Here is a 144,179-nt window from a genome sequence, read left to right as displayed (position 1 = left end):
GGAAAGCCTTGCTGACTAGGGTGCGTGATGACGAGTGGGGCCCGCAGTCTCCGCCATGTATGTCAGCCAGCAGCTCATTCCCCTATTCCCTAGAAATGCATCATAGAGAAACATCATTTGACTGCTTCTTGTATAGCTCATCGTCCTGAATGCAGTACACCGTAGCCTGCCGGGCCACACGCTCCATGTCTTCCTCCTTCTTCGGCAACATGCCTTGCGTCAGGTACGCCCTGAACTCCTCGATCCAGCACCCCTCCTGAGGCTTGAGCGCGAAGAGGAGGCGCGCTTCTGAGGTCGGGCCACGGGCGGGGACTCCCGAGCCTGGTGGTTGGGGGAGCTCCTCCTGAGGTGGCGTCGGCTTCGCAGGCGGAGGTGCTGCCGGAGGCTTGAAGAGCCGCTCCTCGAAGACGCCAGGCTCTTGGGGTAGCCGCATGGATGCTCTTTTGGCGATGTCGTCGACCTCTTTGTTGGTGCCACGAGGCACATGCTGTTGCTCCAGGCCCAGGAACTGCTTCTCCATTTTGCGTACCTCTGCGAGGTATGCCCCCATGTGCTCATCCTTTGGCTCGTACACCTTGTTGGAGAAGTTGACGAGGAGCTGCGAGTCTCCCTTGATGGTGAGGCGTTTCACCCCCAGGGCCACCGCAGCCTTGAGGCCGGCGATGAGACCCTCATACTCTGCGATGTTGCTGGAAACCTTCTCGCCCCGCTGGAAGCAGAGCTTCACGGCGTAGTAAAGTTTGTCCTAAGTGGGCGAGATGAGCGCGGCTCCAACCCCCGCTCCCTTGCGTGCAAACGCGCCATCGAAGTACATGACCCAGCCATCTGGTGCTTCACTCCCTGGCGAGAGGGACCCATTCTCGCCTGCTTCAAGCTTCGGGGTATCGGTCAATTCTGCCACAAAGTCAGCGAGTGCAGCCCCTTTGATGACCCTGGTTGTGTTGAACTCCAGGTCAAAATCTTTCATCCTGATGTTCCATTCGGCGACCCTTCCGACAACATTGGGGCTTCTGAGCACTTTCTCTAACGGGTAAGCTGAGACGACCTTGATGGGGTGACCTTGGAAGTAGTGGCGCAGCTTGCGTGAGGCCACCAGGAGCGCGAGCAAGAGCTTCTGAGGCATGGGGTATCATGCTCTCGCATCTTGTAGCACTGTGCTGACAAAGTACACTGGGTGCTCAACGAGGGCGGGAGAGCTGACATGGTTTTTGGCTCCCGGGGGCTGAGGTGTTTCCTGTGGGTCCCCAGCTTCAGGGGCTCGATGATCAGCCGGGGCAGCCTTTGTCTCAGGAGCATCGCCTTGGTGTTGTGCTGCCTCATCCGGCCTGGCGGCTCCATTTGGCGGGCCCTTAACCTGGGCTCGTCTCTAAGGGCCACTAGCGCCGTGCTGGCGGAGTGGGGTGTGGCAGACAGGTAGAGTACCAAGGGCTTGAGAGGACGAGGCGCCACCATCACCGGTGGGCTGGTCAAGTATCTCTTGAGGTCTTGAAATGCCAGGTCGGCCTCAGGGGTCCACTTGAACAGGCCCTTCTTCTTCATCAGCTTGAAGAATGGCAAGGCACGCTCCCCCAACTTGGAGATGAAGCGCCCCAGCAAAGTCACTCAGCTTGCAAGCTTCTGCATCTCCTTGAGGTTTTGTGGTGGGCTCATGTCTTTGATTGCCTTGACCTTCTCCGGGTTGGCCTCGATCCCCCTGCGGGACACGAGGAAGCCCAACAGCTTGCCGGAAGGAACACCACACACGCACTTCTCCGGGTTGAGCCGGAAGTCCACCCGCGCAGGCTCGCAAAGGTTTCCTCCAGGTCCTGAATCAAAGTTCTTGCCTCCCAAGACTTCACCACAATGTCGTCGACGTGGGCCTCAGTGTTTCTCCCGAGCTGCCGCCCCAAGGCGATGTGCATCAGTCGCTATCCGAATGGCATGCAAGTGTAGAAGTATACCCTGCATGGGGTCAAGAAAGCTGTTTTCTCCACATCTTCCACCGCCATCTTGATCTGGTGGTAGCCTGAGAACGCATCCAGGAAACATATCAGATCAGACTCGGCGGTGGAGTCGACAATCTGGTCGATGCGCGGCAGCGGGAATGGGTCTTGAGGGAAAGCCTTGTTGAGGTTGGTGAAGTCGACACACATGCGCTCCTTTCCTCCTTTCTTCGGCACGACGACTGGGTTCGCTAGCCACTCTGGGTACCGGACTTCGCGGATGACACCTGCCGCCTCCAGCTTGCGGGTTTCCTGAATGATGAAAGACTGCTTCTCTGTGGACTGCCGCCTCGCCCTCTGCTTCACAGGGCGCACATTGGGGCATGCCCTTAGATGATGATCAATCACTCCTCTTGGGACCCCAACCAGCTGCTTGGGCTCCCAGGCGAATACTTCCTTGTTCACCCGCAAGAAGTCCACCAACTACCTTTCTTGATCTGGGATGAGGTCGGCACCTATAGTAAATGTGGTGCTAGAGGCTCCGTCCTCGTCGACCGATATCTGCTTCGTCTTCGCTTGACCTTGAGTGAATAGCTGCTTCTTCTTGGTCGGAACAGCGCCCTTGGTCCTCGGCGCGGCCTTGTCGGCCGGGCAAGCTGCTGCCGTGGCCCTGAAGGGGTGTTTGAGGGCCGCCAAGGCTTCCTTGGTGTCTCCGGCCATGGTGAGGATGCCCTTGCTTCCTGGCATCTTCATGAGGTTGTAGGCAGGATGGGTAGCTGCCATGAATTGGGCCAGCATCGGGTACCCGAGGATGGCATTGTACGGTAAGCCGATGCGGGCGATGTCGAAGTCGATTAGCTCGGTGCGGTAGTTGTCGCGTGTGCCGAAGGTCACGGGGAGACGGATCTTCCCCAGGAGGTTGGAGGAGCCTCTGCCGACTCCGGAGAAGGGCTTGCTGGGGCGGAGCTGCTCAAGCGGTACGTGAAGGAGACTAAAAGCCTCCACGGAGAGTGATACATTTCCAATGTATCTATAATTTTTTATTGCTCCATGCTGTATTATCTACTATTTTGGGCAATATTGGGCTTTATTATCCACTTTTATATTACTTTTAGGACTAACTTATTAACCGGAGGCCCAGCCCAGATTTGTTGTTTTATGCCTATTTTAGTGTTTTGAAGAAAAGGAATATCAGACAGAGTCGAAACAGAACGAAATCAACTAGAGAAGTTATTTTTGGAACGAAAGCCACCCGATGGACTTGGACCCCACGTCAAGGAAGGAAGGAGGAGCTCACGAGGGTAGGGGCGCGCCCACCCCCTGGGGCGCCCCCCTACTTCGTGGGGCCCTTGTGGCTCCCCTGACGTGCTTCTTCCACCTATATAACTCCACGTACCCTAAAACTTCTAGAGCGAACAATAGATTGGGAGTTCCGCCGCCAGAATCCTCCATAGCCACCGAAAGCCAGTCTAGACCCGTTCTGGCACACTGCCGGAGGGGGCAATCCCTATCCGGTGTCCATCTTCATCATCCCGGTGCTCTCCATGACGAGGAGGGAGTAGTTCTCCCTCGGGGCTGAGGGTATGTACCAGTAGCTATGCGTTTGATCTCTCTCTCGTGTTCTTGATTTGGCACGATCTTGATGTATCGCGAGCTTTGCTATTATAGTTGGATCTTATGTTTCTCATCCCCCTCTTCTCTCTTGTAATGAATTGAGTTTCCCCTTTGAAGTAATCTTATCGGATTAAGTCTTTAAAGATTTGAGAACACTTGATGTATGTCTTGCCATGGATATCTGTGGTGACAATGGGATACCATGTGCCACTTGATGTATGTTTTGGTGACCAACTTGCAGGTTCCGCCCATGAACCTATGCATAGGGGTTGGCACACGTTTTCGTCATGATTCTCCGGCAGAACTTTGGGGCACTCTTTGAGGTCCTTTGTGTTGGTTGAATAGATGAATCTGAGATTGTGTGATGCATATCGTATAATCATACCCATGGATACTTGAGGTGACATTGGAGTATCTAGGTAACATTAGGGTTTTGGTTGATTTGTGTCTTAAGGTGTTAATCTAGTACGAACTCTAGGGTTGTTTGTGACACTCATAGGAATAGCCCAACAGATTGATTGGAAAGAATAACTTTGAGGTGGTTTCTTACCCTACCATAATCTCTTCGTTCGTTCTCCGCTATTAGTGACTTTGGAGTGACTCTTTGTTGCATGTTTAGGGATAGTTATGTGATCCAATTATGTTAGTATTGTTGAGGGAACTTACACTAGCGAAAGTCTGAACCCTAGGCCTTGTTTCCGAGCATTGCAATACTGTTTATGCTCACTTTTATCACTTGCTACCTTGCTGTTTATATTATTTCAGATTACAAAAACTATTATCTACCATCCATATACCACTTGTATCACCATCTCTTCGCCGAGCTAGTGCACCTATACAATTTACCATTGTATTGGGTGTGTTGGGGACACAAGAGACTCTTTGTTATTTGGTTGCAGGGTTGCTTGAGAGAGACCATCTTCATCCTACGCCTCCTACGGATTGATAAACCTTAGGTCATCCACTTGAGGGAAATTTGCTACTGTCCTACAAACCTCCGCACCTGGAGGCCCAACAACGTCTACAAGAAGAAGGTTGTGTAGTAGACATCATAGAGCACGTTGAGGCTGGCGCCGCCGTCGATGAGGGTCTTGGTGACGGCTACGCTGCAGATGGTGGGCGTGCAAAGCATCGGGAGCACGCCCGAACCGACGGTGGTGACTGGGTGATCCCTCAAGACGAAGGTCAGGTCGGCCTTGGGCGCTGCCCAACCCGGGGGAGCCCCCTGCCGCGTGGAGGCGGCGCTGATCTAGCGAAAGAATGGCTTGGCGTGACGGTCCGAGGGTGGCGCCTGCGAGCAACCGAGGAGAGACACAATGATGGGGGGTGCTGGTCCCCCGAAGCATGCAATGAAGAGGTCGCGCAGCTCCTCCCCGGAGGTGATACGTCTCCGTCGTATCTATAATTTTTGATTGTTGCATGCCAATATTCTACAACTTTCATATACTTTTGGCAACTTTTTATACTATTTTTGGGACTAACATATTGATCCAATGCCAGTTCTTGTTTGTTGCATGTTTTTTGTTTTAAAGAATATCCGTATCAAACGGAGTCCAAACAGGATAAAAACTGACGGAGATTTTTTTGGAATATATATGATTTTTGGGAAGAAAAATCCACGCAAGACGATGCGCAAGGGGGCCACGAGGCAGGGGGCGCGCCCCTGACCGTCATGGCCACCCCGTAAGGCGTTTGATTCCCTTCTTTCGCCGCAAGAAAGCTAATATCCAGATAGAGAACGTGTTAAAATTTCAGCCAAATCGGAGTTACGAATCTCCGGGAATATATAAAACAGTGAAAGGGTAGAATCTGAGAACGCAGAAATAGAGAGAGACAGAGAGACAGATCCAATCTCGGAGGGGCTCTCGCCCCTCCCATGCCATGGAGGCCATGGACCAGAGGGGAAACCCTTCTCCCATCTAGGGAGGAGGTCAAGGAAGAAGTTGAAGGAGGGGGGCTCTCTCCCCCTCGCTTCCGGTGGCACCGGAGTGCCACCGGGGCCATCATCATCACCGCAATCTTCACCAACAACTTCACCGCCATCATCACCAACTCTCCCCCCTCTATGCAGCGGTGTAACCTCTCTCTTACCCGCTGTAGTCTCTACTTAAACATGGTCCTCAAGGCTATATATTATTTCCCAATGATGTATGGCTATCCTATGATGTTTGAGTAGATCCGTTTTGTCCTATGGGCTATTTGATGATCAAGATTGGTTTGAGTTGCATGTTTTATTATTGGTGCTGTCCTATGGTGCTCTTCGTGTCGTGCAAGCATGAGGGATCCCCGCTGTAGGGTGTTGCAATACGTTCATGATTCGCTTATAGTGGGTTGCGTGAGTGACTAAAACACAAACCCGAGTAAGGGGGTTGTCGTGTATGGGATAAAGAGGACTTGATGCTTTAATGCTATGGTTGGGTTTTACCTTAATGATCTTTAGTAGTTGCGGATGCTTGCTAGAGTTCCAATCATAAGTGCATATGATCCAAGTAGAGAAAGTATGTTAGCTTATGCCTCTCCCTCATATAAAATTGCAATAATGATTACCAGTCTAGTTATCGATTGCCTAGGGACAAATAACTTTCTCGTAAAAAACATTCTTTACTAAAACTAATTTAGTTGTGTCTTTATCTAAACAGCCCCTAGCTTTTATTTACGAGCTCTTTATTAGTTTGCAAACCTATCCAACAACACTACAAAGTACTTCTAGTTTCATACTTGTTCTAGGTAAAGCGAACATCAAGTGTGCGTAGAGTTGTATCGGTGGTCGATAGAACTTGAGGGAATATTTGTTCTGCCTTTAGCTCCTCGTTGGGTTCGACACTCTTACTCATCTAAAACTGTTGCGATCCCCTATACTTGTGGGTTATCAAGACCTTTTTCTGGCACCGTTGCTGGGGAGCAATAGCGTGGGGTGAATATTCTCGTGTGTGCTTGTTTGCTTTATCACTAAGTAATTTTTATTTTTTGTTCTTAGTTTTTTTCTATCTTTAGTTATGGGTAGGAAAGGCAAAATACCAAAAAAATTAGTTGTACCTACTGAACCAATGGTTGAAGAACCACTTAAAATCTATCACACTGCTGAAGCTTATTACTTGGATCATCTTCGATCCCTATGTGCTCGTGCTGAAACCCCAACTAGCTTAGTTGAGGGCAAATCTTTAGATGAGCATGCTTGTTATGTGCGACACCGAATATCTGAAAAAGGGAAAAATTTACTGGGTCAAATTCATCGTTTGCAATGCTATGCTTGGAATTTATGCGAAATATATGATATTACTTGTTGTTCTGAAAACCCTAAGAAACACCTTCCCTATCAATGTGAGTTTAGTGATAATGGAATCGTATCTTCATATGCTAAAGGTGTTTATAGTTACTATGATGTTCAACAAATTGAAGAATTTGTTGCTTTTAAGGGTGCTTACGAAATTGCTTCTTTGATTGAAAAGTATGATGCTACTCTTTACAAATCTGAAAATTTTCCATACTTAAATATTGCTATGATAATTATGCTTCTAATGCCTATGTTGAACCATATATTGAGGACTACTCCGCTGTCCAAGAAGAGACTATTATTTTGCAGGAGTCTATGGAAGAAGAAATTGATGAAACTGTGAGCTCATTGGATGAAAAAGATGATGAGGAGAGCGAAGAACAAAAGGAGGAAGATCGGATTAGCTACCCGTGCCCACCTTCTAATGAGAGTAACTCTTCAACTCATACATTGTTTAATTGCCCTTCGTGCTTACCGAAGGATGATTGCTATGATGATTGTTATGATCCCGTTGATTCTCTTGAAATATCCCTTTTTGATGATGCTTGCTATGCTTTTGGCCAAGATGCCAACATGAATTATGCTTATGGAGATGAACTGGCTATAGTTCCTTATGTTAAACATGAAATTGTTGCTATTGCACCCACACATGATAGTCCTATTATCTTTTTGAATTCTCCCGACTACACTATATTAGAGAAGTTTACCCTTATTAAGGATTATATTGATGGGTTGCCTTTTACTGTTGCACATGATGATTTTGATAGATATAATATGCATGTGCTTGCTGCTCCTACTTGCAATTATTATGAGAGAGGAACTATATCTCCACCTCTCTATGTTTTCAATATGATAAAATTGCAAGAAACGGTTTATACTATGCATTGGCCTTTACTATGTGTGCATGAATTGTTATTTTATGACATGCCGATGCATAGGAAGAGAGTTAGACTTCGTTGTTACATGATATATGTTACTCTGTGCTCACTACTGAATTATAAATCATTGTTAATTAAAATTGGCTTTGATATACCTTGGGATCTGGGTGGATTCATTACTTGAGCACTATATGCCTAGCTTAATGGCTTTAAAAAAGCGCTGCCAGGGAGACAACCCAGAAGTTTTAGAGAGTCATTTATTTTTGTTGAGTGCTTTCATATAGTTTAAAAAAACAAAAATAAAGAGGGGAACCCAAATTTTTTCAAAAAGGAAAGTGAAAGTGAGAAAGACAAGCATTGTTGAAGTGGGAGAGCTCCTTGAACTTTGTTCATGCTCACTAAAACTTTGTGAATCTTGATTACAGAAACTTTTCAACAAAAATAATTATCCCCTTGTACAATTCCATTGATTTATAAAAATAATGTGCCAAGGTTTGCCTTTAGGATGTTTACTTTGCTTATTGGTTTGTACGGTGGAGGACAGAAACTTTGGCTGCAGTGCGCGATTTTACATTTTTAGTTGGAACTTCAAACGGCTCTGATTCTTTTTGCACTGTCTTTCTATACAAATTTATTATTTTTCATAATTTTTTCAGATTTTTTCAAGTATCAGAAGTATGGTAATGTTCAGATTATTACAGACTGTTCTGTTTTAAACAGATTCTGTTTTTGATGCATAGTTTGCTTGTTTTGATGAAACTGTCAATACATATCAGTGGATTAAGCCATGAAAAAGTTATATTACAGTAGACACAATGCAAAAACAAAATATGAATTGGTTTTCAACAGTACTTAGAGTAGTAATTTGCTTTATTATACTAACAGATCTTACCGAGTTTTCTGTTGAAGTTTTGTGTGGATGAAGTGTTCGATGATCAAGAAGGTCTCGATGTGAGAAGAAGGAAGAGAGGCAAGAGCTCAAGCTTGGGGATGCCCGAGGCACCCCAAGTAAATATTCAAGGAGACTCAAGCGTCTAAGCTTGGGGATGCCCCGGAAGGCATCCCCTCTTTCTTCAACAAGTATCGGTATGTTTCCGGATTCGTTTCGTTCATGCGATATGTGCAATCTTGGAGCGTCTTTTGCATTTAGTTTTCATTTTTCTTTTATGCACCATGCTGGTATGAGATAGTCCTTGGTTGATTTATAGAATGCTCTATGCACTTCACTTATATCTTTTGAGTATGGCTTTATAGAATGCTTCATGTGCTTCACTTATATCATTTGAAGTTTGGATTGCCTGTTTCTCTTTACATAGAAAACCGCCATTTGTAGAATGCTCTTTTGCTTCACTTATATTTGTTAGAGCGTGGGCATATCTTTTGTAGAAAGAATTAAACTCTCTTGCTTCACTTATATCTATTTAGAGAGATGACAGGAACTGGTCATTCACATGGTTAGTCATAAAATCCTACATAAAACTTGTAGATCACTGAATATGATATGTTTGATTCCTTGCAATAGTTTTGCGATATAAAGATGGTGATATTAGAGTCATGCTAGTGGGTAGTTGTGGATTAGTAGAAATACTTGTGTTGAGGTTTGTGATTCCCGTAGCATGCACGTATGGTGAACCGTTATGTAACGAAGTCGGAGCATGATTTATTTATTGATTGTCTTCCTTATGAGTGGCGGTCGGGGACGAGCGATGGTCTTTTCCTACCAATCTATCCCCCTAGGAGCATGCGCGTAGTACTTTGTTTCGATGACTAATAGATTTTTGAAATAAGTATGTGAGTTCTATATGACTAATGTTGAGTCCATGGATTATACGCACTCTCACCCTTCCACCATTGCTAGCCTCTCTAGTACCGCGCAACTTTCGCCGGTACCATAAACCCACCATATACCTTCCTCAAAACAGCCACCATACCTACGTATCATGGCATTTTCATAGCCATTCCGAGATATATTTCCATGCAACTTCCATCATCATCATATACATGACTTGAGCATTCATTGTCATATTGCTTTGGATGATCGTAAGATAGCTAGCATGATGTTTTCATGCCTTGTCCGTTTTTGATGTCATTGCTACGCTAGATCATTGCTCATCCCGGTACACCGCCGGAGGCATTCATATAGAGTCATATCTTTGTTCTAGTATCGAGTTGTAATATTGAGTTGTAAGTAAATAAAAGTGTGATGATCATAATTATTAGAGCATTGCCCCAGTGAGGAAAGGACGATGGAGACTATGATTCCCCCACAAGTCGGGATGAGACTCCGGACGAACAAGCCAAAAAAAGGCCAAAAAAAGAGAAGGCCCAAAAAATGAGAGAAAAAGAGAGAAGGGGCAATGTTACTATCCTTTTACCACACTTGTGCTTCAAAGTAGCACCATGTTCTTGATATAGAGAGTCTCTTGAGTTATCACTTTCATATACTAGTGGGAATTTTCATTATAGAACTTGGCTTGTATATTCCGATGATGGGCTTCCTCAAACGCCCGAGGTCTTCATGACAAAGCAAGTTGGATGCACACCCACTTAGTTTTCAGTCTGAGCTTTCATACACTTATAGCTCTTAGTGCATCCGTTGCATGGCAATCCCTACTCACTCACATTGACATCTATTGATGGGCATCTCCATAGCCTGTTGATACGCCTAGTTAATGTGAGACTATCTTCTCCTTTTTGTCTTCTCCACAACCACCATTCTATTCCACCTATAGTGCTATGTCCATGGCTCACACTCATCTATTGCGTGAAAGTTGAAAAGGTCTGAGAACGTCAAAAGTATGAAACAACTGCTTGTCTTGTCATCGGGGTTGTGCATGATGTGAATATTTTGTGTGGTGAAGATGGAGCATAGCCAGACTGTATGATTTTGTAGGGATAACTTTCTTTGGCCATGTTATTTTGAAAAGACATGATTGCTTTACTAGTAGGCTTGAAGTATTATTGTGTTTATGTCAAATGATAGACTATTGCTTTGAATCACTCGTATCTTAATATTCATGCCATGATTAGATATGAGATCAAGATTATGCTAGGTAGCATTCCACATCAAAAATTATCTTTTTTATCATTTACCTACTCGAGCACGAGCAGGAATTAAGCTTGGGGATGCTGATACATCTCCGTCGTATTATAATTTTTGATTGTTCCATGCCAATATTCTACAACTTTCATATACTTTTGGCAACTTTTTATACTATTTTTTGGACTAACCTGTTGATCCAGTGCCCAGCAACAGTTCCTGTTTGTTGCATGTTTTTTGTTTCGCAGAATATCCATATCAAATGGAGTCCAAACGGGATAAAAACTGACGGAGATTTTTTTTGGAATATATATGACTTTTGGGAAGAAAAATCCACGCGAGACGATGCCCGAGTGGGCCACGAGGCAGGGGGGCGCGCCCCTGACCCTCGTGGCCACCCCGTAAGGCGGTTGATGCCCTTCTTTCGCCACAAGAAAGCTAATATCCAAATAGAGATCGTGTTAAAATTTCAGCCCAATCGGAGTTACGGATCTCCGGGAATATATAAAATGGTGTAAGGGTAGAATCTGAGAACGTAGAAACAGAGAGAGACAGAGAGACAGATCTAATCTCGGAGGGACTCTCGCCCCTCCCATGCCATGGAGGCCATGGACCAGAGGGGAAACCCTTCTCCCATCTAGGGAGGAGGTCAAGGAAGAAGTTGAAGGAGGGGGGATCTCTCCCCCTCGCTTCTGGTGGCACCGGAGTGCCACCGGGGGCCATCATCATCACCGCAATCTTCACCAACAACTTCACCGCCATCATCACCAACTCTCCCCCCTCTATGCAGCGGTGTAACCTCTCTCTTACCCGCTGTAATCTCTACTTAAACATGGTGCTCAATGCTATATATTATTTCCCAATGATGTATGGCTATCCTATGATGTTTGAGTAGATCCGTTTTGTCCTAAGGGCTATTTCATGATCAAGATTGGTTTGAGTTGCATGTTTTATTATTGGTGCTGTCCTATGGTGCTCTCCATGTCGTGCAAGCATGAGGGATTCCCGCTGTAGGGTGTTGCAATACGTTTATGATTCGCTTATAGTGGGTTGCGTGAGTGACTGAAACACAAACCCGAGTAAGGGGGTTGTTGCGTATGGGATAAAGAGGACTTGATGCTTTAATGCTATGGTTGGGTTTTACCTTAATGATCTTTAGTAGTTGCGGATGCTTGCTAGAGTTCCAATCATAAGTGCATATGATCCAAGTAGATAAAGTATGTTAGCTTATGCCTCTCCCTCGTATAAAATTGCAATAATGATTACTGGTCTAGTTATTGATTGCCTGGGGACAAATAACATTCTCGTAAAAAAACACTCTTTACTAAAACTAATTTAATTGTGTCTTTATCTAAACAGCCCCTAGCTTTTATTTACACGCTCTTTATTACCTTGCAAACCTATCCAACAACACCTACAAAGTACTTCTAGTTTCATACTTGTTCTACGTAAAGCGAACATCAAGCGTGCATAGAGTTGTATCGGTGGTCAATAGAACTTGAGGGAATATTTGTTCTGCCTTTAGCTCCTCGTTGGGTTCGACACTCTTACTTATCGAAAACTGTTGCGATCCCCTATACTTGTCGGTTATTAGGAGGCCACAGAAGATTCCGGCAGATGGAGGAGCCAGGCGCGCGGCACGCCAGTGAGGGCCATTGGGAGCCAGTTGGCCATGACTTTGTCATCACCCCCGGCCTCCAGGACGGCCTCCTCATACGCCAGTAGGAAGGCCGCCGGATCCGCCGCACCATCGTAATGGGGCAGCATCTCTGGCTTGAACTTGTGCGGCCACTGCACCCGCCGCAAGGCGGGGGTGAAGGCTCGGAGCCCCACGGCACCGTGGATGGCGCCCGTCGATCCAGTCGGAGAAGCAGCGGCATCCATGAGAGCCGGTCGGAGCAGCGAGGCCGTCGGGGGCAAGCTTCGGCGCACCCCTACCTAGCGCACCAAATGTCGGATTTCGGGTTCTGGCAAAACCCTTGAGGTTCGAACACTGGGGTGCGCACGAAGACCTCTCCCCTCTCTAGCTCGCACACATCATGATCTCACGGCCTAGCTCGACGAACCCAAAGAACAAGAGACACAAGAGTTTATACTGGTTCGGGCCACCGATGTCGTGTAATACCCTACTCCAGTGTGGTGTGGTGGATTGCCTCTTGGGCTGCGGATGAACAGTTACAAGGGAAGAACAGCCTCCTGAGGAGAGGTGCTCTTGTGCTTGGTGAGTGTGGTGGCTTTGGTGGAATGAATCCGGTCCAAGATGTGATCCGATCCCTCCCTATGGTGGTGGCTAGTTCTATATATAGAGGCCCGAGTCCTCTTCCCAAATATTAGATGGGAAGGGATCCCACAACGGCCAAGTTGAAGGGGGGCAGCTACTACAAGCTATCTTGACAAAAGGTGGTCTTTGCCTGCCAAAGGCTCTGGTGGTGACGCCATCTTGGACTCCACAATGACCTCCATCCTGCTGTCCTGCTAGTCTTGGTCTTGTTGCACCGATATGGAAACCTTTGTCTGATCCCTCGGGACTCCTTGCCTGCGCTTACCTCTTTAGCACCAAAGAGGAAACGAGGACGCTGCGCGTGCTGGCGCCCGCCTGGCGCCCGCCTGGCCCCAGTCATCATGGCTTGTGTCACACAAACCTCGCGAGGTGTCCCTTGCCTTAATCTCTCTTCCCCTCGCGAGACGGCCTTGTGAGACCGCCCCTGAGGAGGTCTTACATCGTCCGCCTCGCGAGGCTTGGGCCCTCGCGAGGGTCTTGATTGTTTGCTGGTGAAGATGGGTCATACAGGGCCGCTGATGGAGCCACGTTGTGGCTTGCAGGCAGGCAAGTCTGGGGACCCCCGTTCCCAGAACGCCGACAGCCACACGTTCCTTAGTCCGGCCTTAACACCGAGGGTTGTATTCGGTCCTGCACATTTCATGTCCGAACACCTATAGGGAACTCTTTGGCGTCCCGGATATTGCATTATATGCATCGGCTCAGAATCATGTCTTTGGTCCATAGTTGGGTTGCCCAGCTCCTGTGCTTACCACCTTACGTTCCGCTCCTTCGGCTAAGGTAGTAAAGGGAGAACTACTGCGATTGTATTTCTGGTTCGTCCGGTCAAGTACCTCGGTAGAGAAAGCCGAAAAACGACTGTCATGATAGGCGAGAGCAGGTTGGCGATTCGGTGACTTAGTATTATACTACAAATCATTAGTGATTCACCTCCTATTATACAAGGGGCTAGTCTTCGTCCAGCCGCGTGGAAACGACACCGTAGCCCAGATAGCCGCACACGCACAAGGGACTAGTACTTAGCTCCACAGTCAAACTCCTACGGCTAAGTGAAAGTAATAAAGCTACATAGTCCGATTGTCTGGTTCACCTCGCAGACACCTCCTCTATGGACCATGACGTTGGATAAAGTGTGGTCACGTGTTCTGTCGAACACCCTTGTAGTATCAACATGGGGGCTGAAGCCGACGACTGGCAACTTTCAGAAGTATAACAATAAACGGCCACACGGGAGGAAAAATTGCTTGAAACAAAAGGCGCTAACATAGATATAAGACAGCATGGGTTCATAACATAGTTTGTACAACCTAAACACATTCAATCAAATATTACGTCCTTAGAACATTGACCCTCTATCACTCGGGCTCCTTCCAGGACGTCATCCAAGTACCTCTCCGGCTTCCGATGATCCTTGCCTTCGGGCGGACCTGCGGTTGCCACTTCGGTGGCCTTCATCTTCACCCATTGCATTTTGACACGGGAAAAGGCCATCCGGGAACCCTCTATGCATGCAGAGCGCTTCACAGTATCAATCTACAGCTAGGCATTGACAAGCCGCTTCACCAAACCGAAGTAGCTGCTAGGAATTGGCTCGGCCGGCCAGAGTTGGACTATTAGGTCCTTCATGGCCAAGCCTGCCACCCTATGTAGCTCCGTCAGCTGCTTCAGCTGGTCGTTCAGAGGCGTCAGGTGTTCCGGCGCGAGAAATTGCGACTAGAACAGCTTCTCAGTCGAGCTCCCCTCTTGGGCTCAAAAGAACTGTGCGGCGTCGGCGGCACTCTTCCGAAGATCTGTAAACGCACCTGCAGAAGTCCACAGTCGGGTCAGCAAAGCATACCTTTGACCTCCAAAAATACTTTGCAAAAGAAAGGCCTTCCCAGCCGCTATCTGTCTCGCCTGATGGATCACTTCACCGGGACTCGATCCGCACCTCTTTGGCATCATGAAGAGCCTTGGCAAGCTCGGACGAATTGTCTAAAGTCGTCTGCTCCAATGTTTCGCATTTTCTGATGGCATCCTTCAGCTCCTGCTCAACTTCGGCCACCCGAGCTTCGTGTTGGCGGTGGGCAGCTTGCTCGGTCTTTAGTTCTACGGCCGCTTTGTTAGCAGCTTCCTTATTTGCCTCCGCCTCTTTCTTAGCCTGGGCGATGGCACCTTTGAGGGCCTCGACCTCGACTGCGCCCAGTATGCTCATAATCAAAGCATTCTTTGAGTTAACCTCTCAATATTCATTTCGCTTCTGGCATAGAAATAATTTTTTACATCATACGCATACCTTGCATTTCATCGAACCGCTTGTTGATGCAGTCGATTTCCTCATCGGCCACCGGAAGCTTTCGATTGAGTTCGAAAAGTTCTGTGGCCTGGGCGGTTGCCGCCAACATAGAAGCCTCTTACAAAAAAACAACAGAGTATATTACTCTATCGAATACTATGTGGATCCTCTGACCGGTTTCTTTGAAACCGGATAGTCTCAGGAGCTACTGTCCGTACACAAGTCTATTTTTCTATGAGAAAACATTTTTTAGAACATTACGTCGCATACCTCAAAGCCTGTCAGTAGGCTGCAGAAGGCTTCGTTCAGTCCGCTTTTAGCAGACTGAACCTTCTCCATGACCACACCCATCCGGGTACGGTGCTCCTCCATGATGGAAGCACTTTGCAGTGCTTCCTCCAGAGCAAGGGGCGCCTCCGGGTTAGTGGAGGTTGCCGATGAAAATGATGCTCCTCCCCCCTCTTTCGAAGGGGGCTTCTTATCCGATCCTGGAGCCATGCTGGTGTCTGGAATGGTGTTTGGTGGGGGCTCGGATGGTTGGGGCTCCCCACCATCAGTTGTCATGGGGCCCGCCTCCCCTAGGTCTTCCACGACCAAGGTATTAACCTCGGGCGCCCTCTTGACGGTTTCGTTCGCCCCCCCTTGGCCAGGAGAGGTCCTTCAAGACGACACTTCGGTGTCCTCCATGGTGATAGGCGAGGGGGCTCGCGACGGCATGTCATTCTCTGCCATCTCGGGCGGCAGAGAATTCCACTCCAATAATGGAGTATGTGGGAGCTCGCGGGGAGGGCTGAAAGGCAACTAACAAAATAACTTACATAATGGAAGCAAGTGGACCGAAGATAAACAGTAAGTTTCTGAATACTTATGATTCAGCCAGGGGCTTCACCCTGGGAGGTTTCTTGGAGACTAGTTCAAACTCTGAGTCTGAACTGTCCGAGAGGATCAGCTTCCCTCTCTTGGGCGCCTCCCCCTCTAGGTCTTCGGAGGCCTCCCTATTCTTCTTACTCCCATATGGGGGAGTCGCTTTTCTGCCTCTTACTCCTCTTCTTCCTCATCTCCCTCGTGGGAAGAGAGGGCTTCGGTCTCTCCAGGCACTATTTTCGAGGGACCCTTGTGGCGGGGGCCACCCTTGGCCTCCTTGCCTTTCTTCTTCTTGGTTTTCTTCTTCGGCGCCTGATAGGGCACCGGACCAGCATCTCCGTCAGCTAGGGTGTGGTCGGGTTCTCAGGCAGCGGTATTAGACAGTTGATTCGCTCCTCCTTTGTCATCCAGCCCTATACGGGAAGCAGGCAATATAACTTTTATTATATCTGAAATATTGATCGGATAGCTCTTTGGAAAGTTTATGCAACCGCTGTGGTCGGGTTCTCGATGTCGAGCCCGATGTCTTCAGTCTTCTTCGGCCACTTTTTCCGAGCCTTGAAGAGTTGCTTCCATATATCTTTGTCTGTGGTGCCGAAGAAGCGCTGATACGTCTCCAACGTATCTATAAATTTTGATTGTTCCATGCTATTATATTATCAACCTTGGATGTTTTATATGCATTTATATGCTATTTTATATGATTTTTGGGACTAACCTATTAACCTGGAGCACAGTGCCAGTTTCTGTTTTTTCCTTGTTTTAGAGTATCGCAGAAAAGGAAAATCAAACGGAGTCCAATTGACCTGAAACTTCATGGAAGTTATTTTTGGAACGGAAGCAATCCAGGAGACTTGGAGTAGACGTCAGGGAAGCTTCGAGGGAGGCACGAGGTAGGGAGGCGCGCCCAACCCCCCTAGGTGCGCCCCCACCCTCGTGGGCCCCTCGTGGCTCCCCTGACCGACTTCTTTCGCCTATATATGTCCATATACCCTAAAAACACCAGGGAGCAGAATAGATCGGGAGTTCCGCCGCCAGAAGCCTCCGTAGCCACCTAAAACCAATCTAGACCCGTTCCGGCACCCTGCCGGAGGGGGGGGATCCCTCTCTAGTGGCCATCTTCATCATCCCGGTGCTCTCCATGACGAGGAGGGAGTAGTTCTCCCTCGGGGATGAGGGTATGTACGAGTAGCTATGTGTTTGATCTCTCTCGTGATCTTGAGGTGGTACGATCTTGATGTATCGTGAGCCTTGCTATTATAGTTGGATCTTATGATGTTTCTCCCCCTCTACTCTCTTGTGATGAATTGAGTTTTCCCTTCGAAGTTATCTTATCGGATTGAGTCTTTAAGGATTTGAGAACACTTGATGTATGTCTTGCACGTGCTTATCTGTGGTGACAATGGGATATCATGTGCTCCACTTGATGTATGTTTTGGTGATCAACTTGCGAGTTCCGTGACCTCGTGGACTTATGCATAGGGTTGGCACACGTTTTTGCCTTGACTCTTCGGTAGAAACTTTGGGGCACTCTTTGAAGTTCTTTGTGTTGGTTGAATAGATGAATTTGAGATTGTGTGATGCATATCATATAATCATACCCACGGATACTTGAGGTGACATTGGAGTATCTAGGTGACATTACGGTTTTGGTTGATTTGTGTCTTAAGGTGTTATTCTAGTACGAACTCAATGATATATTGAATGGAAAGAATAGCTTCATGTTATTTTACTACGGACTCTTGAATAGATCGATCAGAAAGAATAACTTTGAGGTGGTTTCGTACCCTACAATAATCTCTTTGTTTGTTCTCCGCTATTAGTGACTTTGGAGCGACTCTTTGTTGCATGTTTAGGGATAGTTATATGATCCAATTAAGTTATTATTGTTGAGGGAACTTGCACTAGTGAAAGTATGAACCCTAGGCCTTGTATCAACTCATTGCAATACCGTTCACGCTCACTTTTATCATTAGTTACCTTGCTGTTTTTATATTTTTAGATTACAAAAACCTATATCTACCATCCATTTGCACTTGTATCACCATCTCTTCGCCGAACTAGTGCACCTATACAATTTACCATTGTATTGGGTGTGTTGGGGACACTAGAGACTCTTTGTTATTTGGTTGTAGGGTTGTTTGAGAGAGACCATCGTCATCCTACGCCTCCCACGGATTGATAAACCTTAGGTCATCCACTTGAGGGAAATTTGCTACTGTCCTACAAACCTCTGCACTTGGAGGCCCAACAATGTCTAAAAGAAGAAGGTTGTGTAGTAGACATCAAGCTCTTCTGGCGCCGTTGCCGGGGAGGTGAGTGCTTGAAGGTATATCTTTAGATCTTGCAACCAAATCTTTTAGTTTCTTGTTTTATCACTAGTTTAGTTTATAAAAGAAAACTACCAAAAAATAGAATTGAGTTTGCCTCATACGTTTCATCTTTTTAATATCTTTCGTGAGAATGATGGAAAGGAACATTGTGCTCAAGTGCTAGAAGAAGAAGTCTATAAAATGTTTGGCACTAAATCTTTGAATGATGAGCATGATTGCAATGTTGTTAGTATGATTTCCTTGAATATCAATGATGTTAATGATATGCAAAGCCACAAGCTTGGGGAAGCTATGTTTGATGAAGATGATATTTTTTATCCCCCATGTTTTGATGAGCAAATTTATTATGATGAAAGCATGCCTCCTATTTATGATGATTATATTGATGAAAGTGGATTTGGAGAGGTCATGACTTTATTTTGTGATGAATCCACTATTTTGGAAGAGGTTCCAATTGATTATGACAACAAAGTTGCTATCTATGATGATTATTGCGATGAATTGTATGCTATAAAGAATAATGATATCCATGAAACTTGTCATCATGATTTTAGTTTTCAATTGGATTATGCCTCACATGATAATTGTTTTGTTGAGTTTGCTCCCACTATTATTCATGAGAAGAATTTTGCTTGTGTGGAGAGTAATAAAAAATTCTATGCTTGTAGATCATGAAAAGAATGCTTTAGGTGCTGGTTACATTGTTGAATTCATTCATGATGCTACTGAAAATTATTATGAGGGAGTAACATATGCTTGTAGGAATTGCAATAATATCAAGTTTCCCCTCTATGTGCTTAAAGTTTTAAAGTTATGCTTGTTTTGCCTTCCTATGCTAGTTGATTATTGTTCGCATAAGTTGTTTGTTCAAAAAATCCATATGCATAGGAAGTGGGTTAGACTTAAATGTGCTAGTCATATTCTTCATGATGCTCTCTTTATGTTTCAATTCTTATCTTTTATGTGAGCATCATTGAAATCATCATGCCTAGCTAGGGGCGTTAAACGATAGCGCTTGTTGGGAGGCAACCCAACTTTATTTTTGTTCCTTGCTTTTTGTTCCTGTTTAGTAATAAATTAATCATCTATCCTCTGTTATGATTGTGTTTTTTACGTTTTAATTAGTGTTTGTGCCAAGTAAAGCCTTTAGGATCTTCTTGGGTGATTGTTATTTGTGTAAAAAAACAAAAAGTATGCGCTCACGAGAATAATTTTCATTTTTTACCAGAGAGCGATAAAATACCAATTCCAGCTGCAGTAGATCAATATAAAAATTGCCTAGGACTTCCTAATTTCTCAAGATTTTTGGAGTTACATAAGTATTCAAAACCTACAGATTACTACAGACTATTCTATTTTTGACAGATTCTGTTTTCATCGTGTTGTTTTCTTATTTTGATGAATCTATGAGTAGTATAGGAGGGTAGGAACCATAGATGAGTTGTAATACAGTAGATATTACACCAATATGGATTTAGAATGAGTTCACAACAGTACCTAAGTCATTACCTAAGTGGTAATTTATTTTCTTATACTAACAGAGCTTACGAGTTTTATGTTAAGTTTTGTCTTGTGAAGTTTTCAAGTTTTGGGTAAAGATTTGATGGACTATGGAATAAGGAGTGGCAAGAGCCTAAGATTTGGGATGCCCAAGGCAGCCCAAGGTAATATTCAAGGACAACCAAGAGCCTAAGCTTGGGGATGCCCCGGAAGGCATCCCCTCTTTCGTCTTCGTTCATCCGTAACTTTACTTGGAGCTATATTTTTATTCACCACATTATATGTGTTTTGCTTGGAGCGTCAATTTATTTTATTAGTATTTGCTTTCTGTTATTTATAACAATGTTTTGCATCTTTTATTTCAATAAAAGTGGCATTGATAGCCTTTACTATGCCTATTTTACAAGTCCACATGTTGCTGTTTGAAAACAGAAAGTTTCCCGCTGTTGCAAAAATTCCCTAGAAAAGTAAGAATGGGATAAAATTTTGAAACCTTTTGCATAATAATCTCTGATAAATTTACTACAGTGGGAATTTTCTTTCATAATTTTTGGAGGTAGAGAAGTATGGATCTTGCTGCATTCTTTACAGACTGTCCTGTTTAGGCAGATTGCTGTTATGTTTGCATTGTTTGCATATGTTTGCTTCTTTAATGATTCTAATTGAGGATAGGACTATTAAATATGCAGAGGCATTTAGTATGCAATGTTGAATAATAATTTTAGTGATTTTCTACAGTAGAGCATGATAAGGTTTCTGCATTGGTTTATACTAACTTATCTCACGAGTCCTTGTTGAGTTTTGTGTGGATGAAGCTTTTGAGATTTAGGGAGACCGTGATATGATAGGAATTAAGGAGACACAAAATCTCAAGCTTGGGGATGCCCACGGAATCCCAAGATAATATTTCAAGAATTCTCAAAGCGTCTAAGCTTGGGGATGCCCCGGTTGGCATCCCACCTTTCTTCTTCAACAACTATCGGTTAGTTTCGGTTGATCCTAAGTTGTTGCTTCTTCACATGATGTTTGCCATTCTTAGAATATCATTTTAGTTTGTTTTGCTTTCTGTTTGAATAAAATATCAACATCTGAAATTATTAAATGGGAGATTCTTCACATAGTTGCATAATTGTTCGACTACTCATTGACCTTCACATATATCTTTTGGAGTAGTTTGTTATTTGCTCTAGTGCTTCACTTATATCTTTTAGAGCACGGTGGTGGTTTTATTTTATAGAAATAGATGTACTCTCATGCGTCACTTATATTATTTTGAGAGTCCTAAACAGCATGGTAATTTGCTTTGGTTATGAAACTAGTCCTAATATGATAGGCATCCAAGTGGGATATAATAAAAACTTTCATAAAAAGTGCATTGAATACTATGAGAAGTTTGATACTTGATAATTGTTTTGAGATATGAAGATGGTGATATTAGAGTTATGCTAGTTGAGTAGTTATGAATTTGAGAAATACTTGTGTTAAAGTTTGTGATTCCCGTAGCATGCACGTATGGTGAACCGTTATGTGATGAAGTCAGAGCATGATTTATTTGTTGATTGTCTTCCTTATGAGTGGCGGTCGGGGACGAGCGATGGTCTTTTCCTACCAATCTATCCCTCTAGGAGCATGCGCGTAGTACTTTTAACTAATAGATTTTTTCAATAAGTATGTGAGTTCTTTATGACTAACGTTGAGTCCATGGATTATACGCACTCTCACCCTTCCACCATTGCTAGCCTCTCTAGTACCATGCAACTTTCGCCGGTACCATAAACCCACCATATATCTTCCTCAAAACAGCCACCATACCTACCAATTATGGAATTTCCATAGCCATTTCGAGATATATTTTCATGCAACTTTCCACCATTCCGTTATTATCACATGCTCCATTATTGTCATATTGCTTTGCATGATCATGTAGTTGACATTGTATTTGTGGCAAAGCCACCATTCATAATTCTTTCATACATGTCACTCTTCATTCATTGCACATCCCGGTACATTGCCGGAGGCATTCATATAGAGTCATATTTTGTTCTAAGTATCGAGTTGTAATTCTTTAGTTGTAAGTAAATAAAAGTGTGATGATCATCATTATTAGAGCATTGTCCCAGTTAGGAAAGGATGATGGAGACTATGATTCTCCCATAAGTCGGGATGAGACTCCGGTCGAAAAATAAAAAAAGGGAGAAAAAAGAGGCCGTAAAAAAATAGAAAAGGCCCAAATAAAAAAACAAAAAAGAGAGAAAAAGAGAGAAGGGGCAATGCTACTATCCTTTTACCATACTTGTGCTTCAAAGTAGCACCACCATCTTCGTGATAGAGAGTCTCCTATGTCATCACTTTCATATACTAGTGGGAATCTTTCATTATAGAACTTGGCTTGTATATTACAGTGATGGGCTTCCTCAAAATGCCCTAGGTCTTCGTGAGCAAGCGAGTTGGGTGCACACCCATTTAGTTTCTTTTTGAGCTTTCATACACTTATAGCTCTAGTGCATCCGTTGCATGGCAATCCCTACTCACTCACATTGATATCTATTGATGGGCATCTCCATAGCCCGTTCATACGCCTAGTTGATGTGAGACTATCTTCTCCTTTTTGTCTTCTCCACAACCACCATTCTATTCCACCTATAGTGCTATATCCATGGCTCACGCTCATGTATTGCGTGAAGATTGAAAAAGTTTGAGAACATCAAAAGTATGAAACAATTGCTTGGCTTGTCATCGGGGTTGTGCATGATTTAAATATTTGTGTGATGAAGATAGAGCATAGCCAGACTATATGATTTTGTAGGGATAGCTTTCTTTGGCCATGTTATTTTGAGAAGACATAATTGCTTGGTTAGTATGCTTGAAGTATTATTATTTTTATGTCAATATTAAACTTTTGTCTTGAATCTTATGGATCTAAATATTGTTGCCACAATAAAGAAGATTACATTGATAAATATGTTAGGTAGCATTCCACATCAAAAATTCTGTTTTTATCATTTACCTACTCGAGGACGAGCAGGAATTAAGCTTGGGGATGCTTGATACGTCTCCAGTGTATCTATAATTTTTTATTATTCCATGCTATTATATTATCAACCTTGGATGTTTTATATGCATTTATATGCTATTTTACATGATTTTTGAGACTAACCTATTAACCTAGAGCCCAGTGCCAGTTTGTGTTTTCTCCTTGTTTTAGAGTATCGCAGAAAAGGAAAATCAAAGGGAGTCCAATTGACCTGAAACTTCACGGAACTTCTTTTTGGAATGGAAGCAATCCAGGAGACTTGGAGTAGACGTTAGGGAAGCTTCGAGGGAGCCACGAGGTAGGGAGGTGCGCCCTATCCCCCTGGGGCTGCCCCCCACCCTCGTGGCTCCCCTGACTGACTTCTTTCGCCTATATATGTACATATACCCTAAAACACTTGGGAGCAGAATAGATCGGGAGTTCCGCCGCCGGAAGCCTTCGTAGCCACCAAAAACCAATCTAGACCGTTCCGGCACCCTGCCGGAGGGGGGGAATCCCTCTCCGGTGGCCATCTTCATCATCTCGGCGCTCTCCATGACGAGGAGCGAGTAGTTCTCTCTCGGGGCTGAGGGTATGTACCAGTAGCTATGTGTTTGATCTCTCTCTCTCTCTCTCTCTCTCGTGTTCTTGAGGTGGTACGATCTTGATGTATCGCGAGCTTTGCTATTATAGTTGGATCTTATGATGTTTCTCCCCCTCTACTCTCTTGTGATGAATTGAGTTTTCCCTTTGAAGTTATCTTATCGGATTGAGTCTTTAAGTATTTTAGAATACTTGATCTATTTCTTGCACGTGCTTATCTGTGGTGACAATGGGATGTCATGTGATCCACTTGATGTATGTTTTGATGATCAACTTGCGAGTTCCGTGACCTCATGGACTTATGCATAGGGGTTCGCACACATTTTCATCTTGACTCTCCGGTAGAAACTTTGGGGCACGCTTCGAAGTTCTTTGTGTTGGTTGAATAGATGAATCTGAGATTGTGTGATGCATATCGTATAATCATACCCACGGATACTTGAGGTGACATTGGAGTATCTAGGTGACATTAGGGTTTTGGTTGATTTGTGTCTTCAGGTGTTATTCTAGTATGAACTCTATGATAGATTGAACGAAAAGAATAGCTTCATGTTATTTTACTACGGACTCTTGAATAGATCGATCAGAAAGAATAACTTTGAGGTGGTTTCGTACCCTACAATAATCTCTCCGTTTGTTCTCCGCTATTAGTGACTTTGGAGTGACTCTTTGTTGCATGTTGAGGGATAGTTATATGATGCAATTATGTTATTATTGTTGAGAGAACTTGCACTAGTGAAAGTATGAACCCTAGGCCTTGTTTCAACTCATTGCAATACCGTTTATGCTCACTTTTATCATTAGTTACCTTGCTGTTTTTATATTTTCAGATTACAAAAACCTATATCTAGCATCCATTTTGCACTTGTATCACCATCTCTTCGCCCGACTAGTGCACCTACATAATTTACCATTGTATTGGGTGTGTTAGGGACACAAGAGACTCTTTGTTATTTGGTTGCAGGGTTGTTTGAGAGAGACCATCTTCATCCAACGCCTCCCATGGATTGATAAACCTTAGGTCATCCACTTGAGGGAAATTTGCTACTGTCCTACAAACCTCTGCACTTGGAGGCCCAATAACGTCTACAACAACAAGGTTGTGTAGTAGACATCAAGCGCTTCAGTGTCTGTGGCTCCTCCGGATTGAACTCCCACATGGGGGAGGCCCATAGTTGGCAGGGAAGGGTGCAGCCGAAGAGCATCACTTGAATCACATTTGTGAGACCGGTATTTTCGCCCAACATATTAGAGATGCATTTCTGTAGCATCTGCACCTCTGGTTTGGACGCCGAATCAAGGCCCTTGGCGGTCCATGAGGTAAGTCTCGTGGGGGGTCCGGATCTGAAGTCAGGCGTGGCCGCCCAGATGGTGTCGCAGGGTTCGTTGATGTAGAACCACTCCTGCTACCACACCTTCACTGTCTCTATGAATGCCCCTTTGGGCCAGATGGCGCTGGGGAGCTTGCTTACCATAGCCCCGCCATAGTCTGCATGATGTCCGTCCACCACCTTCGGCTTCAGATTGAAGACCTTGAGCCACATGCCGAAGTGTGGGGGATGCGGAGGAGAGCCTCACACACGACTATGAAAGTTGATATGTGGAGGAAGGAATTTGTGGCTAGATCATGAAAATCTAGCCCATATTAAAACATAAGACACCAGACGAAGGGGTGGAGGGGAAATCCTAGACCCTAAAGGAAATGGGGGATGAACACGACCCTCTCACCAGGCTCCGGAGTGGGGACAACCTGATCCTTGTCAGGGATCCTATGCACGATATCCATGGACAGATAGCCCCTTCTCCGGAGGTCCTTGGCGTCCTTTTCGATGATGGTGGAGGCCTCCCACTTGCCCTTGGAACCGGACCTGGCCATTGCTGGGGAGGGTGGCGGCGGTTTAGAAGATCGGAGGTGTGAGAGCTCGAGCTTGGAGGTTGCAAGACAGGGGCTAGAGGAAGGCGTGAAGAAAAAGGAGGGATCTTTATCCTTTTATAGACGGTGAAAATACCAAACGCCCCCCTCTTAAGCTATAAAACTCGCATGTTCCCAACGAGATCATGTGTATGGTGTGGTTGGATTACCCAAACCATATTGATGAGAATCCCGTAATGGGCGGGCATGATCTCTATTTTGACGAGACATGCCAATTGAAGCTAGACCTCAAAACACGAAACGGGAGGCGTGAAAATGGTTCAAAATGTTAAATAGTCAAGTGTGACACTTCACTGAAAAAGTTGTAATTAAAATACATTGTTCCTATTTTGACGTCTTGCCTTCGTGGCTAAGGGTTGTATTGATTATACAGAGCCAAACACAGTTCCTTTATGCAGGAAGTTAACTTAAAGTATTTAGGAGAAGGAACCCGCCTTGCAATGCTGAAGATAATTTGCGCACCGAACACATCGTCATCGAAGACTGGTTCAGGGTCTAGTGAGGGAGTCCTAGATTAGGGGGTCCTCGGGTGTCCGATCTATTTGATATGGGCCGGACTGATGGGCCGTGAAGATAAAGTAGAAGGCTATCCCCCGTATCCGGGTAGGACTCCTATGTGCATAGGACGGCAAGTTTGGTGTCCGGGTGTAACGTTTCCTTCCTCTTCAATATGACTCTATACAACCCTAGGCCCCACCGATGTGTATATAAACCGGAGGGTTTAGTTCATCGAGGATATCAGAATAATCATAGGCTAGACAACTAGGGTTTAACAATTACGATCTCAAGGTAGATCAACTCTTGTAACCTCTATAATCATTGAATACAATCAAGTAGGACGTAGGGCTTTACCTCCTTTAAGAGGGCCCGAATCTGGGTAAACATGGTGTCCCTATTGTCCCTTGTTACCACCGATCCTTAGACACACAGCTTGGGACCCCCTACCCGAGATATGCCGGTTTTGACACCGACAACCCCCCCTTTCCTTTCTCACACGAGGAGGGTAAGGCAGGATGGGCCACCCCTCCCCTTTCCTTCCCCTAGGGCTGGCCGGATAGGAAGAGGGGTGCGCTAGCCCCCTTGTGGGCTGGTATGTCCCCTCCTTGGCCCATTAGGCCGATAGACCTCCCGGGGGTGTCCGGAACCCCTTTCGGTGATCCGATGACTACCCGGTGTACTCCGAAACTCAGGAACTCCTCGTCATGTCCGTGATCTCATCCGAGACTCCGAACAACATTCGGTCACCAATTCCATATAACTCATATAACACTATATCGTCAACGAATGTTAAGCGTGCGGACCCTACAGATTCAAGAACTATGTAGACATGACTAAGACACCTCTCCGGTCAATAACCAATAGTAGAATCTGGATGCCCATATAGGATCCTACATATTCTACAAAGATCTTTATTGGTCGAACCTTATGCCAACATATGTAATTCCCTTTGTCCATCGGTATGTTACTTGCCCGAGATTCGATCGCAGTATCTTCATACCTAGTTCAATCTCGTTACCGGCAAGTCTCTTTACTCGTTCCATAATACATCATCTTGTAACTAACTCCTTAGTCACTTTTCTTGCAAGGCTTCTTATGATGTGTATTACTGAAAGGGCCCAGAGATACCTCTCTGATACTCGGAGTGACAAATCCTAATCTCGATCTATGCCAACTCAACAAACACATTTGGAGATACCTGTAGAGCATCTTTATGATCATCCAGTTATGTTGTGATGTTTGCTAGCACACAAGGTATTCCTCCGGTATCCGGGAGTTGCGTAATCTCATAGTCGAAGTAATATGTATTTGACATTAAGAAAGTAATAGCAATAAACTGAACGATCAATATGCTAAGCTAATGGATGGGTCTTGTCCATCACATCATGCTCCTAATCATGTGATCCCATTATCAAATGAAAACACATGCCTATGGTTAGGAAACCTTAACTATCTTTGATCAATGATCTAGTCTAGTAGAGGCTTACTAGGGACACGATATTTGTTTATGTATTCACGCACATGTATTTAAGTTTCTGATCAATACAATTCTAGCATGAATAATAAACCTTTATCATTAATAAGTAAATATAAAATAACAACTTTATTATTGCCTCTAGGGCATATTTCCTTCAGTCTCCCACTTGCATTAGAGTCAATAATCTAGATTACATTGTAAGGTATCTAACACCCATGGAGTTTTGGTGCTGGTCATCTTTTGCTCGCGGAAGAAGCTTAGTCAATGGGTCTTCTACATTTATATCCGTACGTATTTTGCAAACTTCTATGTCTCCATCCTTGACCCTTTCTCGAATGGAGTTGAAGCGTCTCTAGATGTGTTTGGTTCTCTTATGAAACCTAGATTCCTTCGCCAAGGCAATTGCTCTAGTGTTGTCACAAAAGATTTTCATTGGACCCAATGCACTGGGTTTTACACCCAGATCATATATGAACTCCTTCATCCAGAGTCCTTCATGTCTTGCTTCCGAAGCAGCTATGTACACCGCTTCACACGTAGATCCCGCCATGACGCTCTTCTTGGAAATGCACCAACTGACAGCTCCACCATTCAATATAAATACGTATCCAATTTGTGACTTAGAGTCATCTGGATCAGTGTTGAAGCTAGCATCGATGTAACCATTTACGATGGGCTCTTCGTCACCTCCATAAACCAGAAACATATCCTTGGTGCTTTTTTAGGTACTTCAGGATGTTCTTGACTACTGTCCAGTGATCCAATCCTGGATTACTGTGGTACCTCCCTGCCAAACTTATGGCAAGGCACAGATCATGTCTGGTACACAACATAGCATACATGATAGAACCTATGACTGAGGCATAGGGAATGACTTTCATTTTCTCTCTATCTTCTGTAGTGGTTGGACTTTGAGTTTGACTCAATTTCACACCATGTAACATAGGCAAGAACCCTTTCTTTGACTAATCCATTCTGAACTTCTTCAAAATTTTGTCAAGGTATGTGCTTTGTGGAAGTCCTATTAAGTGTCTTGATCTATCCATATAGATCTTGATGCCCAATATATAAGCAGCTTCACCAAGGTCTTTCATCGAAAAGTTCTTATTCAAGTATCCTTTTGTGCTATCTAGAAATTCTATATCATTTCCAATCAACAATATGTCGTCCACATATAATATCACAAATTCTATACAGCTCCCACTCACTTTCTTGCAAATACAGGCTTCACAATAAGTCTGTATAAAACCATATGCTTTGATCCCTCATCAAAGCATATATTCAAACTCCGAGATGCTTGCACCAGTCCATAGATAGATCACTGGAGCTTGCACACTTTTTTAGCACCTTTAGGATTGACAAAACCTTCTGGTTGCATCATATATAACTCTTATTTAAGAAATCCATTAAGGAATGCAGTTTTGACGTCCATTTCCTAGATTTCATAATTATAAAATGCGGCAATTTCTAACATGATTCAGACTGACTTAAGCATCGCTACGGGTGAGAAGGTCTCATCGTAGTCAACCCCTTGAGCTTGTCGAAAACCTTTCGCAGCAAGTCGAGCTTTGTAGATGGTTACATTACCATCAGTGTTTGTCTTCTTCTTGAAGATCCATTTATTCTTAATGGCTTGTCGATCACCAGGCAAGTCCACCAAAGTCCATACTTTGTTCTCATACATGGATCCTATCTCAAATTTCATGACCTCAAGCTATTTATCAGAATCTGGGCCCATCATAGCTTCTTCATAGTTTGTAGGTTCGCCATACTCTAATAACATGACTTCTAGGACAAGATTACCGTACCACTCTGGTGCAGAACGTTCTCTGTTCGACCTACAATGTCCAGTAGTAACTTCATCCGAAGGTTTGTGATCATCATCATTAGCTTCCTCTCTAGTTGGTGTAGGCATCACGGGAATAGTTTTCTCTGATGTGCTACTTCCCAATTCGAGAGAAGGTACAATTACCTCATCAAGTTCTACTTTCCTCCAAACACTTCTTTTGTGAGAAACTCCTTCTCTAGAAAGGATCCATTCTTGGCAACAAAGATCTTGCCTTCGGATCTATGGTAGAAGGTGTACCCAATTGTTTCCTTAGGGTATCCTATGAAGACACATTTCTCTTATTTGGGTTCGAGCTTATCAGGCTGAAGCCTTTTGACATAAGTGTCTCAACCCCAGACTTCAAGAAACAACAACGTTGGCTTCTTGCCAAACCACAGTTCATACGGTGTCGTCTCAACGGATTTAGATGGTGCCCTATTTAACGTGGATGCGGCTGTCTCTAATGCATAACCCCAAAACGATAATGGTAAATCGGTAAGAGACATCATAGAATGCACCATATCCAATAAGCTATGGTTACGACGATTGGACACACCATTACGTTGTGGTGTTCCAAGTGGCGTGAGTTGTGAAACAATTCCACATTGTTTTAAATGAAGGCCAAACTCGTACTCCCTCCTTCCATTTATATAGGGACTAATGCGTTTTTAAGATCGCCTTTGACTATTGACAAGATTAATAGTACATGACATGCACAATGTAAATATTATATCATTGAAAGCTCCTTTCACACACAAATTTAACGATATGCTTTGTGTAAGTTGCATTTCATATATTATTGCTCCAATATTTGGTCAAAGTTAGCCTCAAAAAACGCATTAGGCCCTATACAGATGGAAGGAGGGAGTAACTCAATATTCGCCTCCGCGATCAGATCGTACAAACTTTATTTTCTTGTTACGATGATTCTCCACTTCACTCTGAAATTCTTTGAACTTTTCAAATGTTTCAGACTTGTGTTTCATCAAGTAGATATACCCATACCTACTCAAATCATGTGTGAAGGTCAGAAAATAACAATACCCGTCGCATGCCTCAACACTGATAGGATTGCATACATCATTATGTATTACTTCCAATAAGTCATTAGCTCGCTCCGTTGTTCCGAAGAACGGTGTTTTAGTCATCTTGCCCATGAGGCATGGTTCGCAAGTATCAAATGATTCATAATCAAGTGATTCCAAAAGTCCATTTGCATGGAGTTTCTTCATGCGCTTTACACCAATATGACCTAAACGGCAGTGGCACAAATATGTTGCACTATCATTATCAACTTTGCATCTTTTGGCATCAATATTATGAATATGTGTATCACTACGATCGATATTCAACAAGAATAGACCATTCATCAAGGGTGCATGACCATAAAAGATATTACTCATATAAATAGAACAACAATTATTCTCCGATTTAAATTAATAACCGTCTCACAATAAACAAGATCCAGATATAATGTTCATGCTCAATGGTGGCACCAAATAACAATTATTTGAGGTCTAAAACTAATCCTGAAGGTAGATGTAGAGGTAGCATGCCGACGGCGATCACATCGACCTTGGAACCATTCAAGACGTGCATCGTCACCTCGTCCTTAGCCGATCTTCGTTTATTCCATAGCTCCTGTTTCGAGTTACAAATATGAGCAACCACACCAGTATCAAATCAGGCGCTACTACGAGCATTAGTAAGGTACACATCAATAACATGTATATCAAATATACCTTTGTTCACTTCACCATCTTTCTTATCCGCTAAGTATTTGGGGCAGTTCTACTTCCAGTGACCATTCCCTTTGTAGTAGAACCACTCAGTTTCAGGCTTGGGTCCAGCTTTGGGTTTCTTCCCGGGAGTGGCAACTTGCTTGCCATTCTTCTTGTAGTTCCCTTTCTTTCCCTTGCCCCTTTTCTTGAAACTAGTAGTCCTGTAAACCATCAACACTTCACGCTCCTTCTTGATTTCTACCTTCGCGGCCTTAAGCATTGCGAAGAGCTCAGGAACCGTTTTATTCATCCCTTTCATATTACAGTTTATCACGAAGCCTTTGTAGCTTGGTGGCAGTGATTGAAGAACTCTGTCAATAACACTATCAACTGGAAGATCAACTCCCAGCTGAGTGAAGTGGTTATGATACCAATACATTTTGAGTATGTGTTCACTGACAGAACTGTTCTCCTCCTTCTTGCAGCTATAGAACTTGTTGGAGACATCATATCTATCAACCTGGGCATTTGCTTGAAATATCAACTTCAACTCTTGGAACATCTCATATGCTCCATGACGTTCAAAACTTCTTTGAAGTCCCGATTCTAAGCCGTAAAGCATGGCACACTTAACTATTGAGTAGTCATCAGATCGATCTTGCCAGACGTTCATAAAATCTACAGTAGCTCCTACAGCAGGTCTTTCACCTAGTGGTGCATCAAGCACATAATTCTTCTGTGCAGCAATGAGGATAATCCTTAAGTTATGGACCTGGTCTGTGTAGTTGCTACCATCATCTTTCAACTTAGCTTTCTCTAGGAACGCTTTAAAATTCAGGGGAACGGTAGCTCGGGCCATTGATCTACAACATAGATATGCAAAACTATTAAGACTAAGTTCATGATAAATTTAAAATCAATTTATCAAATTACTAATGAACTCCCACTTAAATAAACATCTCTCAAGTTATCTAAGTGATACATGATCCAATCAACTAACCCATCTCCGATCATCACGTGAGATGGGGTAGTCATCAATGGTGAACATCTCTATGTTGATCATATCTACTATATGACTCACGTTCGACCTTTAGGTCTCTAGTGTTCCGAGACTGTGTTTGTACATGCTAGGGTCGTCAAGTTTAACCCAAGTATTCTGCATGTGCAAAACAGTCTTACACCTGTTGTATGTGAACATACAGTCTCTCACACCCGATCATCATGAGGTGCTTCGAAATGATGAACTTTGGCAACGGTGCATACTCGGGGAGAACACTTTTATCTTGAAATTTAGTGAAGGGATCATCTTATAATGGTACCGCCGTTCTAAGCAAAATAAGATGCATAAAGGATAAACATCACATGCAAGCAAAATATGTGACATGATATTGCCATCATCATCTTGTGCTTTTGATCTCCTTCTCCAAATCATTGTCCTGATCTGCATCGTCATTGGCTTGACACCTTGATCTCTATCCTTGCGTCGGGGTTGTCTCGCCAAATATTTCTTCTAAAACTATTGCTAACACATAGTGATAAATTAAAGCAATTACATGGTGCTTGCATTTCATACAATAATTAAGAGAAAACCCTAAGGCTCTAGCCAGTTGTCGATATTACAAAACATGATCATCTCATACAATAAAGTATATCACATCACATCTTGACCATATCACATCACAACATGCCCTACAAAAACAAGTTAGACGTCCTCTACTTTGTTGTTGCAAGTTTTACGTGGCTGCTACGGGCTTCTAGCAAGAACTGTTCTTAACAACGCAAAAACTACAATGATGATGTATCAAGTTTGTTGTTGTAACCTTCTTCAAGGACAGGACCGTAGTCAAATTCGATTCAACTAAAGTAGGAGAAATAGACACCTACCAGCCGGTGGAACCGGTCTCATGAGCGTGGACATGTAAGGTTGGTCCACGCCGCTTTTTCCCACAATACCGCCGAATCAAAATAAGACGTTGGTGGTAAGTAGTATGACTATCACCGCCCACAACCCTTTGTGTTCTACTCATGCATATCATCTATGCATAGACCTGGCTCGGATGCCACTGTTAGGGAATGTTGCATGGAAAACAAAAAAATTCTACGCGCACACAAGAACTATCCATGGAGATGCATAACATCGAGAGGGTAGAGTGTGTCTACATACCCTCGTAGATCGTAAGCAGAAGCGTTTGTTAACGCGGTTGATGTGGTCGAACTTCTTCGCGATCTAACAGATCGAGTACCGAACGTACGACACCTCTGTGTTCAGCACATGTTCAGCTCAGTGACGTACTTGCCTTCTTGATCTAGCAAGACGGCGAAGTAGTGGATGAGTTTCGGCAGCATGACGGCGTGGTGATGGTGGTGGTAATGCTATCTCCACATGGCTTCACCTAAGCACTACGAAAATATGACCGAGGGATGAAATCATGGAGGGGGCGCCGCACACGGCGAAGAGAATGTCGTGGATATGTGTGGCGTCCCCCCTCCCACATATATATAGGTGTGGGAGAGGGGAGCAGCCAGGAAGTGCCCCAAGTGGGGTCGAATCCCACTGGGGGTCCTGCCCCAAGCTGCGCCCCCTGCCATGTTTGGGTGCGAGAGGAAGGCACGGGGAGGTGGCGCCCCCTTCCTTTCTCACATGAGGAGGGAAAGGTAGGAGGGGCCACCCCTCCCCTTTCCTTCCCCTAGAGCCGGCTGGCCAGGGAGAGGGGAACGCCAGCCCACTTATGGGCTGGTTTGTCCCCCCTTGGCACATTAGGCCCATAGACCTCCCGGGGGTGTCCGAAACCCCTTCGGGTGATCCGATGACTACCCGGTGTACTCCGAAACTCTTTTGGTGTCCGAATATCATCGTCCTATATATCAATCTTTACCTCCGAACCATTCCGAAACTCCTCGTCATGTTCGTAATCTCATCCGGGACTCCGAACAACATTCGGTTACCAATTCCATATAACTCATATAACACTATATCGTCAATGAACGTTAAGCGTGCGGACCCTACGGGTTCGAGAACTATGTATAAATGACCGAGACACCTCTCCGGTCAATAACCAATAGCGGAACATGGATGCTCATATTGGATCCTACATATTCTACAAAGATCTTTATCGGTCGAACCTTATGACAACATACGTAATTCCCTTTGTCTATCGGTATGTTACTTGCCCGAGATTCGATCGTTGGTGTCTTCATACCTAGTTCAGTATCATTACCGGCAAGTTTCTTAACTCGTTTCGTAATACATCATCTTGTAACTAACTCCTTAGTCACTTTGCTAGCAAGGCTTCTTATGATGTGTATTACCGAGAGGGCCCGGAGATACCTCTCTGATACTCGGAGTGACAAATCCTAATCTCGATCTATGCCAACTCAACAAACACATTTGGAGATACCTGTAGAGCATCTTTATGATCATCCAGTTATGTTGTGATGTTTTCTAGCACACAAGGTATTCCTCCGGTATCCGGGAGTTGCGTAATCTCATAGTCGAAGTAATATGTATTTGACATTAAGAAAGCAATAGCAATAAACTGAATGATCAATATGCTAAGCTAATGGATGGGTCTTGTCCATCACATCATTCTCCTAATGATGTGATCCCATTATCAAATGACAACAAATGTCTATGGTTAGGAAACCTTTATCATCTTTGATCAACGAGCTAGTCTAGTAGAGGCTTACTAGGGACACTGTATTTGTTTATGTATTCACACACATGTATTTAACTTTCCGATCAATACAATTATAGCATGAATAATAAACCTTTATCATGAATAAGGAAATGTAAAATAACAACTTTATTATTGCCTCTAGGGCATATTTCCTTCATCACGCTCATGTATTGCGTGAATGTTGAAAAAGTTTGAGAACACCAAAAGTATGAAAAAATTGCTTGGCTTGTCATCTGTGTTATGCATGATAAAATACTTTGTGTGATGAAGATGGAGCATAGCCAGACTATATGATTTTGTAGGGATAACTTTCACTTGCCATATTATTTTGAAAAGACAGAATTTCTTTATTAGTATGCTTGAAATATTTGTCGGCATTCTCGGAACGGGGGTACCCAGACTTGCTTGCCTGCGGCCCATGGCGTGGCTCTGTCAACGGCCCGGTACGGCCCAGCTTCAACATCGACAAACTCAAGACCCTCGCGAGGGGCCAAGCCTCACGAGGTATACGTCACTAAGACCTCCTTAGGGGAGGCTTCCCCAGGCTGGTTCCTGAGGAGCGGAGATATCAATGCAAGGTGCACCTCGTGAGGTTCGGATGACATGAGCCATGATGACCAAGGCCAGGTGGGCGCCAACGGGCACAGTGTACCGGTTTCCTCTTTGGTGCTAAGGAGGCAAGCGCAGGTGCGGAGTCTCGAGGGATAAGCTAAAGGTTTCCATTCTAGTGCAACAAGACCAAGACCGCGAGGATAGCAAGACGGAGGTCATCGTGGAGCCCACCGCAACATCACAACTAGGAGCTTTTCTAGAAGAAGACTACTTTTGTCAGTATAGCATGTACTAGTTGTCTCCCTTCAAATTTGGTCGTTGTGGGATCCCTTCATGCCTTACATTTGGGAAGAGGACCAATGCCACTATGAATAGGACCTAGCCACCACTACAAAAAAAGACACGTCCGTGACATTTTGGGTTGAATATTTTCTGTCATACTTATGACACTTCTATGACGATAATTGTGACAAAACCCAGTATCATCATAGATGTGGTGGGGTCCTACTTCTATGACAAAACATCATGACAGAAAATGGGCTTTTCATCCTAGGCGGGCCGGAGACACAGCTGCATGACATTCTTTGGTCCGTCCATGACGGAAAAAACCATGGTAGAAGCGAGGGCGCGGAAAATATCGGGGGTCCCCAATTACGGTGGGTGGTCGGGGGCCGAGCGATGCGCGTTTCTCTCGTATGTACACGCGTGTGTGTGAGGCATTGGGCTCTAACTGAACCCGAGCGAGGCGTTGGGCTCTAACTAAACCCGAGCGATTGCACTGCAGGCTAAGCGTTACTGAACCCGAGCGATGAATCAATGGCTATTAACTGAACCCGATCGAGCGATTCCTTAGCTACTGCTGCTAAATGAAGCCGATCGATGCTGCCTCTGGATGAACAGTGAGCGTTGCGGGGGGGGGGGGTTGGATGAACAGTACCCGGTGGGGGTGGCTGAACAGGACCCCGTGGTGTTGGCTCTAGATGAACAGGATCTCGATCAATCGAGCCGGTTGGGGCTGGATGAACAGGACCCCGTGGAGGGCAGGATGAATAGTAGATGGTGGAGGGCAGGATGAATATAGCCTGTGGAGGGGTGGTTGAATTGGAGCCCGTGGAGAGGGCTGGTTGAACAGTAGCTGGTGGAGTAGCACGCGGTGGAGGCTGGATGAACAGGAGCCCGTGGATGAATAGTCGCAGGTGGAGGCTAGGGGAGGTCGTCGGTGGATGAACAGTAGCCCATGGAGGCTGGAGGGGGTCGACGTTGGAGATGAACAGTATCCCGTGGAGTCCCGTTTTGCGGTACGCCACACCCCTCGCGATGAACAGGACCCCCGTTTCGACCATAGCTCTCCAACACAGGGATGTTTCCTTCGTTTCCTCAGTTTTGCGGTACGCCACACCCCTCCCGATCAACAGGACCCCCGTTTCGATCATAGGAGGTCTGTTTCCTCCGTTTTGCGGTATGCCAGACCCCTCCCAATGAACAGGATCCCATTTCGAACCTGGCCGGTCGAACACAAGGCCATTTCCTCCATTCTGCGGTATGCCAGGCCTCGTTTCCATAGGCTGTTCTGTCCAAGCCCTCCCGATGAACACGACGACGCATTCCATTCCGACCCAGCCAGTTGGCTCCCCATGAACATGACGACGACGTTGTTTCCCCGTTCCGACCCAACCATGTACACGAGCCCTGGTCATACGTCTGCGCGAGTAGGCGTTCGAGACCCTACCCATAGGTACGTACGTGGCCGTATTTTATTTTTTGCACACTGGCCGCTGTAGGTGCGCGCCTCTACTACGACACGTGCGCGCCTCTACATCGACCAGAATGTACGTACACGTTCGTGACCAGAATGACAACGCTACGTACGCTTTGACCAGGTGGGTCCCGACTGTCAGGCACTTCCTTGCGTGCGAAGATGTAGCTGGTGGGTCCCAGCAGTCAGGGGGGAGAATCGTTTCTTTTTGCCCGGACGCACTTCCTTGCATCTGAAGATGTAGCTGGTGGGTCCCAGCAGTCAGGGGGAAACGTGTTTTTGCGAAATATGGTGGCCCATCCGGTGGGTCCCCGCTGTTAGGTGGAGGAATAATTATTTTGCGCGTAATAAGGATGCACTTCCTTGCTGCGGCCATGGAACCAGCTGTCAGCCTCTCCACGTACAGTCCACGTCCGATGGAAGCCGTTCCTTGACCACGTTGACCATGCCACGCCGAGAGCACCAGGGCGGTGGTCGACGGTGAGGCCTAGGAAGGGGACGACGCGGAGCCGGCGAAGACGCGGCAGTGGATGCCCACGCATAGAGGAGTACGAGGGTTCTCTGGTTCGCTGCGGTGTGAGGTTGCCGTCGCTGGAGAATAACATGGGGTGTGGGTGAGTAGAGGGATGGCCTGGCCAGCAGTGGGAATAGTAGGGGGCGGTGAGGCCTCCGCGGCAGCACAGCCGACCATGGGTGGCAGGAGCATGCGGCACGACCGGCGCTGCTTTGGGCGGCTGGAGCAACAAGACCAGAGGTTGAAGATGCACTACGGCCGTTGGATGGACATCGTACAGTCACTGGAGCTAGAATCGTTCATATTGACTAAGTTGACAAAGCACTCCATCCCCGTCAACTTAGTAGGCCCACAAGTCAGCCTCCCACCAAGGTGGGTCCAACCGGCAGGGGGAGTATTCATTTTTTGTGCGTAATAAGGAGGCACTTCCGGTGGGTCTGAGCTGGCAGCGGGGGGAACGTTTTTTTCGCACAATACGGTGGCCCGTCCGGTGGGTCCCAACAGTCAGGGGGAAACGTTTTTTCTTGAAATACGGTGGCCCGTCCGGTGGGTCCCTGCTATCTGGTGGAGGAATCATTATTTTCGGCGTAATAAGGAGGCACTTCCTTGCTGCCGTCGTGGACCCAGCTGTCAGCCTCTCCACGTATGGTCCACATCCGATGGAAGCCGTTCCTTGACCACGTTGACCACGCCGCGCCGAGAGCACGAGGGCGGTGGATGACGGTGAGGCCTAGGAATGGGACGACGCGGAGCCGGGGAAGACGCGGCAGTGGAAGCCTGTGCGGAGAGGAGTACGAGGGTTCACTGGTTCGGCTGCGGTGTGAGACTGCCATCGCCGCGGAATAACAGGGGGTGTGGGTGGGTAGAGGGATGGCCTGGTCAGCGGTGGGAGTAGTAGGGGGCGGTGAGGCCTTCGCGGCATCACAGCTGGCCATGAGAAGAAGGAGCACGCGGCACGACCGGCGCTACTTTGGGCGGCTAGAGCAAGAAGACCAGAGGTTGAAGAAGCACTACGGTCATTGTATAGACATCATACGGTCATTGCAGCTAGAATCATTTATATTGATTAAGTTGACAAAGCCCTTGGTACGCGTAAACTTAGTAGGCCCACAGGTCAGCCTCCGAAACGGTGCGCCCCAGATGTCAGGGGGAGGAATCATTTTTTTGGCGGCTGAAGCAAGAATATCCGAGATTGAAGAAGAAGCACGACATCCGTTGGATGGACATCCAACGGCCACACCTGCCAGAACCGTGTGTTGTTGACAAAGCCTTACATACGCGTCAACTTAGTTTTTTTAGGGGACACTTCAACTTAGAAGGCCCACAAGCGTGTGGCAGGGAACATATAGCACATTTGCGATTTGTAAGAATGTACAACCCATTTTTTTATTCTAATGGAATTTAGTACAGCCCGTTTACAGTTTGTTAAAAGTACATCCCATTTTCTAGCTAGGACAACGACTAATAATTTCAACCAACCGCTCAAAACAGAATTAAAAAAATCCCACATTTTTATGCGATCCAAAATTTCTAGTCAGATTAAATATAATATCAAAATAAAGTTGTATTACGTTAAAAGCCAACGAAATATTGCGTGCGCAACAAGTAATGAAATTAAAATTTTCAAATTCCAAAAATAATATATTTTTCAAACTAATTACGCGTTTGGTGCATTTTTTATAGTTACTGCCCAATTATTATAATTACATCCCATTTATTACTTCTTAAAGTTCATTTTCTTGTTAAGCCTAATGCATACCTCCTAGGAAAGTTTTGCAGCCCAGCGGGGCGGAGAATAACAAGTTGCCCCGGATATTGTGTACAACTGTTGGCCCAGTTGCATTGCTGATGTTGAAAAAAGGCCTATGTAGTACAGTACAACCTAACATGGCTACTCAGTCCCACATTCAGCGACACCGGAAAGGCCCAAACAAGGCTTCTGTACAACTTTTTGAAGTCACTGAGCTCAATTAATAACTTAAGAAAAAAGTTAGATTACAGTGGAACCTAATTAAAAGCTGTCACGAGCAAAGAAATAATTCAACGGGTCCCACTTGCGCGTGTGTGCGTGTGTGTGTGTGTGTGAGACAGACCCATCGGTCGATGCTCGTAAATACATCTTTCAGCCATATGCATTGCTGATGCTCAGTAAAAAGTTATATAGTTGACACAATCATATAGAACATCATAGCACACTGAACTTGCATACAAAAATTTCACGCAGACGGCACAATCAGGATGGAAGCAGTGGATAGCTACGGGTAGGGCTATGTTAAAACCAACGAACATCCCTTTCTAGAAAAAGATCAGCTACAAAATTAGAATAGGTCACAATCAAATGTACTGGCACATCAATGCTTCACACCCATAGCTCAGATTTAACTAGTATCTGACAAGATTCAGTTGTTACCTCAAATTAGAGCACATCCAGGCAGCCAACCATGCCTCTTCTCCCAAAGAAGCAGTGGCCTCCGCCGCACGATGGAGTAGGCCCTGTGCCATCCATCATTCCGAGCAACACGGGGAAAGTCTGACGTTGACTCCTGTAATGGACGTCGTCGACAAACCCTGGCACCAGCGGCGGCGGCAGGACTTCGATTGATGGATTGACCACTTCTTCGACATGCACGAACACTCGATACAGGTACATCCCTAATGTGGTCCGCGGTGGCCTTGGTGGTGACGAATAATACAACCCCAGTTCCTGCACCGGTATCTCAACACCAATCACCTTCGGTATGGTGGACGGCTTCTTCATCCATGCCATAACCGTCAGAGCCCAGCTGTCCGGAGGAACAAACATACTTACAAGCTCACCTCCAAGGTTGTTGATAAGCTCATTCATGGACTCACTTTTCCAAGCACATTGAGGCATGCTGTGGAAGGTAAGGTTTGTTAAAAACTCAAGCTCAGAGGGCACCGAGCCCCATCCTGGGTGCCACCGATCAAAGCTCACCAGCGCACCATTGCAGAACAAACGCCGGGAAGATTCGAACACACGAATGCAGTCGAAAGTTGTCCGGAACCTAACGAAGAAATCAGCCGGTGGCAGATAGACTTCGACGAGCAAGTCACTTATTTGGATGCCGTGCACAATGCCAAGAGCTTTGACAAGGTCGTCTGGCGAGACGGGAGGCCGGTCGCTGTTGATGGTTATCATCAGCACTTTGCCAGCAAACTGGCCGTCAAGCGCCGCCATGCCACTATTGAGCGATAGTACGCAGCGACCGAAGGCAGGACAGACCTCAGGATCTCCAGCTCGGAGATCCACGTTGACCGGCGACATGATAGTGAGCTTCAGCACAGGGACTACAAGAGGGGGATTTGGGGAAATTGGAGTAGGAATCAAGATTCCAGAGGTGGGGGAGGGGCGGGAGATTGGGGATGAAAAGGTAGCTTGAATTTCGAACACGCGCCAATATGCTCTTGGCACGCAAGCGCACGAAAACACCGGTGGCGCCCACATGTCGGCCTAAGAGTCCTTATTCTTTCTTTTTTGGAGAGCCCGGCCTTTTTTAGGATCTTTTGAGAGCCTGGCTTGAGAGTCATAATTGACCTGTTTGGCATTGCGTTACTACTCGGCCCATATTCAACGACACCTCACTGGCCCAAACAAGTGTACATCATCGAAAAGACACTGAGCTCAAATTATATAACTTGGAAAAAGGAGATACACTCTGAACACTGGAGAATGGTGATGCCCTCATTTAGCCCACCAGTAGTTCGAGACAATAAATAGTTCGAAACAATGATATATACAACATTCAAACACTGACTAGTGACTACTACTGACATAAACAGCAAGACATGATAGTTCATAAGAAGTCTTGCTACACCACCAAAACGCACCCATCTGCAGCGCTCAGACTCTCGTGATCCAGACGAGAATGACATTCTAAACAGAGCCAACGATTACATAGCAAGAGTGACATAGACGAGGATGACCAAATGACAAGGAATATGCATAACAAAAGAAAGAACTACCCATCTAGAACAAGCAGCAAAGACAACAAAGTCATTCGAAGAGATGATCCAACACCATCATAATTTGCAGCCCCGCTTCAGCGACCAATGATCCGGAGACACCAGTACTCCACCCTTTCGACGCAACATCCCAATTACCTATCAACCTGAAGGCTTGAACCACATCACTGCGTGTCGTAATTGAGACATCCAAGGATCAAAGTTAATCCGGATGCCTTTGTCATTCTCACCTTCTTTTGGCTACAGGCTGTATCGTTGACAATCAGGGGAGTTTTCTCCCGAACTCCTAGGGCTCGCCGTGTAGACACAGTTTTCCATAGCAAACAGAGCCTCTCTGCCATCAAGGTCATTGCCAACGGTGATCTCCTAGTTAATCAGATAATTGAGTCCAAGAAACAGAGAGTGTGAACCAAGGCTGTTTACCTGCCTCTAACTAAAAAATCCTGAAGTCCCCAACAAGTTGGTATCCTGCTCATAGACGTAATAGCCACTGTCCGGATACTCATGTATTTCATGGTGCTTGTATACAGTGGGGTTTTTGCAATATAACTTTTCCGGCTCATGTGTCCGAATGATCATTAGTATTTTGCCATCATCTGATCGAGCGAGGAACCAGTTGTGCTTCCCTGTTTTTGGAAAAGGTGGTGTGATTACAAAGGGCAGTAACTATAGGGACACTGCATCATATCAAAAAGGACATGCATTGTTAATGGAAGGTCAACATTGTTAATGTAAGATCAGCATTGATATGTCCCTGTTGGAACTGGGAGGAAAATACAGGGAAATATATACTGGGTTCGAAAATATAGAAGTGCCATGCATGGTTATACTCATGTTATCCCGCAATCGATTCTTCACAGGAAACTACCATGTCATGCATGTTATGGAATCATGTTCTGTTCTCACAAACAAATTCTTCAAGGTAACTAACAGACCATGCATTGTTATATACTCGTGTTCTATGGGCAAAATTTTTATGAGGATATTATTCTAGCCATTGATTGCTGAAGGGCGAATATAGGTATGCACACATGGTAAGCATTACAAGATTTCACTACTTCCAAATATAGAGTTCTCCATATGCACATTTACTTCCCTAATGTTTGGTTAGATGAAACTAGCAGTGTGGTGCATGTTTCTACATCATGAAAATGAGGAAACTAACATGGCCATTGATACACACTCATATTTAGTAGTAGTATATAGATTACTGTAAAATAAGGAGAATATCCATATATTCCTAACCGTTTAATTATTCAGGGGTACAAATTGGCTGTAATGACATGATCACAATCGCATGAATTAACTCATTCCAAATATAGCTTATTTACGGTGTCTCTAATACATTGCCATAGTTCTACTCAAATTCTACTCAAACAGGGATATACCAATCATCACAAAAAGTTCAAACAGTGTCATGGCTTCATCATTAACATGAGAAGGAAACAACTTACACGCGTCGTCGCAGCAATACGTGGTGCCATCTGCTTTGTCGATCGCGTAGATGATTCCATTGTGTTCAATAGCATCACGGAAGTGTGTATCAGCTTTGACAATGATCCACTGCGAGCTGAGTTATCTCCAGCTAAAGAAGGCACCGGCGTAAAGATAGGTGAGTCCGCGGTCGAACAAGGCAATTAGCTTGAAGTCTACGTAACTCGCATGTCGTGTGGGCACTTGGCAGATTACAATCTTCTGCAAAACAAGGTCCGTCCAACTATCGTGGTAATCTAGATGACTAGGACTGCGATGGTAAAACTCTATATAATCCAACGGAGGAAGGATAATCTCATGGGAGGTCTGGAAGTTCACCTGCACCAACTTTTTACCATCTTCTCTGAAGGCAGCCACCTAGTGGGAGTTCATGCCAACCCAGTACATACCTGCCAACAAGTTTCGGTGATGGTGATCGGATCGAAGTCGAGGGAAATGATGTATGGTGACCCACTACATACCTGCAAAGAAGTTTCGGCTAATGGAGATCGAGTTGAAGTCGAGGGGCATCATGTACGCCTCCGTATCATGGTGAGCCAATCTCGCAAGACCAGATAGCAGCAAGCAGGGGTGTCTTGAAAAGCTTTTGCCTCCCTTCGATGATGGCCGTGTGCATGCCCCTCGAGCATGCAGCCAGCCGCAGGGCGCTCAACATATCCATACACGAACAACAGAGGTCGAGGACGTCACTGGGGATATTGCTCCAATCGCGGCTCATATGGATCCTGTGCGGTCCGCGTTCGGCCATGGTGGAGTTTGGAAGGTGGGGTTTTGGGGGGCTTGATTTACGGGGAGAAGGCTGTCGGTGCTGGAGCGGCTAGCGAGGGAATAGTGGTACTGGGGGAGGCGAGCGAGGCGAGGGTATGCGGGGGCACAGTGAGATAATGAAGAGTGACCTCAGGATCTCTAGCGAGACGGAGATGGAGATGGAGTGGTGCTAGGGGAGAGGGAGACGTGGCGAGGCATTCTATACAGCGGCGGTGAGAGTGACTACACAGTGCACAAGGTGTGGCTGACTTTGGTAACCCGGACACGCCGCCTGGACTGGTGTCACCTCGGGCGCAGGGTCTTGTCACTTCACTGTGAGATGAATAATAGTATTTTGACCATCAAGTGTACCACAATTGTACTATTCCTACTAGTAGGAGTAGTAGGAACATGAGTACACTCCCGTGCTAGCATGCCTCTGGGTTCACTTCATCCTCCAGCTATCATCCATATTGTGAGCAGAACCAAATTCTCGTGCATGCGGAAGCGTGAAGACGGACTTCTCTTTTTTGAGGATAACCGCATATTCCTTAACCGTAGTAGGAACATGAGTAGTACCCCCTCTGGTCCTCTTTTGTCTGTGCATAACTTTTTTCAGTATTTTTCTAATTAGTCTGTGTATATACACTTTTGCATGCGCCCATTTCCCTCCATACCCCGCATTCACAGCATTAATTAGCGTACGCATGAGCAGCTGCAGCCCGACTCCAGCCAATAAACTGCAGCATGCAAGTTGGCCACTCTCTGCACGTGGGAGAGAGAAAAGGCAACCAAAGAGCCCGTCCAATCCATTGCATGCAGCAGTCAAACCACCGCACCTCTCCTCATGCATGCGCATAACTTCTCCCATTTACTTCTCCAGCGGGAACCGATTTTCCTCGGCTTTTTCACTACTCCTTGATCTTCATTTGCATCCAAACCACACTGCATTCACATTGTTTTAACCTCTTCACATCCTCCTGGAGTAATTCCAAAGCCCCTATAAATAATCATCTTCTTCAGTTAGATTAGCCATCTAATCCTAATTCTACAAACCATAGCCCTCTGGTCCAGCGGTTCCAAATGGCGAAAGAGATCGAGATGCAGGTTTTTAGAGTCCAACATGTCCTCGTCGAAGGCTCGTTGAGCATAGTTGCCACAGTCACCGACCACCCAAGGGTTGTTCGAAAGAGGATCAACAATGTATCCAACTCCCTCCAAAAGGTGGAGATGAATGTCATCGGTCTTGACACAGAGTACACGGAGTGTGCCACTAGGAAGATCCAACGCGTCGTTGTCCTTCAGTTGTGCCTCGAAGATGATGTTTTGGTGTACCACAACATACACACGCCCTCCATAACAGGTGAGCTTCATGATTTCTTGTCTCGGGAGGACATATACTTCTGTGGGGCAACCATCGCAGGGGACAAACAAAAGTTGGAGCCATACAACCTTGATTTGAAAAAGCATCGCTGACCTACAAACCAGAATAAAAATTCCTGTAGAAGATTGTGTTAAACCGACACCATCCCTATTCGACGTAGCAAATTTTGTGCTAGGAACAAATCTTCAGAAGGGTGATGAGACGTTGGCATTAAGGTCGTCTGGATGGGAGAATTATCCCTTGATGTACGAGCAGATAAAATATGCTGCCCTCGATACCCGTGTGAGTTTCGAGATAGCTGCAAGGTCTAGAGAGCTTGTTGCGAAGCCGTCTCCCACAGAAAATGAGAACAAGAAGAAGAAGAAGAAGAAGAAGAAGAAGAAGATGCTGCACCAGTAGCAGGGCATTATGGATGGATGAACTATTTCCTCTCTTGTAAAAAAACATTCCCTCTCTATGTATATTGATATGGATGGACTATTCAATGGTGTGCATGTCTTTGGAACAAGTAGTAGCGTGGGTCCGCTTGACTATAAGGAACTATTTATCCGCCTAGCTTTCTCTACTACTCCTTCTAATGATCGGTATGCAATGGATGTGTCCGTAGATATGACAACTTATCCATGGAAGTTCAACTACGACGACCATCACGTTTCATCCACTGCCACTCGCGATTACCACGACGCCGCTCCAATCCACGGCACCACGTCCCCTGACATCCTCCTCACCCCTCTCGGCCGCACCGCCCTTCTGCCTTTGTGTGCATGACATGTGGGCCACCTTAAATGCGGCGAGCATCAAGTTTCTACCATAGCCACACGCGATTCCCACTACGCCGTACAAACCCATGACACCACATGTCCCGCACCATCGAATTTTCATCCAGCGGCTGTGACACATTTCGTTCCAAGCATGAATCCTCAGCTAGAGTCGCTTCTGTACTACAGGTAGTACCCGCCGGTGTGGCCATCTACTCCTCGTAACGCCCCGACGCCCAGCTGTGGCACCCTCACCATGGTCACGCCACCACCGGCAGGTTCATCTCGAACGAGTGAGTCTTGAACCATACCACCACCATGAGAATGGGATGTGGGCCAGCCGCATTTAAGGTCTGCATGTCATTGACTCATAGGTCGGGCACTAAGCCACTGAAGTTCGGACCCGTGGGCCCCGAGAGGGAAATGTAACTCCTGCGGCAGGCCTTGTGGTGCTCCCGCAGTATGAGCTCTTGCCAAACCTGGAATTTGTTTCTTACTACTACCAACTACTAGTAAGGTACACGTGCATTGCACGCATGAGATTCTGGTGGTTTGTGCATTATGCTTCTACATGTGGAGTCTTCTAGATTCTACATGTGGCAAAATCTGGTGGAATGTAGATGATATCCAACGGCCGGTAGTGCTCGGATTTGCCATCTTTGTACCGTCGGATTGGCTTCATCCAACGACCAACTTTCAAAGTTATGGTTTGGTTTGCAGCCTAAGGTTGCCACGCCTAAGCTTAGGTGTGCCGGCATGTGTTTGATTCATTGCTACACTTATGGCTTGCCACACTTTTCTAGCTACATGGTCCACATGTCATAGACTCAACTTCTTGCCAAATCTTGCCACACTTGTGGTGGACATTTTGTTAGTCATATTTTTTGTGGTAGACACACTTTGCCTAAGCTTAGTTGTGGCAAAGTTAGTCATGAATGAAGTTTAACCATGGAGTCTTCTAGATTCTACATGTGCCAGAATCTGGTGGAATGTAGATCGTAACATCTCAAAATTCTAAATTTTGGAATGTTATAATAAATAGATAGATTTGATTGTTTGTTTGATTGTTGAGTGATTGATTGACTGAAAGTGAGTGAATTCGAAACCTTTTTGAAAGTTAAATGAGAGGGAATAAGAGGACTTTCCCAAACTTTCATTTTGCATTTGTGGTCTCCTTGAATTCGAATTCTTTTCATCACAAAACCCTGGAGAGAAGATGATATGACTTCTTCCATTCAATTAAATGAAAAGGGTTTTTGGAAAAGATTTGAATTTTATTTGGAAATATTTCAAATTCAGAAACTTTAACCAACTCAATGATTTTCATGAGAGAAGATAAAATGACTTCTTAAAAATATATGAAATACGAGTTGGAAGTTTAAAAGGATCAAATTTAAAGTCCGTTTAAAATTATTTTCAATTTGGAGTTATTTGGGTTTTATTCAAATTATTTTTCTCCAAAAATAAAATAAATGGAAAATAGAGTAAAATGATTCCCTACATCAGAAAATTGGAGAGAAATAATTTTGGTATTTCTAAAATGATTTTTATTGGGTTTTAATGTAGAAGTAGCACTGTTTGAATTATTTGAATTTTTGTGAATTTTATTTGGCACATGAGAAATGTTCATATTGTAGAAAATATTTTTCTTAAAATTTGGATATGTAATATGCCTATATAAAATTTTAGTTTATTATTGTTATCCAGTTTTCTTTTTTTGTTTCTATACAAAAAAAGAAAAAAAAATCTACGCGTGCGCTTGGAACTAACCGCCGCCCACATGCGTAGCATAGCAGCAGGCCGGCTCGTTTTTCTTTTGTTTTCTTTTGTCTTTTTTTATTTATTTTATTTTCGTTCATGTTTAGTTTTTTTGAAACAAATTTCAGGAAAAAAATAGACTTCGAAAAAAATGCAGCCGCGTACGCGCGCGGCCGGCCGCCCGTGCGAGGCGTTAGCCCTTTTCTTCTCTGTTTCATATATTTTCGTCTACGTTTAGTCCCACATTGCCTAGCCTTTGACTTTTAAACCTCTTTTCCACCTATAAATATAGACCCATAGAGCCTCCAAAAATCATACGATTCGGGTTAAATTAATATTTTGGTTTGACTAGATTCATTTAAGAAAAATATTTTTCTCCTCTCTGGCGCGACTTCTGAAAATTGTCTCTTCCGTCCAAAGTCGTCTTTTCTCTGCCTTATAAAGATATCTTTCTTTGTTTTTTTATGCTTCCGTAGTTTATTATTTCTAGACTAATACGATAGAATAATTAGATTATTATATATCAATTAGTCTACGTATTTATACATTAGACCTTAGCCGTAGTTATTTTTCTTTCGTAAAACAGCTTGGCACGGATTTTTCAAATAGCCATAACTTTTTACTCGTTCATCCAAATTAGATGAAACCAACACCCACTTCTTCGTTACGATCTCCTCTATCCATTAAAACAACTTAAACATGTTTTTGAAAGTTCTAAAATTTGAATTCAAACAGATTTGTATTCAAACTTCTTTTGTCCATAACTTGAGTTTTATAACTCTGATTTAGTTGATTCTTTTTGCAAATCAAATCTCTTAACCTAAACTTTCTGATAAGGCCAAATTCACATAATTTTGGTACTGTTAGAAATTGTTTTATGTTGCAAGAGTTATTTGCTTGGTTTTGATGTTTTCTGAACTGTCTTCTTCATTCTTCCCGATCTTTTGAGTGATTGCTTATGTGTGGTTACTATTGCTTGCTCACAATAGATTGAACGGAGTGTGACGAGTAGAACTATCAAGAGTTTTGAGTGTGAATCATCTTCATCAACAGTACATGCAAGTTCACACTTTGATCATGTCCCTTTCATACCCAGTTTTTATGCATTAGTTTCATCCTCAAACATTGCATGAGTAGGATTGATAACATGTGGGTATTGGGAAGTAGTTGATGAGGTAGGAACCTATTGCCCTGCATTCAAACCTTGGGAGTTACTATTATGTTATGCTTATATTGCCATGCTATGCTCGTAGACGTGGATTGTGTTTGAGTGTATTCCATGACAGATGTGAGATTGTTAATTAATGGTTAAACTTAAGGTGGCAACTTTAATACACATTTGGGTGGATTGAGGCACCTGGGGAATCCAGTGATTGCATGTATTTTTGGAAATCCCAGGGTACCGTGTGATTCTCCTATGGACTGCCACCCAGACTCAAAGGGATCATAAGATTATTCATGCTAGAAACTTTCGTGTGCAGCCACAAACTATCATGGGCTCTAGCATAGTTGATTAAGTCGTGTGAACTCTTACAGTGGTAGACTAGCATATGTAGGGTATGTAGGTGTATCGGTCTACCTATCGTAAGGTGCTAACGCTTCTGAAAGACTGTGTCTCGGTCATCCGTTTCTCAAACACCATGTAGTGCGAGAAATCCTACGGAGGAGATTGCGTCTTGTGGGGAAAAGTGCGCAAACCTCTGCAGAGTGTACAAACTAATCATGATTAGCCGTGTCCCCGGTTATGGACAATCTTGAGTATCTGGTTCTTGGATTATCATGATGATCTCATCACTCTATAATTAATTTGTTTGGTCGTTAATGATTACTTTTAATTGGGATTGAGAGGGGGTTTACCTTCTCAATGTTTTCAACAAACTTTGTAGTTAAATAAAATTTATTCCTTTGCAGTAGGGAAAAATTGGCTTTTCACAAAACATATTAACCCTACAGCCTCCACCAGCCATATATGCATGTAGTGATAGTTATTATTCATCATTATCCTATGGTGTGAATTTGCCAGTACATTCAGTGTACCGACCCTTTGTGGCTGCAACGTCTCATGTTGCAGGAATCTTACGACGAGTAAGTGATACGTTAGGGTTACGATTTCTACACTCAACTTTGCCGCTGGTGTTGATGGGAATCCACAACCTTGTTACTTCCGCTATTTGGATTGAGGTAATAGTATTTACGTTACTTTATACACGTGATTTACCTCTGTTATAAATCCTCGAGTACTGTGTGTGTCCGCATACCGATCAAGGGATGACACTTAAGCACAGAGACTTGACTGTCTGAGGTCAGGTCGCTACAAGATGGTATCAGAGCACATGTTTACTGTAGGACGTGACCCCTAAAAACTGGCAAGCCCATAGGAAATATTTTCTCTACAACTTTCTTTTCAAAAGGATTTTTTACCTCTCTTCTCTTCTGAGCTTATTCAAATATTCCCTTTTAGTGAGACTATACCCCTTTCCTTTTTTGACCACACGAAGATTCGACTGATGAGACCACTTCAAGAAGTACAAGATATCGGATAACTAAGACCACTTCGGAATGAAGAGGATTTTACCGTGTATTATAATAATGGAAACTACAACAGTTGAAGACTCCGAAGACTAGGAGAATTTGAAGGCCCTATAGAATTTTCCAGATTTGTATGACCTAGGAAGGCACCCCTTATGGAACTTGGCAGACTAAGGAAGCTGTTAATACCTGAGATCAAGGTGTATTGGAGAAATACTGGAACATGGAGCATGAGAACTCAAAGTTTTGTCAAGAAAACCCTAAGGCAGGAGATATCAACTATGGAAGATAGCTCATGGCAATGACAAGGGCAGAAACACGGTTATCCATGATGTCATCGCCACTGATACTATGGTCACCGAGCTGAGCTAAGCATGCATTTCTTCGAAAGGATTGGATGGTAGAAGGCTGATGGAGGACCTATCAGTAAGATGAAGTTTTAACCTTAGCTGTTGTATCGCCAGAATCTGGTGTAATACATCAAGAATTTTAAGATGGGGCTCCAGGAAGCCGTATTAGACAAGAAAGCATTTTGTGAAGAACTCAGGAACCAGAAGCTGAAAGTAGCCAAGCCGGAGGAGCTACAACCTCGAGATACCGGAGATTTGTCAGGAACTAAAGGACAGTAGGACCATGGTTCATGCCAAGAATGTTGAAACCCAGAAGTTTGGAACTCAACCCTAGAATATTGAAGGAGGTCATGAGAGACTTCGCGTCGACAGAGATGATCTGGCAAAAGAACTTGAGAAGGACAAGCACGATCGAAAGAAGCCATCGGAGACATGAACGAGACTCGAAGAGTTTGACGACTTTGAAGATTCATTGACCTTTAGAAGACCAAGCCCCTGTTATATACCTACGTTAGATGTGACGATTGTGAGCTATTATTTGTTTGATGTTTTTCCGACAGCCATAAATAAAATCTATCTCTTCAAAACTATTGTTTGTATTGTGTGCAACCCCTTTGTCTCTCTCATCTCACCCCAAACCCATGGACCCAATAGAGGACGAATGGAGATGAACTCATGTTTCCCTAGACCGATAAGTCAATTGGAGACGGACCGATGGATTCAGAACATGGAGGATCACATGAAGAATAACCCTATAGTCGGAAAGGATATGATCCAGCATGCTCATCAGTTCTTTGAAAGAGATGCTGCTACTTGGTGGAGGATGTACCAAACCATCAATGGATGGCAAGGACTAACCACTTGGAAAGAATTTAAGTTGACTTTGCCAAAGTCTCGGTTTCTGTCCCAGAAGTCGAAGCCTTATGGAAAGGATATGAAGAAATCTTGTGCATGCAAGATTTATGGAGAAATAGGACACGCAAATAAAGAACACAAGGATGAATGCCCTAATTGTGAAGGAAGTCACCCAGTTGAAGAATGCCCAACTAGGCAGATTTCTTGTTTCTTGTGTGAATGGACTACCCACTATATTGCTCAGTGTCACATTTACCCCATGGTACAACAAACCATCCAACCGAAGAAAGAAGTAATGAAAGGAGCCCTCATGGAAATTTAAGAAGAAACTGTGATGAAGGAAGAGGTGGAGGACACACCTAAAGAAGACCCGAGTAAACCCTGCACTAAGTCTTGCTATTCATGTGGAGAAGAAGGACACATCTCCCGAAATTGTTTGAATGGGGATCTAGTAGAATTCCCGACAGAGGAAGTAGAATATGACCCACAGGAAATAGAAGCTGTCGGTGTACTAGAATAGGGGTACCCTAGTACCCCGAACTTGTGCACGGGCAGTTGCAGCACCCCGCGGCAAAGGCTTGCCGGGCAAACGCCAAGATCCCCCAAGGTTCCCTTGGAGCCATCCAAGAACAAAGTATTTAAGCTAAGGAAACAAGACCCCGGCAAGAGGAGCTTGCCGGGAAGGCCAACCAAGGCGCTCCAAGGAACTTGCCGCGACGCGCCACGCGCTCCGGCAAGACAACAAGGCCCCGGCAAGAGGAGCTTGCCGGGAAGACTAAGATAAGGTACCCCGAGGCCCGGTGAGCGACGAGCTTCTGGACCCGGCGAGATAACAACAGCGGCAAGGCGCTTGCCGCGGCAGGCGGCCACTCTGCGCCCACGCTCCAGCGCATCCACCAACATGTCGCTCTGGGGGCCTCTCCGGGCGCGCGTGGCGAGAGGCTGTGCAGTCAGCGGTGCGCAGTGGCATGCGAAGCTGACAAGATCGCCATCGTGGCGAACGGTGGCGCCCCTAACGGTCCTTTTCTGCACTGTTCGGGCGACTCAGATGGGCATTTAATGCCCTTGTCCCCTGCCGTCAGGGTTAGGTAGGGTGGACTGTACAAGCAACTGTATCAACTACCTCGCTTTTTACGTTTTTACCCTCCTCTGCGTTGCCACCTGTCGGTGACCCCTTTAGCGTATAAAAGGAGGCCCATGCGCAACGTAGAAGGGGGGGGGGGAAGGCCGTAGGTTGGGTTCGGAGCCTCAAACAGTTTGCTTCGATCCATTCGTAGCCCAGAAAACATCACACTCTCTCGCTCGAGAGCAAGAACACCAGATAATACAACCAGACAAGCAGCAGTAGGAGTGTTATATCTCCGGAGAGCTCCGAAGCTGGGTAAACTGCTCGTGTGCCTCGCCTCGATCTGCTCTTCGTGCGACCTCCGCCCCCCGCCGAACCGAAAGGGGCCCGGTCCGCCGGCCCCATAGGTGTTCGTGGATCAGTTCTCCCCGACATCTTTGGCGCGCCAGGTAGGGGGTGTTGAGATTGTGTGAACCAGATCCTGCGTTCACACGAGCTAGATCCATATTCCCTTCATCAACATGCCACCGAAGAAGAAGACTTCGGCGGCAGCTGCTCCATCCACGTCACTTCCGCCACCGTTGGAGCAAACGAGTGGTGGGATGGACGCCGGCGGAAGAAAGGACGTCGACGAGGAAGCTCATGATGCCGCCAGGTCCAAGAACAAGGCTGCACAAACCTCGGCGACTGTACATGTTCCACGCCACTCTCAGGAGGCGCAAGATCAACAGCGTCATGGCACTAGCAGTGCCATACGCATGATAGCCCAAGACCAAGCTGGTGGATCTCGGGGCGCTCAAGACCAGCATGCACGCCAGCGTGCTGGCACGAGCGGGGCACGGTCGCCTGGACGGGATACTGCTCCTTCTAACATAGTTAGAAGTTCGAGCACGTCCCGCTCCTCGCGCCGTCCGCCACTGCCACCCACCACTCCAGCAGAAGCTTTGGCGCGAGCTCAACTTCTCCTAGATTACCCTCCGACGTCGGACAAGATCGACGAATGGAGGGCCACCATTCAGAGTCTCATCGGCTACGCCAACGGCGACACTCCACGGCGGCCGAGCGCGTCGCCGCCGCGGCAGGACCGCCGGACGCGAGCCGGTGGCGACGAAACGGGCGGAGGTGCAACTACCATGCAATCACCGCCCCGAAGGCCAAGATCGCCGACTCGCCGGATCCACCTCGACAGCGACTCCACTGCATCGTCGGATCCACGAGCTCGTCGCGATCAGCGCCAAGTTCTTCATGATCGACAACAAGAAGACGCTCGAACCCGCATCGAGCGCCGAAGAGAAGCGCGACGTCAATCCGACAAGCGCGCTGGGCCCTCTGTTGACATGCATGCGCCAGGGGAACCAGGCGATCTGCCGTACGCGGTAGGTTGTCCTGCGTTCACTCGTGAGCTGCGGCAAGTCCAGTGGCCCAGCACAAAGAACTTCAAGCCAGACGTACCGGAGAAGTACGACGGCAAGACGCATCCGTCAGAGTTCCTCAGCATCTACACCATTGCGGTGCAAGCTGCCGGGGGACGAGATGACAAGATCCTTGCCAACTACTTCCCGCTGGTGCTCAAGCCCAACGTCAGATCCTGGCTCATGCACTTGCCGGACAACTCCATATCCTCTTGGGCTGATCTGTGCCATCAGTTTGTCGGCGCCTTTACCGGCGGACACAAGCCTCATGGCCAGGAGAGTGATCTTCATCTGCTCGCCCAGAAGGAAGGAGAGCCCCTGCGCAAGTACATTCAGAGATTCAGTAGTGTGCAGCACAACATCCCAGACGTCCACCCTGCCGCGGTGATCAGCGCGTTCCATCAGAACGTGCGGAACCGCAGGATGCGGGAGGAAATGGCGATGTGCAAGATCAGGGACGTCAGTGAGTTATATGCACTGGCCGACAAGTGTGCGCGTGCTGAGGAAGGGAGGAGACTCCCCGGAGAAAATATAGGAGCGGGGGGATCTGACAGTGAAGATGCTGCCCCGACAAGGAAAAACCGGCGGCGGAACAACAGAAGGAGGAAAGGCAAAGAAGTGCTAGTTGTTGAGCAGTCCGGCAACGGTGGCGGCGCCAAGGAAGCCAAAGCTGGTGACTCCGGTAAGGAGGTTGCCGCGGAGGCAGCAGTCGCCGACAAGCAGGACGACCCCAACAAGCAATATTGCAAGATCCACCGCACCAAGGGCCATGATCTTCAGAACTGTAAGAAAGTCGAACAGCTTGTTGAGCAACAGAAAGCTGAATACGAGCGGCGCGACAAGGAGAAGGCCCAGGAAGGAGCTGGTGGATCCGGCAAGAAACGTCCCGGCCGAGGAGGACGCCGCGGCAAGGCCAAGCAGCGGCAAGGAGACAGACCTCCTCGCGGCCGCGACAAGGATGAAGATGACGGCGACGATGAAGATATGGATGATGAGGAGACTGATGAGCAGGAGTTCCAGAAAGCCACAGAGGTCCTGTGCGTTGACGGTGGTGCTTCTCTGCATGCCTCGCACCGCCAGCTCAAGCAGTGGGTGCGGGAAGTTAATGCAGCAGAACCACCCGTCGAGTCACGCAAGCCTCTGAAATGGTCCGGCACGCCTATCATCTTTGATATTGAGGACCACCCGGATCGCATAACTGCGGTCGGGTGCTTGCCGATGTTGGTTTCACCAACAATCCGCAACCTCAAGGTCACTAAGATGCTAGTTGACGGCGGGGCCGGCTTGAACCTGATCTCCTCCGCGGTGCTCCAGAAGCTCCAGATCCCTGACAGCGAGCTCGAAGAGACCGGCACATTTCAAGGAATCAACCCGGGAAGGAGCAAGCCAAAGGGAAAGATCACGTTGCCGGTAACATTTGGCAGTGAGCTGAACTTCAGGACTGAGAGGGTCACGTTTGACGTTGCCGACTTTCCATTACCTTACAATGGAATCCTTGGCCGTCCGGCACTCGCCAAGTTCATGGCAGCCTCTCACTATGCGTACAACGTACTGAAAATGCCAGGCCCAATAAGTGTCATCTCTGTCCCTGGCGACAAGAAGGATGCTCTTATCTGTGCCGACAAGATCTACCGGGAAGCAGCAGCCGCAGCAGAACGCAGGACACTTGCCGCTGAAGCTCCCGGGGGGAAGAAGAAGACCAAGTCCGGCAAGAGCTCTGATGCCCACTCCGGCAAGCGCACCTCTTCGGAGTGCTGCGCTACCGTCGAGGACGCACCATCGAGCTCCACCGGCAAGTGTAAGAAGGCAATGGCAGCTCCACCTGAGACCAAGAAGGTGTCCGCCAAGGAGGATGGCACTGGTGGTACCTTCACCATCAGCGCCACTCTTGACCCCAAATAGGAAAGCGCGCTCGTTGCTTTCCTGCGGGCGAATGTCGACGTGTTTGCGTGGCAACCGTCTGATATCCCCGGTGTTCCCAGGAAAGTGATTGAGCACCACCTTGCCGTCTGTCCTCATGCGCGGCCCGTCAAGCAGAGAGTCAGGAAGCAGGCAGTAGAGCGCCAAGAATTCATCGCAGAAGAAATCAAGAAGTTGGAAGCAGCAGGCCTTGTCAGAGGAGTACTCCATCCCACGTGGTTGGCCAATCCTGTTGTTGTGCGCAAAGCTAACGGGAAATGGAGACTTTGTATTGACTTCACTGATGTTAATAAAGCTTGTCCCAAAGACCCATTTCCCTTGCCGCGTATTGACCAGATTGTTGACTCCACAGCCGGATGTGATTTGCTTTCATTTCTTGATGCATACTCAGGATACCATCAGATCTTCATGGCAGAAGAAGATGAAGAGAAAACCGCATTTATCACCCCGTGTGGCACGTACTGCTTCGTACGGATGCCTTTCGGTTTGAAGAATGCTGGTTCAACATTCGCAAGGGTAGTCCACCATGCTTTTGAGCCACAAATACACAGAAATGTGGAAGCTTACATGGATGACATAGTGGTCAAGAGCAAGAACAAAGCGACCTTGATTCAAGATTTAGACGAGACATTTGCAAACCTGCGCAAGATCAACCTCAAGCTTAACCCCGAGAAGTGCGTGTTTGGAGTCCCTTCCGGCAAGCTTCTCGGGTTCTTCGTGTCTCAGCGGGGAATTGAAGCCAATCCCGACAAGATCAAAGCCATCGAGCAGATCGAAGCACCAAAGCGCGTCAAGGATGTACGAAGGCTTGCCGGTTGCGTGGCTGCTCTCAGCAGGTTTATCTCTAGATCTGCTGAGCGCGCCCTGCCATTTTTCAAAATTTTGAAAAAGGCAGGTCCAATGAAATGGACTCCGGAAGCGGAGGCTGCGCTGCAGGACTTGAAGAGATACCTGTCCTCCACTCCAACGCTTGTCGCACCTAAGCCGCAAGAGAAGTTGCTGCTGTATATAGCGGCAACCAATCAAGTGGTTAGTGCTGCGTTAGTGGCGGAGAGGGAGGCGGATGATGAGCCAGCAACCACGGCAGATCCATCCAGCGACAAGCAGGGGGCTTCGCCGACAAGCTCTGGTCCCGACAAACATGGGTTTGCGCAGGAACATGATAAGATGCCAAGGAGAATGGTGCAGCGCCCAGTTTACTTTGTCAGTTCTCTTCTGCAGGGGGCTAGATCAAGGTACTCTGGTGTGCAGAAGTTGCTTTTCGGCCTCCTCATGGCCTCGAGAAAGCTGCGCCATTACTTCCAAGCACATGAGATCACAGTCGTCACTCGCTTTCCGCTGAAGAGGATACTGCAAAATCCAGAAGCAACGGGCAGGATTGTCGAGTGGGCGCTGGAACTGTCAAGCTTTGGCCTCAAGTTTGAGAGCACCTCAACTATCCAAAGCAGAGCATTGGCAGAGTTCATAGCAGAGTGGACGCCAACCCCAGATGAAGAAATTCCAGAAACGAGCATCCCCGTCAAAGAGGCAAGCAAAGAGTGGCTGATGTACTTTGATGGTGCCTTCTCGCTGCAAGGCGCCGGTGCAGGCGTGCTGCTTGTCGCACCCACCGGAGAGCACCTCAAGTACGTAGTCCAGATGCACTTTCCCAAAGAGCAAGCAACCAACAATACTGCAGAGTATGAAGGATTGCTTGCCGGTCTCAGAATCGCAGCAGACCTTGGGATCAAGAAGCTCATTGTCAGGGGTGACTCACAGCTTGTCGTCCGACAAGTGAACAAGAACTACCAGAGTCCGTTGATGGAAGCGTATGTTGATGAAGTGAGGAAGCTAGAAGAGCACTTTGACGGCCTACAAATGGAGCATATCCCAAGAGCTCAGAATGATATTGCTGATGGCCTGTCAAAGTGCGCCGCACTAAAGTTACCTGTGGAACCAGGGATCTTTGTGCTTAAGTTGACTCAACCATCCGTAACACCATCAACTGGACAAAGCAAGAAGAGGAAGTTGGTTTCTGGTGACTACTTTCCGGCAGAGCTCCCCGAAGCCGCCGCCAAGAAAGTCCCCAAGATCAACACCAAGGATGCTGAGGGGCAGTCTGCTCCGGCAAGCCTTATGGTTTGTTCCGTTGAAGCAGACGCTCCCGACAAGTTTTGCTCCGGCAAGCTTGCCGGGGAACATCAAGCTCCGGCAGGACCACAAGTCCTTGCCGTGGAAGCGGATGTTCCCGCAGCAGCAGATGCGCCTTTAGTCCTTGTTGTCGAGCCACAAGCTCCAGCATGGGCACAGCAGATTGTCCACTTCCTTCAGACAGGAGAACTTCCCGAAGAACAAGAAGAAGCGGAAAGAGTAGCCCGGCAGTCAAGTATGTACCAGTTTGTCGATAGCATACTGTACAGAAGAAGACTCAACGGTGTGAAATTGAAGTGTATTCGCCGGGAAGATGGACAAAAGCTGTTGGCGGAGATACATGGAGGCATATGTGGCCACCACATTGGCGCAAGAGCACTTGCCGGCAAAGCTTTCCGGCAAGGTTTCTTTTGGCCGACAGCCCTCCAGGATGCAACTGCACAAGTAACCAAGTGTGAAGCGTGCCAGTTCCACTCCAAACAGATACACCAGCCAGCTCAAGCTCTCCAGACGATCCCTTTATCCTGGCCATTTTCGGTCTGGGGGCTCGATATCCTCGGCCCCTTCCCCCGAGCTGTCGGGGGCTTTGAGTACTTGTACGTCGCAATCGACAAGTTCACAAAGTGGCCGGAAGTGCAGCCAGTGAGGAAGGTGACAGCACAGTCAGCAGTCAAGTTCTTCAGGTCGATTGTTTGCCGTTTCGGGATCCCTAACAGGATCATCACCGACAACGGCACGCAATTCACGAGCCGCACCTTCATGCAGTACGTCCAAGACCTTGGCGCCAAGGTCTGCTTCGCTTCTGTTGCTCATCCAAGAAGCAACGGTCAAGCAGAGAGGGCAAATGCTGAAGTGCTGCGCGGGCTCAAGACCAGAACTTTCGACAGGCTGCACAGGTGCGGAAGGAACTGGATCGAGGAGCTGCCGGTGGTTCTTTGGTCGATCAGAACGACGCCAAATCGAGCCACTGGCCAGACACCTTTCGCTCTAGTCTATGGAGCAGAGGCAGTTCTCCCCACGGAACTCGTATACGGATCACCTCGAGTGCTCGCTTATGATGAGCTTGAGCAAGAACAGCTGCGGCAAGACGACGCGCTGCTCCTTGAGGAAGATCGTCTTCAGGCTGCTGTACGAGCTGCTCGATACCAGCAAGCTTTGCGCCGCTATCATAGCCGCAAAGTTAAAGCCAGAAGCTTCGAGGAAGGCGACCTTGTTCTTCGGCGCGTTCAGTCCGCCAAGAATTCCAACAAGTTGACGCCGAAGTGGGAAGGCCCTTATCGGGTGAGACGAGTCACAAGGCCTGGCGCTGTCCGCCTTGAGACCGAAGATGGCATTCCGGTGAGCAACTCCTGGAACATAGAACATCTTCGTAAGTTTTTCCCATAAGGCGCGGTTGCCGGAACCCGTTCCGGCAACCACCTTTTGTACAAGTCTTGCCGCTGTTGCATGTAATCCTTTGTACAAAGCCGGGCGCAGATCCCGTGCATAAGTAAAACCCCATGTGCTCCGCACAGCTTGTCCATTTCATGCGTTAGTTCCTTTCTTGCATGCGATTATCTGACACTTTGTGCAGCACCTACATCCGGTAAGCAGTAACGAGCCGAAGAGCTCCATATTATTATTTTCTCTTCTTTCTTTTTCTTTTAAAGGAAAAGAAGGTTCTCTCGCACACAAGTTTGCCGGGGGGGAAGGAGAAGATTGTGGTATGGGCCAGGCGTCGTTCAAGCAAAGACTTGCCTTACCGGGAAGCAAATGACAGAAAAGCTAAGTTGCCAAAGTTTGAGCAATCACTTTTTAAATTTTTGAGTTATCTTCCTCGAACGACCCTGCTTTGTATGGAAAACCTGTGCGCGGAGGAACCAACTCGTGGCTAGTTGCGCCCTTACTTTGTTTCGAGTCCGCTCAACAGCTTAAGCGTGCTGCATCTAGTCGCGACAAGGTTTCTTGTCGGAAGCAGCGCCGCCAGCAGGCTGCTGAAGTTCCGCACTCAGCGCTCGCGGCTCGGGCGCCTGCGCCGACAAGTTCCCTAGAAGCGTAGGGTAAAAACATACAAAGGAAGGAATCTAGTAGAGGAAATAACATTGCAATTGATAACAGAAATAAAGTTATATTACAAGATAACTTGTCGCAGCTCTAACAGACTGTTTTCATAACATGATTAGCAGCGACAAGGGAAAAGAAGAAATGGGCGGCCTAATCTACGCGTCCGCCCTCGACTCTCTTGATCTCGCTCACCTTGTCCACAATGGGTGCGACAAGGGCCTTGAGTGCATCCAGATCGGCGTCAGGCGGCAAGGACCTGAGGACGTTGGTGAAGCTGAGGCCTGGATTGCGGAAGGCTACCTTCATCAGCACCTTCTGGAGAACCCCGGCGCAGATTTTGCGCGACTCGTCGGCCAGCTGCTTCGGGATCCTCTCCCGGAGCCGCTGGAGTGCCGTCGCCACGCCCTTGAAGAACAGGCTGAGCTTGGCGCTGGGTTGAAGACTCTCGTCGGAAGGATACCCAAAGTCCTCCATCCCCAGCTGCGCCAGCTCCTCGTTGATGACTGCGGCAGTGTTCACCAGACCCTCGGTCCAGTGCTCCACTGTGTCTCTGAACGAGTTCTGGGTAACTGCAATGCTCTCCAGCAGCGCCGCGTCAGCCTTGACCTTCTCCGACAAGGTCTTCTCCCGCTCCTTGGCGGCCTCCAGCGTCTGCGTCAGCGTGGCCAGCTTCAGCTCCAGGTCTGCTTTGGAATCCTTGGCGGCGCTGAGCTCCTTGCCCCTCTCAGCGAGAAGGCCTTGCAGCTCACCGTGGGCGGCAGCATCCTTCTCACGCTCACGCTTGAGCGCGGCAAGCTCCTCGCCGCTCTTCCCAATATCGGCCTCCAGCTGCGCCACCTTCTCCTCTAGCTCTTTCTTGGCGGCCTCTGCAGTTGCCGCGGCGTCCTTTGCCTCCTTGAGCGCCCCGCCAAGTGCTCGCTCACGCTCGGCGAGCTCTTCCTCGTAGCTGTCGAGGTGGGCCTTCCGCTGCACTAGTTCACCTTCCCGCGCGGACTGCTTCTCGGCAGCCAGCCTTTGTTCCTCCTCAGCCTCGGCCTTCTCGAGAAGAAAGGCCGTGCGCTCCTCGTCGACTCGCTCCCGCTCCTGCGCCAGGGACCGGAGAGCTTCTTGATTTTGGCCCCGGAGCTCCTCCGCGCGCTTTTCCATGTCAACTCCCGCCTTCGCGACAAGCGCTTCCCGGGAAGCCAGCTTGGCTTGCCGGGTGCGGTAGAGTGACAGCAGCTTCCGCAGCAGCTGCTCCTCCTCAGGCTCGCCGCTGCTGCTGCCGGGCGCGTCAACCAATGACAGTCCAGCAGAGGCGAGCACCTCCCCGTCAAAAGTCTCCCCCTCGACCGGCGCCCTGGAGCTCGACGCCCAGGGTAGCTTGATGAAGATATTGTCACCGGCCTGCAAGTAGGCGCCGGGCTGGGGCTCCTCGGAGCCCGGCTCCGCAGAAGCGGCAGAGGGTTCGGCGGTCGGCGCAGCGCCCGGCGCTCCTGCGGCCTCAGGGTCGTCAGTGCGATCGCCCGACCCCTCGCCGGCTTCCGCAGCAGCAGCCCCGGCGGCCTCCTCGCCGGCGGTCTCATCAGCACCGGCACCTTCCTCGCCGGCGCCCTCTGTCTCCATTGGCTCAGCCGAAGATGGGTCTGAAGAACGAAGAAGGGAGGAAAATCAATCAAAAATCCAAGAAAGGAAAAACGGAAGAAGCAGAACCCAAGGGAAAGTTTCTGGGCAAGTGGATTACCTGCGCCAAGATCTTCAGTTGCGGCCTCGGTCGCCGCAGGATCAGCAGTGCCGTCCCTTGCCGGAGAGTCCCCCCTTGCCGGAGAGCGCTCCCTTGCCGGGGACTCCTCCCTTGGCGGCGCAGTCGAAGCAGGTGGCACTTCGGGACCGGCCTCCGGGCGCTCCTGATGAGGCTGCTCTGCTCCTGCACAAGTCAACAAGCAAGATATCAACAAAGGAAAAAGCACTCAAGCGCGCCCGGCAGCAGAAGGCTAAACTATGAACTTACGCTGGGGGCTGCGCTGGGGGCTGCTCTGAGGGGTGATTGCCGGGTCCGTCAAGGTGGTCTCGGGCCCACCTCCTGCTGACACGATGGGGTCATCCTCGATGACGATCACCGCGGCCTTGGCCCTCTTCGCCGCTCTCTGGGCCAGTGTTCTGAAAAGAAAGGAGTCCAGATTGGAGCAAGTCAGATACAAGATATAAACAGCAAGATTGAAGGATTATAAGAGCACCAAAGAAACTCACTCTTCTTCCTCCTCGTCGGAGCTGAGCGCGGAAAGATCGAAGTCCGGCCCTCCTCCGGTGCGGCGAGGTGGAGGAGTAGGATCCCTTGCCCGCTTGGCGGGGGCAGTGGCAGTGGCCCGGGAAGATCCCGCTCCAGTTGCCGCTGTTGCGTGAGGCGCTCCCGCGGCAACATTGCTTGCCGCGGTAGAGCGCGTCGCGCGGCTCGGTGGCTGTGGAGCCGGCTGCCGCCCCGCTGCGTCCCCGGCCCTGCGAAGGCGCCTCCTTGGCGGGGCCGGGGGCTCCGCCTGCGGCAAGTTCTCTGAAGGCTCAGCCTCCTCCTCGCCGGCCTCGCTCGGCTCGGCTTCGGAACCGGCAGGCTCCTCCTCGCCCATGAACTCCGCGCGTTCGGCAAGGTTTGCCGCCTCTGCAGCCTCCGCCTCCTCCACAGTAAACCCAAACACACCCGCAGCAGCTGCGGCCGCAGCCTCTTCCGCCCTAGTAGCGATGAGCTGCAGCTCCTCGTCGGTGGTGTCACGGGTGAGGCTCTTCTGCTCGTCAGCGCGGACCGGCACTTCCTCCAAGGTGTCGAAGAACGCTCGCACAACGTCATCCGCAGGCTCTTGCCAAGTTGGGACGATGCCGTGTGAATCGCACAACGGCATCATGGCGCGGATCCGGTCAAGCGAAGAGTTATTGCACAAAGGAACTACGCCCCTCGGCAGTGTGAATGGGTGCTGGGGGTCGCGTTTGAATAATTCCAAGAGCATTGCGTCCAACTCCAAGACGGTGAAGTTGTAGTTGAGGCCCGGCCACAGCCTCATGATGTCCGACGAATTCTTGAATTCCCAGGCGGGCCTCCCCCTCTCCTGCAGGGGGGCAATGCGGCGGCGGAGGAAATCTGCCCCGACAGCACCTACGGTGAGCCCGGCAAGCCTGAGGCGAAGAATCCTGGTGATGGCGATCTTCAGCCTCTCGTCTTCCGGGGCCACGTTGCTCCAGTCATTGCCGCGCACTATTGGAGTTTGGCGCATGGCGGTGAAGGGCTGCGGATCCTCCTCGACGATCCAGCACCACTCCGCTCTCCACTCCTCCCACTTGCTGCGGAGCTCACCCTCCAAGTACGCCTCTTTCTTGCCGACTCTCGAGACCCAGGCAATCCCTCCGGCAAGCGGCTCTCCTCTCTCTACCCGAGGTATGAAGAAGTGGCGAAAAAGGGCAACACTAGGGTGGACTCCGACAAAGTTTTCGCACAAGTGTGCGAAAACTGCCATGGTCAGGACAGCATTGGGGGTGAAGTCAAGGAGGCGGAAGCCATATGTGTTCATAATATCACAGAAGAACTCCGAGAAGGGCGGGCAGAGCCCACAATAGAAGAATAGCGGGAAGAACGGGTACCCATTTGGAGCCGACTCCGAGGCAGCGGCCGGGAGTACCCTCGTGCGCGGATGCGCACGCGTCTCCGTCGCCCAAAAGAGGTAGAAGTACTCCCTCAGCTCCTGCACGCCTCGGCCGACTTCACACCCTTTCCCTTGTCGGCTTTCGGGGCCATGGCGGAGGTGGTGGGGAAGGTCGACGGCGTGGTGATGCTGGTGGCAATGGGGGAGGGGCGGAGCGCTGCTCTCTCAGCTTCGAGAAGAAGGGGGGAGCGGTGGAGTTTGTGAAGAAGGAGTAGCAGCAACCAGCGAGGAGGAACGAACTGCCTCTGTTTCCTCTGCTTATAAAGAGGGACGGGGCGGACGTTTCGGCCTTCCGCTTAAACAACCACCCACAATCTCTCCCACGATGCCGCATTCAACGCGTGCCGTTATGGGAGAGCGCGGTGGATACGGAGCAGGATTTGGCGTGGCCCAGCCCGCGTGTGCCCATGCCCTGTCTTGGGCCTGGCCCAACAGCGCTCGGCACCGTGTCTGGCCCAGGCCCGGGGGCTCCTGTCGGTGTACTAGAATAGGGGTACCCTAGTACCCTGAACTTGTGCACGGGCAGTTGCAGCACCCTGCAGCAAAGGCTTGCCGGGCGAACGCCAAGATCCCCCAAGGTTCCTTTGGAGCCATCCAAGAACAAAGTATTTAAGCTAAGGAGACAAGACCCCGGCAAGAGGAGCTTGCCGGGAAGGCCAACCAAGGCGCTCCAAGGAACTTGCCGCGACGCGCCACGTGCTCCGGCAAGACAACAAGGCCCCGGCAAGAGGAGCTTGCCGGGAAGACTAAGATAAGGTACCCCGAGGCCCGGTGAGCGACGAGCTTCTGGACCCGGCGAGATAACAACAGCGGCAAGGCGCTTGCCGCGGCAGGCAGCCACTCTGCGCCCACGCTCCAGCGCATCCACCAACATGTCGCTCTGGGGGCCTCTCCGGGCGCACGTGGCGGGAGGCTGTGCAGCCAGCGGTGCGCAGTGGCATGCGAAGCTGACAAGATCGCCATCGTGGCGAACGGTGGCGCCCCTAACGGTCCTTTTCTGCACTGTTCGGGCGACTCATACGGGCATTTAATGCCCTTGTCCCCTGCCGCCAGGGTTAGGTAGGGTGCACTGTACAAGCAACTGTATCAACTACCTCGCTTTTTACGTTTTTACCCTCCTCTGCGTTGCCACCTGTCGGTGACCCCTTTAGCGTATAAAAGGAGGCCCATGCGCAACATAGAAGGGGGGGGGGGGAAGGCCCTAGGTTGGGTTCGGAGCCTCAGACAGTTTGCCTTGATCCATTCGTAGCCCAGAAAACATCACACTCTCTCGCTCAAGAGCAAGAACACCAGATAATACAACCAGACAAGCAGCAGTAGGAGTGTTATCTCTCCGGAGAGCTCCGAAGCTGGGTAAACTGCTCGTGTGCCTCGCCTCGATCTGCTCTTCGTGCAACTTCCACCCTCCCGCCGAACCGAAAGGTGCCCGGTCCGCCGGCCCCATAGGTGTTCGTGGATCAGTTCTCCCCGACGAACGATTTGAACGTCCAAGGTCAACCATTGATCCAGAGGGCCCTGTCATTTGTAAGCAGTGCAAGTATCAGGGCACTATTCGAATTGCCCAAAAAGGAAGCCAAGGATCAAGGATGCTATATAATCACAATGGAAACCTTAGGAGTTGTCAGAAGTAATATGTTTTCGTTGTAATGAAGCTGGGAACTTTGCGAGGCATTTTCCCAAGGAGGAAGAGACTTGTGATAATTATGGTGTCGATGAGAAAGTAATGTAGTAGTAGTAAAAAGTTAGTGGGACAACTCTTGGTGTATCAAGTTGTTGTAGTTGAGACATGTAATGGAAAGCGAGAGATCTGTAATACTTTGAGAATCAATAAAGTTCGTATCAGTGGGTACTATTTGGATTTTATAGTTGTTACTCTATGAAGAAGGATTTTTGATCGGTTTTCGAGATATGAGAAATGATTGTCTATGGATGAGTTTGTGTATTTTAAGGGTGGTAGTACCCTGCGAGGAGATTTGACCCCTGGAAAGAAATAATGTTGTTCCACGGGGTGGACTTCAAAAGTATATGTTTTATCTCGATATGCGGGATACCCCAAGAATATGAAGAGATGAAGTATTATTGGCTATAAAGGAGGTATGATGTTGGAAATATAGAGCAATTGTAACTCCATGATGAGTCTGAGTAATCACATCTTGGTTTGGTGCCAATAGAAGGAAGAGAGACAGTACAATTGGAAGGATTTAAGAATGCCAGGAAGCTGGATGTTTGGAAAATAATCAGTTGCCCCTAGGATGAGCTCAAGGATTACAAGTAATGAGATGGGCCATAACCCACAGGCCCTAGGACCTGCCGAGGAGCAAGCACACTCTTGCTGAAGGAAAAAACCCTGGAAGAAGTTACGTTTATCGGTAGCCGATCTTATAGAGTAACGCAAAACCTGAGAGTTGTGAAGAACGATAGATGTTTGTTTGGCTTGCAGAATCAATGGATTTATCCGAAGCTAGTTCGTTGACAAGAAAAATTCTGCAATGCTTGTGAGGATGACCGAGTGTTAGAATGCGAGATTCGCTAAACCATATACAGGGTAATGATTTGGGTGCGGGATGGATTGATCACCATACCGACTTACTCTTATTATTCGCCTTGCTATATGGGATGATAAATCTTAGTGACTTACCTATAGTAGAGATATGACGATCAAAACCTTGTTTAAACCTTAGAATGGTATAGCATTTTTTCCCTAGTACGAGGAAGCTTTTGCCAACCGTAGGTTATACTGTGAGGATCAACCAGACCCCTTCCCTGCAGGAGAAACCATGAATTGATGACCACCATGAGATATCGATAGTTGTTTAGTTTTGGCGCCAGACCCGTCAGCTAAGAAGACCCAGTCATGGAAGAACCTTACCAAGATGAAAGGATATAATAATTGCGGTAAAGGTTATGCCACTACCGGAAGAGCCCAGAGAAGGAATTTTCCCGAGAATTTGAGAAGACCGGCCCCGTCAAGAATAAGGAGTAAATGAGTTTACATGGAACAGTAACCATGTTTCTAAGGGTGGTAGCACCCCAGACCCCCTATAATGATCGATGGATTTCGAAAAGACCCCCAAACCCAACCAATTTCTTTCTAGCCTCTCTGAATCTCGAGGATGAGATTCATTTTAAGGGTGGTAGATTGTAACATCCCAAAATTCTAAATTTTGGAATGTTATAATAAATAGATAGATTTGATTGTTTGTTTGATTGTTGAGTGATTGATTGACTGAAAGTGAGTGAATTCGAAACCTTTTTGAAAGTTAAAAGAGAGGGAATAAAAGGACTTTCCCAAACTTACATTTTGCATTTGTGGTCTCCGTGAATTCAAATTCTTTTCATCACAAAACCCTGGAGAGAAGATGATATGACTTCTTCCATTTAATTAAATGAAAAGAGTTTTTGGAAAAGATTTGAATTTTATTAGGAAATATTTCAAATTCCGAAACTTTAAGAAATTCAATGATTTTCATGAGAGAAGATAAAATGACTTCTTCAAAATATATGAAATACGAGTTGAAAGTTTAAAAGGATCAAATTTAAAGTCCGTTTGAAATTATTTTTAATTTGGAGTTATTTGGGTTTTATTCAAATTATTTTTCTCCAAAAATAAAGTAAATGGAAAATAAGATAAAATGATTCCCTACATCAGAAAATTGGAGGGAAATAATTTTGAAATAATTTTGGTATTTCTAAAATGATTTTTATTGGGTTTTATTGTAGAAGTAGCACTGTTTGAATTATTTGAATTTTTGTGAATTTTATTTGGCACAAGAGAAATGTTCATGTTTTAGAAAAAAAATTATGAAAACTTTTATATATAATATGCCTATATAAAATTTTATTTTATTATCGTTATCCAGTTCTCTTTTTTGTTTCTATACAAAAAAAAGAAAAAAAATCTACGCGTGCGCCTGGAACTAACCGCCGCCCACATGCGTAGCGCCTGGACTCATTTTTTTGTCTTTAATTTATTTATTTTATTTTCGTTAATGTTTAGTTTTTTTGAAACAAATTTCAAAAAAAATAGACTTCGGAAAAAAATGCAGCCCATGTACGCGCGCGGCCGGCCGCCCGTGCGAGGCGTTAGCCTTTTTCTTCTCTATTTCGTATATTTTCGTCTACGTTTAGTCCCACATTGGTTAGCCTTTGACTCTTAAACCTCTTTTCCACCTATAAATATATACCCATAGAGCCTCCAAAAATCATTCGATTCGGGTTAAATTAATATTTTGGTTTGACTAGATTCATTTAAGAAAAATATTTTTCTCCTCTCTCACGCGACTTCTGAAAATTGTCTCTTTCCTCCAAAGTCGTCTTTTCTCTGCCTTATAAAGATATTTTTCTTTGTTTTTTTATGCTTCCGTAGTTTATTATTTCTAGACTAATACGATAGAATAATTAGATTATCAATTAGTCTACGTATTTATACATTAGACCTTAGCCGTAGCTATTTTTCTTCCGTAAAACAGCTTGGCCCTGATTTTTCAAATAGCCATAACTTTTTACTCGTTCACCCAAATTAGATGAAACCAACGCCCACTTCTTCGTTACGATCTCCTCTATCCAGTAAAACAACTTAAACATGTTTTTTTAAGTTTTAAAATTTGAATTCAAACAGATTTGTATTCAAACTTTTTTTGTTCATAACTTGAGTTTTATAACTCCGATTTAGTTGATTCTTTTTGCAAATCGAAGCTCTTGACCTAAACTTTCTGATAAGGCCAAATTCATATAATTTTGGTACTGTTAGAAATTGTTTTATGTTGCAAAAGTTATTTGCTTGATTCTGTTGTTTTTCGAACTGTCTTCTTCGTTCTTCCCGATCTTTTGAGTGATTGCTTATGTGTGGTTACTATTTCTTGCTCACGATAGATTGAACGGAGTGTGACGAGTAGAACTATCAAGAGTTTTGAGTGCGAATCATCTTCATCAACAGTACATGCAAGTTCACACTTTGATCATATCCCTTTCATACCCAGTTTTTATGCATTAGTTTCACCCTCAAACATTGCATGAGTAGGATTGATAACATGCGGGTATTGGGAAGTAGTTGATGAGGTAGGAACCTATTGCCCTGCATTCAAACCTTGGGAGTTACTATTACGTTATGCTTATATTGCCATGCTATGCTCGTAGACGTGGATTGGGTTTGAGTGTAGTCCATGACAGATGTGAGATTGTTAATTAATGGTTAAACTTAAGGTGGAAACTTTAATACACATCTGGGTGGATTGAGGCACCTGGGGAATCCAGTGATTGCATGTATTTTTGGAAATCCCGGGGTATCGTGTGATTCTCCTATGGACTGCCACCCAGGCTCAAAGGGATCGTAAGATTATTCATGCTAGAAACTTCCGTGTGCAGCCACAAGCTATTATGGGCTCTAGCATAGTTGATTAAGTCGTGTGAACTCTTACAGTGGTAGACTAGCAGATGTAGGGGATGTAGGTGTACCGATCTACCCATCGTAAGGTGCTAACGCTTCTGAAAGACTGTGTCTCGATCATTCGTTTCTCAAACACCATGTAGTGCAAGAAATCGAACGGAGGAGATCGAGTCTTGTAGGGAAAAGTGCGCAAACCTCTGCAGAGTGTACAAACTAATCATGATTAGCCATGTCCCCGGTTATGGACAATCTTGAGTATCTGGTTCTTGGATTATCATGTTGATCTCATCACTCTATAATTAATTTGTTGGGTTGTTAATGATTACTTTTAATTGGGATTGAGAGGGGGTTTACCTTCTCAATGTTTTCAACAAACTGTGTAGTTAAATAAAATTTATTCCTTCGCAGTAGGGAAAAATTGGCTTTTCGCAAAACATATTAACCCTATAGCCTCCACCAGCCATATATGCATGTAGTGATAGTTATTATTCATCATTATCCTATGGTGTGAATTTGCCAGTACATTCAATGTACTGACCCTTTGTGGCTGCAATGTCTCATGTTGTAGGAATCTTACGACGAGTGAGTGATACGTTAGGGTTACGATTTCTACACTCAACTTTTCCACTGGTGTTGATGGGAATCCACAACCTTGTTACTTCCGCTATTTGGATTGAGGTAATAGTATTTACGTTACTTTATACATGTGATTTACCTTTGTTATAAATCCTCGAGTACTGTGTGTGTCAGCATGCCCATCCAGGGATGACACTTAAGCACAGAGACTTGACCGTCTGAGGTCGGGTCGCTACATAGATGATATCCAATGGCAAGTAGTGCTCGGATTTGCCATCTTTGTACCGTCAGATTGGCTTCATCCAACGACGAACTTTCATTGTTATGGTTTGGTTTGCAGCCCAAGGTTGCCACGCCTAAGCTTAGGCATGCCACAAGTGTGTTTGGTTGCGTTCTCGTCTCAGCATAGTTGTTCCCTCTTCATGCATGCTCAACTCAACACCCCTCTTCATGTATGCTCTCTTCATGCATGCTTCTAGTGTATTTGTGCTAATCTAGTGTGGACTCATGCACCTTCCATACACTCTACCAAACACCCAAAAATGGGCCGAGAAGGGAACTCTTGGGATCATACACCCTTCATACACCCTACCAAACACACCAGACATGTGTTTGGTTCATTGCTACACTTATGGCTTGCCACACTTTTCTAGCTACATGGTCCACATGTCATAGACTCAACTTCTTGCCAAATCTTGCCACACTTGTGGTGGCCATTTTGTTAGCCACATTTTTTGTTTCAGACACACTTTGCCTAAGCTTAGTTGTGGCAAAGTTAGTCATGAATGAAGTTCAACCATGGAGTCTTCTAGATTCTACATGTGGCAGAATCTGGTGGAATGTAGATGATATCCAACGGCCAGTAGTACTCGGATTTGCCATCTTTGTACCGTCGGATTGGCTTCATCCAACGACAAACTTTCAAATTTATTCACACACTATATATGGTGTATAGATATAGATGTGCCAGCCTGTTGCAATGGATCCAAAGTATATTTGTTTAGTGGAGTCCACTCTAAACACATTATCTATTTATTTTTCTCTAACCTTTCATAGCCATGCAACCAAGCCACATAAGCTTCATGGGTACCCCCCACATCATATTATTCATACTACATTGATAGAAAAAAAGATAAACCACCCAAAACAAGATCTCCCGTTTTTTGTTCCTACGATGCTATGTCGTGCACGTACCTACTAGTTGTATAGTACAAACTTGGTACTAGTAGGAGCAGAGTAGTACGGAATGCTCCTACTCTATCGACGAGCCCCATCTGACACCAAATTTCTTGGCTTCCGTGCTATAGCTAGATCTTCCCATCGTTTCTGTTTTCCAACCTGGCGGCGGGCGGGGTGAGGTTTTCCAATAGTCGGTTTGCTCAACTGCGGTCCCACATGAAAGTGAAAATGCTAGGTAACACACCTTCCCTAAGCTATGTATCGTGCCGGACGGGCCGTGGAGTACTCCCGATTCCCGGGCGTGTGGGGGGGGGGGGAGTGCGACGCGAACGCGGCATGCCTTTTCCTTTTACTAGCAATGTGCCCGTGCGTTGCGACGGATCCAAAGTAGTAGAATAGTAGTACTTGTTCACAAACTTGAAAGAAATCACTCTTGTTTTGACATACTCCTAATATATTACTCCCTCCATTCCTAAATATTTGACTTTTTAGAGATTTCAAATGGACTATCACATACGGATTATTTAGACATATTTTGAAGTGTAGATTCACTCATTTTGCTCCGTATGTAGTCAGTTATTGAAATCTCTAGAAAGACAAATATTTAGGAATGGAGGGAGTACTTTTCACTCAAAATATATTTCTCAGGATGTTTTGATGAGGTGAGGGAGGGATGTGGTTGCTTTCAAGTTAATAAGGGGTTTTCTACAAATTGGAGCAGAGAAGTGGGCTATTGTTGCAAAAATGCTACAACATACCTCACAGCCGTTAGAGGCAGATCTAATGGTCAGAAACGACGGATGGCAGACACACCACCATCACCAACTGAGTCTTTTATAGGAGTATATATATTTCTCAGGTTGTTTTGATGAGGTGAGGGAGGGATGTGGTTGCTTTCAAGATAAAAAAGGGTTTTCTGCAAATTGGAGCAGAGAAGTGGGCTATTGTTGCCACAACTTACCTCACAGCCGTTAGATGCAGATCTAATGGTCAGAAACGACGGATGGCAGACACGCCACCATCACCAACTGAGTCTTTTATAGGAGTAGGAGTAGAAAAACATGTATAAATTGTAACATTTTGGTTCTGCTCCTTGGCATGATCGATAGATAGAAATAATGATTGGAAATGCTAGGGCGGGGCTATTTCCGCTAGATAAGCATGGTACGTAGTAGCTAGGTTGGTGCATCATCGGTTTGGTCACACGCGGTCCAACATGTTCTAGTGTTTCTAGCAAGATGCCCATGCGTTGCACGAAGTTGATGGAAAAGGTAAGCACAACTTATAAATTGACTGATGGAGTACTAGTTACAGTGATGCATATAATTAAGCAAAGGGATCGCACATGTTGGTATTGACTGGAACGAGAATGCAACACCACAATAAGAATTAAGGCCACGATGATGATGAAATCGCAGTGGTGGTTACAGAAGGCAAGAAGAAAGGTGCATCCATCAACGTACGACCTCCTCCTCCTCAACTTAGTGCGCCGGGCCACTGACCGATGGCTAAGGAGTGGCGGCTTTTGTGGCGAGGTCGAGGTGCTTCTCAGGAAGGGCATCGATTCCAGTCGGTTGAGGAAGGCCAATGTCGTAGCGTCCTCACTAGCCTTGTAGATACCTATGTACAATATTTGGTCGTACACGTGGATGTGTATGTCGACGAATTCTGGCAGGGCGAGGCGCCTCGTGCCGAGCGCGACCTCTAGGCGGACATTCTTCATGGCGTCAGCAGGCAGTCGCAGGGCCACCAGTGCTTGAAAGAGGTTCCGGCCATGGAGGCCGATTAGGGTGGCAGGCAATGAGGAGCCCGGGCGTGCGGGCTGGAGGAGTGCGGCGATGTTGTCCGCGAGCTTTTTGAGGACGGTGAACTTATTGGTGGTGGCAACGATCATCTGGTCCAACTGAGAGTCGTAGTTGGCGTCGACGGCGTCCATCCACCAGCCGGTCTCCAACACCATCTGGAGACGATCCTCGGCGCCATGCCGCAAGCCGACGTCGTGGACCATCTGGCACAGCCGCTAGCCGCTCGCGCGCATCACCGCCATGGGTCTGGAGTGAGCACTTTTGCGCTTAGTGTACGTGCTTAGGCAAATGCTTAGGTGCGTACGATGTGGAGATGCATTGGAATGGAGGGGCGCCTTTATATGAGGGCAAACTGCGTTGCATTCACATCGTGCAGCTGATACGTCTTCGTCGTATCTACTTTTCCAAACACTTTTGCCCTTGATTTGGACTCTAACTTGCATCATTTGAATGGAACTAACCCGGACTGATGCTGTTTTCAGCAGAATTACCATGGTGTTATTTATGTGCAGGAGCAAACGTTCTCGGAATGGCCTGAAACTTCACGGAGACACTTTTCAGAAAATAAGAAAAATACCTGCAAAAGATGAAGGTCAGGGGGCCCACTACCTCTCCACGAGGGTGGGGGGCGCGGCTGCCCCCCTAGGGCATGCCCCCCTAGGGCATGCCCCCCTACCTCGTGGGCCCCCTGTTGCCTCTCCAACTCCAACTCCAACTCCATATATTGTGTTTCGGGGGAAAAACAGAGAGAAGAAATCATCGCGTTTTACGATATGGAGCCGCCGCCAAGCCCTAAAACCTCTCGGGAGGGCTGATCTGGAGTCCGTCCGGGGCTCCGGAGAGGGGAATCTGTCGCCCGTCATCATCAACCATCCTCCATCACCAATTTCATGATTGTCACCGCTGTGCGTGAGCAATTCCATCGTAGGCTTGCTGGACGGTGATGGATTGGATATGATCTATCATGTAATCGAGTTAGTTTTGTTAGGGTTTGATCCCTAGTGTCCACTATGTTCTGAGATTGATGTTGCTATGACTTTGCTATGCTTAATGCTTGTCACTAGGGCCCGAGTGCCATGATTTCAGATCCGAACCTATTATGTTTTCATCAATATATGAGTGTTCTTGATCCTATCTTGCAAGTCTATAGTCACCTATTATGTGTTATGATCCGTTAACCCCGAAGTGACAATAATCAGGATACTTACCGATGATGACCATAGTTTGAGGAGTTCATGTATTCACTATGTGTTAATGCTTTGTTCTGGTTCTCTATTAAAAGGAGGCCTTAATATCCCTTAGTTTCCATAAGGACCCCACTGCCACGGGAGGGTAGGACAAAATATGTCATGCAAGTTCTTTTCCATAAGCACGTATGACTATATTCGGAATACATGCCTACATTACATTCATGATCTGGAGCTAGTTCTGTGTCACCCTAGGTTATGACTGTTACATGATGAACCGCATCCGACATAATTCTCCATCACCGATCCATTGCCTATGAGATTTCCATATATTGTGCTTTGCTTATTTACTTTCCGTTGCTATTGCTATCATCACTACAAAATACCAAAAACATTACTTTTACTACTATTACCTTTTGCTACCGTTAACACTACTATCATATTACTTTGCTACTAAACACTTTGCTGCAGATTTTAAGTTTCCAGGTGTGGTTGAATTGACAACTCAGCTTCTAATACTTGAGAATATTCTTTGGCTCCCCTTTTGTCGAATCAATGAATTTGGGTTGAATACTCTACCCTCGAAAACTGTTGCGATCCCCTATACTTGTGAGTTATCAAGACCATTTTCTGGTGCCGTTGTCGGGGAGCATAGCTCTATTCTTTAAGTCACTTGGGATATATATATATCTGCTTATCATTATGAAGAACTTGAGAGATCGAAAAACCAAGATCTATCCCTCAACTACGAGGGGAGGTAAGGAACTGCCATCTAGCTCTACACTTGATTCACCTTCTGTTATGAGTAAGTTTGCGACACCTACACCTGCTTCTGCTATTCGTTCTGATATGTCGCATGTTATTGATGATGCCACTTCTGCTATGCATGATACTTATGATGAAACTACCTCTATGCCTGATACTACTATGCCACTTAGTGCTTTTCTTGATGAACAACTTGCAAGGGCTAGAGAAATTGAAAATATTGAATCTGATGATACTGATGAAAGTGATGATGAAGAACCACTTGCTATTCCTAAGGGTTATGTATTTGATCAAGATGCTTCTTTAGCCATTTTAGCTTGCAGAAAAAGAACTGAACTAAAAAAATTATTAGCTAAATGGAGTAAGCAATCCCTAAATGCTAGAACGAAACCTGACCCTGCTTTTGCTACTTCACCTATCTTTGTTACTGATAAGGATCATGAATTCTCTATTGATCCTGATATAATTACTTTGGTTGAATCTGATCCTTTTCATGGTTATGAATCTAAAACTGTTGTTGTGGCACATCTTACTAAATTGAATGATATAGCTACCCTGTTCACTAAAGATGAGAAAACTCGCTACTTTTACATCCTTAAAATATTTCCGTTCTCATTGAAGGGTGATGCTAAGATATGGTTTAATTCTCTTGATCCTGGTTGTGCGCGTAGTCCCCAGGAAATGATTTATTACTTCTCTGCTAAATATTTCCCTGCTCATAAGAAACAAGCTACTTTAAGGGATATATATAATTTTTTGCAAATTGAAGAAGAGAGTCTCCCACAAGCTTGGGGGAGGCTTCTCCAATTACTTAATGCTTTTCCTGATCATCCTCTTAAGAAAAATGAAATACTTGGTATCTTTTATAATGGACTAACCGATGCCTCCAGAGATTACCTGGATAGTTGTGCTGGTTCTGTTTTCAGGGAAAGAACACCAGATGAAGCTCAAATTCTATTGAATAATATGTTGACAAATGAAAATAATTGGACACCTCCGGAGCCAATTCCTGAGCCTATTCCTAATCCAACTTCGAAGAAGAGGGGTATTCTATTTCTCAGTCCTGAAGACATGCAAGAGGCAAAGAAATCTATGAAAGAAAAGGGTATTAAAGCTGAGGATGTTAAGAATTTACCTCCTATTGAAGAAATACATGGTCTTAATTTACCGCCTGTTGAAGAAACATATAATCTTAATCCTTTACCTAATGAAGAAACTCATGGTCTTGAAAACCCGACACAGGTAGTAAAGGTAAATTCTCTCTATAGATATGATAAAGCTGTAATCCCATTTACTAAAATTGCTAGCTCATGCTTAGATGAGTTTGATAAATTTATGGCTAAGCAAGAAGATTTTAATGCTTATTTTGGTAGACAACTGAAATATAATTCAAATATGCTTGGACACTTGGGTGATTATATGGCTAATGTTAAAGGTGAACTTAAACTTATTAGTAAACATGCTTCTATGGTTACCACTCAAGTAGAACAAGTACTTAAAGCTCAGAATGATTTGCTCAATGAATTGAACAATAAGAATAATGATAATGTTGTTAGAGTTATGACTAGAGGTGGTAGAATGACTCAGGAACCTTTGTATCCTAAAGATCATCCTAAGAGAATTGAGCAAGATTCTTAGAGAAATAATATAGATGCACCTATTCCTTCTAAAAGGAAGAAAAAGAAAAATGATAGGACTTTGCATGCTTCTAGTGATCCTATTGTTGAAACACCTGAGAATCCAAATGATATTTCTATTTCTGATGCTGAAACACAATCTGGTAATGAACCTGAAACTAGTAATAATGTTAATGATAATGTTCATAATGATGCTCAACCTAGTAATGATAATGATATAGAAATTGAACCTGCTGTTGATCTTGATAACCCACAATCAAAGAATCTACGTTATGATAAGAAAGACTTTGTTGCTAGAAAACATGGTAAAGAAAGAGAACCATGGGTTCATAAACCCATGCCTTTTCCTCCCAAACCATCCAAGAAAAAGGATGATGAGGATTTTGAGCGTTGTGCTGAAATGATTAGACCTATCTTTTTGCGTATGTGATTAACTGATATGCTCAAAACCAATCCTCATGCTAAGTACATGAAAGATATCATTAAAAAAAATAAAGATACCGGAAGCAGAAATTTCCACCATGCTTGCTAATTATACTTTTAAGGGTGGAATACCAAAGAAACTTGGAGATCCAGGAGTACCCACTATACCATGCTCCATTAAAAGAAACTATGTTAAAACTGCTTTATGTGATCTTGGAGCCGGTGTTAGTGTTATGCCTCTCTCTTTATATCGTAGACTTGATTTGAATAAGTTGACACCTACTGAAATATCTTTGCAAATGCATGATAAATCAACTGCTATACCTGTCGGTATTTGTGAGGATGTGCCTGTTGTAGTTGCAAACGTTACTATTTTAACGGACTTTGTTATTCTTGATATTCCCGAGGACAATAGTATGTCTATTATTCTTGGAAGACCCTTTTTGAATACTGCATGGGCTGTTATTGATTGCACTAAAGGCAATGTCACTTTTCATGTTAATGCTAATGAGCATACGGTACACTTTCCGAGGAAACAACCTCAAGTTCATAGTATCAACTCTATTGGAAAAATTCCATCGATTATATTTGGAGGTTTTGAATTTCCTCTTCCTACTGTCAAGAAGAAATATGATATTCTTATTATTGGGGATGTGCATATCCCCGTTGAGGTAACATAGTGTTATTCAAAATTTCTCCAGTTCCATGTTATTCGGAATGAGTTCATTAACAAGACTTGATCAACCTTGTTAGTGGATTCCTTTTGATGATCATGAGATGGATGAAACTAGAAGGCACAACCTTCTGTACCCCACTTTTACTTTCTGTTATTTATATTAAATAAAATAAATATAAATATTTTTCTATCTGTTATCTGATTATCCGTGCAATATAAAAATACCTCGAAAATAAAAGCTCTCCAAATGCCCTGAAAATTAAATATGATTTTTTCTAGAATATTTTAGGATTCATGGAACAAAGAACACACCAGGGGGTCAACCACCAGCCCACGAGGGTGGAGGGCGCGCCCACCCCCTTAGGGCGCGCCCCCTGCCTTGTGGGCCCATGGTGGCCCTCCTCCACTTATTTCTGCACCCACACACTTCATCTTCCTCCCCCAAACACGAATAACCAACTCAAACCCGAGTCCAAGCTCGTTTTGCTGCCATTTTCGACCTCCTTGCTCAAAGCACCTCTCACAAAACTGCTTGGGGAGATTGTTCCTTGGTATGTGACTCCTCCGTTGGTCCAATTAGTATTTGTTCTAGTGCTTTATTCATTGCAAATTTTTTCTACTTAGGTGAACCTGTTCTTGAGCTTGCATGTCAAATTTATATGGTCAAAAGTAGTTTTGATGCATGATATAGGCCCTAGGCACTTGTAGGAGTAGTTACTATCAATATTATTGAGTTTGGTTTACTTTTATTTTGAAGTTACTAAAAATTTCAGAATTTTTCAGAAAATGATGAGGAGACTTTTGAGGGGCTCATCGAGCCAAAGCTCGAAGGAAAAGGCACCGAAACCTAAGTATAATCTGCCTCGCACCGCAGAGGTTCGGGCGTGTGAATGGCCTTCCGAGGATTTCTTAAGAGCAGCTAGGATTTATGAAGATTTTCATGAGTTGGCTCAGATTGTAGGCCTTACCGCTTTCCTCCACGACCAATGCGGTCAGTATCTCTTCCTCGCAAATACCTTTGTGCAAAACTTTCATTTTCATTCTAGGAACTCACCACCTACGGTGGAATTTCATTTATATGATGAGCATAAGGAGATGTCACTTTATGATTTTTGTCAGATTTATTTAGTCCCTTTTGGGGGCAAGACAGAAGAACCACATCGTGATGATGTGGAGGGATTTATTGACACTATCACTGTAGGGTAAACAAGGAAGGTTTCCGATGCACGAATCACTAGCATACATTTTCCTGTTTTACGCTACTTTGCATTATTTGCTAGTCGTTGCTTAATTGGTCGCAAAAACTATGGAAACCTAAGTATCCCTGATATTATTATTTTGCACCACGGTTTATACGGTGATAACTCTTTTAGCATGGGCAGCATTATTGCCAAACGGTTAAGTCTGAACCGTACCAAGGGCCCCATCTTTGGAGGCATCTATGCTACACGCCTAGCTGCACATTTTAACATACCTATTAGGCATGCTGAGAAGGAAGAAAAAGTGATGTCCTGTGTTTATCTAGATTATAAAAGTATGGTTGCACATGATTTTATTGTTAAGAATAGGGAGGGAGATCTTAAATATCAATTGTTCTTTAATAAGCATCATCCTGAGACTATTACCTTGCCTGCTCCTTGATTTGACTGTAGGCACATAGCTTGTTCCGTTGACGGCTATGCACGCCTACCGGAACCTTGCACCAGCCGAGGAGCCAGAGTCGGAACCACAATTTGATCCTTCACGACATTCTAATTACCAGTGGGATCCGGAGATGATTGCCAACCAGTGGCAATCTGAGCCTTCTTCTTCCTCATCACAGTACGACCCCAACTATTATTATGGATATCAGCCAGGCCAGCCGTGGCCATAGACCAACTTAGGCCAAAAGCCTAAGCTTGGGGGAGTACGTATTTCCCACCGACATTATATTCATGTTCACACACTCATTGCTAAATGTCGGTGCTCATACTTTTTCATTGTATCATCCATGCTAGTTTAATTTCCTTTTTATGCTTTCTTCTTGCGTGTTTAATAAACCTTAAGAAAAACCAAAAAAATTAGTTGTAGCTTTTAGTTAGTTTAATTTCCATGCTTGTACTAGTAATTAAAAAGAAAACCCCAAAATATTTCCTGTTCTTCTTTTGCTTGTTGGGAGCTTTTCCGTGTAAATAGTTTTATTTCTTTCCTTTTCTTTGGGGGTCGATAGGAGAAGACCATAATTAAATTGTTGAAGTGGCTCTTATATGCATACTTGTTGATCTGACAAAAGAGCCCATATTGTCTTGTCTTCTCCTGTTTATTGAATGCTTGCAGATTCCAGCTTAGTCCAATGCACGTGCACTATTATTATTATTCACACTATTCGATCGTGCAAGTGAATGGCAATTAAGATTTTATATGATGGACTGGCTGAGATGAGAAAAGCTGGTATGAACTTGACCTCTTTTGTTTTTGTAAATATAATTAGTTCATCGTTCCTGATTCAGCCTATTATGAATAAACATGTTTGCAATGACAACTACAGATCATAGTTTCTTATGCCATGCTTGATTAGCTATGAGTTATAATGGTTTACCTTGCGTGCCAACATGCTATTAAAATGGTTATGATGTGGTATGATAGGGTGGTATCCTCCTCTGAATGATTTAAGTGACTTGACTTGGCGCATATTCACGCATGTAGTTGAAAGAAAATCAACATAGCCTTCACGATATTTATGTTCATGGTGGATTATATCCTACTCATGCTTGCATTCGGTGTTGATTAATTTTAATGCATGTTCATGACTGTTGTCGCTCTCTAGCTGGTCGCTTCCCAGTCTTTTGCTAGCCTTCACCTGTACTAAGCGGGAATACTACTTGTGCATCCAAATTCCTTAAACCCCAAAGTTATTCCACATGAGTCCACTATACCTACCTATATACGATATCTACCTGCCGTTCCAAGTAAATTTGTATGTGCCAAACTCTAAACCTTCAAATAAATATCCTGTTTTGTATGCTCGAATAGCTCATGTATCAACTAGGGCTGTTTGTATCTTCCATGTTAGGCGGGTTATTCTCAAGAGGAGTGGACTCCGCTCCTCACTCATGAGATAAATGGCTGGTCACTGGGATGCCCAGTCACATGCTTTATGCAAACTAATTCAAAATAATTGCAAACAAAACTCCCCCCGGGACTCTTGTTAGTTGGAGGCACTCGTTGTTTCGAGCAAGCCATGGATTGATGCTTGTTGGTGGAAGGGGGAGTATAAACTTTACCATTCTGTTTGGGAACCGCCTATAATGTGTGTAGCATGGAAGATATCGCCATCTCTTGGTTGTTATGTTGACAATGAAAGTATACCGCTCAAAATATTATTCACCTCTATTTCAAAACCGAGCTCTGGCACCTCTACAAATCCCTACTTCCCTCTACGAAGGGCCTATCTATTTACATTTATGCTGAGTCATCATCCTCTTATTAAAAAGCACCAGTTGGAGAGCATCACTGTTATTTGCATTCATTATTGTTAGTTTACATTGAGTATGACTTGACTGGATCTCTTTTACCATGAATTACAATGTCTAGTCAGTCCTTGGTCTTTAAAGGTGCTCTGCATTTATGTTTTGCGGTCTCAGAAAGGGCTAGCGAGATACCATCTTGTTATATCATATTATGATTGTTTTGAGAAAGTGTTGTCATCCAAGATTTATTATTATTGCTCGCTAGTTGATTATGCTGTTGATATGAATAAACTTGAGACCTGAGCATTATTGCGAATGTGGTTAGTTATAATCTTTGCTGAAAACTTGAATGCGGGCTTTACATATTTACAACAACAAGACCAAACAAAGTTTGTAAAAGTTTTTCTTTATCACTTTCAGTTTGTCAACTGAATTGCTTGAGGACAAGCAAAGGTTTAAGCTTGGGGGAGTTGATACGTCTTCGTCGTATCTACTTTTCCAAACAATTTTGCCCTTGTTTTGGACTATAACTTGCATGATTTGAATGGAACTAACCCGGACTGATGCTGTTTTCAGCAGAATTACCATGGTGTTATTTATGTGCAGGAGCAAACGTTCTCGGAATGACCTGAAACTTCACGGATACACTTTTCAGAAAATAAGAAAAATACCTGCAAAAGATGAAGGCCAGGGGCCCACCACCTCTCCACGAGGGTGGGGGCGCGCCCCCTACCTCATGGGCCCCCTGTTGCCTCTCCGACTCCAACATCAACTCCATATATTGTGTTTCGGGGAGAAAAAAAATCACAGAGAAGAAATCATCGCGTTTTACGATACGGAGCCGCCGCCAAGCCCTAAAACCTCTCGGGTGGGCTGATCTGGAGTCCATTCGGGGCTCCGGAGAGGGGAATCCATCGCCATCGTCATCATCAACCATCCTCCATCACCAATTTCATGATGCTCACCGCCGTCCGTGAGTATTTCCATCGTAGTCTTGCTGGACGGTGATGGGTTGGATGGGATCTATCATGTAATCGAGTTAGTTTTGTTAGGGTTTGATCCCTAGTGTCCACTATGTTCTGAGATTGATGTTGCTATGACTTTGCTATGCTTAATGCTTGTCACTAGGGCCTGAGTGCCATGATTTCAGATCTGAACCTATTATGTTTTCGTCAATATATGAGTGTTCTTGATCCTATCTTGCAAGTCTATATTCACCTATTATGTGTTATGATCCGTTAATCCCGAAGTGACAATAATCGGGATAATTACCGGTGATGACCGTAGTTTGAGGAGTTCATGTATTCACTATGTGTTCATGCTTTGTTCCGGTTCTCTATTAAAAGGAGACCCCGCTGCCACGTGAGGGTAGGACAAAAGATGTCCCGCAAGTTCTTTTCCATAAGCACGTATGGCTATATTCGGAATACATGCCTACATTACATTGATGAACTGGAGCTAGTTCTGTGTCACCCTAGGTTATGACTGTTACATGATGAACCACATCCGACATAATTCTCCATCACCGATCCATTGCCTACGAGCTTTCCATATATTGTGCTTTGCTTATTTACTTTCCGTTGCTATTGCTATCATCACTACAAAATACCAAAAACATTACTTTTACTACTGTTACCTTTTGCTACCGTTATCACTACTATCATATTACTTTGCTACTAAACACTTTGCTGCAGATATTAAGTTTCCAAGTGTGGTTGAATTGACAACTCAGCTGCTAATACTTGAGAATATTCTTTGGCTCCCCTTGTGTCGAATCAATAAATTTGGGTTGAATACTCTACCCTCGAAAACCTTGTGATCCCCTATACTTGTGGGTTATCAGCAGCCTCTTTTCCCGGTCCTCCTCCCATTACTTCCCTCATGCATTAATTGAAGGAGGATGCATTGGCCGTTCAACATTTCAGGAACCGCTACTCCCTCGCTCGTCTGCATTAAAGTCGTATCGGGAACTGCACCGCCCGTAGTCAAATCAGATAGTACTGCACCGCTCGCTGCACTCCCGACTGAACACGCCTCCTCGCCTCCATCAAACCCCTCCGTTAAACCCGCATGTAAAACAAGAAACCTACTCCGGCCACACGTCCGTTCATGAGAGGGCCGGAATTAAACGCAATACCGGCCGAGCTCCTCCCGTTTGCCCTCAGTTTAAACGAGGCCAGACGCTGGCCAAGCTCCTACCGTCCGCCCTCTATTTACACGAGGCCAGACAGACAACGGGCAAGAATCGCGCCACTCCACCGCTCCCCCATCTCCGCCTTCACCATTTTCTCCACTCTTCCGATGGCTTCCGAGGAGCCGTTCTCTGGCATATTACCCGGCTGGGTGGCCCGCCGAACCCTCCGGATACGGGCGAGGCCGCTCGGTGCTTCACCAACCTCACTTGGCCCGACGGAGCCAGTAGCCGCCCCAAGCAGGTGCGTGGTTCAGCAACTCGCCGCTCCAGTTCAGCTCGATGAGGAGTGGGGAGTTGCTACACGCCGAGACGGCGGCGAGCACACTGGTACGGGCGTCGTCGCTGCCGCGTCGTACCGCGCCTCCCGTGTCTGTGGGAGCGCCTCCCGTGCCTGCGGCAGCGCCATGCAGGCAGAGACAGAAGCCGGGTGCGAGGACAGCGACGAGTCGGTGGCGAGCTTCTCCGTGTCCACCGCCATCATCGAAGAGAAGTAGAACACGGGAGGCCGCTGCCACTTGGGTCCCATGAAGGCCACCGCCGAGGAGACGACTGCGCATTAAGGTGGTTTCTTTGCTTCTTCGTCTCTTCCAAGGACCTTCGTCGACCCTGCAAATTGTCTGCCGGACATGAGGAAGATAAAGGGATCCACGGGCGGCCATTTAGATTATGTACTCCCTCTCCAGCTGGCGGGAAATTTTTGTTCTAAGAATGGATAAATTGTATGTATCTATAACTAAAATAAGTCTAGATTCATCCATTTCTAGGACAAGTATTTCCGGATGGAGGGAGTATTAATTATACCAAGATAGCTGGATTGGCACCGCTTAGTTCATGTAAATGTACTGAAATCCATCATGTTTATATGAAGATCCAGCTTTTTTATATGAAATCCTTCATGCTTATATGAAATCAGGCCGTGTTTGCACGAATTTTATCTGGTTGGTTAGAGTTGTGAAAATGTATAGCGCTGGCGTTTGATGTCGTCCTCCGCGGAAGGAAACGGGAGGAAATTTGCCGGCTGCTGTTGGGGATGCTCTTATGCTGGAAATAATAGAGTGACATCCAATCCATTTGATTTAATTGCATGTATGATTGTCCCTCTATAAAAAGTTAATTGCATGTACAGTGTACAGGTGACTTGCAGGGTGGCTACAACTTCGTATAAAAAGTTAAAAAGAAACAAGTCCATCCTTAATCTTGTATTCTAAGTACTCTGTGGGTTCCACTATTAGTACAATAGAGAAAGAAGTATATATTAAATAAGTAATATATAATATAAAAATCTAAAGTTAAAGACAGAATTCGAACTCATGTCATCGCGTTGCGAGCATCCGGCGCCAATCAGTCCAGCACATTTTTGTTGTAGACCATGCTGCTGATATATCTCCATGTCTACTCTTATACTCCATCCGTTCCTAAATATTTGTCTTTTTCAGATTTCAAATGGACTACCACATACAGATGTGTATGTAGACATATTTTAGAGTATAGATTCATTCATTTTGCTCCATATGTAGTCACTTGTTGAAATCTCTAAAAAGACAAATATTTAGGAATAGAGGGAGTAGAAAACAGAGTTGGTGATGATGGTGTGCGTGCCATCCTACAATATAGGTTGTTGGATTTATATCTAACAGATAGTTAGAAAACTATGACAATTTTGCAAAAATATACCCACACCCATCTGCACATTCGAAAATACGGCCTTCCCTCATTCATCCTTCTCTCTCACAGATAAACTACTCATACAAATGCATCTTGATGTTCCGTGCAACGCACGGGCATCTAGCTAGTTTCTTTTAAAATAGTTACTGCGATAATTGGGTTCAAGTGATATATTTCATGTCTGCCCCGAATGATTTCGGATTCACTAGTAGTAACAAAGAAAAGCTTGCCTTGTTAATTAATAGAAAACAGGGTGAAAACTATCACATGAGGCCGGTAAAAACGAGGCACACTGGGTTCAGCGTCATCGTCACAGCTGTGCGCACGCAAGAAGTCTACATATCGAGGGGGCTACTAAGCGAGGCACAGAGACACAATGTTCGAGAGAGAAACCAATTGACAGATTACGATCAGATTGAGTTGTCACCCTTCTGCTATCATTGTTGGGGTGGGGGGAGGATGAGAAAGATGTATTGAGAGTGTGCGCGGTAGGCACATAGGCACAACTAGCGAGTGTGTGTATGTGTGTGTGTGTGTTTGAAAGAGGAGTAGATAGATTACTATCAAGATCGAGGTGCCGCCCTACTCCTTCGGTGTCGGGTAGTGTGTGTGCGTGTGTGTGTCTTTGAGAGAGAAGCCAGTCGATAGATTAGTATCAAGATCGAGGTGTCACCCTACTCCTTCAGTGTTGGGAAGTGTGTGTGTGTGGTTGTGTGGGTGTGAGTGTGTGTGTCGGGGGGGGGGAGGGGGGAGTGACACTTACATATCCCTACTCTTATAAAAAATAGAGTTGGTGATGATGGTATAGGCCATCCTGCAATATAGGCCATCCGATTTATACCCGAGGGATAGGAAGGAAACTGTGGCAATTTTGCAAAAAGATACCCACACCCCTCTCCGCATTTGCAAATAAGGCATTCCCTCATTCATCCTTTTCTCCCACAAGATAAACTACTCATACAAATGCATCTTGGTGTTCGGTGCAACACATGGGCATCTTGCTAGTAGGGAGAAGGAGTTTGTGGGACACATATCTAGCTATATCCAGGGATAGGTAGATAGCATTTGTGCGAGGCATACTTAAAGCATCACGAAGATAAACAAAATTGTGTGCATGCAAGTGCCGAAAAAAATGAAGCGAGAAACAATGTGTGGGAGAGAGAGAGCGAAATATCAAAACAAAAGTTGCTCTGTTGGAATCCCATTGTATGTATTCATATGGTTCCGGAACTCGAGTTAACCTTAGGCATATGTGTGAGAGACATTATTATACTTTGAGACATTAGTGGCTGTGGGTGGGCGGAATTAAAGGGGTGGGCGTGTTCGACAGAGAGAGTGTGTGTGTTTCTGTGTGAGAGACTTGTAGGACGGGGTAGAAAGACGAATTCTAACCTTGACGGAGGGAGAGAAATACACAAAGTGCGCGTGTGTGATTCCGATGACCACAGTGAAATGATATATGTATGCATGTGAGAGAGATTGCACAATTCATTCACGTATCACTGTCTAGCGATCGTGGACGTGTATCGCTTGAACATAAATCAATATCTACTTCGTATTGTGGCCAAATGTACAATATCGATTCAACGCTATAAAGATTGGACACTCACATATCACATTTTTTTCTATTTAAATAGACCTTTTCAGTTGTGCATGCCAAAGTTACAGTCATGTTTCTTCAAACAACCAATGTAGCTATCATGTACATACACCATTGTTACTCTTGCATACAAAATCATTAGTTTTGGATGATTTAAGGTTTTATTATGAAGTAATATATGTAATATTCATATATGAATTCAACGAGTACGCAATTTATGAAATGGAGGCTATGTAATCATATGAGGTAACACTTTTAAGTAGCGGACTACAATATCCATTTCTTTTTGTGCGCCTCTACACTAACACGTCAAAGCATTACATTTAAAGTAAATAACCAATTGCACTAAATTATCTATTTACACGAGAAATACATAGGCTGAGCGTTTGATCCCTTTTTTGTGAACGCGCCACTACACCCGTACGATTGGCCGCGCCCGTGTCAACGTCCAAGTTATCGGCGCATCATCCTGAGTTATTGTCTTTTTTCTGGGGTGGACACACCAATTATTAACTGCTGACACGTGCCCCGTGTACACAGTCTCGCATGACCTTCCCGCTAGCATGGTCCAAAATTAGTTGAAACTGGATATGAACGATCCCGCGGGTGACAAAATCTCCCGCCTCCTTCTAAAATTTCCACCACCTTAGTCTTTAGCATGCGAAATTCCACTTTTGTCCTTGGTGCACGGAGACCAACAGTTGCGATGCCGCCCTCATCTACATAATAGGTCGGGGCTGCTTTGATTACTTCCGGTTCCCCCCACTACACGACACCCCCATTTGTCGGCGTCCTGGGAACGGGGACTTGCCTGCCTGCGGCCCGCTGCGTGTCTGAGCCACCAGGCCTTATGACCCATCTTCATCAACAAGGAATCTAAGACCCTCACGAGGGGCCAAGCCTCGCGAGGAGGACGACACGAGACCTCCTCTGGAGCGGCCTAGTCAGGCAGGCTCACGAGGAGCGGAAATATCAAGGCGAGGCGAACCTCACGAGGCTCTCATGACGTGAGCCATGACGATCGACACCAGGCGGGCACTAGCACACGCAGCGTCCTTGTTTCCTCTTTGGTGCTAAGGAAACTAGCGCATCCGAGGAGTACCGCGGCATCAGGCAAAGGTTTCCATTTTGGTGCAACAAGACCAAGACCAGAAGGACGGCAAGACGGAGGTCATCGTGGAGCCCAAGACAGCGTCACCACCAGAGCCTTTCGCAGGCGCAGACCACATTTTGTCAGGATGGCTTGTACTAGTTGTCCCCCTTCAAATTAGCCCGCCGTTGTTGGCTCCCTTCCCATTCAATATTTGGGAAGAGGACCAGGGCCTCTATAAGTGGGGCTAGCCACCACCATAGAAGGGGCGAGGAGACGGCATCTGAGATCACTCCCTCACCCACACAAGTTAGCCATGCACAAGAACACCTCAACCTCAGGAGGCTGTTCTTCCCCTTGTATTATTCATCATCAGCCCAAGGGGCAATCCACCACCACCACACTGCAGTAGGGTGTTACACCACAACGGTGGCCCGTACCAGTAGAAATCTTGTGTCTTTCTGTGTTGCGAGTTCGGCGAGTTCGTCCGCGAGATCTTAGCGAGCTAGGGCATAGATCGGTGGTAGGAAGAGACTTCGCGCGCACCCCAGTGTTCGAACCTTAAGGGTTTACTGGAACCCCACATCCGACATTTGGTGCGCCAGGTAGGGGCGCGCCGTAGCTTTCCTTCCGCCAGTTCATCGCTCCGTCGCTCCATCGTCTCCATCGCGGACGCTCGCCGCGCTCGAGCTGAGCGTCGGGCTGCTCTCACCGCCCGCGTTGCTCAGACATCTCCCATCGACGGGCCACCACGTCGTTCTCCGTCCCCCGCCGCCAACGCTGCCACCGGCCCGGTGGGGAACAAGCAGTAAGCGTCTTCACTGCATCCTTCGGTGCGGCAGGACGGCCGCACTGCCACTCCATTGCTGGCCCCGGCCGGTTCTTCGTCTCACGCACACCACGCTCCCATGGAGGCGCTGGCCGCACTCCTCGCTGCAAACGAGCTCCTGCGCTACTACCCAGTCGACGACCTCTACGGGGAGTGGCTCGACCGCGTCACCGAGCTCGTCCCCGCCGCAGGGGGCTCCCCGGCGCCGCCCCTCTCTTGGCCTCACCCTCAGCCAGCCATGGGCGACGAGGCCCGAGGCGCGCCTCCACCACCCCAGCCCAAAGACGGCGCCTTGGCACCAAGGCGTGCGGCCCCGCGATGCGATCCGCCACGACCGGTGCCCGCGCGCGAAGAGAGAAGTTGCCAAGAAATCCCACGGCTGCGAGAAGCTGTACCCGCGCTTCCTGTGCCACTTCTTAGGAACGTGCGCCGCTTGCGGCGGCGCCGCGCAGACCTCGACAATACCAAGCTCCACCTCCGAGGCAGGCCCCAGTAACCACGGCCGGCTGCCGCGCCTTAACCCCCGAGCTCCGCAGCGTCGCCTGGCCAGACAAGTTCAAGCCGGATCTGCCTCCTCGCTATGACGGCACCGCCAACCCCGTAGAGTTCCTGCAGCTCTATGAGATGAGCATCGAAGTAGCCAATGGCGATGAGAAAGTCATGGCGAACTGGTTTCCCATGGCTCTCAAGGATGGGGCCCGCACCTGGCTCCTGAACTTGTAGCGCGACTCGATCTCCTCCTGGACCGAGATGTGCGACCGCTTCGTCACCAACTTCCAGGGCACTCGCGAGCGCCCGCCGGCCGCGACCGATCTGCGCCGCATCAAGCAACAACCAGGGGAGACCCTCTAGAAGTACATCCAGCGCTTCAACAACACCTGCCTCAAGATCCCCAAGGTCACGGATGAGGCCATCATCTCCGTGTTCTCCGACGACGTCCGTGATGTCAAGATGAAGGAAGAGCTCGCCATCCATGGGGAGCTCTGCACGTCTCAGGAGCTGTTCAACTTGGCGACCAAGTGCGCAAGAGCTGAGGAGGGGCGCCTTCCCCTCCTTGAGCTGCCAGCCGCAGGCATAGAGGAGAAGAAAGCCAAGGCCAAGGACGTGAAGCGCAAGGAAGCGGTAGTGCTAGCTACGGAGCCCGACACCAAACAGGGCAGAGATCAGCCCGAGTCATCCAAGAACAGCCGACCGTTCTGCGCCTTCCACAACCTGAACACGCACAACACCAGCGACTGCCAAGAGCTCCGAGCCCTACGCGAGGGACGCTACGGTCAACGCCCCGAGCGCGGCGACCAGGGCTACGGCCATGGAGAAGGACGAGGAGGCGGACGCTGGGACGACTGCGACCCGCTCCAGGAATGGCGCGACAGGCCTCGTGAAGACCGCTGGCAGGACCATCCTCGCGAGAGGCCCTGGGGGGACCAGCCTCATGAGGATCGCCCCCAAGGCAACATCGGTTTTCCTCCACTGCCGCCACCAAGAAGGAACGACGACCATCATCAGGACGAGGGGGCTAGGGGCTTCCAGGAGCCGCGTGCAATCGCCTGCATCTTGGGCGGCGCACAGGCCTCCGCCTCTCAGCGCATCTTGAAACGATTCACTCGCGAGGTGAACGCAGCACTCCCCAAGCTTGAGGACGCGCGCCCGCCCAAGTGGTCCTAGTGCGCCATCACTTTTGACTCGGTAGATCAGCTCAAGTGCGCGGCCACCGCTGGCGTCCTCCTAATGTTGTGTTCCCCAGTCATAAGTAATGTGCAGGGTACTAAGACTCTCATCGACGGCGGTGCAGGACTCAACGTCTTGTCCGTTGACACTTTCGACAACTTGCAAGTGCCATATGAGCAGCTCCAGCCTACCAAACCTTTCTCGGGAGTGACCGATGGTTCCACCACACCGATAGGGCAGGTCCGCCTGCCTGTCACCTTTGGCACACGCGACAACTACCGCACTGAGATCATCGACTTCGACGTCGCGCACATCCACCTGCCGTACAACACCATCCTTGGTTATCTGGCCCTGGCGAGGTTCATGGCAGTTAGCCACCATGGCTACAACGTCCTCAAGATGCCTGGAAGTGGTGGGGTCATCACGGTCCCGTGTGAAGAGAGGGATACGGTGTGCTCCCTTGAGCGTGCCTTCCAAGCTGCAGCAATCGACGACCCCGACAGCAGAAGTGAGGGTCCTTCGGAGGCCATCCCCAAGAAGAAGTAGCCGCGCCGCGTAGGACCTCAGGAGGATGGTGTCACCGCAGGAGCCTCGTCAGGATCAGCGTCCGTCCCAGGGGCGCCTCCCTCCATCGCATAGGAAGGCACGCCCGGCTCCCATCGGGCAGGGCTCGGGGGCTCTCTTCTGGAGGGCCTCAGACCTTGCCCACCTCACGAGGGAGGCGCTTGGGCATCACTTGGAGGCATGCTAAGTAGCATGTTTTCCTCAGGAGAACATAGGGCAAGGGGTGCCCACCACTCGGGAGTTCATCGCCAAGAACACACAGGAACTGCAAGACGCAAGAGCCATGCGCGGCGATAGCCGCTCACAGGGCACGGCTCACCACCCAGGCGAGGGTGCCGAGCTGCATGTCTGCATCGACATTCCAGGGCTCAACAAGGCCGCGTCTCAGGAGCGCTTCTGGCCTTCACGTGTGGACCGTTCGCATGCCCCTCGGCTTGCCGAGCGCGGCGTCGGCCTATCAGCGTGCCATGCGACGTGACCTGGTGGCTCAAGAGGCCAGGTACCGCATCGTCCTAGAGGGAACAGAGACGGTCTTCAGGGAGCCTCCTGAGCCCCTAGAGCCTCCCGAGGCTTAGGGCTCCGGTGGCTCATGAGGAGTCGTTTCTTCAACGCACGCCTTTTAGCTGCACCAACTCTGCTTCGTCTACAGAACCAGGTGACATCTTCCAAGCTCGTTAAGCTGGGGCTGCACCATTCCTAGGCCGTGTGGGTCCGTCCCTACGGCATGTATCCCATTTGCTTACGTCTTTAGCTTACCTTGCTGGGGGCACCCCTCGGGCTGCATCATCCCCAAGCTGCTCGGGACGGACCCAGTGGCATGTATCTTCCTGCATTTACCCAAGCTGATTTGCCTTCCTTGCTTAACCTGCCTATGGTCATCATCTTCCTGATCATCGCCTCCCACGGGGCCTCCTCACAGGCACGGCGCCGGTGCATGGGTCCGTCCCTACCACGTCGACAAACCTGAGCGGTCGAGCTCTGGCTCGCGGCACGCCCCGCGCGCGTCACCTCACTAGGCCCTCAGTGCCTTCATTTCATCCGGACCAACCAGCGGCAGGCTGGCGGCTCTAACGGCAAACCCTGTTCTTCTTGTGCCTGTTCACAGGACCCCGCGGGAAGGATAGCAGGCGGCACCGCGAGTCTCCCTTTATCTTGTGCAATTCGCTTGCGCGTTAAAAGGGGGGCTCCTAAGCATCGCGACTTAGGAGCTCGTACTAGCTCTCCAGCCCTCACCCCCTGGCCTTGACCATGGTATCGCGACCTGGCATACCAGCGGCGGCTGAGCTTGCTCGAGGGCCGGGACCTTAGGACGCAGAGCACTAAGGAGAGCATGGGAGGAGGGAAACTTGTATGGGCAGGCCCGACTAGCGCAACGTCAGGAATCGTCATGAAGTTCGCAAGATAAGTCTCGCCCTCGGATCGGCTAAATGTCTGGGCCTTATGGACACTCACGCCTTGCCGCAATCCCGTTGCGACCATGTCAACTCCCTTTCTTCCCTAACCACGGCCGCTTGAGATCTAAGGGGGACCTCCTGAGCATCACGCCTTAGGGGCTCTTACTGGACCTCGGGCCGCACACCTCCTGGCCTTGACCATGGCACGCGACCTGGCATACCAGCGACAGTTGTAGCCTGCTTGGGGACCGGGACCTGTCGGCGTAGAGCAACAAGCTATCGCGAGGAAAGAAAGGGAGATCGAGCCTTAACGGGACGTGCATTCATCAAATCTTCATAACAGGGAAGAAAAGCACAAAAGATATTACAGACCCTTACACGCCCCCACGGGGCGCTTCATGATTCTTCGCAGGAAACAAAAGCTAAAACCGAGGAGGATCCTATCTACACCACCCTGTGGCAGACGCCATCATCAACAGTGGGCCACGGGAGGCCGGCGCCAACCCCATCCAGATCAGCGGCGACGGCGGCCAGACGCGGCAGCACTGCTCCGAGTGCGGTGAGAGCTCGGGGGCACGTAGCTGTCGTTGCTCGTCTCCGGAGTCTCGTAGAGCTCAGAAGAGCTGCTGGACTCCCAAGGGTTGCTGCTGCTAGAGTGGTCGCGAGCGGAGCGCGCATCAGCCTCGCGCCCCTCTCCGGAGCAGCACTCTAGGTGGCGGCCCTCGGCATCGAAGACCTTGAAGAAGAGTGTGGAGACGCCATCGTACTCAAGATGGATCGTGAGGGCGCCCCTCGCACGGCAGACCCGCGCGATCTCGCCCCAGCCGCGGGTCATGAAGATCTTGCCGGAGGGGACCGCTTTGATCTTCGCTCCAGTCACAGGAGTGCCGCAGCCGGCATGCTACAACCAAAGCTCGAGAGGCCCCCTCGGTGGTATCACGTCGGAGAAGAACCAAGGGAAGCGGATCCAAGAGCTTGGAGGCATCAGCGCCCACAGCACCAACTCACGCGAGGAGTCCGCGGCGTGGATTCAGGGGGCGACGGCGCGCGTCGCCGTGGCGCGGCGCCAGCGGCACTGCTCGTTGCCCCGCCCTCCTGAGCCCTCGGCTTGGGCGTATAGGGGAAGCGGATACCCTAGAGGAGGCCGCTCGCACCAAGGCCTCGCCACTACCTGCATCGCCACTTCGTCATGACGGTGGATCGACCTCTTCTTCGGCGGGAGTTGCTCCGGGACATCCCGGGGGGCTTTTCCCTTTTCTTCAGCAGAGAACCTTCTTAGAGGTGCCATTGGTGGCACAACGAGCAATGAAGCGAGGAAGAAGAAGCTAGGAGTGGAGTGAGGAAGAAGAAGCAGCGAGCGAGGAAGATATGGGCGACGGGGGCTCCGCCCCCACCCCGTTTATAGCAAAAGAAGGCCAACCAACACCTCCCATGACCGCAGGTAATGATGGTTTCCCTCGCATGTCGTAGGGACTTGTCAGGGGGAGCAGTTGCCGAGGCAGCGTGGGGAAGCGGAGACGCCCACGACCAATCAACCGCCACGTGTCAACCAAGGCCGCAGGCTTTTGGGGCCCACGGTGCTCTGTTCTGGCCCTTGGCTTCGCCGCGAAGCCAAGCCCGAGAGCACCTTGGGCCCGAGGGCTATTGTCGGCGTCCTGGGAACGGGGGTCCCTAGACTTGCCTGCCTGCGGCCTGCTGCGTGGCTGAGCCAGCAGGACGTACGGCCCATCTTTATCAACAAGGCATCCAAGACCCTCGCGAGAAGGACGACACGAGACCTCCTCTGGAGCGGCCTAGTCAGGAAGGCTCACGAGGAGCGGAGATATCAAGGCGAGGCAAACCTCACAAGGCTCTCGTGACGTGAGCCATGACGATCGACACCAGGCGGGCGCCAGCACGCGCAATGTCCTTGTTTCCTCTTTGGTGCTAAGGAAACTAGCGCATGCGAGGAGAACCGAGGCATCAGGCAAATGTTGCCATTTTGGTGCAACAAGACCAAGACCAGAAGGACAACAAGACGGAGGTCATCATGGATCCCAAGATGGCATCACCACCAGAGCCTTTCATAGGCGCATACCACCTTTTGTCAGGATGGCTTGTACTAGTTGTCCCCCTTCAAATTAACCCGCTGTTGTTGGCTCCCTTCCCGCTCAATATTTGGGAAGAGGACCAGGGCCTCTATAAGTATGGCTAGCCACCACCATAGAAGGGGCGAGGAGACGGCATCTGAGATCACCCCCTCACCCACACAAGTTAGCCACGCATAAGAACACCTCAACCTCAGGAGGATGTTCTTCCCTTGTATTATTCATCATCAGCCCAAGAGGCAATCCACCACCACCACACTCGAGTAGGGTGTTACACCACAACGGTGGCCCGAACCAGTATAAATCCTGTGTCTTTCTGTGTTGTGAGTTCGTCGAGTTCGTCCGCGAGATCTTAGCGAGCTAGGGCCTAGATCGGTGGGAGAAAGAGACTTCACGCGCACCCTAGTGTTCGAACCTTAAGGGTTTGCTGGAACCCCACATCCGACACCATTTCCTCTCCCATCCCGTAAAAACGACTAACTCCATAGCACCAGACCATCTCACATCACACCGTCCGTACTTCATCGGCCTTTCTCCCCTCCCCTCTCGACACCCTAGACTGCTCATCCATCGGCGTACCAGAGCCCATTCACTGGCAGTGGCACCACCTCGCCGTATCTACTTATGCGGCCGCATCTACCCCTCCCACCTCCCCTAGAAACAAGTAGACTGCCCATCCACCACTGTACCACAGCCCATTCAGCGCCGGCCTTGTCCACGGCGCCGGATCTGCTTCGCCGGTACTCTCATCAACCGCAGCGCATCTGCAGCGGCTCATTCGTACTCCCCACCGGAGATGCTTTGTGCACACCCCCCGGAGCTGCCCCACCGATGCCCCCGTAGACCACCTCTAATCCTCTTCGCCAACACCTTCCTCAACCCTACCGGAGCCGCTTCACCGACAACATCGTCAACCCCACCGGAGTAGCTTCACCTATACCATTTTCAACCCTACCGGGACCGCTTTGCCAACTCACAAGTCCACGGCCTCAGATCCGCTTCCTCACACCCTCATCCAACCTACCGGAGTAGCTTCTGACGCCCCATCCACGGCCGCAGATCCGCATCGTCAACACCATCCTTAACCCAACCACCGGATCAGATTCACCTACGCCCTCGTCCACGGCCACAGATCCGCTTCGCCCACAAAGTAGTCCACACTACCGGAGCCGCTCCACAAACACCCTACTCGATGGTTCTAGATCTCCTTACCGGACCCCGACAGCCAGTGCAGCGTCATCACCCTTGATGTTTCTAACCTGATTCCCTCTGTTTGGCAAGACGCCAAGCACCCACCACGGCCTAGGTACTTGTCACCTTTAAACCCGTCCAACATCACCTGCCCGATGTACTTCAAATATACTAATAGGTCGCTGTTACCTGTTATGCAGCTGGCAAAAACTACAATGACGATGTTTCTTCTGGATCTAACAGCTTGGCCAACCAAGATCCTGGACCGAGGCATTGCTATGATCTTGTAAGCGTGTCTCTCTCTCTCTTGTATTGTTCTGTGCCTGCCAGCGTGCTTTGCTAGGAATTTCGACCAGTAATCCCTTTGTGCAGACAATGATTTCTACTACTGGCTGCTAAATTAGATATGTAGATTTCATGCATGATACTACCTCATACCTCCATTCCTAAATATAAGTCTTTCTAGAGATTCCACTATAGTCTACATACGGAGCAAAATGAGTGAATCTACACTCGAAAATGCATCTATATACATCTGTATGTGGTCCATACTGGAATATCTACATAGACATATATTTAGGAACAGAGGTAGTACATTACACAAAATCGTAGGTGGCATGTACGAATTCCAGTACACTACATTAGGCTCCCTTAGAGTGCCTGCTAGTCTAGCACATAGAGTCATGGCTAGTTCTTGCTACGCACACATCATTAATTGGTGGTTTAAATATGTGCAAGGGATATGCAATGTATTATCATGTAGAGATGTCTGAAATTAGCCGTGCCAACTTGCAGATTGGGTTACACAATGAAAGAGTACAATATGTATGTGGCAATTTCATGGAACATCGTAAAAAAAGGAGAGCCAGCGGTGATCCTATACAGTGTGCTATGGTACATCACTCCTCCATTGCAATCATCGTGACATGTTATTTGTATGTCAGTTCTATTGGCCAAGTTTCTTAGGGACAATTATTATGAGTTATCCTAAGAAAATAAGCACCTGTGAATATAAGCTCCATGTAATAAGCCAACCAGTTCTTTTCATTGCGTTTTCAGCTTACCTTTGGTATGATAAGTGAAAAGTCTAGATTGCATTATATTTTTTCATTTTGCTGCCCATATCAAAATTAATTTGACTTGCAAACATCACAATTGAACCCAGTGCAGTAATTAATATGATAGGAAAACAGACCATCACTATTTGCTCAAAATGCAAATACAAAGATACCATCTACTTGGCACAATCTACTTTGGTCAATGTTTTCCATAGAGACCCCATTGCCTAATTTAAATGACAAACGCATGACCCACATTTAAATGAAGAACAATTGTTTATTGAAATTCGATGATCCAAGTGGCTGGTTATTATCGTATAGCAGCACCACCTGAAAGCATCATATAGCAACAGCAGCAGGTCATAGCAACTCATCATACAACAACAACAGTGTGCAATTCATCATATACCAGCAGCAGCTCATAGCAATTCATCATATAGCAGCAGCAGGAGCAGCTCATAGCAATTCATCATATAGCATCAAGAGGAGCCGTGTAACACTCCGTATGTAACTTGCCATATTTGTATTCCAACTGTTGCCTTTTCCTGCACTAAGTTATTTTATTTCCTCATTGTCGGGTTTTTGTCTTCGTGTTGTTATGTCTTTGTCATGCATCTCATATCATGTCATAATGTGCATCACATTTGCATACGTGTTCGTCTCATGCATCCGAGCATTTTCCCCGTTGTCCGTTTTGCATTCCAGCGCTCCTATGTCCTCCGGTGTCCCTTTCTACCTCTTTTCGTGTGCAGGTGTTAAACGTTTTCAGATTGGACTGAGAGTTGCCAAGCGTCCTGGGTTTACTACCGGTAGACCGCCTGTCAAGTTTCGTGTCATTTGGACTTCGTTTGATACTCCAACGGTTAACCGAGGAACCGAAAAGGCCTCGTGTGTGTTGCAGCCCAACACCTCTCCAAAGTGGCCCAAAATCCACTTAAACCTCCTCCATAATCTAGGTCGTTCGAACACGACTGCGTGGCCGCAAACCGTGCTCAATTTGGAGCCTCATAGCTCCCTCTACCTATAAATATAGACACTCCCCCGAAATTTTCAGATCTTTTCTACCCTAACCCTAGTCCCCCTCTTCCTCCACACGCCGGACAACGTCCGTCGGTGCCGGACACACTTCGCCGCGCCATTCAGCACCCGCCACGTGGCATCCTGCCACCCACCGCCCCCGCGGCCCGCCGAAGCCCGGGGAGGGCCCCCGCGGCCCATCCGGCCACCGCCGCCGCCTCGGTCTCCCGCCGCCCGCGCCTCCTCACTGCGACGCCGCTCGCCGCCCCCGACGCCGTTCGCCGCCCTCCGCCGCACCAGCTTGCTGGCCGGAACTCGCCGTCGTCCCAGCCCGCGGCCCCGCGCCTCCTCGCGCCCCACGGTGGCCGAAGCCGCGCCCGCCGCCAGATCCGATCAGGAGAGGCCGAATCCGCCTCTACCTCGCCTCCCCGCCGCCTCTTCGAGCTCGCCAGAGCCGCTTCGAGCTCTCCGGAGTTGCCTCGGCTTGCGTGCCGCCAGACAAACCCTAGATCTGAGGGTTGACTTTTGCCTCCGCTTCAGTAATTTTTGCATATGTTCATCGTGTCATAACTCTGCAACCTTGGCTCCGTTTCAGGCGTGTAGCATATTGTCGGTGTCAAAACCGGCGGATCTCGGGTAGTGGGTCCCGAACTGTGCATCTAGGCCGGATGGTAACAGGAGGCAGGGAACACGATGTTTTACCCAGGTTCGGGCCCTCTTGATGGAGGTAAAACCCTACGTCCTGCTTGATTAATATTGATGATATAGGTAGTACAAGAGTAGATCTACCACGAGATCAAGGAGGCTAAACCCTAGAAGCTAGCCTATGGTATGATGGTTGTATATGGAGTTGATTGCCTACGGACTACAACCCTCCGGTTTATATAGACACCGGATAGGGTTAGGGTTACATAGAGTCGGTTACAATGATAGGAGATCTTGAATATCTGCATCGCCAAGCTTGCCTTCCACGCCAAGGAAAGTCCCATCCGAACACGGGACGAAGTCTGCAATCTTGTATCTTCATAGTCCTGGAGTCCGGCTGAAGGTATAGTCCGGCTACCCGAACACCCCCTAATCCAGGACTCCCTCAGTAGCCCCTGAACCAGGCTTCAATGAGGACGAGTCCGGCACGCAAATTGTCTTCGGCATTGCAAGGCGGGTTCCTCCTCCAAGTCCTTCATAGAAGATTGTAAACACCAAGAGTAGTGTCCGGCTCTGCAAAATAAGCTTCCACATATTGCCATAGAGAGAATAATATTAACACAAATCAAATCTGCTGACGTATTCCACAGTGCGTCATCACACTACAACCAAGTCCTTCACTCGAATCGTTTTCACTTTTCCACCTCAGCGTGTTTTGCGAGGCGGTTTCCTTGGCATGTCTTGTCAAAGCAGAGATCGTGTGCCCCTCTTTTACGGGATTCTCTTCAATACGGACGTGGGTAACCCAATCGTGCCCGTTAGCATGTTTTCTCGATTAAAGGCGAGTCCCAAACGGTTACGGGGAGGGCTCCTGGTATTCAACCTCTTATAAAGAGACCAGGGCCTTACTCCTTTTCTCCAATCCCAAAACAAGTTCGCCCGTCGCCTCGAGTTCCAACATCCTAGGCTCCTGATTCCGGGCGCCTCAGACCTTCGACAATGTACGATTCCGACCTTCAAGGACGATGGATGCCCTCCTCCGTCATGGAGGAGGACGTGCTAAAGTTGAGAGAGGCTAAGTTCTTGACCGCCGAAATTTCGCACAGGTTGCCTGCTCAAAGGCAGGCTATCCCCAGTCCCCAGCCCGGTGAGAGCGTAGTGTTTGTGTCTCACTTCCTTCGGGGGTTAGGCTTCCCGATGGACCCCTTTGTGAGGGGACTGCTGTTTTATTACGGGCTGGAATTCCACGACTTAGCTCCGGAGTCCATCCTCCATATCTCCTTGTTTATCGTTGTATGTGAAGCGTTCCTCCGTGTTACCCCTCACTTCGGATTATGGCTCAAGACATTCAAAGTGGAGCCGAAGATGATCAAGGGACGACATGCAGAGTGCGGAGGCGCTGTTATAAGCAAAAATGCTGATGCTCCATGGCCCGAGTGCTCTTTTCAAGAAGAGCTAGGCTTGTGGGAACGAGAGTGGTTTTATATCACCGCTCCCCGGAGCACCAAGTGGGTGGCGCTTCCTGCCTTTCGCTCGGGTCCCCCACCACGGCTAGCGTCATGGGTTAACAGAGGGTTAGATTGGGGTTTGCCCAAATACGTGCCCCTGTTACAGGGCCGAATTAAGGATCTCTTGGAAGGAGACCTCAGCTTGGTCAACGTGACGCATGTCATATTGATTCGCCGAATATTGCCCGTCAAACGTCACCCCCTTTTCCTGTGGGAGTTTAATCCAGAGGGACCGCGAGCTCTCCAGAACTTTATGGGCGCAACACCCGCGGAGATGTATAGACTGTTCTTCGGATCACAAGAGATGTGTCCGGATTTAACCGAGGACGCAGGCCTAAGCTGCAATCACCCGGATACTCAAGTAAGCAACCTTGTGGCCGGACCTCCTATCCGTATAATTGTCATAAACTTGCCCCTAAAAGAGCCGTCCTTTTAAACAGGAGTGGATAGCGAAGGCGAAGCTGATCAGGTGTCCGGCTCCCTTCCTGAAACCAGGCTGGATCCCGTGCTGGTCAGGATGCTGGAGATAATGCCTTTGGAGGGAGAGGACAAGGAAGCTATGGCCTCCTTGAAGGAGGCTTCTCCGAAGGGAGGAACCGACAATTCCTCTCCTAAGGGGAAGAAGAGAGCCGCCTCTAACGACCCGGAAACCATGGCCTCAAAACAGGGGAGAGAATCCTCGTCAGAGGGTCCGACGCCGGGGAGTTCCTCGGCCAGACTACGCCCTCAAGGGGATCAGCCCTCCAGCGAGCCGTAAGTGGAGAAAAGATTTTCCTTTTGAGGGATGAGGGAAGTCCTTGATTTATATCTGAGAAGATTAACCAAACCTTTATCTTGTAGCTCGGACCTCAGCCCTTCTCAGCAGAGCTCGTGTTCGGGGGATCTCCTTCCGGAGATGATGGAGAGCGGGAACCCTCCCCCTGCCGTGCCGCCTAGCGAGGCGGGCGATCCTGAGGTGTCGTCGCGGAGGATTTCTCCAAATCCGGCAGGGGCGGAAGGTGGCTATACAGCCCCCCGAGGTTCTCCGCGTCCAGCCTTCGAAAGTGGTCATGGGACGAGCCCGGCACCGTCTGGTGCTCGGCCGGAGGAGCTAAAGATTCTGCTGGGGCGAGCTTCTATCTCAGAGGAGCACCGCGCATTGATCGGCACGGTGATTGAAAGGATTTCATCCGTAGAGAGCGGATTGTATGAGGCCGTCAAAAGTTTACTGACGGGTTTCGAGGTACATTAGATAATGTATACTTTTGTCAGTTGCGCATGAATAAGATGCGCCCTGTGTAGATAGTAGCCCCTGAGACTCTGCGCGTCGTCAAGAAATGACGGCACGCGGAGGATCATAATCCCAGGTCTAAGATGTCGCCTTTGAATGTAGGCAGCAGGGTGTCCGGAATCTAGCCGGACTGACGATTTTGCCGAACTAAAGCGGCAACTGGACGTGGAAGATGCCGACATCACGCTTGTCGATAAGCGGCTTGATGAGGCTCAAGGTATGTAATTCCTCGGGCGGCATCAGGTAAGAACAATTTTATGCCTGTGTCTTACGATGTGTGTGCTTGACGCAGATGGTGCGGCCGCCGTGGAGAGTCTTAGGGCAGAACTTGCCCGAGCTAAAGAACAAGCCAGCGAAAGTGATGCGGCCACCGGGAAAGCCCTTGAAGAGCTAAGAGCCGAAAAAGCTGCTCATTGCCGAAGCAAAGAAGAGATGGCCAAGATGGCCAAAAAGTTAAAAAGCGCTACAGACCGTTGCAGACTTCTTGAAAAAGAAGACCAGGCGAAACAGACGGACTTAGAGAAGGCCGTTGCCAATGCCAAGGACGCGTGCTCTGCAATGAGAGCTGCAAAGGGGGAGCTGCATCAGGCCGAACAGATTGCGGCTGGAAAGCCCTTTATGCTGCAAAGGAAATTTTGTGATCCGAAGTTTGCTCCGTTGGACTGGATGTGGAGTGTGGAGGATACCTATCTGGACTTGGCAGCGAGTGCTGCTGATGCGACCGAACACTTTCGAGATTAGAAAGATCGCGAAGTGGAAAAGCTTTTTTGGTCGCAGTTTCACAATCCAGAGCGTCCACTGGCAGTGGATGATCGTTTGGCTCAATGGGCCGAACTGAATAGGTTGTCTGGACTCGCCATGAAGTACGTCATGGGTCACCTGTGGTCGGGGAGATCGGAGCCGAAGAGTTATTTCAGCTTGGTGCAGCAATTCCTTGACGCGGTGCCGCGTATAAATGCAATGAAGAGGTCAGCATGCATAGAGGGCGCTAGGATGGCTCTTGCCCGTGTTAAGACATACTGGGCAGAGATGGAGACCACCGTTGTTGCGTCCCGAGATTCGGACAAAAGCCGAGTACCCTCCGAGCACTATTTTCAGGAAGTTCTTGAAGGCGCTCGTGTAATAGAGACGCAGTGCCCGAAAGATGCTATGTTATGATAGCATATGTAATTATAAAGTAATATTTTGATAAACTGTAGTGGCCTTTTTTATACTTGTGCCTCCAAGTATTGGGAACACCTCCTGTGCGGCCGTTTTAAGATATATATATATATATATATATATATATATATATATATATATATATATATATATATATATATATATATATATAGAATCTGAAAGATGGCAGTCGTTGGCTTCAGCCCCCACGCACATAGTGCGGGGGTGCTCGCAGAAGACGCATTTTCACACTTAACCCAACGTCTTGGTCCTACAAAGGAGGTGATAGCGCAGCGGGCCAGGCAACCGGACTATAATGCTTTAACACTTTCACTTAGCCATAGGAGTTTGACAGTGAGACTATTTAGGTAGCCCCTTGGTGGCAACTGCGCTCGTCCGAGTTCGGGGCGCGTATGTGCCTGACCGGGAAGCGGCCCTTCGTTAAAGCGGAGGAATCCGATAGATTCCGATAGGTCATCGAGTGGCTGACCAGTCTCACGCTACATCATGACAGTCAGTTTTCGGCTTTCTCTACTGAGGTGCTCGCCCGGCCGAACCGGGGCACAATCGCAGTAGTTCTCCTGGTGCTACCTTAGCCGATAGAGCGGAACGTAAGGTAGCCGAACTCAGGAGCCGGGCAACCCAACATTTGACCAAAGACATGATTCGGAGCTGATGCATATAATGCCAAAACTCGCGACGCCGAACACTCCCTAAGGTGTTCGGTCTTTATGAGTGCGGGCGAAACAACACTCTTTATTAAAAAAGCCCCTAGTGTCCAGGTACGTGCAAAAATTCTGACGTGGCCACATGCCAAGACGCCAGCCTCCTCCTTGGTTATATCAGAAAGAAAAAACCAGGGGATGTGTAGCAACAAGAGACAGTAAAAAAGGTTTACGCAGGGTCTTAATCTGAAAAGAATCCTTTAGGACGGGTCCCTACTGCACGTCTGCGCCTGTGTCTCCGTTGTGCCGTATCCTGGACGGGCGCCGCACGACGTTCATCTGTAAAAGAGAGGAACTGAGTTGAAAACGGGTCGTGCCGAAAAAGTTTAAAATAAGCAAAGTATAAAGTAAGATATATAAGATTGAGCTTTATTGTCTCTTATTGTATATGCGTGGAGCCCCTAGTGCGGGGGTATATGGCTTCTAGGCCTGCATCAATGATGATTTTGCACCGAACTCGTCTATCCGCGTTCGTGGTCTTGAATGACCTATTTCGAAGTTTTTTTGGCCGGTGAGGCCATTTTGCTGTGGGGCTGTCAAAGCGGCCGCACAGTCCTCCGCTTGGGGAGGCGCACTTTAGTGCTTCCCCTTCAAAGAGATGATGCCTCGTGGACCGGGCATCTTAAGCGTAAGAGATGCATAATGCGGTATTGCGTTAAAGCGAGCGAAAGCTTCGCGTCCCAGTAGTGCTTGATAGCGACTTGAGAACGGGACGATATGGAAGGTCAGCTTTTCGCGGCGGAGGTTATCGGCAGAGCCGAATATGACTTCGAGCCGGAGAAAACCCATACAATGGGTGTCCGGACCAGGTATTACCCCTTGAAAGGAGGTTTTGCTGCGGCGGATTCTTGCTGGGTTTATCCCCATGTGCTGGATTGTATCCTGATATATCAGGTTTAGTCCACTGCCGCCGTCCATAAGGACATTTGAAAACTGGAGTCCGCCAATTATTGGATCGAGTATCAAGGCAGTCCAGCCTACATTCTTGATATTCCTAGAATAATCTAGCTGATCGAAGATGATCGGTTTTGACAACCAGTGGCAGGACCCTTTGGGGATGGGCCGTGTGGTGCGTACCTTTACGGGCGCCGCACGTTTTGTTATGTGAAGTGAGTTCACTGTTTTTACTTCTTGTGGGAAGTTCTTTTGTTTCCTGGTGCTCTGCTTTTGGGGTTCGTCCTCGTCTTCGCTTGGTGTGTCGAGCCCCTTGTGTTCGGCATTGAGTCTGCCGGATTGTTTGAAAACCCAACAGTCTCTGTGGGTATGGTTAGCAGGCTTCCCGGGAGTACTGTGTATCTGACATATCCTGTCCAGGACTTTATTTAGGTTGGATGGATCGTCCCTGTTATCCTGGGGGGCAATTTTTCCTGATTTTGTCGTGAGCCTTTGAATCCGGCATTGACTGCCGTGCTCTTCGGACTTTTGTCCTTAGTCCAGCGACGGTCCTTGTTGCGTCGCGGTTTTCCGTTTCCATCCCTAGTTTCGGATGTACTTGGGTTGCTGGGGCTGCACCTTGCCAACCAGCTGTCCTCCCCTGCACAAAAGCGGGTCATGAGGCTTGTTAGTGCGGCCATTGTTCTTGGCTTTTCTTGGCCGAGGTGTCTATCGAGCCATTCGTCTCGGACGTTATGCCTGAAAGCTGCTAAGGCTTCGGCGTCCGGACAGTCGACTATCTGATTCTTTTTAGTGAGGAATCTATTCCAGAACTGCCGAGCTGATTCTCCGGGTTGTTGAGTTATGTGACTAAGATCGTCTGCATCCGGAGGGCGGACATAGGTCCCTTGAAAGTTTGCTCGGAAAGCATCCTCGAGCTCTTCCCAGCTTCCAATTGTGTTTTCGGGAAGGCTTTTAAGCCAATGCCGGGCTGGCCCTTTAAGCTTAAGGGGTAGATATTTTATGGCGTGGAGATCATCTCCTCTAGCCATGTGTATGTGGAGGATATAATCCTCGATCCAAACTCCAGGGTCTGTTGTTCCATCATATGCCTCTATGTTTACGGGTTTGAATCCCTCTGGGAATTCATAGTCCAGGACCTCATCGGTGAAACATAGGGGGTGTGCGGCGCCCCTGTATTTGGGTGTGCCGGATTCTGATGATGGCTTCATAGCGTTGCTTACGAGAGCTTGCTTTCTTGGCCCATAAATGGACCTGACTGGGCCATGATGCGAATCCTTAAGTGGGTCGCATGCCGATTTAGGTGCGGCGCCGCTTGCCGCTTTATGGGGTCGTCTATCCGACCGTGTGGCTTTTTCATTTTTTGAATGCGAGGGCTCTAGGGCCTCTTCGTCGAATTCAGGCAGTAGCTTTCTTTTCGGATAGCTTTTAGTGCGGCGACTGTCGCCGTACTTATCTGTGGTATTGATTACTTTGCTCCATCTAATCCGGAGTGCATCTTCCGCTGTTTTTAGCTTCCGCTTCTGCTTTTTTAGGCTGCGTGCAGTTGCAACGAGCCTCTCGTGGAGATTCTTCTGCTCCATAGGTTTATTCGGCGTGAGGTCGTCCGGAATGCCGTTTTCGCCGGAGGAGGGATGTTCGGTTTCTCTATCCGTGTTGCCCTGTTCGGACGGTTGCTCTAAGGCCTGCTCGTCGTCTACCGGCTCGTCCTGCTCTATGGCTGGGTTTTTGTCGAGGCGGGGCTTGGGTCGGCGTTTACGCCGACGCTTTGATTGCTTTTCGGGGGGTCGATCTCCCGTCCCATCCCCTTTTTCCTCGTTGTCGCTTCCTTTAGGGGTATCCACCATGTACACATCGTGAGATGAGGTGGCTGTCCAATGCCCTATGGGCGTTGGTTCGTCGGTATCTCCTGCATCGTCATCCATGCTGTCGATGTCTCCGGAGTCGAAGTTGAGCACGTCGTTTAAATTGTCGACAGTGGCTACCAAGTGGGTGGTGGGTGGGCTTTGAATTTCTTCATCGTCCGTATCCCATCCTCGCTGACCGTAGTTCGGCCAGGGCTCTCCTGATAAGGAGAGAGACTTGAGAGAGTTCAGGATATCGCCACAAGGCGAGTGCTGAAAGATGTCTGCGGCGGTGAACTCTATTATCGGCGCCCAATCGGATTCGATCGGCAGGGGCGCGGGGGGTTCGGAGTTCGGAAAGGAGTCCGGATCCTCGGAGTCACGGATCATGCAGAGTGCGGGGCTAGCGTTCGGCTCGATCGCCTTTGAGATCGAAGCCCCCGAGGTGACGTCCAACCGCTCATCCTCGATTGGCGCAATAGGCTCCGAGTTAGGGGTCGGAACCGATGCGTGTGCGGCCTCCAGGACACTGTCCGGAGGCAGAGCTAGGTCATGCCCCTCGAGATAGTGCGGCGCGCTTGGCCGTGGCTCGAACCCGTCGAAGATCAAGTCTCCGCGGATGTCAGCCGTGTAGTTTAAGCTTCCAAACCTGACTTGATGGCCAGGGGCGTAGCTTTCGATCTGCTCCAGGTGGCCGAGCGAATTGGCCCGCAGAGCGAAGCCGCCGAAGACGAAGATCTGTCCGGGGAGAAAAGTCTCACCCTGGACCGTATCGTTGTTGATGATCAAAGGAGCCATCGGGCCTAAAGGCGACGACACAGAGGAACTCTCAATGAAAGCACCAATGTCGGTGTCAAAACCGGCGGATCTCGGGTAGTGGGTCCCGAACTGTGCGTCTAGGCCGGATGGTAACATGAGGCAGGGAACACGATGTTTTACCCAGGTTCGGGCCCTCTTGATGGAGGTAAAACCCTACGTCCTGCTTGATTAATATTGATGATATGGGTAGTACAAGAGTAGATCTACCACGAGATGAAGGAGGCTAAACCCTAGAAGCTAGCCTATGGTATGATGGTTGTATATGGAGTTGATTGCCTACGGACTACAACCCTCCGGTTTATATAGACATTGGATAGGGTTAGGGTTACATAGAGTCGGTTACAATGATAGGAGATCTTGAATATCCGCATCGCCAAGCTTGCCTTCCATGCCAAGGAAAGTCCCATCCGGACACGGGACGAAGTCTTCAATCTTGTATCTTCATAGTCCTGGAGTCCGGCTGAAGGTATAGTCCGGCTACCCGAAAACCCCTTAATCCAGGACTCCCTCACATATCAAATTGTTCGTCTCGATGAGTACTTCATTTCATCTCATTGCATCATGTTCATTTGAGCTCATCTTGATGCCCTAAATGTTGTTGTAAGAGTGCTAGTTTCTGTTAGCTTCAATTTATTATCAGCAATTGGACGTTTGTCATTTTTGCCATGTTTAATGTGTGCCTCCTATGAACTTGATCTCTACATGAGTTTTGAAGTATGCCATGCCATCTTTACAGGGGTGTATGCCATGTATTTTTGTGATCTCTGTGGTGACTATCACAAGCATGCAAAGTAGCTCTCGTAATGTTGCTGATTTCAGGGACTTAGAGATATTCTAAGTCATTGCCCTGTTTATATTTTTATGCCATGTATTCATGTTGCTACCGAGTGATCCATGCCTCTTTTGAGCATCATTAGTAAGGATGTTTTGTAGATATTATTGTTCTCTATCCATCCATGTCTTTATTTGCAATTACTGAGTCAATCGAGCTCTACTTTTGCTGTAAAACGTTCCTGGCAGAATGTTTACATGTTAAGCATTTTTGCCAAGCTTGTTGTAGTTGATCCATGCATGCTATGTTGTTATTCTTGCCATGTTTAGCTTCTATGCCATGTCTACTTACTGGGTGTATGCTTATTTTGTCATGAAACGCCTTGTGGTGAGTGGACTCGTCGAGCTCGTAAACATGCCTCCTTAATATCTGTTTTGCCATGTTCTAGTTTTTCACGAAGTCTGAATCTGTTAACGATAATTGCTATGTTCACATGGTTGCCATTGTATTTTCTGATACCCTTTGGCTTATGGTCAGTAAGGGACTTTTGTTGTATGCTTTGAGTAGCTTCATGCCATGCCTTGCTTTGCCATGATATGTTCCTGTAGCAAGTTGTTATCGTGCTCTAAACATTGCTTCCTGATGTTATATTCCTGACTTGTTGTTATTTTCACTAAGTCTGTAACCTGTTATCTTTTGCACTTTTGCCATGCTTGTTTGAACCTGGTATAGAGTGAATTAGCCGTAGCTCAGTGTTCATATTTTGTCAAGCATCTTGAGTGGATCCCTGCCATGTATTTTGTTGTTATTTTAGAGTGTTGTAGCATGATGTTCTTGATGCATTTAGATGGCCTCGTGCTGTTAATCGCAGAACGGTGCCATATTTGTTTTGCTTGTCATTTGCAAACCGTGCATCCGATTCTGGTGATCTTTATATCGATTTCGACCGAAATCAACTCATCTTCCAGTGGCACTCTTGGTTTTTCAAGTTGAGGCCAGGTTCAATCTTTCCTTTTCGAAACATGCATATGCATAGCATATCACATCCCGCATATCATGACATGTTTTTGCATCATGTTGTTTGTGCATTGCACGTGGTTGATTGTGTCTCCTTTGCTTATTGTTCTTGCTTGGGTAGAGCCGGGAGACGAGTACGTGATCGACGAGCCCGTTGAGTACGTTTATGAGGATCAAGCTAACGTCAACTCGGAGAACTTTGCAGGCAAGATGACCATACCCTCGAAATCACTTCTATCTTTGCTTGCTAGATGCTCGCTCTTTTGCTATGCCTATGCTATGATACCAACCACTTGCTTATCATGCCTCCCATATTGCCATGTCAAACCTCTAACCCACCTTGTCCTAGCAAACCGTTGTTTGGCTATGTTACCGCTTTGCTCAGCCCCTCTTGTAGCGTTGCTAGTTGCAGGTGAAGATTGGAGTTTGTTCCTTGTTGGAACATGTTTATTGTTGGGATATCATTATTATATGTTGTCTATTTTAATGCATCTATACACTTGGTAAAGGGTGGAAGGTTCGGCCTTATGCCTGGTGTTTTGTTCCACTCTTGCCGCCCTAGTTTTCGTCATACCGGTGTTATGTTCCTTGATTTTGTGTTCCTTACACGGTTGGGTTATAATGGGAACCCCTTGACAGTTCGCCTTGAATAAAACTCCTCCAGCAATGCCCAACATTGGTTTTACCATTTGCGACCTAGCCTCTTTTTCCCTTGGGTTCCGCAGACTCAAGGGTCATCTTTATTTAAACCCCCGGGCCAGTGCTCCTCTGAGTGTTGGTCCAACCTGTCAGCTGCCGGTGGCCACCAGGGGCAACTCTGGGCTAGCCTACCGGAACCTTGGACAATCCGGTGTGCCTTGAGAACGAGATATGTGCAGCTCCTATCAGGATTTGTCGGCACATTCGGGTGGCTTTGCTGGTTTAGTTTTACCATTGTCGAGATGTCTTGTAACCGGGATTCCGAGTCTGATCGGATTGTGTTGGGAGAAGGAATATCCTTCATTGACCGTGAGAGCTTGTGATGGGCTAAGTTGGGACACCCCTGCAGGGATTTCAACTTTCGAAAGCCGTGCCCACAGTTATGGGCAGATGGGAGTTTGTTAATGTCTGGTTGTAGAAAACCTGAAACTTAACTTAATTAAAATGAATCAACAGAGTGTGTGTGTGGCCGTGATGATCTCTTTTCGGCGGAGTCCGAGAAGAGAACACGGTCTGGTGTTATGCTTGAACGTAGGTTGTTCTAGAATCACTTCTTGATCATAGTTGCTCGACCGTGCCTTTGCCTTCTCTTCTCACTCTCATTTGCATTTGTTAGCCACCATATATGCTTGTCGCTTGCTGCAGCTCCACCTCATACCTTTTACCTTTCCTATAAGCTTAAATAGTCTTGATCGCGAGGGTGTGAGATTGCTGAGTCCCCATGACTCACATATTACTTCCAAAACCAGATGTAGGGACCGATGATACCGCTCCAGGTGATTCGACTGAGCTGAAGTGGGAGTTAGATGAGGACTCAGGACGATACTACGTTTCTTTTCCAGACCATCAGTAGTGGTGCCTAGTTGGGGCGATCGGGGACTTTGTCGCATTTGGGGTTGTTCTTTATTTTGGTTCCGTTGTCGGACCTTGAGTGTATCTGGATGAATGTAATGATATTTATGCTATTGTGTGACATGGCGAGTGTAAGCCAACTATGTATCTCTTTCCCTTATTTATTACATGGGTTGTGTGAAGATTACCTCACTTTCGACATTGCTTACAATGCGGTTATGCCTCTAAGTCGTGCTTCGACGCGTGGGAGATATAGCCACATCGTGGGCGTTACAAGTTGGTAATCAGAGCCTTCCTCGACTTTAGGAGCCCCCTGCTTGATCGAATCACTAGCGTTGTTGAGTCTAGAAAAATGTTTTGAGTCATTTTTATATATATCGGAGAGTAGGATTCTTTTTACTCCTCAGTCCCTTCGTCGCTCTGGTGAGGCATCCTGACGTAGAGTTTTGACTCTTCTCTTCTCAAATTTTCACTAATTTTTTTTAGGATCACACGGGTATGTTGGAATCGTTCCGATGGTTTTGCAACGAGAACGTTGTTCTTGGTCCCTCTTGACATTTTGGGGTTGTGGAAGTGTCCCGGGGAGTTGATCTCTGAGGTGTTGTTGTCACAATTTTATCGTTGCAACTCTGGAATACCTCAGTTTCGCCGACATCAAAAATATCTTTTATGCAGTTGTTGGTGAGATAACCTCGACGCCACCCAGTACTGGGGCGGGAGTTCGGGAGTATCGCCATAACTCGTATAACGGATGCTTTTCGAAGGTTGAGGTAAATGATTTCCGAGGATTTCTTGGTTATGTGTTGAAGGATGGATACAGCTGGATGTAGGATTTGGTAGCTTTGGGTGAGATATTATGCTTCCCCTGTATCCCCAACACCTGATTGCATAACCGGGAAAGGTTCGGGAGTTTCATAGGTGGGAATTCATGTACCTCTAGTATTTCTTCCACGGATATTTGGTTTGTGATTGGGTAATCCTCACCAAGTATTTGTTCTTGTCCATACCTTGTTGTTTTATTCATCTACCTCTATCTAAGTGGCTTCTCAATTTATGGAAGTGTGACCATTTCAATTGGAATGCATTCGTTCATTTTGTTCGGGTGTTAAGACTATATGTTGCAATTTCGATCCATTTGATTCAGCTTGAATATATGTCTGTCAAGATGCTAACGGATGTCACCCTCTTCAGGATGGCTCCTCCAACGCGTCAGAATCCTGAACCGCCGCCACCACCTCCACCTCCGGAGGCATGGCAAGCTGTGATGGCCGCTACCAATGCAAACACGCAGCTGATCATGCAACTCTTGCTAGAGCGCAACCAAGGAAATCAAGGCCATGGCAACAATCAGAATCAGTTTGCTACACTCAACCAGTTCCTCCTAACCAGCCAAAGCCCTTCAATAACTGTGTCGAGGCAACAGACGCTGATGATTGGCTCGTGGATATCTGCAAGCATTTCGAGTGCAGCAACGTCAGGCCTGAGGAATTTGTCAAGTTTGCTTCGTTCCAACTCAAAGACCAAGCTGCCGAATGGTATGACCAATACAAAGATTCCAGAGGAGGTCGTGTGATTACCTGGGATGAATTCCGTCAAGACTTCAAAGCTCACCACATTCCTCAGAGTGTTGTTGAGAGCAAGCATGAGGAGTTCCGCAATCTGAAGCAAGGCAGCTGGTCTGTTCACTAGTATAACATCATGTTCCGGAAGCTCGCTCGTTTCGCTAAGCAAGACGTCCCCGACGAGAAGAGCATGATTTATCAGTTCAGAGGTGGCCTCAGAGAAGATCTCCAACTAGCTCTTGTGCTTTTTGAGCCGCAGAAGTATGATGAGTTTTACAACATGGCACTGAAACAAGAGACAGCTTAGCTCAAGTGCGATGCTTCCAAGAAGCGAGTCATAGATGCAACTCCTTCTTCCTCAACTCAAGTGGTGACTAAGCAGCAAAAGTATTGGTTGCCTCCTCCTCCTCCGTTCCATCAGCCTTATCAGCAGAAGAGCAAAGGTGGCAATGGATCTTCCCACCCACCCAACCCAGGCTTTCAGAACAAGACTTCGTCTCATGCTCCAAGATCAAGTGCTCCGTATCACCGTCCGCTTTCAGAGATCACGTGCAACAAGTGTTAGCAGAAGGGTCACTATGCCAACAAATGCTTCAATCAGAGGCGTCTTCTTCCTCCTCCTCCTCCTGTGAGATCTGCCAGCACCGCAGTGGTCAAGCATAATCCCAAGCATGCCAAGGTCAACTTGATGAACGCAGCTCAGGCAGAGAACTCGTCAAATGTGATTATGGGTAACCTTCTTGTTAACGATATTCCTGCAAAAGTTCTTTTTGACACTGGTGCATCGCATTGTTTCATATCGAGACCATTTGCATCTAAGCATGAGTTGGTTTTCAAAGTTTTTCCTAGACCGCTAGCAGTTTTCTCTCTGGGTAAACGCATGAACGCTAACTCCATGGTTCCAGATGTTACCATCATGTTGGGTGACTACAAGTTTCTGTCTTCTCCTACGGTTCTTGGTGACTCGGATATTGATCTTATTCTCGGAATGGACTGGCTTTCTAGGCACAGGCTCAACTTGATTGTGCTACCAGGCAGATTCAATTGACACATTCGTCTGAGGATGTAATCATTTTTGCCGCTCGTGATGATACCATTCGACTGTTTTCTCTCAACGTGAAGGCGCGAGTTGGATGCCATCTCTCAGATTCCAGTCGTTTGCGAATATCAAGACGCCTTTCCCGAAGAGCTTCCAGGAATGCCTCCGCACCGGCCAGTTGAATTCGTCATCGATCTTGAGCCTGGCACGGAACCTGTTTGCAAACGCCCTTACAAGCTTGGACCTGAAGAGTTGAAGGAGCTGAAGAAGCAACTCGATATTCAAGAGCGTATGGGTCTCATCCAACCAAGTTCTTCTCCATGGGGTTGTGGTGTTCTTTTCATCAAGAAGAAGGATGGAACGGACCGACTCTGTGTCGACTACCGTCCATTGAACAAGAAGACCATAAAGAACAAGTACCCACTTCCCAATATCAATGAGCTTTTCGAACAACTCAAAGGTGCTCAAGTGTTCTCCAAGCTTGATCTCCATATGGGCTATCATCAGATTCGCATTCGAGAAGAAAATATCCCCAAGACAGCATTCAGAACAAGCTATGGTTCATATGAATACACTGTCATGTCTTTCGGCCTTGTTAATGCTCCTCCAACATTCTCTCGCATGATGAACTTCATCTTCAACGCCTACACAAATGACTTCGTCTTGGTCTACCTCGATGACATTTTGGTTTTTTCCAAGAACAAAGAGGACCATGCCAAGCACTTGAGATTGGTGCTGGATAAACTCAGAGAACATCAGTTCTATGCGAAGTTTTCAAAGTGCGAGTTTTGGCTCGATGAGGTTCTCTACCTTGGGCATATCATCTCCGCCAAGGGCATAGCTGTTAATCCTAAGAAGGTGTCTGCAATTGTGAATTGGGAACCACCTCAGAATGTGAAGCAACTCTGCAGCTTCCTTGGGCTCGAAAGCTATTGTAGAAGGTTCATTGAGAACTTCTCTAAGATTGCGAAGCCTCTTTCTAACCTTCTCCAGAAGCATGTGAAGTATATCTGGTGGCCTGAATGTGACATCGCTTTCACCACCCTCAAAGAGAAGTTAGTCAATGCTCCAGTTCTGACTCCTCCTGACGAATCCAAACCGTTCGAGGTCTTCTGTGATGCTTCCCTTCAAGGTCTCGGTGTAGTGTTGATGCAAGAGAAGAAAGTTGTGGCCTATACCTCTTGTCAGTTGAAGCCCAATGAAAAGAACTACCCCACTCATGAGCTCGAGTTGGCGGTAGTTGTCCATGCTCTTTTAACATGGAGACATCTCTTATTGGGAAGAAAAGTGGACATCTTCACTGATCACAAGAGTCTCAAGTACATCTTCACTCAGCCAAACCTAAACCTCAAGCGGACTCGTTGTGTCGTGATGATTCAAGAGTATAATCCGAGTATCTAATATACTCCAGGCAAGGCCAATGTAATTCCTGACGCATTGAGCAGGAAGGCTTACTGCAACAGTTTGATTATCAAGCCTTACCAACCCGAGCTTTGTGAAGCTTTCCGCAAACTCAATCTTCAAGTTGTTCCTCAAGGATTTATTGCCAACCTCCAAGTCTCTCCTACTTTGGAAGATCAGATTCGCGAGGCTCAACTTCTTGATGCTATGGTGAAGAAGGTGAAGATTGGGATTGCCAAGAGTCAACCCAAGTACAAGTGCTATCGTCTTGATGGCAAGGATACTCTATTCTTCGAGGATCGCATTGTGGTGCCTAAAGGTGACCTTCGTAAAGTCACTATGAATGAGGCTCACAATTCACTCCTCTCTATTCACCCTGGAAGTACAAAGATGTACCAGGACCTCAAGCAGTCGTATTGGTGGACTCGAATGAAGCGCGAGATTGCTCAGTTCGTGAACGAATGTGATGTCTACAGAAGAGTGAAAGCAGAACACCAACGACCAGCTGGTCTCCTCCAACCTCTTGCCATTCTAGAATGGAAGTTTGACCATATTGAGATGGACTTCGTGACTGGATTTCCAAAGTCCAAGCATGGAAATGATGCTATCTTTGTTCTCATCGACAAGCTCACTAAAGTGGCTCATTTTCTTCCTATCAAAGAATCTATCACAGCAGCTCAGTTGGTAGAGCTATATACCTCCAGGATTGTCTCTCTGCACGGCATTCCACAGTTGATATCTTCATATCGTGGTAGCATCTTCACCACTAAGTTTTGGGATTCTTTTCAGAAGGCCATGGGCACCAACATCCACTTCAGCACAGCTTTTCATCCTCAAACTAGTGGCCAAGTCGAGCGAGTCAATCAAATTCTTGAAGATATGCTCAGGGCATGTGTCATCTCTTTCGGTATGAAGTGGGAAGATTGTCTTCCATATGTCGAGTTCTCCTACAACAACAACTTCCAAGCAAGTTCGGGCAAGGCCCCATTCGAGATTCTCTATGGCAGGAAGTGTCGTACTCCTCTTAACTGGTCAGAGACTGGTGAACGCCAATTTCTTGGCAGTGACTTGATCACAGAGGCTGACGAAATGTGCAAAGTCATTCATGAAAATCTCAAAGACGCGCAATCGCGCTAGAAGAGTTACTATGATAGCAAGCATCGTGACTTGGCTTTCGAGATCGGAGACCATGTCAACCTCTGCATCTCTCCAATGAAAGGTACTCGTCGCTTCAGTATCAAAGGGAAGCTTGCCCCTAGATACGTGGGTCCTTTCAAGATCATTGGCAGAAGAGGCGATCTCGCCTATCAACTTGAGTTTCCGTCCAAATTTGCAAACGTGCACGGCATGTTTCATGTGTCTCAACTTCGCAAGTGTTTCAAGACTCCTGACCGCACCGTCAACTTTGAAGAGATTGATCTCCAAGAAGACATGTCTTATGATGAGCACCCCGTTGCTATTCCTGAAGAAACTGAGCGCAAGACTCGCAACAATTTTATCAAATTCCTGAAAGTCAAGTGGTCACATCATTCCGACCGTGAAGCCACCTGGGAACGCGAGGATCACCTCCATTCTGAGTACCTGGAGTTTTTCTAGTCCTAGATCTCGGGACGAGATCCTTTCGTAGTGGTGGAGTGTTGTAACACCCCGTATATAACTTGCCATATTAGTATTCCAACTCTTGCCTTTTCTGGCACTAAGTTATTTTATTTCCTCGTTGTCGGGTTTTTGTCTTTATGTTGTTTTGTCTTTGTCATGCATCTCATATCATGTCATCATGTGCATCGCATTTGCATACGTGTTCGTCTCATGCATCTGAGCATTTTCCCCGTTGTCCGTTTTGCATTCCGGTGCTCCTATGTCCTCCGGTGTCCCTTTCTACCTCTTTTCATGTGTGGGTGCTAAACGTTTTCGGATTGGACCGAGACTTGCCAAGCGGCCTGGGTTTACTACCGGTAGACCGCCTGTCAAGTTTCGTGCCATTTGGACTTTGTTTGATACTCCAACAGTTAACCAAGGAACCGAAAAGGCCTCGTGTGTGTTGCAGCCCAACACCTCTCCAAAGTGGCCCAAAACCCACCTAAACCTCCTCCATCATCTAGGTCGTTCGATCACGATCGCGTGGCCGCAAACCGTGCTCAATTTGGAGCCTCCTAGCTCCCTCTACCTATAAATATAGACACTCCCACGAAATTTTCAGATCTTTTCTACCCTAACCCTAGCCCCCCTCTTCCTCCGCGCGCCACTCAGCGCCCGCCACGTGGCGTCCCGCCACCCACCGCCGTCGCGGCCCGCCGAAGCCCGGGGAGGGCCCCCGCGGCCCATCCGGCCACCGCCGCCGCCTCGGTCTCCCCCCGCCCGCGCCTCCTCGCTACGATGCCACGCGCCGTCCCCGACGTCATTCGCCGCACCAGCTCGCCGACCGGAGCTCGCCGCCGTCCCCGACGTCATTCGCCGCACCAGCTCGCCGACCGGAGCTCGCCGCCGTCCCAGCCTGCATCCCCACGCCTCCTCGCGCCCCACGGTGGCCGAAGCCGCGCCCACCGCCAGATCCGGTCGGGAGAGGCCGGATCCGCCTCTCCCTCGCCTCCCCACCGCCCGGGGATTTGACCCCCCTGGGTCTATGACATGCGGGCCCTGCCCGGCTAATTAATCTAGTCTAGGTTTAAATTTAATTAGTTTAACCTAGGTTAGTGCTAATTAAACTAGGTTAGTTTAGTTAGACACTAACACACGGGACCCACTGGTCAGGTTTGACCTGGACCGTGCCCCGTTGACCTGCTGACGTCATGATGATGTCAGGCTGACGCAGTAATCCTTTTATGGAATTTAAATAAATCTTAAATGATTTATTTGTTTTAGAAAATATCCAAAGCTTTGAAAAATCATAGAAAATAATCTATATATAACTCCAAGGGAAATAAGTTATATATGAAAAATGATCAGAAAAATATGAAGAATATGTTTATGCCATGTTCATGCATGTTTGAGCAAGTTAACATCACTTTTTAGGACAAACAATGTAACTGGCATTTGTTTATTCACACATGAAGTTTGAATTTGAACCTAGGGTTCAAACCAACTTCATCTAATCTGGACTCTAGTTACATTTGCTCAAACACAAGCATATTGCCATGTCATGATCATGCATCCTATTGTTGCATTGCATTGATTGTGTCCTTCTCTGTTTGCCGGTAACCATCCCCTCTTAATAGATGGTGTTTCCGACGATATGATCAATGACACTGATGAAGAGCTATATTATCTTCAGAAGTGCCAGGCAAGAAGAACCCCCTTGTTCATTCCGATACAATCCCACTCTCTCGCTCCTACTCTCTTGTACTGCATTAGGACAACAACGATTCAACTGTTACATGCTGCGGTAGTTGAACCCCTTTCCTCTGCATGACCTGTCATTGCCACAGTAAATAGAGACCTGATGAGCCTACTCATTCATGTTTGTTTGTCATGCCTGCTACTGCTTAGAGTTGAGTCAGGTCTAATTCATCGGGGATGAATTGGAACGGTGATGAACATGTCCTAATGTGTGTGAGCTAAGTGTGTGAACACGATTTGGTAAACATAGCGGTGAGAGGCCCTGTAGGAGTACATGGTGGGTTGTCTCACTGAAACCGTTCTCAGGAACTGAGTTCTGTGTTTGTGATCCATGAACAACTACTACCACTCATTGGGATCCTTAATTGACCCTCTCGACTTATTAACTGCCCTAGTCCTCTGTCCAGGAGTTGCAACTAGTTTCTAGTGTTTATAGGATATGTGTTGGCGGCCGTGCGTAGCCCTGACCCTAGGGGTGGGCTATGATGCGGTAGATACACCATGGCACAGTGTACCGGGCGCCCGTTTGGTGTCTCGAGAACCTTGCACACATCGTTTGGGGCTGTGAGCAAAACTCCGGCCAGATCTCCTCGCGGATGGAACCCGAATAGGTGATAAACCTGGAGTAGAGACTTGTGTGGTTAGTCAGGTCGTGGCCGACTCCCTCGCCAGGCTTCCGCTTGAAGGTTGCCGAGATACACGACATGTACATGGTGGTAAGTGGAGAGAGCGTGTGTGAAGAAGTACACCCCTGCAGGGTTAACATCATCTATTCGAATAGCCGTGTCTGCGGTAAAGGACTTCTGGGTTGCCTATAACAGTTCATAGACAAGTGAAAGTGGATACTCTAAAATGCGCAAGATAAGTGTGAGTGCTATGGATGGCGTTCTCGTAGGGAGACGGGAGCGGATCCATAGTGGTGTATTGATATGGTGAATATGTGGACTCGTGTGCGCCACCTCAAAAGAGTTGCTTGCAGTGATAGTTCAAGTTAGCCGCTGAGTCAAAGCTGGTTTGCTGCAGTCAAACTCCACCACCCCCCTTTGTTGATACCGATGCATATATAGTTAGTTCTGATGTAAGTCTTGCTGGGTACATTTGTACTCACGTTTGCTTAATTTATGTGTTGTAGAGAGACTTCAGTCTCGCTAGTAGTTCCACGTGGACTTCGACGTTTAGCTTGTTACCTCAGCTACGATCTTGTGCCCTCGGCAGGGTCTTGTAGATAGTCAGGCTTCTCAGCCTTCTTCTTTTGTAGTTGTCTGTACTCAGACAAGTTAAGCTTCCGCATGTGCTTGTTGCTTGTATGCTCTGTATGTTGGGTCACGAGACCATGTTTGTAATACTTGGCTCCTCGGAGCCTAATGAATAAATACATTGAGTCGTAGAGTTATGTTGTGATGCCATGTTGTATTTACACATATCGAGCATATTGTGTGTATGATTGAAATGCTTGATATGTGTGGGATCCGACAACCTAGTTGTTTATCCTTGGTAGCCTCTCTTATGGGGAAATGTAGTCTTGTGCTTCCATGAGCCATAGTAGTCCGCTACAGCTCGGTTCATCGGAGTCCTGCTAGCCCGGCACTACTTCTCCGGAACACTTGACTGGGTGGCATGTGATTCACTTCATTCATGTGTCTGTCCCTTCGAGGAAATGTCACGAAGTGACATCCGGAGTCCTGCCTAGCCTGCTACAGCCCGGTTCAATGGAGTCCTGTTAGCCCAGTGCTATAGCCCAGATTCGCACGCTGCTGACCGACATGCTCGATGTTGATTCATGTATGCCTGTCCCTGTAAGTTAGTGCCACTTTGGGTTCACGACTAGTCATGTCGGTCCAGGTTCTTTGTCATATGGATGCTAGTGACACTATCATATACATGAGCCAAAAGGCGCAAACGGTCCCGGGCCAGGTAAGGTGGCACCCGTGGGAATACCGTGCGTGAGACCGCAAAGTGATATGATGTTAAATGCTAGATCAGTGTGACTTAGGATAGGGGTCCTGACACCAAATCGGAGAAATGTGTCTTCATAGGATACACAAAGGAGACTGTTGGGTATACCATCTATCACAGATCCGATGGCAAGATATTCGTTGTTAAGAATGGATCCTTTCTAGAGAAGGAGTTTCTCTCGAAAGAATTGAGTGGGAGGAAAGTAGAACTTGATGAGGTAATTGTACCTTCTCCTGAATTGGGAAGTATTTCTTCACTGAAATCAGTTCCCGAATTGGAAAGTTTCGGATTAAGTTACTACCAAACCTCGTAGGTCAACCAGAGTATGTTCCACACCAGAGTGGTACAGTAATCCTATTCTAGAGTTCATGTTACCTGACCAGGATGAACCTACAAACTATGAGGAAGCAATGATGAGCCCAAATTCCGTGAAATGGCTTGAGGCCATGAAATCTGAGATAGGATCCATGTATGAAAACAAAGTATGGACTTTGGTGGAATTGCCCGTTGATTAGCAAACCATAGAAAATAAATGGATCTTCAAGAGGAAGACGGACGCTGATAGTAGTGTTACTATCTACAAAGCTCGACTTGTCGAAAAGGGTTTTTGACAAGTTCAAGATGTTGACTACGATGAGATTTTCTTACTCGTACCGATGCTTAAAGCCTGTCCGAATCATGTTAGCAATTGCCACATTTCATGAAATCTGGCAAATGGATGTCAAAAACTACATTCCTTTATAGATATATTAAAGAAGAGTTGTATATGATGCAACAAGAAGGTTTTGTCAATCCTAAAGGTGCTAACAAAGTGTGCAAAGCTCTAGCGATCCATCTATGGTCTGGTGCAAGCATCTCGGAGTTGGATTATACGCTTTGATGAGTTGATCAAAGCATATAGTTTTATACAGACTTGCGGTGAAGCCTGTATTTACAAGAAAGTGAGTGGGAGCGCTACAGCTTTTCTGATAAGTATATGTGTATGACTTATTGTTGATCGGAAATGATGTAGAATTTTACTGGAAAGCATAAAGGAGTGTTTTAAAGGAGTTTTTAAAAGAAAGACCTCGGTGAAGCTGCTTACATATTGAGCATCAAGATCTATAGAGATAGATCAAGACTCTTGATAAGATATTTTCAATGAGTACATACCTTGACAAGATTTTGAAGTAGTTCAAAATAGAACAGTCAAAGAAGGAGTTTTTGCCTGTGTTGCAAGGTGTGAAGCTGAGTAAGACTCAAAACCCGACCACGGCAGGAGAGAGAAAGAGAATGAAAGTCATTCCCTATGCCTCAGCGATAGGTTCTATAAAGTATGCCATGTTGTGTACCAGATCTATTGTATACCCAACACTGAGTTTGGCAAGGGAGTATAATAGTGATCTAGGAGTATATCACTAGACAATGGTCAAAATTATCCTTAGTGGAATAAGGATATGTTTCTCGATTATGGAGGTGACAAAAGGTTCGTTGTAAAGGGTTATGTCGATGCAAGATTTGACACTGATCCAGATGACTCTAAGTCTCAATCTGGATAGATATTGAAAGTGGGAGCAATTAGCTAGAGTAGCTCCGTCCAGAGCATTGTTGACATAGAAATTTGCAAAATACATACGGATCTGAATATGGCAGACCGGTTGACTAAACTTCTCTCACAAGCAAAACATGATCTTTGGGTGTTAATCACATGGCGATGTGAACTAAGATTACTGACTCTAGTAAACCCTTTGAGTGTTGGTCACATGGCGATGTGAACTATGGGTGTTAATCACATGGTGATGTGAACTATTGGTGTTAAATCACATGGCGGTGTGAACTAGATTATTGACTCTAGTGCAAGTTGACGACTGAAGGAAATATGCCCTAGATGGAATAATAAATTATTATTTATTTCCTTATTTCATGATAAATGTTTATTATTCGTGCTAGAATTGTATTAACCTGAAACTTAGTACATGTGTGAATGCATAGACAAAACAAAGTGTCCCTAGTATGCCTCTACTTGACTAGTTCGTTTATCAAAGATGGTTATGTTTCGTAACCATAGACATGTGTTGTCATTTGATGAACGGGATCACATCATTAGGAGAATGCTGTGATGGACAAGACCCATTCGTTAGCTTAGCATTATGATCGTTACAATTTCATTGCTACTGCTTTCTTCATGACTTGTACATGTTCTTCAGACTATGAGATTATGCAACTCCCGAATACCGGAGGAACACTTTGTTTGCTACCAAACGTCACAACATAACTGGGTGATTATAAAGGTGCTCTACAGGTGTCTCCGATGGTGTTTGTTGAGTTGGCATAGATCAAGATTAGGATTTGCCACTCTGATTGTCGAAGAGGTATCTCTGGGCCCTCTCAGTAATGCACATCAATATAAGCCTTGCAAGCAATGTAGCTAATGAGTTAGTTACGTGATGTAGCATTACGGAATGAGTAAAGAGACTTGCCAGTAACGAGATTGAACTAGGTATTGAGATACCAACGATCGAATCTCGGGCAAGTAACATACCGATGACAAAGGGAACAACGTATATTGTTATGCGGTTTGACCGATAAAGATCTTCGTAGAATATGTGGGAGACAATATAAACGTCCAGGTTCCGCTATTGGTTATTGACCGGAGACATGTCTCCGTCATGTCTACAGAGTTCTCTAACCCGTATGGTCTGCATGCTTAATGTTAGGTGACAATCGACATTATGAGTTTATGTGTTTTGATGAACCGAAGGTTGTTTGGAGTCTCGGATGTGATCACGGGCATGACGAGGAGTCTCGAAATGGTCGAGACATAAAGATCGATATATTGGAAGCCTATGTTTGGACATCGGAAAGGTTTTGCGTGAGTTCGGACATATACCGGAGTACCGGGGGGTTACAGGAACCCCCCGGAAAGTATATGGGCCCTAATTGGCTTTAGTGGAGAGAGAGAGAGGCTGCCAGGGCAGGCCACGCGCCCCCTCCCCCTCTGGTCCAAATTGGACTAGGAAGGGGGGCGGCACTCCCCTTTCCTTCCTCCCTCTCTCCCCCTTCCTTCTCTCCTAGTCCAACTAGGGAAAGGGGGGAATCCTACTCCTGGAGGGAGTAGGACTCGTCCAGGTCGCGCCAGAGAGGGCCGGCCCTCCCCCATCCTCCACTCCTTTATATACAGGGGAGGGGGGACCCCATAGACACACAAGTTGATCATTGATCCCTTAGCCGTGTGCGGTGCCCCCCTCCACCATAATCCACCTCGGTCATATCGTAGCGATGCTTAGGCGAAGCCCTGTTCCGGTAGCATCATCATCACCGTCATCACGCCATCGTGCTGACGAAGCTCTCCCTCGACACTCTGCTGGATCGTGAGTTCGTGGGATGTCACCAAGCCGAACGTGTGGAGATCACGGAGGTGTCGTACTTTCGGTACTAGGATCGGCCGATCATGAAGATGTATGACTACATCAACCGCGTTGTCATAACGCTTCCGCTTACGGTCTACGAGGGTACATGGACAACACTCTTCCCCTCTCATTGCTATGCATCACCATGATCTTGCGTGTGCGTAGTAAATTTTTTGAAATTACTACGTTCCCAACACGGCATGCCATAGAGGATAAATGGATCTTCAAGAAGAAGACTGACGCCGACGGTAATGTCACTGTCTACAAAGCTTGACTTGTTGCAAAAGGTTTTCGACAAGTTCAAGGAGTTGACTATGATGAGACCTTCTCACCCGTAGCGATGCTTAAGTCTGTCCGAATCATGTTAGCAATTGCCGCATTTTATGATTGTGAAATTTGGCAAATGGCTATGAAAACTGCATTCCTTGATGGATATCTTAAAGAAGAGTTGTATCCGATGCAACCGGAAGGTTTTGTCAATCCAAAAGGTGCTAACAAAGTGTGCAAGCTCCAGCGATCCATTTGTGGACTAGTGCAAGCCTCTCGGAGTTGGAATATATGCTTTGATAGTGTGATCAAAGCATATGGTTTTATACAAACTTTTCGAGAAGCATGTATTTACAAGAAAGTGAGTGGGAGCTCTGTAGCATTTCTGATATTATATGTAGATGACATATTGTTGATCGGAAATGATACTGAATTTCTGAATAGCATAAAAGGATACTTGAATAAGAATTTTTGAATGAAAGACCTCGGTGAAGCTGCTTATATATTGGGCATCAAGATCTATAGAGATAGATCAAGACGCTTAATTGGACTTTCACAAACCACATACCTTGATAACATTTTGAAGAAGTTTAAAATGGATCAAGCAAAGAAAGGGTTCTTGCCTGTGTTGCAAGGTGTGATGTTGAGTCAGACTCAATGCCCGACCACTGCAGAAGACAGATAGAAAATGAAAGTCATTCCCTATGCTTCAGCCATAGGTTCTATCATGTATGCAATGCTGTGTACCAAACCTGATGTGTGCCTTGCTATTAGTTTAGCAGGGAGATACCAAAGTAATCCAGGAGTGGATCACTGGACAGTGGTCAAGAACATCCTAAAATACCTGAAAAGGACTAAGGATATGTTTCTCGTTTGTGGAGGTGACAAAGAGCTCGTCGTAAGCGGTTACGTCGATGCAAGCTTTGACACTGATCCAGATGACTCTATGTCACAAACCGTATACGTATTTTTATTAAATGGTGGAGCTGTCAGTTGGTGCAGTTCCAAGTAGAGCGTCTATAACACCCCGGATGTAACTTTCCCAATTTGTACTCCAACTCTTGCCGTTTCCGGCGTTAAGTTATTTTATTTTCTCGGGTTCGGGTCTTTGTCTCCATGTGTTGTTATCGTTGTCATGCATATCATATCTTGTCATCATGTGCATTGCATTTGCATACGTGTTCATCTCATGCATTCAAGCATTTTCCCCGTTGTCCATTTTGCATTCCGGCGCTTCGTTCTCCTCCGGTGGTCAATTCTAGCTTTCTTTCGTGTGTGGGGATTAAACATTTCCGGATTGGACCGATACTTTCCAAGCGGGCTTGGTTTACTACCAGTAGACTGCCTGTCAAGTTTCGTATCATTTGGACTTCGTTTGATACTCCAACGGTTAACCGAGGGACCGAAAAGGCCTCGTGTGTGTTGCAGCCCAACACCCCTCCAATTTGGCCCAAAACCCACCTAAACCTGCTCCATCATCTAGATCGTTCGATCACGATCGCGTGGCCGAAAACCGCACCTCATTTGGACTCTCCTAGCTCCCTCATAGGTCCTCCTCGAAATCTCGGATCCCCCCCGAAACCCTAGTCGTCTTCCACCTCTCGCCGCCAGACATGTCCGATTCGGGCCGGACGTGTCCGTCCTGTCCCGCCGTCGCCACGTGGCGCAACCCCACTGGCCCGGCCGCATCCCCCGCCGCACCGGCCCGCAGGCCCAACCGAGGCCCCCGCGGCCCGAAGCCGAGCCGCCTCGCCCGCCCGACCGCGCCGCCTCGCCCGCTGCCTCCGCCGCCGAACCATCGCCTTTCCCCGCCGCCTTTGCCTCGCCGCCGACCAGGATCTCGCCGGAGCCGTGAGCATCACCGTCCCGCGCCCCCTCACCGTCCCCGGTGGCCGGAGACCGCCACCCGCCGCCGGATCCGGACGGGGAGAGGCCGGATCCACCTCTCCCTCGCCTCCCCGCCGCTTCTTCGCTCGCCGGAGCCGCCGATGAACAGTGCGCCGCTGCCTCGGTTCGCGTGCCGTGAGTAGTAAACCCTAGATCCGGAGGTTGTTTTTCTTCTAAGTCCCGAAATTCTCAGATCCAAGTGCCCATGTTCATAGCCTCGTAACTTTGCATCCGTAGCTCGGATTCATGCATATAGCATATTGAAATGTTCATCTCAAAGAGTACATCATTTCATTCCATTGCATCATTTTCATTTGAGTTCATCTTGATGCCTGAAATGCCGTTAGAAGAGGGCTACTTGAGATAATTGTCAGATCTGCTACTCCGTTTAGCCTTTTGTCATTTTTGCCATGATTATTGTGTGCATGATATGCCCTTATGCTCTACATATGTTTTGTTAAGGGTTTTTTCATCTTTCCAGAGGTGCAACCCATGTATTTTTGTGATGTGTGTGGTGACTAGTACATGCTTGCAAAGTGGTGCACATGTTATTTCTATTTTCAGGGACTTAGCATTTCCACTAAGTCCTTGAGCTGTTTATTTCATATGGCCATATGTTCATGTTGTTTCCTAGTGATCCGTGCCTCTTTTGAGGATGATCAGTAAGGATGTGTTGTTAATCTTGTAGTGCTCTATCCATCCATGTCTTTGTTTGCAATTATGGAGCACCCTAGCTTGAGTAAATCGAGCTCTATTTTTGCTACTTTGTGAATCTGGGCAGATTGTCAACTTGTTTGCAATTTTGCCGATGATGTTGTAGTTGATCCGTGCATGCTATGCTATTGTTCTTGCTAGTTCTAGCTTGCATTTTATGTATTCTTGATGGCTGTATGATTGGCTTATCATGACTTGCTCTGTGGTGAGTGCATCGAGCTCGTAAACAAGCCTACTTGAGTTATGTTTTCAGCATGCTCCAGTTTTCACCAAGTCTGAGAACTGATTATGTTTTTGCTATGTTCACATGCTTGCAATTGTATTTTCTGATCCCTTTTGGCTCAAGGTCACTAAGGGACTTTTGTTAAGCTCTTTGAGTAGTTCCATGCCATGCTTTACTTTGCCATGTTCAGGTCCTGTAGCATGTAGTTTTGTTGCTCCGAAGAGTGCTACCTGATCTGAAGTTCTAGACAAGTGTTAATTTCACGAAGTCTGAGATCTGTTTGCCATATGCATTTTTGCCATGCTTGTTTGAACCTTTTAATGGATGAATTGGCCGTAGCTCAGTGCTAGACTTTTGTTAAGCATCTTGAATGCATCTCTGCCACGTATTTTGTTGTTATGTTTGGGTGCTGTAGCATGTTCATCTCATTGCATTTAGATGGCTACTTGCTATAAATCGCAGACCGGTGTCATATTTGAATCGCTTGCCATTTCCAAACCGTAACTCCAATTCCGGCGTTCTTTATATCGTTTCCAAGTGATTTCATCTCTTCTTTCCAGTGGCACACTTGGATTTCCATGTTGAGGCCAGTTTCTTGCATTTCCTGTCATATCTTGCATATGCATCCCGCATCGCATCCCGCATAGCATATCACCATTGCATCATATTGATTGATCCTTGCACGTGGTTGATTGTGTCCTTGTTGCTTGTTTGTCTTGTTTGGGTAGAGCCGGGAGACGAGTTCGCTAACGAGGAGCCCGTTGAGTTTGCTTTCGAGGATCCAGTCAACTCTGACAACTGTGCAGGCAAGATGACCAAACCCTCGAAATCACTACTATCTTTGCTATGCTAGATTGCTCGCTCTTTCGCTATGCCAATGCTACGATGCCTACCACTTGCTTTCAAGCCTCCCAAAGTGCCATGTTAAACCTCTAACCCACCATGTCCTAGCAAACCGTTGATTGGCTATGTTACCGCTTTGCTCAGCCCCTCTTATAGCGTTGCTAGCTGCAGGTGAAGATTGGAGGCTGTTCCTTGTTGGAACATTTATTTACTTGTTGGGATATCATTATATTATCTTGTTATCATAATGCATCTATATACTTGGTAAAGGGTGGAAGGCTCGGCCTCTCGCCTAGTGTTTTGTTCCACTCTTGCCTCCCTAGTTTTCGTCATATCGGTATTATGTTCCCGGATTTTGCGTTCCTTACGCGGTTGGGTTATAATGGGAACCCCTTGATAGTTCTCCTTGATTAAAGCTTTTCCAGCAATGCCCAACCTTGGTTTTACCTGTTGCCACCTAGCCTTTTCTTTCCCTTGGGTTCTGCAGACTCGAGGGTCATCTTATTTTAACCCCCCCCGGGCCAGTGCTCCTCTGAGTGTTGTTCCAAACTGTCAGCCGCCGGTGGCTACCAGGGGCAACTTTGGGCTGGCCTACCAGAAGTTTAGACAATCTGATGTGCCCTGAGAAAGAGATATGTGCAGCTCCTATCGGGATTTGTCGGCACATTCGGGCGGTGTTGCTGGTCTTGTTTTAACCTGTCGAACTGTCTTGAGTAACCAAGATACCGAGTCTGATCGGAACGTCTTGGGAGGAGGTCTATTCCTTCGTTGACCGTCAGAGCTTGTCATGGGCTAAGTTGGGACTCCCCTGCAGGGATTTGAACTTTCAAAAGTCGTGCCCGCGGTTATGGGCAGATGGGAATTTGTTAATGTCCGGTTGTAGATAACTTGAACCTTAATTTAATTAAAATGAATCAACTGAGTGTGTTACCATGATGGCCTCTTCTCGGCGGAGTCCGGGAGGTGGACACGGTGTTGGAGTTATGCTTGCGCAGGTTGCTCTCTAGTTTATCGCTCGCGCTTTGCCTCCTTTTCTCGCTCTCTTTTGCGGAAAAATTAGCCACCATATTTCGCTAGTCGCTTGCTGCAGCTCCACATATTTTACCTTGCCATACCTATAAGCTTAAATAGTCTTGATCGCGAGGGTGTGAGATTGCTGAGTCCTTGTGGCTCACAGATTACTATTACACCAGATGCAGGGCCTGATGATTCCGCTCCAGGAGACGCGTTTGAGCTCAAGTGGGAGTTCGACGAAGACACTCAACGTTACTATGTTTCCTTTCCTGACGATCAGTAGTGGTGCCCAGTTGGGGGTGATCGGGACCGTGTCGCATGTTGGGTTCTCTTTTATTTTGGCGCCGTAGTCGGGCCATGAGTGTTTGGTTGATGCAATGTTATTTATGTACTTGATTGACGTGGCGAGTGTAAGCCAACTATGTTATCTCCCCTTTATGATTTATATTACATGGGATGTTGTTTAGATTGCCTAACTTGCGACATATGCCTTCAATGCGATTATGCCTCTAAGTCGTGCCTCGACAGGTGGGAGATATAGTCGCATCGAGGGTGTTCCTAGTTGGTAATCAGAGCCTTCCCCGACCTTAGGAGCCCCATTGCTTGATCGTTCTTAGTGGCCGAGTTGTGTCTAGAAAAATATTTTGAGTCATTTAGGAATTATATATCGGAGAGTTTAGGAATTCTTTTTACTTCCCAGTCTCCTCATCGCTCTGGTAAGGCATCCCGACGTAGAGTTTTGACTCTTCTGTTCTCAAATTTCACTAAAAACATTTTAGGATCACGCGGGTATCTTGGAATCGTTCCGATGGTTTTATGATGAGAACATTGTCTTGGTGCTTCCTGTCAGGGGTTTTGTGGAAGTGTCCCGGGGAGTTGAGCTCTGAGGTGTTGTCGTCATAATTTTATCGTTGCAGTTCTAGAATACGTGAGTTTAGTACGCCGGCATCGAAAATCTCTTTTATGCAGTTCGTTGGTGAGATAACCTCGATGCCACCCAGTACTGGGGCGGGAGTTCGGGAGTATCGCCATAACTTGTATAACGGATGCTTTTCGAAGGTTGAGGTAGATGGTTTCCGAAGGTTTCTTGGTTATGTGTTGAAGGATGGATACAGCTGGATGTAGGATTTGCTAGTTTGGGTGAGATATTATGCTTCCCCTGTATCCCCAACACCTGATTGCATAACCGGAAAGGTTCGGGAGTTTCATAGGTGGGAATTCTTGTAGCTCTAGTTCTTCTTCCACGGATATTGGTTTGAGATTGGGATTTCTTACCGATTATTCGTTCTTGATCCGTACCTTGTTGATTTATTTCTCTATCTTAATTCTATGTGGCTTCTCAATTTATGGATATGTGACCATTTCAAGAGGAATGAATTCGTTCATTTTGTTCGGATGTGAAGACTCTATGTTGCAATTTTCATTCCGTTGGATTCAACTTCAATATTTATCTGTCAATGTGCTAATGGTGGTCAACCTCTTCAGGATGGCTCCTCCAACGCGCACGACTCCGAATCCTAATCCGCCACCACCTCCCCCTCCTTCGGAGGCACGGCAAGCTGTGATGGCCGCAACCAATGCAAACACACAGTTGATCATGCAAATTCTTCAAGAGCGCAATCAAGGCAACCGAGGGAATCAAGGCAACAATCAGAGTCACTTTGATTCACTCCACCAGTTCCTTGCTAACGGGCCAAAGACTTTCAGCAATTGTGTTGAAGCAACCGATGCTAACGATTGGCTAGTGGATCTGTGCAAGCATTTCGAGTGCTCCGTATCACCGTTCGCTTTCAGAGGTCACGTGCAACAAGTGCCAACAGAAGGGTCACTATGCCAACAAGTGTTTCAACCAGAGGCGTCTTCCTGCTCCTCCTCCTGTCAGATCGGCAAGTACAGCTGTGGTCAAGCATAACCCCAAGTACGCCAAGGTCAATATGGTGAATGCAGCTCAGGCAGAGGATTCATCAGATGTCATCATGGGTAAACTTCCTGTTAATGATATTCCCGCAAGAGTTCTTTTTGACACTGGTGCATCGCAGTGCTTTATCTCGAGACCTTTTGCATCTAAGCATGGGTGGTTTTCTCAAGTTATGCATAAGCCATTAGCAGTTGTCTCTCCGGGTAAATGTTTGCTTGCTAACTACGAAGTTCCGGATATTTCTATCTCGATGGGTGATTTCAAGTTTCTGGCTTCTCCAATGATCCTTGGTAACTCGGATATTGATCTTATTCTCGGGATGGATTGGCTTTCTAAGCACAAGGCTCAGCTTGATTGTGCAGCCAGGAAGATTCAATTGACTCATTTGTCTGAGGATGTAATTGTCTTTGCCGCTCGGGATAATACTATCCGTATGTTTTCTCTCAATGAGAAGGGTGAACACGATGCTTTCTCGCAAATTCCAGTCATTTGCGAATATCAGGACGTCTTTCCAGAAGAGCTTCCAGGAATGCCTCCGCATCGGCCAGTTGAATTCGTTATTGATCTTGAGCCTGGCACAGAACCTGTGTGCAAGCGTCCATACAAGCTCGGACCTGAAGAGTTGAAGGAGCTGAAGAAGCAACTCGATATTCAAGAGAAAATGGGTCTCATCCGCCCTAGTTCTTCTCCGTGGGGTTGTGGTGTTCTTTTTGTGAAGAAGAAGGATGGAACGGATCGACTTTGTGTTGATTACCGTCCATTGAACAAGAAGAGCATCAAGAACAAATACCCACTTCCCAACATCAATGAGCTGTTCGAACAACTCAAAGGTGCCCAAGTATTCTCCAAGCTTGATCTCCGTATGGGTTATCATCAGATTCGAATCCGTGAGCAAGATATTCCCAAGACGGCTTTCAGGACAAGCTATGGTTCATATGAATACACTGTCATGTCTTTTGGCCTCGTCAACGCTCCTCCGATGTTCTCTCGCATGATGAACTTCATCTTCAACGCCTACACCAATGACTTCGTTTTGGTCTATCTCGACGACATTCTGGTTTTCTCAAAGAACAAGGAAGATCATGCAAAGCACTTGCGTTTGGTTCTTGGTAAGCTGAGGGAACATCAGTTCTACGCCAAGTTCTCCAAGTGTGAATTTTGGCTCGATGAGGTTCTTTATCTTGGTCATATCATCTCTGCCAAGGGCATTGCCGTGAATCCTGAGAAGGTGTCTGCAATTGTGAATTGGGAACCTCCTCAGAACGTGAAGCAACTCCGTAGCTTCCTCGGTCTCGCAAGCTATTGCCGAAGATTCGTTGAAAACTTTTCTAAGATCGCGAAGCCTCTCTCTAATCTTCTCCAGAAGCACGTCAAGTACGTTTGGTCTCCGGAGTGTGACATTGCTTTCAACACTTTGAAAGAGAAATTGATCAATGCTCTAGTTCTGAATCCGCCTGATGAATCCAAGCCGTACGAGGTCTTTTGTGATGCCTCTCTCCAAGGTCTTGGCGCAGTATTGATGCAAGAGAAGAAGTTGTTGCTTATACCTCTCGCTAGTTGAAGCCTAATGAGAAGAACTACCCCACTCATGATCTCGAGTTGGCGGCACTTGTGCATGCTCTTTTGACTTGGAGACATCTTCTATTGGGAAGAAAAGTGGATATTTTCACTGATCACAAGAGTCTCAAGTACATCTTCACTCAGCCTAATCTCAACCTCAGGCAAACTCAATGGGTCGAAATGATTCAAGAGTATAATCCGAGTATTGAGTATACTCCAGGCAAGGCCAATGTGATTGCTGACGCATTGAGCAGGAAGGCTTACTGCAACAGTCTGATTCTCAAGCCTTATCAACCCGAGCTTTGTGAAGCTTTCCGCAAACTTAATCTGCAAGTTGTTCCTCAAGGTTTCCTCGCCAACCTTCAAGTCTCTCCTACCTTGGAAGATCAGATTCACCAAGCCCAGCTTCTTGATGCTATGGCGAAAAAGGTGAAGATTGGGATTGCCAAGAGTCAACCCAAGTATAAGTGCTACCGCCTTGATGACAAGGATACTCTCTTCTACGAGGATCGTATTGTTGTACCCAAAGGTGACCTCCGTAAAGTGATCATGAACGAGGCTCACAATTCTCTCCTCTCCATGCACCCTGGGAGCATGAAGATGTATCAGGACCTTAAGCAGGCTTATTGGTGGACTCGAATGAAGCGCGAGATTGCTCAATTCGTGAATGAATGTGATGTCTGCAGAAGAGTGAAGGCAGAACACCAAAGGCCAGCTGGTCTCCTCCAACCTCTTGCCATTCCAGAATGGAAGTTTGACCACATTGAAATGGACTTCGTGACTGGGTTTCCAAAGTCCAAGCGTGGCAATGATGCTATATTCGTTGTCATCGACAAACTCACTAAAGTGGCTCATTTTCTGCCTATCAAAGAGTCGATCACTGCAGCTCAATTGGCGGAACTCTATACCTCTCGTATTGTCTCTCTGCACGGTATTCCTCAAGTGATCTCTTCAGACCGTGGCAGCATCTTTACATCCAAGTTTTGGGATTCTTTTCAGAAAGCCATGGGCACCAACATCACGTTCAGCACAGCTTTCCATCCTCAAACTAGCGGTCAAGTCGAGCGTGTCAACCAGATTCTTGAAGATATGCTTAGGGCTTGTGTGATCTCCTTCGGCATGAAGAGGGAGGATTGTCTTCCTTATGCTGAATTCTCCTACAACAACAGTTTTCAAGCAAGTTCGGGCAAGGCCCCATTCGAAATTCTGTATGGCAGGAAGTGCCGTACCCCGCTCAACTGGTCTGAAACCGGTGAACGCCAGCTTTTGGGTAATGACTTAATCACAACTTTTGGGTAATGACTTAATCACAGAGGCAGAGGAAATGTGCAAAGTCATTCATGATAACCTCAAAGCAGCCCAATCCCGTCAGAAGAGCTACTATGATAGTAAGCACCGTGATTTGGCTTTCGAGATCGGAGATCATGTTTACCTCCGCGTCTCCCCTATGAAAGGTACTCGTCGCTTTGGTATCAAAGGGAAGCTTGCCCCCAGATACGTGGGACCTTTCAAGATTGTCAGCAAGAGAGGCGACCTCGCCTATCAACTTGAGCTTCCTTCAAACTTTGCAAATGTTCATGACGTGTTCCATGTCTCTTAGCTCCGAAAGTGCTTCAAGACTCCTGACCGCACCGTCAACTTCGAGGACATTGAGCTCCAAGAAGATCTCTCTTATCGTGAGAACCCAGTTGCTATTCTTGAAGAGACTGAACGCAAGACTCGCAACAAGTCAATCAAATTTCCCAAAGTCAAGTGGTCACACCATTCCAACCGTGAAGCTACCTGGGAACGCAAGGATCACCTCCGTTCTGAGTACTCGGTGTTCTTTCAGTCCTAGATCTCGGGACGAGATCCTTTCGTAGTGGTGGAGTGTTGTAACACCCCGGATGTAACTTTCCCAATTTGTACTCCAACTCTTGCCGTTTCCGGCGTTAAGTTATTTTATTTTCTCGAGTTCGGGTATTTGTCTCCATGTGTTGTTATCGTTGTCATGCATCTCATATCATGTCATCATGCGCATTGCATTTGCATACGTGTTCATATCGTGCATTCGAGCATTTTCCCCATTGTCTGTTTTGCATTCCGGCGCTTCGTTCTCCTCCGGTGGTCAATTCTAGCTTTCTTTCGTGTGTGGGGATTAAACATTTCCGGATTGGACTGAGACTTGCCAAGCGGCCTTGGTTTACTACCGGTAGACCGCCTGTCAAGTTTCGTATCATTTGGACTTCGTTTGATACTCCAACGGTTAACCGAGGGACCGAAAAGGCCTCATGTGTGTTGCAGCCCAACACCCCTCCAATTTGGCCCAAAACCCACCTAAACCTGCTCCACCATATAGATCCTTCGATCACGATCGCGTGGCTGAAAACCGCACCTCATTTGGACTCTCCTAGCTCCCTCTATGCCTATAAATAGGTCCTCCTCGAAAATCTCGGATCCCCCCCGAAACCCTAGTCGTCTTCCACCTCTCGCCGCCGGACACGTCCGATTCGGGCCGGACGTGTCCGACCTATCCCGCCGCCGCCACGTGGCGCAACCCCACTGGCCCGGCCGCGTCCCCCGCCGCACCGGCCCGCAGGCCCAGCCGAGGCCCCTGCGGCCCGAAGCCGAGCCGCCTCGCCCGGCCGGCCGCGCCGCCTCGCCCGTCGCCTCCGCTGCCGCACCATCACCGTTCCCCGCCGCCTTTTCCTCGCTGCCGATCAGGATCTCGCTGGAGCCGCGAGCATCGCCGTCCCGCGCCCCCTCACCGTCCCCGGTGGCCGGAGACCGCCACCCGCCGCCGGATCCGGACGGGGAGAGGCTGGATCCGCCTCTCCCTCGCCTCCCCGCCGCTTCTTCGCTCGCCGGAGCCGCCGGTGAATAGTGCACCGCTGCCTTGGTTCGCGTGCCGTGAACAGTAAACCCTAGATCCGAAGGTTGTTTTTCTTCTAAGTCCCAAAATTCTCAGATCCAAGTGCCCATGTTCATAGCCTCGTAACTTTGCATCCATAGCTCCGATTCATGCATATAGCATGTCAAAATGTTCATCTCAGAGAGTACATCATTTAATTCCATTGCATCATTTTCATTTGAGTTCATATTGATGCCCGAAATGCTGTTAGAAGAGGGCTACTTGAGATAATTGTCAGATCTGCCACTTCGTTTAGCGTTTTGTCATTTTTGCCATGATTATTGTGTGCATGATATGCCCTGATGCTCTACATATGTTTTGTTAAGGGTTTTGTCATCTTTCCAGAGGTGCAACCCATGTATTTTTGTGATGTGTGTGGTGACTAGTACAAGTTTGCAAAGTGGTGCACGTGTTATTTCTGTTTTCAGGGACTTAGCGTTTCCACTAAGTCCTTGAGCTGTTTATTTTATATGGCCATATGTTCATGTTGTTTCCTAGTGATCCGTGCCTCTTTTGAGGATGATCAGTAAGGATGTTTTGTTAATCTTGTAGTGCTCTATCCATCCATGTATTTGTTTGAAATTATGGAGGAGCCTAGCTTGAGTCAATCGAGCTCTATTTTTGCTACTTTGTGATTCTGGGCAGATTGTCAACTTGTTTCCAATTTTGCCGATGATGTTGTAGTTGATCCGTGCATGCTATGCTATTATTCTTGCTATGTCTAGCTTGAATTTTGTGTATTCTTGATGGGTGTATGCTTAGCTTATCATGCTCGTAAACATGCCTGCTTGAGTTATGTTTTTAGCATGCTCCAGTTTTCACTAAGTCTGAGAACTGATTATGTTTTTGCTATGTTCACATGCTTGCAATTGTATTTTCTGATCCCTTTTGGCTCAAGGTCACTAAGGGACTTTTGTTAAGCTCTTTGAGTAGCTCCATGCCATGCTTTAATTTGCCATGTTCATGTCCTGTAGCATGTAGTTTTGTTGCTCCGAAGAGTGCTACCTGATCTGAAATTCCAAACAAGTGTTAATTTCACTAAGTCTGAGATCTGTTTGCCATATGCATTTTTGCCATGCTTGTTTGAACCTGTTAATGGATGAATTGGCCGTAGCTCAGTGCTAGACTTTTGTTAAGCATCTTGAATGAATCTCTTCCATGTATTTTGTTGTTATGTTTGGGTGCTGTAGCATGTTCATCTCATTGCATTTAGATGGCTACTTGCTGTAAATCGCAGCCGGTGTCATATTTGAATCGCTTGCCATTTCCAAACCGTAACTCCGATTCCGGCGTTCTTTATATCGTTTTCAAGCGATTTAATCTCTTCTTTCCAGTGGAACACTTGGATTTCCAAGTTGAGTCCAGGTTCTTGCATTTCCTGTCATATCTTGCATATGCATCCCGCATCGCATCCCGCATAGCATATCATCATTGCATCATATTGATTGATCCTTGCACGTGGTTGATTGTGTCCTTGTTGCTTGTTTGTCTTGTTTGGGTAGAGCCGGGAGACAAGTTCACTAACGAGGAGCCCGTTGAGTTTGCTTTCGAGGATATAGTCAACTCTGACAACTGTGCAGGCAAGATGATCATACCCTCGAAATCACTACTATATTTGCTATGCTATATTGCTCGCTCTTTCACTATGCCAATGCTACGATGCCTACCACTTGCTTTCAAGCCTCCCAAAGTGACATTTTAAACCTCTAACCCACCATGTCCTAGCAAACCGTTGATTGGCTATGTTACCGCTTTGCTCAGCCCCTCTTATAGCGTTGCTAGCTGCAGGTGAAGATTAGAGGCCGTTCCTTGTTGGAACATTTATTTACTTGTTGGGATATCATTATATTATCTTGTTATCGTAATGCATCTATATACTTGGTAAAGGGTGGAAGGCTCGGCCTCTCGCCTAGTGTTTTGTTCCACTCTTGCCGCCCTAGTTTCTGTCATATCGGTGTTATGTTCCCGGATTTTGCGTTCCTTACGCGGTTGGGTTATAATGGGAACCCCTTGATAGTTCGCCTTGATTAAAGCTTTTCCAGCAATGCCCAACCTTGGTTTTACCTTTTTCCACCTAGCCTTTTCTTTCCCTTGGGTTCTGCAGACTCGAGGGTCATCTTATTTTAAACCCCCCCGGGCCAGTGCTCCTCTGAGTGTTGGTCCAAACTGTCAGCCGCCGGTGGCTACCAGGGGCAACTCTGGGTGGCCTACCAGAAGTTTAGACAATCTGAGTGTGCCCTGAGAAAGAGATATGTGCAGCTCCTATCGGGATTTGTCGGCACATTCGGGCGGTGTTGCTGGTCTTGTTTTAACCTGTCGAAGTGTCTTGAGTAACCAAGATACCGAGTCTGATCGGAACGTCTTGGGAGGAGGTCTATTCCTTCGTTGACCGTCAGAGCTTGTCATGGGCTAAGTTGGGACTCCCCTGCAGGGATTTGAACTTTCGAAAGCCGTGCCCGCGGTTATGGGCAGATGGGAATTTGTTAATGTCAGGTTGTAGATAACTTGAACCTTAATTTAATTAAAATGAATCAACTGAGTGTGTTACCATGATGGCCTCTTCTCGGCGGAGTCCGGGAGGTGGACATGGTGTTGGAGTAATGCTTGCGCAGGTTGCTCTCTAGTTTATCGCTCGCGCTTTGCCTCCTTTTCTCGCTCTCTTTTGCGGATAAGTTAGCCACCATATTTTGCTAGTCGCTTGCTACAGCTCCACATATTTTACCTTGCCATACCTATAAGCTTAAATAGTCTTGATTGTGAGGGTGTGAGATTACTGAGTCCCTGTGGCTCACAGATTACTATTACACCAGATGCAGGGCCTGATGATTCTGCTCCAGGAGACGCGTTTGAGCTCAAGTGGGAGTTCGACGAAGACACTCAACGTTACTATGTTTCCTTTCCTGACGATCAGTAGTGGTGCCTAGTTGGGGGTGATCGGGACTATGTCGCATGTTGGGTTCTCTTTTATTTTGGTGCCGTAGTCGGGCCATGAGTGTTTGGTTGATGTAATGTTATTTATGTACTTGTTTGACGTGGCGAGTGTAAGCCAACTATGTTATCTCCCCTTTATGATTTATATTACATGGGATGTTGTGAAGATTGCCTAACTTGCGACATATGCCTTCAATGCGATTATGCCTCTAAGTCGTGCCTCGACACGTGGGAGATATAGTCGCGTCGAGGGTGTTACAGCGTCGTGGCGGGATCTACGTGTGAAGCGGAGTACATAGCTGGTTCGGAAGCCGCAAATGAAGGAGTCTAGATGAAGGTGTTCATATCCGATCTACGTGTCATACCTAGTTCATCGGGTCCAATGAAAATCTTTTGTGACAATACTGGTGCAATTTCCTTGGTAAAGGAATCCAGATTTCACAAGAGAACCAAGCACATCAAGAGACACTTCAATTCCATCCATGATCAAGTCAAGGAGGGAGACATAGAGATTTCCAAGATACATATGGATCTGGATGTTGCAGACCCGTTGACTAAGCCTCTCTCAAGAGCAAAACATGATCAACACCAAGACTCCATGGGTGTTAGAATCATTACAATGTAAGCTAGTTTATTAACTCTAGTGCAAGTGGGAGACTGAAGGAAATATGCCATAGAGGCAATAATAAAGTTGTTATTTATATTTTCTTATATCATGATAAATGTTTATTATTTATGCTAGAATTGTATTAACCGGAAACTTAGTACATGTGTGAATACATAGACAAACAGAGTGTCACTAGTATGCCTCTACTTCACTAGCTCATTGAATCAATGATGGTTATGTTTCCTAACCATAGACATGAGTTGTCACTAGATTAACGGGATCACATCATTAGAGAATGATGTGATTGACTTGACCCATCCGTTAGCTTAGCATGATGATCGTTTAGTTTGTTGCTATTTCTTTTTCCATAACTTATACATGTTCCTATGACTATGAGATCATGCAACTCCCGAATGCCGGAGGAACACTTAGTGTGCTATCAAATGTCACAACATAATTGGGTGACTATAAATATGCTCTACTGGTGTCTCCGATGGTGTTTGTTGAGTTGGCATAGATCGAGATTAGGATTTGTCACTCCGAGTATCGGAGAGGTATATCTAGGCCCTCTCGGTAATGCACATCACTATAAGGCTTGCAAGCAATGTAACTAATGAGTTAGTTACGGGATGATGCATTACGGAACAAGTAAAGAGTCTTGCTAGTAACGAGATTAAACTAGGTATTGAGATACCGACGATCGAATCTCGGGCAAGTAACATACCGATGACAAAGGGAACAACGTATGTTGTTATGCGGTTTGAAAGATAAAGATCTTCATAGAATATGTGGGAGCCAATATGAACATCCAGGTTCCGCTATTCACCGGAGACGTGTCTCGGTCATGTCTACATAGTTCTCGAACCCGTAGGGTCCGCACGCTTAACGTTCGGTGACAATCGGTATTATGAGTTTATGTGTTTTGATGTACCGAAGGTAGTTCGGAGTCCCAGATGTGATCACGAACATGACGAGGAGTCTCGAAATGGTCGAGACATAAAGATTGATATATTGGTTGACTATGTATGGACATCAGAAAGGTTTAGAGAGAGTTCGGGCATATACCGGAGTACCGGGGGGTTACCGGAACCCCTCGGGGAGTCAATGGGCCTTAATGGGCCATAGTGGAAAGGAGGAGGAGGCGACCAAGGTGGGGCGCTGTCGATGTCAAAACCGGTGGATCTTGAGTAGGGGCTCCCGAACTGTGCGTCTAGGATCGATGGTAACAGGAGATGGGGGACACAATGTTTACCCAGGTTCGCGCCCTCTCTATGGAGGTAAAACCCTACGTCCTGCTTGATTGATATTGATGAATATGAGTGTTAAAAGAGTAGATCTACCACGAGATCGTAATGGCTAAACCCTAGAAGTCTAGCCTATGTGAGTATGGTAATGAGTATATGTGTTGTTCTTTCCGGACTACCCCCTTCGGTTTATATAGACACCGAGGGGATCTAGTGTTTACATGGAGTCGGTTACATAAGAAGGAATCTTCGGTCGCCAAACTTGCCTTCCATGCCAAGTAGATTCCAATCCGGACACGGTGCAGTCTTCGGCCTTCATGTCTTCACAGCCCATCAGTCCGACCCATAGATAACAGGCCAGATGCCGTAGGACCCCTTAGTCCAGGACTCCCTCAGTAGCCCCCGAACCTGGCTTCAATGACGAGGAGTTTGGCGCGCATATTTTTCTTCAGCATTGCAAGGTGGGTTCCCTTCTTTCCGAACTTAAAGATAGTCTTCGGATGCGATGATTGTATCGGGACCTGTCACACACGCCATATATAACCACAGAGAGAACATATATTCTTACACGAGTCAAATCCGCCGACAGCTTTTACAACATGACATCGTGTTTGTCCGGTCGTAATTTCAAACCATTTTTCGTCTGCCGCTCCATGTTGTGAGACGCGGTTGTCATTGGCACGTCTTGTCGAAGCAGAGATCATGCCCCCCTTATTACGGGATTCTCATCAATACGGGCATGGCTGACCCAACCGTGCCATTTTGCACGTCTCTCGGGAATAGGCGAGTTCAAGGCGAGCGGGGAGGCGCTCGATATTCGGGGGCTTTATAAGGGGATAAGGACACTCTTCCTTCACCCACACCCTTCTTCATCTCCGGTCCTTCCGTCCTGGAGCTCTAGCGCCCAAGCTTTCGACTTTTCCTCGTTCGAGAAGACATTCCAATCATGTCCGGATCCAGGACTGGAGGCAAGTGGAAGGCCTCCGCCGTTAAGGAGAAGAACATCATGAAGCTCCGCGAGGCCGGCTATCTAGCCAAGGATATTGCTCACCGACTCCCGGAAAAAGGGCAGATCGTCCCTACCCCCGATCCCCACGAGAGGGTTGTGTTTCTCACACACTTCAGACGTGGGCTGGTATTCCCTCTTCATCCATTTCTCCATGGATTGATGTTTTACTATGGGTTGGACTTCCACGATCTGGCCCCGAACTTTATCCTCAACATGTCCGCATTCATAGTTGTGTGTGAAGCCTTTCTCCGCACCCCACCTCACTTTGGCCTACGGCTGAAGACTTTTAATGTAAAGCCAAAGGTGGTGCGCGGCCAACAGGCCGAGTGCGGAGGTGCCATGGTGGGCAGGATACCCAATACCACCTAGCTCGAAGGCTCCTTCACAGAGACACCGAAGGGATGGCAATCGGGGTGGTTCTATATCACCGAGCCGCGCAACGCCAACTGGGCGGCGGCTCCCAAATTCCGATCCGGAGTCCCAATGAGGCTTACCTCCTGGCAGGAGAAGGGCCTGACCTGGGGATCTCTGGAAGAGATAATGGGGCTCCAAACGTGCCTCCAGAATATGATAACCCGGAAGATCAAGCTAGTTGATGTGATCCAGGTCATGCTTGTACGCTGGATCCTTCCATGTCAACGCCGGACCTGTTATTTGTGGGAGTTTAATCCGGCCGAGCACCAGACGCTGCTAAGGCTCTTCGGCACGATGCACTAAGATATTGGAAGGCGCTCTTCAAGGGTAGCGAGACGCCGCCACCCTTGATCAAAGATCGCTGGCTCAACTTTAATCGTCAGGCCAATTCGGTTATCCGTCAAGGTGTAGTCCTTAAGGACACATTTCGAGGGAGGATACTAAGCCTTCTTGTCAATTTCTTTTTCAGGCCTGGGTCGATCTAGCGGGACGGATTAATAGTCCGACTGCGTTGCCTGAAGATCAAGAAACCCCACTTCTTACCAAGATGCTATTTCCGACGCCTTACGACGTGCCGGAGAATAAGGTCAAAACCACGGTCAAGGGGACCAAGCGTGGGCTTCGCCAAAGGAGCACCTTGGTCGTCTCGTCTGATGATGAGACAGACCCCTCAGCCACCGAAGATGACAACAAGGAGGGAGGCGACTCCCCCCACTGCGAGAGGAAGGGAGAAAAGGAGGCCTCCCCGAGTTTGGAGGCGGAGGCGCCCAAGAGGGGGAGAGGCTCCTTCGCGGATAACTCCGCGTGGGATGTTGACAGCAGTCCGGAGCGACCTCGTCGGACCAACCCTCGGGCCGCCTCATGAGTACCAGAATCAAAAACATCCAACCTTCTCGGTTTGCAATATTGACGCATATTAAACCTTGTCGTTGTAGTCCGGCATGCGACGGCTCCCCGTGATCCTCGACAGAGGATTTGCTAGACTCAAAGGAGATGGCTAGCATGTCTCTGCCGCCTGCTCATTCCATCTCACCCAAGGGTGACGACGAGGTTGCATCCAAAAAGACTTTCCCAGGCCGGGGGAGATTCTGGAGACCATCGGTGTGACGCCCCAGGATGGCTCCTTAGCCGCCGGACATATGAGGGGAAAAGTTCCCACGGGGACCGATGACGAGGCCCGAGTTTCCTTCGGGCCTCGGACGGATACCGTTCCAGAGGTCTACATGGCTCCGGGGTCCAGCGAATGGCATTCCCCCCAAGGAGGGAATGTGCCTGTTCCACCGGCGACCTCTGTCCAACCAGAGGCACCGGATAATCTGCTGGAGGCGCTACAAGGCGCCTCTATCATGGATGAGCATCGTGTTCTTATGGACACGGTAATAGAGAAGGTTCGGTTTGTCAAAAGCGGACTGACCGAAGCCTGCACCAGCCTTCTAACGGGCTTTGAGGTGAGTAATGTGATTGTAGGAAAAATATCACCGTATAGACAGCAGCCCCTGATGCTCTGTTTGGTGTTTGGGAGGAAAAGCCAAACAGAGGATCGACAATAAGTATCACATGAGTCTAACATGAGTTGTCTATGTGAATAAGCAGGTATCGCTGCAGGCTACCACTGCTCATGCTGCGGAAGTTTCCGGACTGAAGAGGAAGCTGGAGGGGGCCAAGGAGGAGCTCGGCCTTGTGAAGAAGCAGCTGGAAGATAGCCAAGGTATGCAGTAACCTATGGATATATTTCGAAAAAATGAGCAGTCTAGCCGGACTAAAGTGTCATAAACTTTATTAGTGGCCACGACCGAGGTGGTGGCACTTAAGAAGGCGTTAGCCGAGGCCGAGGACAAAGCGGCCACGGAACGCACCGCGCGTGAGAAGCACGAGGCCCAGGTTGCTGAGGTGCAGCAACAGCTCCATGGTGTGATCGAGAGATTTGAGTCCTTGGAGCGCGATTGTAAGGTGCAGGAGTCTGAACTGGCGGAGGCCCACCGGAGCGCACGGGTGCACGAGATGAAGCCCAGGACGCTCTCCAGGAGATTCAGGCGGCTAAGAAGATTACGACGGGTAAATCTTTCGCCCTGCATAGCAAGATTATGGCGTTTATGGATCTTCTGCGCAGTATATTGGATGCTTCTCAGTATTACCGAGCCGAAGAAGGAATGTCTACGGAGAAGATATTCTCGTCCCAGTATCTTGGACCCGAACATCCGTTGCCCTTCATTGACCAGCTGAAGCAGTTGGTCGAGCTGCCCAAGTCGGCGGAGCTAGCCATGAAGGACCTGATAGTCCGGCTATGGCCTGCCGAGCCTATACCTAGCAGCTATTTCGGACTTGTAAAGCGGCTTGTTAACGCCTGTCCACGGCTTGAAATCGTGAAGCGGTCGGTCTGCATCGAAGGTGCGCGTATGGCCTTTGCTCGCGTCAAGACGCATTGGGCAAAGCTGGATGCGAAGAAGCTGATGAGCGAGGGACCGCCGGAGGGCAAGGAGCATCGTCGACCCGAGATATATTTTGACGGCGTCTTGGAGGGGTCCCGCCTTGTGGCGGAACAATGTTCGAAGGATATCATTTTCCCATGAGAACATTTGTATTATACTGTCCTGTTATATGGAGTAGTGATGTTACGTATTATAATGCTTATGATTTACATTTTACCTCCTGTGCGGCCATTTATGAAATCTGAGGGTTGACCAGTCGTTGGCTTCTGCCCCCATGTAGATAGTACGGGGGTGTTCGGGATAAATCTAAACACTCTTTACTCCACATTCTGGTCCTTAAAGGAGTTGTTTAGCACAACGAACAAGGCAATCAGACTATGCGGCCTTTACTGCCCTCACTTAGCCATAGGAGTTTGAAAAAAAAAGTTTGGCAAAGCCCCTGGTATTCGGAAGGCCAAACTAGGGGCGCTATACACGCCTAATTGGTTGGACCGATTCTTCGCGCGAAGCGGAAAAAAATCTCTAACGATTTGGAACCTCTCGAAGAGCTGACCGGCTCTCGCCGCATCATGACAGCCAGTTTTCGTCTTTCTCTACTGACGTGCTCGTCCTGAAGAACCAGGACACAATCGCAGTAGTTCTCCCTTTACTACCCTAGCCGATATAGCGGAACGTAAGGTAGTAAGCACAGGAGCCGGGCAACGCAACTATTGACCAAAGACATGATTCGGAGCCGATGCATATAATGCTATAAGTTCGGGGTGCTGAACTATACTATAAGAGTGTTCGGACTTTTTATTGCCGTAGTGTTGGGTGTAATGAAGCCCCTGGCGCAGTAATACGTACCATAGTGTACGTGTGCAATAAGTAATATTTACAAAGGTGAGAAAACAGGAAAATTAGGTAATAAGCTGACACCATCATTCATTCACCATTGTGATGTGATTGGTACGTCGAGGCGTACTAAATAATGTGATAAGCAAGTAAAGCTATTTATCATGCCGTATCCAAGGGCGGGCTGCGTGAGGGTATGTAAATCAAGTATGGCGATCATTAATAGACAGCACCTAGGGGTTCCTTTGTATACCAGAGCTCCTTGCCTCCTTTGTGTGTTCTGCAAATGAGTCGTCCACATAGACCTCGAAAAGAGAAAAAACCCGTGATAAAAGCAAAAGTAAAGGCGTGTGAATCCCGGTCTCGGTCAAGCCGTACAGTGGATTGCAGACAAGTTATGCCTCCATCGATTCCCATGGTGTTTTGAGTGCATGGTTTATGTACTCACGGTAGTAGTGCCATTGCCTCATCGGGGCTGGGACGGAGGTCATATTGCTAATTAGGCTTTATCGAGCCGAGCTGTCCTACTGCAGTGTGGTCCGAGCTCTCTTGATGATGTCCAGGGGCTCGGCAGTCAGATTATAATGCTGCTTGAGAAGGCCGCTTTGTACCTCTGCTGCTAGGGCGGCAGTGTGCTCCTCTGTACGGATGGAGCGTTTTGTGTTTCCATTTACTGTAATGATGCCACATGAGTCGGGCATCTTTAGCTTGAGATAAGTGTAATGTGGTACCGCATTGAATCTAGCGAATGTGGTTCGTCCGAGCAGGGCATGATAGCCACTGCGAAATTGGACGATATTGAAGATTAGTTCTTCACTTCGGAAGTTATCTGGGGAACCAAAGACCACCTCCAGCATGATCGAGCCCGTACAATGGGCCTCTATGCCTGGTATGACTCCTTTAAAGGTAGTTGTCGTGGGTTTGATTCATGAGGGATTAATGCCCATCTTGCGTATTGTATCCTGGTAGAGCAGGTTGAGGCTGCTACCACCGTCCATTAGGACTCGTGTCATGTGAGATCCGTCGATGATTGGGTCGAGTAACAATGCGGCCGAACTACCATGACGGATGCCAGTTGGATGATCACGACGATCAAAGGTGATCGGGACTAACGACCATGGGTTCAATTTGGGGGCGACTGGCTCTACCGCGTAAACGTCCCTGAGTGCGCGCTTGCGCTCCCTTTTGGGGATGTGTGTGGCGTATATCATGTTCACCGTTTTGACTTGAGGTGGGAATTTCTTCTGCCCCCCAGTGTTCGGCTACCGGGGCTCTTCGTCTTCGTCCTCGCTCTGCGATTCCCCTTCCTTGTTTACGCTATTTACCTTGCTGGCTTGCTTAAAGACCCGGCTATCTCTGTTAGTATGGTTGGCCGGTTTGTCTGGGGTGCCATGTATCTGGCATGGACGGTCGAGTAT

The sequence above is a fragment of the Triticum aestivum genome, chromosome 7A (assembly GCF_018294505.1).
Source record: "Triticum aestivum cultivar Chinese Spring chromosome 7A, IWGSC CS RefSeq v2.1, whole genome shotgun sequence".
Classification (NCBI taxonomy): Eukaryota; Viridiplantae; Streptophyta; class Magnoliopsida; order Poales; family Poaceae; genus Triticum; species Triticum aestivum.
Note: the sequence above shows the minus strand (reverse complement) of the source record.